Consider the following 144,179-nt stretch of genomic DNA (forward strand, 5'->3'; position numbering starts at 1 on the left):
AAAGGAAAACCCAAGTCCTAGCAAAATGGAGATTTCTCTGTAGCCATGTGAAGCTGGTGTTTGGGCATTAATTCTGAGCAGAGCTTCTGGAAATCAGCTGCTGAGCAGGGCCATGAGCTGTGCACAGGGTGAAGGGATGTGATTTGCAGCTGACTCTGGTGAAATAGGGTCTGTCACTCATGTTCAGTCCCTTCTCTTGCTGATGGCCTGGGAACTGAAGGATGCTGCTTCACACTGCATTCTTTGAGCTTCCAGCCCAGTCTGCTGCTGGTAGAACCCAGAGTTTGTAGTCATAATTTCTGGGACCCTGTTGGAAAGCAGCTTAGGAAGTTACAGTGCCATGGTGTTGGATGGTGATGGTGTAGCTCTGCCCTCTGGATGTCCTGGCTGCATCCTCCCATCCTGGCAGTGCAGAAGCAGCAGATGTTCATGGTGTGGTAGTATCTGTTTGCTCAGAGGAGTTCTGACCCAGCCTGAGGATGTTGCAGTGAAAGCAAGTAGTTAAGTAACTGCTGCTAAGCCAGTAAATAATTCCTCCCCAACCATTAAATTTAGTCCTGTGTGTGGGATCAGAGCAGCCCCTATCTCAGTCAGAACAGGCACTGAATCACAGGATTTCTGCCCCAGACATAAGGGCAGCTTTTATTTTGACCCAAGAGCTGCTTCTGCTGCTGGAAAACAGTTCCTAAAAGGCAGGTTTCAGCAATCTTTACTTGAAATTACTGCAAGGCTGCAATCTATCCAGAAAACACTACAGGGACCTTTGCTGCAGTTCACATCCTTGAGCTGCTTTGCTCAGCTCCCTGCTGCATGGGCACTTTCATCAGTCCTTTTCTACTCCCCTCTGCCAGTTTTGGCATTCCCAGGACTTAAAATCTGCCGCAGAGAATTGTCTTTTCTCTTTACTCCTGTAGCTTGTGCCTGTTCAAACCTTCCAGGCTCAGAAGCCCCCTCTTCCCATCCAGTCACTGGCTGCAAAGGCTGTAGACAAGGATTTCTGTAGAGACCTCAAAAGTTGCTCCAGGGCAAGGTAGAGGGAAACTCTGCATCTGGAAAAATAAATGCCCAGACTGGGAAGAGGGAACTATTACCACCCAGAAAATGTTGGAAGAGTTACTTGCTGCATCTCCTCCAATGCTGCATCTGCAGAGGAAAAGGCTCTGGCCATTCTAAAGCTACCAGCATTGCTTATTCCTTTGTTGTTATCTCCCTTCCCTCATAGATTGTTCAAAAGATTCATCCCCAAAGAACTGCCCACAGGTTCCTGCCTTTGAAGAGCCTTCTCTGGTTAAGTGCCTCTTCTGTAAATGCTTAACTCCATCCCCCTTTTCAAAACAGCCAGAGGAAAAGCTGGGGAGAAGAAGGGGAGGGCAGCTGCTCACTTTGGAGAGCTGACCCCCATTTCATGGTCCCTCCATGTGCACCACACTGCTGCATCCAAGGCTTGACTCTGAATGCTGCACCTTCCATGTGGGCCTGTGCTGCCATCCCCCAGCCACCACTCCCCAAGTGCATCCTGCAGAGCTGCCCCTGTGCAGCCCCAGCCCTCCCAGGGGTGCCACCAGCTGCTTCTGCTGCAAGGAGAGGTGCAGGGGCTGGCACAGGTCATGGTTGGTTTGTTCCTGTGGTGGTTAGCCAGAGCTGTGTCTAAATCTAGGGAAAATAAACTAAACACATCTGGGCCTGTCTTTGTCTTTCTTCAGTCAAATATTAGATGGAGAGACTGGGGAGTTTGGGGTCTGTCTCATGATGGTACCTGTGCCTTTGGGGTTTCCTGCCTTGGATCTGAGAGCACAGCCCCCTCTCCCTGCTGGAGCAGTGTGGACAGTGTGTGTGTGTGTGTGCTTTTGGCTGCCTGTCCCTGTGCCCTGCTGTGCATCCAGCTGTGCAGAAGCTCCCACAGCATGGACCTGCTCCAGGCAGTTTGGTGAGCAGGAGGGACATTCCCTGTGCCCTGCTGGCTGTCCAGGGCCACGGCCACCCTTGTGAATCAGCTCTGCTGCAGGGCCAAGGAGCAGCCTCAGGGGATGCAGCATTGCAGGACTCACTGCAAACGTGCCCCAAGAAGGGAGAAGACTCTGGGCTGCCTGGGCCATGCTGCTCTGCCAGTGAGACCTGCAGCAGCCTGGCCCATGCTGAAGCAAGGAAACAGGAATGCAGTGAGTCAAAGGCACTTCTCCTGTTTGCTTGTTTTTCCAGCTCTGCTCTGGCAAAATCTAGCTCAGAAGTGGATTTGTGTTTCTGCTGCAACAGCAGAGGTGGGTGCCAAGTTTGTTGGCACTCTGTAGCCTCACAGGAGCAAGCTGCAGAACTCTTTAGGGTATGCACCAAAATACAGCATAGGTTTTTGCATCTGTGGTATCCAAGTGGGATGGGTTGCCACCAAGGTGGCTTGGACTGAGAAGTGATTTTAACTCTTGGATTTGAGGTAGGGCCTGGTATCTGCCAGAGCTGTCAGGGTCACATCCAGAGTGCCTGCAGGGCACCTGCATCCCAGCTAAAAGAAAGCTGACAACAATACTAAATGTATATACTCCTCCTTGGTCGAATATGCCCCAGGGACAACCTAGTGCACTTATATTTTTGTTTCCTTCTACTTGGGTTCATGCTGTTACTCCTCTCCTGACCTGCCAGTCTGGTAACTGCTGTTTACTAAAGCCCCATCATGAAGCAGCTCCCCAGGGAGGCAGTGCTTGCAGCCACAGCACTGAGCTCAAAACTGATGTGCATTTCAGAGCCCACCTCATGGCTCCCAGGCCAGCTCCAAGGCTTGCCCACCAAAGGGAAGCACAACCCATTTAGATGTTGGCCATGTGTTGTTCATTCCCCAGTTCTATCACCAGCAACAGGAGCCTTTTGGACATGGAGGTGGTTGAACCATGCCTTAGTTCCTTGTTCACTCACCTGTACCCTCCCTAGTAATAATAATAATAATAATAAGATATGTAGAGTGGGATTAGCAGGGTTGATTTATGACAGTCCTTGAGGGAAAAAACAACCTACCCATAAAGGAAACATAATGGAATTTAAAAGTATTTAAAACAACAACTGAGGTGGTTCTGTGTGTGTGTGTGTTTGGGTGTGGATGTGGTTTTGAAAGTGAAGCCTGCATGCTGTTAATCCATGCCAGGGGACCTTTACTCCCAAGGAGATTTGTTTTTCTTTCATGTCCAAGTGGGCCCAAGCCAAGTTCACTCAGCCCTTGCACAAGGCTGCTGCAGGTTGTGGGGGCACTGGGGGAGCCTGCTCTGTGCCACAGGCATGTCTCAGCAAAGGGGAGCCCATCATATTTCAGGACAATACAGATGAAATTATGCCTTCATTAGGGGCAAGATGGCACTTTGCAGTCAGGGATGCAGCTAGAGAATGTGAAGAGCCAGTGATAGCAAAAGCACCAAGGCTTGGGGAGCAGTGGCTGACAGGAGTCATGACAGCCCAGCAAGGCACCTCATGCAGAGGGTAGGAGCATGGGAAACACCTTGTGTAAGTAAAGAACCTCCAAGAAAGGCCAGCAGAAAGCCTAAGGCTGAGCCCCCTTGGGCTGTAAATGCCTTATTCCAAGTGGCTGCTGAAAGCTTCTCTCCAGCCAAAAGCTCACCCCTGAAACCTCACCTGAAAATAAGACTTGGGGCTACTTTCAAATTTCTGCATCTATAATCAAGGCTGAAATACCTAAAGCTCTTTATGTCCAGTGGCTACAGTCTAAAGGAACCTGGACATTCCATAGGCATTAGCCTGAGAGACTTTCTGAGGCATTAATTTAAAGCAACTGAACCTTGCCAATGTTCTTGTGGACAGTCAGTCTTCAGCAGCTTCACTGGATGATGACTAATCCCCATTATTTCCAAGCTTATAAAATATGGTGTGTTTGGTCTTTTTGTATGTCCTCTTTATTTCCCAGGCTCTAGACTGATACCCCCAAAATACAGCAGCTCTGATCACCCTGTGAGCCCCTCTGACAAGCTCTGTCAGCAGCCAGCCTGGCTGAAACCCTCTGCTGCTGCCACTCCATCCCACCCCACAGCTGCATCCATCCCTCCTGCTGTGTCCCCACCCTGCTGCTGGCTCTCTGACCTGGTGATGGACAATTTGGGTGGCACCATCCCCACCGTGGGGTTGGCAGTCCCTGTGCAAGGGTGTCCCCACCTCAGAGCTGCTGGGGCCATGGGTGGGAGCAGAGCCTGCCCTGGTTTGTCAGCTTTGCATTGCAGCTCAGCCATAGAAAAGAGTGGCAAAGCAAGGAGATGGAGTTTGCACTGAGCCCTGCTCATCCTTCCTGCTTACACCTGGGCAGAGCCTGGGCACTCACAGGCAGCTGAACATCTTCCCATGAAAAACTGTCATTAAAAAAAAAAAAAAAAAAAAGGTTGCTTCCTCCTGTCCACGCCCTTGCCCAGCCTGGGGGAAAAAAAGAACAAAAAAAACCAGCTGGCAGTGAGATAAAAATGGGCTAGTCCTGCTTTGGGAAGAATTATATAAAAAGAGGAAAGAAGTATGTATGTCTTTTGTTTCCACAACTGCTCCTTATGTCTACACCCCACTGTAAGAGCCACCTTTTCCTGGGAGAAGTGTTCCTGCTTGTCTGTGCATTGGGGTTTGACCCAGGCCAGGTTCCAAGACACTGTGCTCTTCCCCACATGTGGATGGCTCCACATATGTGCTTCCCCTCCCACCACTCCATTTCCAAACCAGCACCCAGATGGATGAACTGCTTTGGTGTCAGTGAGAGGACCAGAACCAACGCAGTGCAGCCTTGCACAGTGAGATCCTGCACTGCTGTTTGACCCAAGCACAGCCCTGCCTTCCATTGGGGCCTGGGGCTCCTTGTGGACAGGTCCAAGTGAGATGGTCCTGATGTCACTGAGAGCAGCAGAGCTCCCCAGTACCCTCTGGGAGCCCAGCATGTGTGGGCCACCTGACCATCCCCCCTGTGGAAACTGCTGTCTCCACAGCTCTAGAGGATACCACAGCCAGCCCAGAATTGCTTTTATCTTGTTTTAAACACATGGTGAAAGCTGGGACTGAGTTTATTTCCTTCTCATTTAGCAAAACTTTTGTTACGCAGAAAAAGAAACATCATAAATGTCAGCAGGTCCCAACCACCTGGCCAGTGTCCAACCCCATCAAAAATAACTGTAGCACACTAGAGGAACTTGAGCAAGCTAAACAGGTGACTCAGAGAGCTGCCTGGCCACCCTCACCTTGTTTCTGGTTGAAAGCACCCTGAATTTCAGGGGAGAGGGTCCAGCTGTGGTCTGGCCGAGCAGCAGCGTGTGGGGCTGTGATGGTGCAGCACGAGTGCAGGAGCCTGCAGTGTGTGCCCTGGTGGGAGCAGGCACTCTGGGGGCCCTGTGGGCAAACAGAGCAGGCTGGTGAGCAGACACACTTGGCAAAGGGACAAGTCAGCTAACGATTGTTTCCAGGGATGGTTTGGATAATGAGAATGGCAATTCTAGTGGTATTTCCTGAAGCTGAGCAGGGCAGGGCAGGGGGAATTTATATGGGCTCAGTTTAGCTTCTACTCCTCCTTTATTTGTAATGAGATTAGCAGCAGAGATGGCAGGGCACCCTCACCCACTGCCCTGATGGGGTGAGCTGATAAGCACCTCCTGGCCTGGTCTTGCATGCCAGCCCAGCAGCTGAGCCATGGGGGAAAGCACCAGGGAAAACCATCCTTCCATCACACAGGGCCTTCTTGCAAGTGTCCTAAGCTTAGGGGTAAAATGCTGCAGGGGACTGGCCAGCCTGATCCTGGCAGTGCCAGGAGTGGTGCTGGTATCCCAGGGCAGGACATCACAGTGTCACATCCCCTCCTTGCAGTGCTTCTGCACACGATGTCAGCTGGCAGCATCAGATTAAACGCTTGTCCCTGCCTTACTGCTGAGATATGAGGCCACCAATGGCCACCAATGTGCCTTGGGCAGTCCCAGTGCAAGAAATGAGTGTTTAATTTGACTGCATTGTGGCAGAAGCTGTGAAGAAGTGTGACTGCCCTGCAGAGCATCTCCCAGCTGCTCACAGTGCTGTAACTGGACTGTAGCAGAGGTGGAGAAGAAGCTGTCTTGTCATTCCCACCCCCAGAGAGGAGAATGTGGATCCCCTGCCCAATTCTGAAAAAATCTTCATAGCGCCCATGACAAGGTCTGTTCATGGCAAACCCAGAGCCACCTCTGAGTGTACATAGCCCTAAGCAGGGGAATTTGGTCTGTAAAACCACTGAAACCCCCCACCTGTATTTAAAAGACTCATATTAGTTACAGCAACCAAACAGGCGTGAGCCAAGTGTATCCATCTGGGGCAAAAGCTCCAGCTCCTGTGGAGCACCTTGGCACCTGGTTTATTCTTGCAGGGCTCCCTACCACCACTGAGCAGATCTGAGGTGATGGCTGAGCCTGATGTCTCCTTCACCATGTTGTCACTGGCTGCATTGCCCCAAGCCAGAATGTTCATGGAAGCCATATGTGGTGACATGCATTCCTCACTCAGCCTTTTTCATTGAGCCAAATCAACGTGTGCCCATAGCCCAGGGGTGACCAAGTTGCTACAGGGGGCAGTTTCCCAGTCATGTGGTGATTGTTGGGAGCTGCTCCCACCACCACACAGGAAAAAACAACCCACCAGCATCTTAAAACCAGTTTGCAACCCCCAGGCACCTGGGAGTTGTTTGTTCATCTCCTTTCATTTCAACACCTCATGTGAGAGGCTGGGAGCTGGCATTCACTGCTCCTGTGGTGCCAACTTTGAGATTGTTTTATTTGATTTGCCAACCAAAATGGGTGGAAGGGTGGAGACTGTATTTTCCCCTTTATTTTTGTTTTCAAAAAACCCTTCTGGCCCTGGGTGAGGCAGAAGAAGCTGAGTAGTTTCATGTCTATCTACTCTGTGACAGTTACCTGCCTACAGCACAGCCTGGCTCCTCCAAGCAGAAGAACTGGGTGTGGGTGGATGGCCTCCCTGTCTAGGTGGGGAGAGCTCTCAGCCACCTCCCACAGCATTTTTCTCCCCACCAAGCACACTGGAAAAGGCTGTTGTGTGAGCTCCTCCTTCCTTCCTCTGGCCAGCAGATCAAAGGAAAAATGAATTCAGCCCATGGCCCTGGGAGAGGATGGGGCAGGCTGTGAACTCCTCAGCAGCAGTGGGGTGATCACTGCTCTCATTTTGCACAGCTGCAGGGAAGGGGTTTGTCCCTGAAGTGCCCAGGGAAAGCCCTGGGCCATGTGTGGTTGACACCCTGAGGTGTTGTGAGCAAACACAGAATGCCCATCCCCACACCAAACTGTGTCCCAGACAGTGACTCTCAGGGATGGGATGAAGTGCATCTGGACTTTCTCTGGGGCCTGGCTGCACCCTGGGCTTCCCCAAGTGACTCACAGAGCCTTCACAGCATCTCTGCAAGCAGAGCAGCCCAGGAGGGTTTTTCCATCTCGCTCATGGCTGTGAAGAGACAGATGTTCATGAGCATCTTCCAAAAGTTCAGCCACAAGCAAATGATGCGCTGTGCTCTTCTGTGCCCAGCAACCTGCCAGGTCCACCCTGCCAGCCACAAGCCCGCAAGATGCTGCCACAAGGCTTTCCTGGCATCTCGGGCTTGCCCACCCTTCTGGAGCCTCCTGAGAGGCTGTGGGGAAAGTAAACGTTCCTGCACCAAAGCCAGGCGCTGCAGGGAGTGAGAAATCCTGGCTGATGAGCACACACCCTGCCCCGCTCAGCTGGCATCGTGCACGTCCCTCCCTGTTTGCCGTGGTGCTGCCCCTGCAGCCACGACCCACACCCTGCTAATGAGCCTTTAGTTCCCCTTGAGGTGGAAGGTGCCACATCCTTTCTCCCTTTTCACACTAATTACACTGAAACAAAAGGGGAGATGCACCACACCGGGAATGCTCCCGAGCCTGTGAGTCCCCGACCCAGCGGGATGAGGTGGGAGCTCCTGATGGCACGGATGCAGGAACCAGCAGCCAGCCTCCCACTCCTCTTGCTCAACTGCTGGCGCCACCAGGCAAAAGATAACAAACATCTCTCCTGCTCTTGTGATGGGCCTAGCAGCAAAAGGAAATTTCCAGGTCAGAAGCTCCTGCTGGGTAGCCCATGCTCCAGGCTATGGGGAAGAGCTGCAATCCCATTTTGCTCCCACTGTAAGCACTGCATAGGACTGGGGAGACCTGTGTGCTGCACACCCCAGGCACTGCCTTGGGTTCTCCCCTGCGGCCTTCAAACTTCATCTCACTTCCAGCACTTCCACCCTTCCCAAGAAATGACATGGCTGCTGCTAATTCCTTCTAAATACCTGCAGCTTCTGGAGAAAACCCAACAGGACTTTTTGTTTTCTCCTCCTTCAGTAACTCTGCAAGCCCATAGTCTCCGTGTGCCAGGCCATGGTAGTCTGAAGGCAGCTCTGCCTTGCAGGCACACTTGGTATGAACAGGGAAAAATGCACCAAAGGGATCATCCTGTTCTACTTTAGAAGGGGGAAAAGGGCAGAGTGCTGCCTGGGAACACAGACCAGCTCTGGGAGCATCACCTTGACCTTTTGTCTCCCTGTCATTCCTGGGCCCCCCTAGCCAGCACTGCTCTTCTCTCACTTGCAGGGGGGATGCTCACTGCCAGCTACAGCAGCATGAATGGGAAGAAAATCAGGCTTAGGAAATTGGCCTGAATTAGTACAGATGTCTGTCTTGGGCATCCTTTTCTGCAGCCTCTCTGGGTTTGATTTGTGTGTCCCAAGTGTCAAAGCTATTCCAGACGCCCTGGCCTAAGCAGGCATGCAAGGATTAATCTGTGCTCTCCTTGGGCCCAGCATTGCCTCACTTCAAATGGAGATGTGAGACTACAGAGCTAGAGTTTCTTGCCAGCTAGATTCTCTCCATGGGCTTCATCTCCTGTGAAACATCTCTATTCTGCTTCCTGGCCATGGGGGCACTACTGCAAAAACAACAGCAAACAAACAAACTCTGATTTCATTCAGCTCTCTGGTTTCTAGGGCCTCCTCAGACAGCAGCTGGTCACTGCCTGTGTAGGATCCAGGGTGCCTTCACCTCCTCACCTGCCCATCTTCATATGGCTGCTGGCACCCCTGGCAGGGCTTTCAGTCATGTCCAATTTCCTCACCTCTGAGGCAAAGCTGAAACCACCTGAGACAGCTGCTGCCCAAGGCCTGGCTAACATACTTGGCTTAATGGTTACTGGCTCATATTTACCCCTGGGTGAAATCATAAGGTTCTGGGCCAGGTGGAACACGTTCAGACATCTCTTCTTCGGGGCAAGCTGAGTCTCTGCTGTTAGAGTTGTGCAAAATGAAGTTTGTGTGTGGTTCTGGTGCTTGCCTTTTTACTGTGAGCCCTAAACCTCCGATGCACAGCACAATCCTGCCCACTGATAGCTCCTAAACAACTGACTTCCTCCTGTTCAATCACTAATTAAGCAGCAGGAAAACTAGAATATAAACCATAATAGAGGCAACTGTATTGCTACCCAGTCACTTAAAGCTGGAATAAAACTTTTCTCTAAGGAGAGCAAATCACCCTCAGTGGCAGGCAGAAGCCACCACAGGCTGCTCCTCCAGCTAAGGGAAGCCCTGCTCAGGATTGTCAAAGGATGTTGTGGGTTTGAGACTCCCTAGAGAGGGAGGACTGGCCTCCATCAGTGATTTGCTCAGCATCAGCCTTGAGATGGCAAATACTGCCCTGAGGGGAGGGCACTGAGCACTGCTCTGGGGCCAGGCTCATTACACACGGGCATTGTGGCATCTTTTAGGCACAGCGTGGTGGAGGTGATCCCTTACCTCCTGTTTCTGTGGAAAACATCTCCATGGAAACACTCCTGTTCACCTTCAGGCCAGCAGCTCTCTGCAGGCTTGGCAAGGGCTGCTTGACCGTGTCCTTGGGATAAGAAATCAATGCCTTTATCTCGCATTCTGCCACGGCGCGTGGATAATTTGATGCAATTGTGTAGCCACCCATGCCTTTAATTAATCAAAGAGTTTTTTCATGCAGCACTGTGCAATATTTTATTTCCTAACACCCCTGCTACAGTGTACTAGGGTCTGTTGTAACATTTCTTACCCAATTCCAGCACTGAGGGCTATGCAGCCAAGAAGAAGATGGATCACATGTGTGGAAATCTTCAGCGTTGTCTCCAGAGGCGACTGCCAAGGAAACAGAAGCTGAATTAATCAGAGGTTCACAAAGAGATTTGGGAAAACAAAACAAAAACAAAAAAGAACCAGCCAACAAATGAAAACAACCTCAGGAAGAAAACAAGAAGAAGTCAGCAGATTTCCTGGGGTTTCAATTAGGAAGCTCAGGAAAAATTGGAAGACATCAGAGAAGCTCCTAAAAAACTGGGAAATACCTTGCTAGAGTTCACTGTTCTAGGACAGAGCTGAAAATCCCTTCCAAGGGGCCACCACAACATCTTCCCCTTCAAACCTTCTTCTGCCCAGCTTCATGTTGGTGCTGCTGATGGGGAAAGGGGAAGTGCAGGTAAAGCCTGGAGATTGTTGGGCCCAATGATGAATACCTGAACAGCAGTGCCTGAAAAACACCTGTCCACACGTGAGAGCTGAGCAGCCCTCCCACACCTTTCAGTGCAAATTGGTACTTCTTTCCAGGGTCTCTGAACATTTCCAGCCAGGAAAACTGGGACCTGGAGCCCGAGGCTCCAGTGGCAGTGCCTTGCTGTTGAGCAGAGACGTGGCCCACAGAAGCACTGCCCATGACTGCCAGCACAGCACCGCTCTCCACCTGCCAGCCAAGATGGGTGCCATCCTCTCCAGCTCCCCAGCTTCTCCCTGGGAGCTGCACAACATCTCCACAGCACGGCCCCGAGCTGCAGCAGTGCCTGCCCAGCGCTGGGGCCTCTTCTCACATTTGGCCTCCACAGAGCAGGACCCACATGTGCCAGGGTGAGCTTTGAAAGACGCACCATCAATCTGAGGCGCCGCCAGCTCGCAGCAGCAGCCCGGAGCCGCACAGGTGCGCCCGGGGAGCCGGGCCGGGCCGGGCCGGGCCGGGCCTGAGGGGGTGCCGGGAGCCGGGCCGGGCCTGGGGGCGTGCCGGGAGCCAGGTCGGGCCTGGCCGGGTGCCGAGTGCCGGGAGCCCCACCCAGCCCGGTTGTGCCGTGGGAGCTGCAGCCAGGTGCTGCTGTGGGAGTTCCTGGCTGCGGCGTGTGCTCTGGGCAATCACCCGCCGGTGTTTTCTCAGCTGGAAGAAGCGATGTGTATCGCTCTGGCAGGAGCACTCCTGCAGCCGAGCTCTGTGCGTGCGTGAGGGGAAGGGGGAGCGCCCCTGCTGCCCTCGGGCACGGCACGCACGGTGCTGCGAACCCGGGGCTTTGGCTGCGGGGGCTGCAGCACGGGGCAGCCATGCAGGGCTGCTGCCTCCAATGTGCCTCCTGGGGTGGGTGGGCTCTGGCTCTGAAGGCATCCCGGGGCAGAGGCTCACTGCCTGGGGTGAGAGGAGTCATCTCTCCTGCTTTGGCAGGTGATGGGTTTTGGTCTTCATCTTCTGAATTTCCCATTTGTTCTGGAGTGGGTTGGGATGGGCACAACACTGGGGGACCCCCTGTGTGCACAGCAAAGGGCAGGAGAGCAGCAGCTTTCCCAAGAGGCGGCCGCAGGAAGATTTGTTTTGCAACACCAACGAGTCACTTGCTTATTCCGCCCATATAAAATAAATAAACAGGAGTTGCTGCTGCCCTTGCACGTGGGGTGCAGGGGGTGAGAAGAGGCGGGTTTATAAACTCGTGCCCACGCTGTGAGCGCCGGAGGTGGCCGGGGGGGACGCGCGGCTCCCGCGGGGCTGGAGCGGAGCCCGCACCCCGGGCTGCGGGGCCGCGCGGGGCCGCCAGGGGGCACTGCCTGCCCGGCACCGCGCTGGGCTCTGCCCTCTTTTTCGTGATTTTTGTCATTTTTTGCCCCGCAAATCCCCTCGACAGGGAACCAACGCGGCGGGAGACGGCACACGGGAGAGTCCTGGCTTCTGTGCAGCCAGCTCTCACTTTGTCTCAATTGTTTGGGTTTTTTTTTTAAATACACGTTTGGATTTATTCTTTTCTCTTCTCTTGATTTCTCTCTTTTTTTTTTGGTTTTGTTTTTTTGTTTTTTTTTTTTTTTTTTGTTTTTTTTTTTTTTTTTTTTTTTTTTTTTTTTGTTTGTTTTTTGTTTTAGCCTGCGAACTTAGCAAAGCTGATTGTATGGACAGAGCCACCCTGCTAAATATTAACTAACAAACTTAGTCTTCCCTTGGCCTTGATGCAGGCAATAATGAGACTGCATGTTCCAGGGCATGATTCAGAGTGGGAATCTAATATCCCCTGAATGGCTCCCCAGGGACTTTCTTGCCACTGCTGATGTAGAGAGCCTAATCTCCTACCCTAGGCTGTTGGGAGAGACAATATAAGCATCTCCCTTGCATGCTGTAATGGTTGGTATCAGCCCAGCTGCTGGTGAGTAATTGCTGAGCATGCCAGCAGGCACACACCTCCTGTTGCAGCACGTATCCCCATCATCCGGGGAAGTGGCACAGCCAAAAAGCCACTGGCTGCTGTGCCCACATTACCACAAAGGCAAGGGCAGGGCACTGCAACACTGGTGAGAAAATCAGCTGAAAGGTTCATGGAGACCCTTCCCAAACAATCTTGGAGCACTCAAATCAACCGCCAGTGGTTCATGGGCCTCTTACGGATGTGGCTGTGGGAACAGGGTGGGGCATGGCACTGCTGTGACTGCAGTGACCAAGGCAGATGGACACTGGGCACAATCAATATCCTCAGGTGTAGCAGGGACCCTTCAGGCCTTGGCTTCACTGCTACAGGTACACAGCCACTGTATAGCACCCTTAGTGATACCTCTCAGTGCTCATCCATGCCCTGGACCTGTAGCTGCAGATCCCTTGTCCTGCCCCAATTCCTGCATCTTCTGCCCCCTAATCCCACAACATCTTTCCTTTACTCACCTGTGGCCCCAGGCACCTGGCTTATTTCATGAAGGCAGAGCTGATGTTCCTAAGAATAAAATATATGACACTAGGAGTGTTTGCAAGGAAGTAAAAACATTTTAACAAAACCAGTTAATCCTCCAAACCCTCCCCCAAAAAAACAACTTTGACGACTTTGAGCCAAGGAAGTCCATAACAACACTCACCCAGCAGAAGGGCAAAGGACAACTACTGTATACCTCTGAATAAAATTTTGGCTCCTTCATCTTAGGGAAGCAAGCTGGGAGAAAGCCACAGCCAGTCCTTGCCAACAGAGCATAAAGATTATCTTCCTTCCTGTTTATTTGACCTTCATGGCTAGTGTATCCAAATATCAACAATAAGGCTCCAAAACTCCAGCCTCCACCTTCTGCTATGTGCTCAGGAAGACAACTCTGCCATGGGTCACAGAGAGGCAAAACAACTCAGGACCCAGAAACCACCAGCTGGAGCCTGGCAGGCAGAGAGCTGTTTGCCAAATCTCCATGGCACAGGCTCAGCACAGGCACAGCCCACAGGGGCCAGGCAGGGCAGCCCTGCAGGGCCTGCCATGGCTCCCCTCCGCCCCCCACCCAACAAATGACACGAGGTACACATTCCACAGCTCAGTAAATCAGAAGGGCAAACAGCCCAAGCTCTGACTCCGTGCAGGGCTGGGCTGCCTACATGGTTTTCCCATGGAGAAACAACTTGGGAAGAGGCAGAGTGGGAGGCAGGTCCTGCAATCCTTCCCCCACAGCACAGGCAGCTGCTGTGCCATCAGGAAGGGGGTTTGCTAAGGCACACAGGACAGGAAGAACATGATGAGCAAGACACCCTCCACAGGCTCCACTCAGGCACTTGCCAAGTTTTGTTGTGTCCAGGAAAGCTTCATTCCAGGGGACTGCCAGCTTCAGCACACTTAGGACTAACAGCAGAGAAGGGCATGCTTATCTTCAGACATCCACCCAGGCTTGCAAAACACAGGTGGAAGCTCACCATGGATCCTTGCCCTGAAAACTTTGTGCTTGCCTACAAAGCATCCCAATATCCAAAATTCCAGTGGGTATGGGTGGAGGGCAAAAGGGAGAGAAGCAGCTTGGGATTCCTCAGCACTGAAAGCCTTGCTGTAACCTAAGCAATGTAAAGGTTCCCCACTTCAGCAGTAGAACGCAGCAGTCAGAAATGACAACCATATTTGAAACCTACTCGTTAATGGAAACTGAAATCTTGTTCTACGTGATCCAATTCACTCATCTAGAGGCAGCATGCATCAGCTGAAATAGCAAATTCTCACAGCTGTTCTAGTAAGTAGCACTTCTCTCTTTTGAGACCGACATACTAATTTTTAATACCACATTCATTCATTCTGCCACAGTACAACATGGGTGCTGTTACCTCTGGATATTGATATCTGGAGTCAACTACTTCTCTAGTAACTTGGAAAAAGAGAAAAGCAACAGCAACCAGAACCAAAGAAATCGGGCAGGCATTCCCTACCCCAATTAAACCTGCTCCCAAGTGAGGTTGGGGCAGCCTCTTCTTTTAAGACCTTTGACAGGTTTTCTTTCCACTCTCCCCGTTCCTAAGCATCATCCCCTAACCATAACCCATAAAAACTGTAAGACAGCCATGGGGCCCATGTCAGAAACCACTGATGAAGCTGGGATGTTAATGTGGTGGTCCATGGACAGAATGAAGCTCCCAGCTGATGGAAGGGACTCCACTCCCATCCCCTTCAGGACAACCATCCCATCAGCTCTGACCTGTTTCTTCAAATCCTTGGAAGAAAAATTGAGATGCAAAGGAGAAGGAAACGGCTTTGCTAGGATGCATAGGGTGATGCACAAAGCCTTTCGTGTAAGGCTATTTCCCAGGTGTGGACATCAGAGGACAGCACCGACCCTGTCTGTTCCAAGCACACACACCTTCCCCTCCAGCAGGACATGGAATGTGGGGCACTAACTGGTGCCCTGCTCAGAAAAAAACCACGTAAATCTGATGAAAGGCCAAAAAAGAGCCATGCCAAAGGCTGAAGACCTCACAGTTCAGCAAGAAAGGGGCTTAGGGAGCTGACCTGATGCATCTGTCAGAAAGGCAGCAGATGAATGTGTGATGGCACTTTGGACCACACCCTCAGGACATAGATTCTGTAGGGACAGAAAATTTCACCCATGGGCAAGGGTGACACTAAGCCCCAGCTGGTCAGAGGAGGATATTTCCAAGAAGGCGCACAGGAAGGAAAAGAAGGTGCTTAGGAATTCAGCGTCATTTTCAGTTCTGGCTTTTATTGTCATTCACTTCAACAACAAGGTGTTCAAAAACACAGGGGCCCCTTGGTGCAGGTAACATGGTCATTGCTACAAGCATTGGCAGATTCTCAGCTCCATTAAGCCATAACACTTTGATGCATCAAAACAAAACAAAATCACACCTCTATAGGGGAGGGCAAAAGCTACAGCAGTTCAAACTCACTTAAGGATTCCAGTTATACAGAAGTGGCCTCCATAGTGGCATACGGTAGAAAGGTTTTCACAGCATCTATTTTAATCATTAGTGATGCAGCAGAAAAGCTCCATCTCGCTGCTGAGTTGAAAAGCAGATACGGAATTCTTGTACCGATTCTGGGCACACCATTAACTGCATTAACCTTTATAGTCAGAAGCTCCCTAGATCCTAAAATGACAGTGTCTTTTGCATCAATGTATGTACAATACTGAAGCAGCTCAGAAGGACTACACAATGGAGATGCAAAACCTGGGAGGTGAGAAGAGCACAGCCTAATTCACCTCCAGGGATTTGTAAAGTATCTGCTCTAACTCTTTCCCCACACTAACACTGCCCTGCTGAATTAATCATTGCATCAAGTCAAGAGCAGAACGACTCTCGTGCTTTGTACCATATAGAAAAAAATAAAGAGCTATAGTAAGTTCTCACACTGAGCATGTTAAATACTTTGAAATCTAGGACACTGCTCTTTGAAGTGTTACAAAATAAAATGATACCACAGGCTTTCAGTAGGTGCTCACTCCCCCCTCAACTGCAAAGTAACACAGTAATCTCAGTATGAAAAATACAAATATATTCAATCCACTGACTGGCTGTTTGTTACAGGATTTGTAACTATACACCTTACGCATAAAAATAATAATTAAAAAACAGAAAAACAAACAACAACATTTAATTGTGGTTCTGTCTGACCCAGTCGCTGAAGAAGAAATGAAACAGATCATGAGGCACTGTAGGAAAACCAAAAAATACACATACAAAAAATATTTATATAACAAACTTGACAGTGTAACCATGTCGCATTACCATTTATATCTAACCAAAAGAGGCTTGCAGAGCCACCAAAAGGCAGTCTTTGAATGCAATACACTTCTGGCACAACAGACGGAGCACCCTAATGACATCATACTCATGAAATACACAACAAAGCAGGGCCCACAAACAGCCACTGCATTGAGTCAGGAATATTCAGCTGTAGTAAGGAAGGATAACAAGTCATTTAAGCTGCTTTTTCCCTTTTTTTTTCCCCAGCCAAAAAAAAAAAGTCAGGCTTACTGTTAAAAAAGAACAAGCCAACTTGAAAGCAGCTGTGCAGAGCCTTGCTCCTCAGCTTAGGTTGTATACCTTTAAGTATGAGTACTTTGGCTAATAAAAATGTGAAAACACACATTGTTCAGTTATTCATGCACAGGACCACTGGCAGTCAGAGGAAATGCCTCAGAGCACTACTGTGGTAGAACCAGTAAAGAAAAAAACAGAGAAAAATGAATTTCTCATGTAAACATGGCTTATTGTGATCACAACACTCATAATTCCCAGAAATTATCTTTGTTTTAAAACATCTTATGGTTATTCTTCTAGTTGCTTGTCACTTAACCTATAGCAACAAACACAACCAGTTCCATCCCTTTTACAGATACATCTAAAGACAAGCCTGCCTTCCTCCCAAGTAATCTAGCACGGTCCAAATAAAAGGTAGTCTGAGTTTAGCGCAGCTCAAGTCCTACAAACTGGTGTGCAGCTCTCACTCCTCCATTTAACTGGAGGCTAGGTGGGCAAATCCTTATGCTAAACTAGGCAGGCTGCATGTGTGGCAAAGCCTAATTCTATAGCTTAAATGTCAGTAGTATCGTGGCATATGGTTATATGTACAGGATTACAGTATACGGTTAAAAATCCAGTGGGGACAATTCAAGAGTGACCAGTAGTTTTATTTACACTTTCAAGCCTCAAAGAGGCAAACCAGGACATACATATAAATGTATACCCAAAACGAGGAGAAGCAGACGGCGTGGTTTTTCCAGAGAAGGTGAGGGACAAGGCAAAAGTCAGATGTAGGTGCTGTCAGCGCTGGCCTGCCCAGCAAAGTGCATGTGCCGTCTCCGCTGGAGAATATTACACATGAACAGAGCACTCAGCTCCACGGGAAGAGGCTGTTTAAGTGCAGCGTTCAGCAGACTAACTCCCATTTATTTTTCAGATTAACTGTCAGTTCAGGGTTGGGTTGCTTTGGGTTTTTTGCATTTGGTTTCCTTGCTGTAGCATGTTTGGATGCTTTTTTTTTTCCCCCAGGGTTTTGGGGTTTTTTTTAGGCTTTTTATAATTTTATTTCAACCTTCCTGCTTTACAAAGTGGGATAGCTGGGTGAGAGAAACATATTTCAAGGTCAGGGCACCCACAAGGTGTGTGAGGATTCAAAAGTCAAGAAAAGAAGCCCTATCCCCAAAGGAAAACACAAAACAAGTTGGCCTTCTTGAGAAGGTCAACGGTAGTCAAGGAAATACCACCCACCTTCCCCCTTTGCTCAGCTCTTCCCCTTGCAAGAGCTGGGGTGGAGGTTGCAGTCCAGGAGCATGACCTAAACAGCACCCAGGGCATGACGTAGCAAGAGAGAGCAAGAAGGTTCCCTCCGCCCTCCGTCCAGGGGTGCAGTACCAAGCAGAAGGAAGGCAATGAAGGGCTGAGCAGTTCGTGGCCGGGGCGGGGTGGAGGGGGGCCCGGGGGTCTCACTCCCCCTCCTCTTTGATGCGTTGCTGTTTGTTGCGCCGGGCGTCCATGTCGAAGTTGAAGTCGTTCCACTCGTCGCGGGGCGGGAAGGAGATGGTCTGGCGCAGCGTGAAGCGCACGGCGTCGATGACACGCTCCCCGCGCGTCTCGCTCGAGCCCACGCTCACCGTGGAGGCGCCGCTGGGGGTGCGCAGCAGGTGGGGAGGGGAGGAGAAGTCATGGAGCTGCCGGTGGTCGAGGATGCCCTTCCAGATGGCATGGCGGAACTGCTCCGGGATCTTGAGGCTCACCAGATCCTGCAAGGCAAAGAGCAGAGCTTAGCAGGGGGGTCCCAGGGCAAGCTGGGCTCCAGGAGCGAACACAGCCTCTGCGCCACCAAGTGCCACTAAAGCTGCTAAAACCCAGGTGGCCACGATGCGCAGCAGAAGACAAACCACTGCTCCTGGAAGTGGTGGTCCACTCTGGAACAGGCATGTGCGGCCACGAGGCAGCAACAGCCTGCTTTGAAGGCACAAATTCCATTTTTAACTTGCACAAAACACTTGTTCATGCATAAGACATGGTGACCTACAGCTAGAAGCTTAACTGGACTGCAAGGCCTCCAAGACAACCTCAGGTAGATCTGCTGGCTGTCAGTGGTGGGGGATGCTGGGCTCCTGAAGGTCAATGACCTTGAAAATTTCCATGTTAATTACAAAGCCGGCAAAAGGATTTTAGAATCCAAGCCTGAGCTCCAGTATCCAGAGCTCTGGGTATGACTCTATAGGAACCGTCTTAATTACATTAACAGAACCAAATTTAGTAACAGACACATAGCCTTAGAAAACTTGTAGTTTGAGGCCCCATCATTTCTGGTGCAAAACATGAGGGTTGCGTTACCTGAACTCTGGGATACACAGTATTAGCTCTGAAAAAATTAGCCACCAACTTCAGTTAATTTGAGTAAGCTTTTCTAATTAGAGCAGCAGCAAAAGGAAGGCAGCCCATGCTAGGGAGCAATAGCACCACAGTCTCCCAAAGTCTTGGGGAAAAAAAAAGGGACAGCCAGCTCAGAAGAGAGCAATGGCCCTGGAGAGGAAGCAGCAACCCTGCAGCAAAAGCCATGCAAGAGTAAAAAAGTGAAAACAACAAACAGGGATGAGATGCCAGTGGCAAGGGAAGATGATTAAGGTAAGGCCAGAAAACAGAAGCAGGGAGGGAAAATTGCAGACCACTTCTGGAGAGCCTACTTGTCTGCAGGCGAGTGAGGTGTAAACTGAAACCAAGCCTTGCAGAATTAACAGGCACGTGGGCTGGGGCCACTTCAGGGGCTCAGACAGAGCTGGGGAAGGGGAGACTCTTTCTCTGTGCCAGGCAAGGCAGTTATAGTCCTGGCCCCAAGTCCAGCCTCTCTTCACCTCACAACATCTCTTCTATATGTCCAACAGCCTTAAATCAAACTAATAGTGTAAAAATAAAAGTATACTGAGTCTGGATTTCTGACCTGTTCCTAAAGCAGGGCCAAGAGCACAAACAAAGGAAACGGCGAGGAGTTACTTACATCCATGGAGTAATGCTCAATCTGATAGATGGTGGTCAGCCCCTGGGTCGTGAAATAATCCACACAGGATGAGCAGCCCAACCTCGCTAAGAAGCTGCAGAGGAGGAAGGAAGGAAGGAGAGAGAAAATAGGATCACCCTGGCTGCAACAGCCCAAACCTCAGAAAAACCAAACACTCAGCCAATCTGCAGCAACAGGAAACAAAGCTTTCACCCTTGGCTTGACCTCCTCCAAGATATCCCAGGCCAGCAAGCCACATCGCTGCCACATCAAACAAATGAGGGAGTCCTTCAGCTCAGCACCCAGCAGACAGCCCTCATGGCAGCATCTTGCCTAAGTCAAGAGCCAGTGCTGCACAGCCTCGGTCTTGAGGCAGGAGGGCTCACACAGATCCTCCTGCCAGGTGGCATCACCCAGAAGGTGGCTGAGCCCACGGCAGCCTGGTGCATGCACAGAGGGCTTCAGCAAGGCATGGGGTCTAGGGCTCAGACACATCATGCACTGCCAATCAGCACATTCTACCCTAAGTGTAAAGGATTCCTCATTTACGGGCAGCATCTTTCAACTGGTTTGACCTCACAAAGGGCAGAGGGGCTTCTGACCCCAGCCACGGCTTGTCAAGGGGCCAGAGGGGGAAAAAAGAAAAACAAGAAATGTTTGCAAGACAGCCTGGCATCCTCAAACTCCACCAGTCCAACAGATGCTGCATCCCTCAGCTTTCTCACACTCCTAACATCCCTGTTTCTCTCAGCTGCTCAGAGGTGGGGATTTGAGGCTCGGTGCCCAGAGGGTGCCAAGAGCCCAGTGGGATCCGGTGCTCCAGGATCATTCAGGCTCCAGACCCAAGGGCTCTCTCTCTTGGCGTGGGCAGCGTGCCGGGCAGCCTGCTCCCGCTCACCTGACGATGCTGCAGTCTGAGGGGTATGGAGGAGGGGGGGTGCAGTGGGACGTTGAAGGCATGGAGAGGGGAGGAGGCAGCGCCTGCGTGGGGCTGAGGCCATTCATGTCACCGGTCATGGCCATGTGGGTGCCCATCATGGGAACTGGAGGAGAGAAGAAGGAGGAGCACATTGTTACCCAGGCACACCCAGACCCTGGCTTTGCCCCCAGCACAGCACCCAAGGACAGCACCCACAGCTGAAGCAGCCTGAAATCCCCTGAAAACCCTGCACAGGATGAGCTCATGAGAAGTTTCAGGCAGGGCTAAGGACCAGTTGACAGACAGTCCTTCTGGAGCTCTCCCCTCACAGGAGAAAGTGCCGCTGTCATGTCACCTTCCCTCCCAGACAGGCTGGATAGAAACCCTGGCTTGCCCTGCCACAGGAGAGGAGCAGGACAGAGCCAGCAGAGTAACCCAATACAGCAGCCAAACAGCTTTGTTTTCAGAGACAGCAAGAGCACCAGAAGGGGCTCAGCAACAGGTGTGGGCAAGAGTCCAGCTGTTTTGAAATAAATGAAAAAACAAAACACCAACCAAAAAAGCCCCAACAAAACTCCGCCCCAGAACCCCAGAACCATGTCTGTCATCCTGGATTTACAGGGCTGCTGAGCACACAGCAGCAGCCAGGAGGAACAGAACTGTGAGATGTTTCCTTTAAAATTAAGAACTGTCTTAATTGAACTGAGGGAAAAAAATGCTGCCAATATTTGCATCTCCTCTGCTGGGAAAGGAAGAAGAAACAAGTCTCAAAAGCCAGAGGACAGTGCAGCCATCTAGATCTGCAGCAAGAAGCAGCTCTGATCACCCTGTGAGGCTCTGAGCAGGATGCTGAAGCCTTGCCCTGTGGCACACCAATGAGCAATATTTATTTGGCTCTGCACGTTTACAGCAAATGACTCCAGGCTCTCCAGCTTAACAGTAGCCATGTGGAGATGCCAAGTTTCCTTGTCCAGACTAGCAGAGAGCACGCAGGCACCAGGAGAAGGAGGAATAAGAGTTTCTTACTGTTGGTTCCCATGCTGTCGGGGATGGTGGTTGGGGTCAGGGCGTTGCGCTGCTGGGGGTTGATGAGCTGGCTGACTGAGGGCAGCTTGTTCATGCTGTTCATCTTGCTGAGGGGTGGAGAGCTGGAGCCATAGGAGGACTGCGACTGCATGGAGGTCCTGCAAACCAAGGAGATGTTAGGACAGGGATCACAGCAGGTGGTTGTTGAGAGTGTGCACCCAAAGGGCTACATGGCCAGGGAAATCACTGATACCACAGGATCATCACAGTGAAAGATCCTTGGAGAATGAGTCAACAGGAAATAAAAGGTTTCCCAGATATTCTCAGCACTTTAAAAAAAGTGAAATACCAAAAAAAAGGAAAACTTAATTTTTGGTTGAAACTTTTTATTTAAGGAGAAGTGTCTATGCAAGTTTTTCAGTTGAAAAGTATATATGGAATGCCAGCAAACATGTGCCAAGATTTGAAGAGTATTTTTAAGTTAAACTCTCCTTGTAGTCAAAAACTTTTTCATAGGAACAAGAACTGAGGAAACCATCTCAAACCATCCTAAATGCCCCTGAAACCTGACTGCAGAAACAGTTTTCAGATTGGGTCTGCTTATCACCTTGTTTTTTCCAAAATTCCTAGTTATAACAGCCATAGGCTCCTTGCTGAAGGCAGATTCCATGCACTTCAGGGACCACTACTGAGATGGTCAGAGCTGCCTAGGATGCCAACAGGCAGCTTTTGCTGGTGTTAATGCAAACCTGGTATCCAAACCCTGCAGGCTGCTTGCAAAGAGGATCGGGTTCCTGCCAACACCTGACAAGAGCACTAGCCTCCCTCAAGTCCATCCAGCCCCAAACTCCACCCAGCATACTCATGGAGTGGGCCAGAGAGGCTTGCCAGACTCCCTGCTGCCCAGCCCGAGGGTCCCAGCTGCAATCCTGCCATGTCAGTGATCCAGACTGCCAAGACTGGGCTGCTTCTGAAGGGCAGCCCAGCTCCCAGATCGAGTTATGGCTGTGGCATCCCATTTACAGTGGGGTCCTATGTGGGACATGCAGAAAATTATCATTAAAGCTGGCCCAACAGCACAATTGGCATAGCACTGCCATGCCACAAGGGAACAGGTTTTTCTCCCTCTGACATCAGGGGCATTTGTAGGACTGGGCAAAGGTTTGGGAAATGTGCCTGCTCCCCTGGCACGAGTACCCTCAAGCTGTGGTCACCCTGCAGAGCAGAGGTCACCCAGGCTCTGTGGTCACCCACCACAGAGCCTGGCACTCCCATCACACTGACCCCATGGTGAGTGTCCAAGGGCACATTCCCATCTTAGTTCCCACTGGGAAACTTGTTCCCATCTGGGTATAACTGGTTACACTAATTCCTGGGAACTGGCTTTTCTTCTATGCAAATAAAATAATTATTACTCCAAATAAGCAAAGTGTAAAAGGAAAGAAAAGGCTTATTCCTAGACAATTTATTAAAACCTTCAGCATTCAAGGTCAAGTTCCACACAATTACATTGTCTCCAGCTTCCTGCACTTTCAAGACTTGCAGTGTTGGGTGGAGAAAACATCTATGCTAACAGGCTAGAGTATCTAAGGCCCTGAAGAAATGTTACCTAATTACACAATTACAGGAGGTACAGAAGGGTGTGAACTGTCCTTTGGCAGTGAAGATGCAGGACAAGATCCAGCAAACTTCACAGACTCAAGGAAGTGGAAAGCACAAGAAGCTTCACAAATTAATATTAACAATGGCAGCAGCTCCCAAGGGGAAGTGAAACCGAGCCATGAAGTTCAGACCTGACTTTTCAGAGAGAAGAGAAAGATTCAGATCTGACATTTTCATTCCCCAATTATGAAAGTTGAGGCCAGCCATGAAATTCAAGTTAAGCTGACACCACCCTTAGCCCAAAAGGCTTCTGGATTTAGGACCAATCAGTATTTTACTTCATGGGTTCATGCACTTATCTTAAGCTTCAGCTGAACTAAACACACACCTGGAAGAGTCTCTTAAGGCAAAATCTGCATGATCTGCAAGTGAGGAGGTCAATGAACACAGCAAAATTCCAAATTAAATCAACAAAGGCTTCCCAAAAGACTCTGAGTTGCATTGTTTGAGGTCAGCAGTGGGCCTACATTTGCCCTCTCCACCACCAATAGTGATCTCAGCAAAGCTAATTAGGAGACTACAAAATACTTGGGGGTAAAAGAAAAACAAAAAGCAATCAAACACAAGCCAGCCCAAAACTTTAGAAAACAAAGGCATACTTTAACATATAGCTTAGGGACTCCATGCTTATCTCATTCATACTCGTAAGAGTCAAGATTAACATCATCAAGTTCAAGGGAGTAAAACAGCAAACAAAAGCATTCTTCTCTGTACTCACACTAGTTACAACTAAGCTATTCCATCACATGAGCAGATGTTTAAAAGGCCATCTAGCCAAAGAGAAGTCTCAAGATAAACCAAGATGCAAAATTTTATTGAAAATTAATGTCACACATCAATATAGCACGAGCCTTAGAAACACAAGAAAATGTTTTTGGTATTAAGCACAAGAGCTACATGGTGTTTGAGGACCCATTTAAAATATATTGCTTTTTTTCCTCGATTTTTAAAAACAGATACAAGAATGTCATGCACAGTGATTTTCATTAAAATTTTACTTGCTAGGTCTCAAGAAAGATTAGAAGTCGGAGCATTAACATTTCTTTGATATCAATGCCAATGAAATGCATTTTAATATCAAGGTATAAGGGCTTCAATTAAGAGACTATTATACTTCTTGGAACAGTCTGATACAAAAGGCACTGAGTCACATTCTGCAACTGAGTTTTCTCTCTTCAAGAGGCTATGTAATTATTTAACAAATAACATCTGTAGTTATGCAAGCTCATATGAGGGCAATCAGTCTCTCATGCTTCAAGGCATATACTGATCATCTCAAGAGGTCAGGAAGGAACTTTCCTGTCCCATATATGAACAAAGTTCAGTTCACAGCCTCATGTAACTCTACATTTTCCCAGCTCACTGGATACCAGCCCTTCACCAGAGGCAGAAAACTGCTGGGACAGACCAACTACCTGACTGAGCAGACCAGAGTTCTTGTTGGCTAGAGGAGCACACAGCTGTGTAAGCAACCTTTAATGACATCAAAGGTTCATTAAATGCAATTGGGCAGATCAGGCTCAGAATTTAAGATTTCACCCAAGCCCCTGTGCCTGCAGTTTGCTGTGCCTGCAGACCCAGAGCCAGTCAGTGCAGAGACACACAAGTAGAATCAGAGCTGCCCACTTCTGTGTCTGCCCTCTCTTCCAGCAGCCACACCAAGGATCACATCCCAGGCTCACACAAGGCCAGAGTGCTCAAGGACAAGGGTTTTTAAAGCAAGGCTTCCCACAGGGCTGTGTAACACTGGGGTGTCACTGGTGCAGTGTAATAAGGGCACACAAGTGACACAGATGCTGCTCAGTTTCATTCCTCTGCTTTGAAGGCCCATGAAGCAGCAGGACACTGAAAAGCAGAGAGATGCCCTTATTCCCCCCATCCCAAACTGCATCTATTCTAAAGCAAACAACGGTGCACCTTTTCAATCACTCCAGTGGTTTGAAGGCTTGGTACCTCACTGGGAGCAGGGAAAGGAGGAGCTCCAGCAGTTACTGGGCAGACAGGAACTACAGCACAGGGCCAAGGGTGGCAATAATGACTCCCCTTAGATTTCAGGTATGGGAATTTCTCAAGGCAGGCCATGGATGCAATCTGCTCTCCAGGGAATGGAGCTGTAATACAGGGAGTGGATATATATCAAGTAGTTGACACAGACTGATATGACCTCAGTACCTGATAAGGCCCAATTAGTCCACTTGGTTATTCCTTGAAAGGAAAAGGCTTATTTTCCTGAAGACACAGAGATGGCAAAGAAGCAATGAAAAGACAGCTGGGATAAAGTTTTCATTTTATCTGCAGAGGACAGACTACAAAGTAACTCAAATTGCTTTCAGCTCCAGGTATTTGATAAAAGAAAAAAAGAACAGCACCTTCTAATATAACCACCTGGTAGCTGAAAAGCAAATCAAGTCACCACTAAGATCAGCATCACAATCATCATCCTCTTACTGCCAAGTGGGACAAATCAGAAAGGCTTTCCAGAAAACAACAGGATCCAAATAATTTACATTCTTGTTCAGTGGAAGTTTAAGATGTTGTATTGCTCATTACAGCACAAAGCATTTCCCAGAGGCCACACCAAATGATGAACTGGAATCTTCCAGTGCAGGCTGTGGATGCCTCCTCAAACTTGCTGGTGAACAGGTCCAGGAGCAGTGCTCTAAATACAGATCAGTATTTCCCTGTCACAGTACTTTCATATTGCCATCCAGAAGCAGAAAAAGCAAAAATCCAAGAATAAACCTTCACTGGAAGAACAGAAAATAGTGCCAAATATAATCCTATGTCTGGGCTGCATTTACAGTTCAGGTTCCCACCTCTCACAGGGAAAGGAATCACATTGCCTTTCTTTTCCCAAATAAAAAGGCACAGAACAATAGTGACCTGCTTTGTGATCTGAAAGAACTTCCTGGAATTTCCAGGCAAGGTAACAAGGCACTTGATTTTAATTAGCTTTACACAAGGAAGGACCATAGAGCTGCAACTATATGACACAGGCACTGCTAGTACTTAATTAGCTGTTATTTACAGACTTAACCCCAGTTTTGGGGGCTCTTTTCCATCAGCCCTCCTCCCTGCTATGGTAGAGCAAGTCTTGCTAAGGCATTGGAGACAGCCAGAGATGGGATATGGCTCACAAAGGTGATGTCAGTACAACTCATCACCTGCTCAGATCCCCGCTTTGCTGCCTGGAAGCAGATGTTGTGATGGTCAGAGAGAAGAGTCTTCTCCAACTGCATCAGGCTTTTTTCCCAGAGACAGAATTTAATAAAAGCAGTGTGAGAATTTACAAGTCCTTGCTGAGAAAAAGTCTTCTATGCAGGAACTGCTAAGCCCAGAAGCACTTCAGACACAATTAGCAAGACCCTCTGGTTGCAGGATTAATGGGCAAGGTGGACATGGCCTGAGGCCACTTGGCTGAGTCAACTGCAACATGTGATGACACTGCTTTCCTTTGAACTATGAGGCTTGGAGAGATGGGGCAAAAGATAGGAAGGTTGATGAAAATGTTAAGGCAACATCTAAACTTCTGAACATCTGTAAGGAGAGGGGCTAGCTCCAACCCCTTTCCACTGCTAGGGCACTAGGGAGTTTTGGACACCCCAGGCTGCAAAGGGACAGGGACACCAGGCACACATGGATATCATTACAGCTCTACCACACATTCAGCTTGTGCAGGTCAGCCCACCACTTGGGTAAAGCCCACAGAGTCAGGAGGAATTCCCTAAGTTCAATAAAGCTGGATCAAAGTCAGCAGAGCTGGTGCAAAATCAAAATCACTCTGCCTTCCTTACAATTCTGATGTACTTTACATCAGACCCTTTAGGGTTGGAAATAAGTGGAAACAACTCATGATGCCAAAGTTGAGAGCTTTTCTGCAGAAAAAAAGATTTCTTAGCAGTGCCAGTTCATATAATTATTACCTCTCCCTGTCCAGCAGTACAAAATACATCATCTACTTATACTAGTGCATGACCAGCACTGAAACAGGCCAAATTGACTATCACAGACCATTTAAACACATATCCTCTGCTTCCATCCCCCCAGTCCATGGACACATTTTTTTAACTTAAACAAGACAAAAGGCATTTTAAAATTGAGACCTGCTCAGAGAAACCCTGCTGAGTTTCACAAATACAGAAGTAGGAAGAAAGAGTATTAACACATTACAAAAATGTTACACCAAGGGGAGAAAAGTTACACCAAGACAGACGAAATTGTGGTTCCCAACCTCACAAGGCTATGGGTTACAGCTAAGAGATCTGTACAAGTGTCTGTTGTTTTTGCAAAGTTTGAGTCCCTTCAGAAGTTTACTCTCACTATTCACTCTGCTGCTATCAGGCTGTGTGTTTGCCCCACTGCTCCTAGTCCTGCCAGCTGGGCAGAGTGACCCTGCCAGCTCAGTTTAGGGATATACTGATGGGTTTGGGGGGCTGGAATGTTTTAGGATGGCATCGGTCTGTTTGGGAGGGTCTCTCCTTGAGTCCATGAGTTCACTCCTGAAGCAGGCCGAAAGGAGACTGTAAAGAAGGAACCAGAGAAAAGAAAAAGATGAATGTACAGGACCCTTTGCCAGCCACCAAGAGAGAAACAGTTACTTTTCACCTTCATGATCACAGTATGGGCTTTCAAAGAGGGAAAAAGCAGATGTCTTAGCACCTACAGGGAGGGTATGTAACAGGGAGATTTAGGAAGCTGGAAAGCCCCAGGCACAAGCAAGTGCTTGGCAAGGAAGGGAAAACAACCAGCTGATAGAGAAACCTGATGCTGTCCTAGTCTCATGGGTACAAATAAGGCCCTGATAATGTTTCCAGTGACAAATCTAGGAGGAATAAAAGCACTCAAAGAGGAAAAGGAGTAGCAGCTTCCATTGAGTCCACTTCTAACTATAATCACTTCAAACCCAGAAGCTGGTGCTAGAGAGGGAGAACAGTGCCTATTGGCCATACTGACTACAGCTCAACTCTTCTCCTCTGAGAAGCTGAGGGGTCCCTGGGGCCACCAGCTGATGCAGAGGGCACTGCATCCTCAGAGCCCATAAAGCACTTCTATCTGGTTCCTTTCATCTTGGCCATTCTGTAGTGAGAACACTATCCAGCTACCTGGAGTTCACATGCAAGCACAGCACCACAAAACCAAACCAGATCATGCAAAATCCACTGTTAGCTTTCACACCAAAAGTGAGATTAATGAGGTGAAGGTACAAAGAATGACTTCCCCACCAGCCCCCTTCCCACAACAGCAAGCACTGGGATCCTCGCAGCTCAGCTGGAGCACTCCAGGCATTAGATAGCTCAGTTCTGCCACAGCTCACTAATGAGGTTAATTCCTTCTCATTTGGATAGTGAGTTGTGCTGCTCACTAGACTGAAAGGCAGCCAGTGGGCTCATAGCTGCAGCCCTGCTGATAGGAAAGAAATCTTTGCTGGGGTACAAGATCCCACTTGGATGTAAGAGACCCCTTCTTGGTAGCCATTGGAAGACTTTGTGAAAACCCTTCAATCGCAGAAGTTGGGTTGGGTGTTCCTTATGAACTTTATGGGTCCCTTCCAATTTGAAATATTTTGTAATTCTCTGCTGTAGGAAATTGAAATACAGATAGTTTTGAAAACAGTGCTCAGCAGAGTGAAACCCACTACATGAAAAGGTGTTTCCTAATGAAACCCTTAAAGACTGTGCAGGTAGCTCTGTGGGAATATTGATGGCAAACATATTTCACAGCAGGGTAATGAGGAAACATTCCCTCCCCAAAGCATGAGCCACCTCTGATCTCTCTTGCAGCAGTAATCATCTGGCAAATCTATGTTTTACACAAATGGTAGCAGACTATGAACTCTTCTAAATAAATGTGTGTGCTGCAGTTCAAGTAAGGGCCCCAGGATTTGACAGTGAAAAAGGAAGAATAGAAACTGAACGCAAAAATCCCAACAACTTGCCACCTATGATCATGAAGGTATTTGACATAACAGTAAATAGGAGAAAACCATGCACAAAGGAGCAAGCAGAGAGAGGAGATGAGACAGAGAAATATTGTGGTCTGGCACAATGTGGAGCATTGCAGTACTTTGGTCAACTAGTGGGACACAAGAATGCTGATTGTCACCAGATTTGTCCTTCCTATTCCAGAACAGTCAGACAGCTGCATCTGCTGGCCTGTCAAATGCAATGCTGGTCTGTATGTGCATGAGAGCCATTATACAATTGCTTTCCAAAATGACAGATTTATATTTTTAAAGCTATCTTTCACCATGATCATCTCAACCTTACTTTTCCTACTCTTCAAAAAAGATGAAGTTTCCATGTTGTAGGAGTTACAGGGAAAACTCTTTCCACACACCTGGATAGCTTCTCTATGTTTACCACTGCCCCAAAAAAATAAACTGAAAAATCCAGCAGTTCTCCACCAAGGTGTGACTCTGGAGCACATGTGGATGCTGCTCCATTTTGAGAAGGAAGAACCAAAGGAAACTTTCAAGCATTCCATTCCCACAGAGCCCTGCTAGGATCTACAGCTTCCAGCACAGTCCACCTTGTTCACAGCATACACAGTTTCCCAGCTCCCACTTTTCACATGGGAAAGTGACCAAACATGAACTGGGACCAAAACTTCAAAGTACATCCCTGCATACAAAGTGAAAGGCCAGAACAGACTCAAAAAGGAGCCCCTGTGCTCCTGAGTTTGGCCACTCTGACAAGGAAGCAGTGGCAAGACATCTCCCAGCAACCTGCTCTTATCCCAACCAAGCCCTACAAAACAGCTGCTTTCCCTACTCTCACACTGAGACCTGAGGCTCCTTTTTTGAGGTGCAATTGCATCTTAGAGTCTTTTCAGCCTAAACATCCCTTTGTCCTGAACACATTCCTTCAGATATTAAGTCATACCATGGATTACTAAAGAAAAAGCACCAAAACCCAAAGTGCACCTAACAAACTGCCTGAATATGCATTTCAGCACAGAGGACACTGCTTGATGGCAGGCTGTGGACAGAGACAACTGCAGCAGCTCTGGACAAATACTTTAAGTTATTCTTCTCCATGCTCCTGGCACCCTTTAAAGCTCTTAATCTTTCTCCCCTGCATGAGCACACTCAGCAACTGAGAAAAATGAGTATATAACTGGACAAGTGCCAGGAGACATGCCAAAAGAAGTTTCATTAAATTAAATGACTACTGAAGTTCTACATGCTGGTCTTAAAGGTAACACAAATTCCAACCTCATTTGCCAGGAACCTATTCTACTGATATAGAAAGAATGAAAAAAGTAATTATGGCAAAGCCAACTGTCAGCACCAAGGGAAACCTGTCATCTGCTGCTGTCCATTTCTGCTCACAAAACCATTTCTCAGCTGAAATGGTTGTGGTTCAGGTGAAGCTTTGAAGACAAGCAGTAGAGCACACAAATGCCACAATGCCTAGGAGCTAGTAAATACAAGCTATAGTATACACAAACAGGGCAGATGACTGATAAAAGTAAATAACAATAATGAGATTTTTAAATGCCCCAAAAAAAGAGTCCAGAGCCCCTGGATGCTCCAGACGTTTTGGCAGAAGGCTTTTCTCACACCTCCACAAGACTCCAGCTGACACTAAAAACACACAGGCCAAAATGTGAACACATGCAGAGATCTGGCAGAAAGCTGTGGTATTGCAGAAGTCCTGAGACAAGGCCAAGGCATTGAAATAAATCCCTACAGGCTCAAGTGGGACTTATGTGGTGCCTTGGCCCCACACTAACCTCTGCAGAGGAATGAGTTATACCCACAGCCTCCTGACACGAGATCCCAGCACTGCCACTGGCAGCCACCTACAGCCCGGGGCCATTTGCTGTCACCCCAGACAGCAGGTGAAGCAATGCCCATGAATGACACTGCTCACTGCAGCCTGGGAAGTCATTCTCTGCCCAAGCCTCTGACTGCAAAGCTTTGGGAACCCAGACACCTATCTGGCCTTTCTTTTCCCCATCCTCCTCACATTTACAGCACCCAGAGCAATCCCTGCCAGCTGAGCTCAGAAAGGATGGAAAATTTCTCATGAGCAATGTGAAGAGTCATCTGGCAAAGGGCAGTTTGTGACAATAATTCAAAATTGTGTATAGAATCTTTTTTTGAAGTACCCACTAGCTGCAAAGGAAATTTTTTGTGTTTCAGCTTTGCTCTCGACTTTCAGCTGCCTGTTGTAGGCAGTTCAGTAGCTGAGCTGAACAACCTGAAGTAGTGTTGTACCACTGAAACACCAGCCCTCCAATGCACAGCTCAGCTGAGCTCGTGCTCACAGTCCCAGCTCTAGACACTCTTAGCAAGGTGGTCAGATGGATACCCTGGAGAAGGCACTGGAGATGGTTCATGTTTGCTGCCATTCCCATGAGCAATGGGACAGGAGTGCAGCCATCCCCCAGCTGGGATAGGCACACACAGCAGGTTTCTGACCACAGGATGTCAATGGCTCTGCCTTGGGCTCTGGCTGGAAGTCAGATGAGGCACTGAGCCCATCCTCATTCACCCTCTAGGGCCAGAAGTTGTAATATGTAAGATTAAAGACTAGAGAGGGACCTTGCCAGCAGTCAGGATGTACACTGGGGGAAGCAGGACTGCTTTGTCCACTGCCCAGCCCTCAGCTGAGCACCATGTCCCTTTGAACACCTGTGCAGAAGCCTTCTGTGTCTCTCTCCTCTCTCCCCACTGCACTGACACTGCAAGCACACAGGTACTCACTGCTTCTGGAGCAAGTGCTGGTGCTGTTGCTGCTGCTGCTGCCTGTAGGTCTCAATTGTGTGCTGGGGAAGGAACTGCATCAGCTCCAGGGACTCTTTGATCTTCAGCAGCATTTCGTAGGTCTCCCGTCCCCTCACCTGGGTCACAGGAAAAGGACAGGGATTGGGGGGAAAGAAAAGCTTTAAAGGACTGCATTTATAGACCTTATTGACAGTCACCTTAGAAAGTCTTCAAAATGTCAATTAAACAACCAGAGCAGGATGCAAATAATCTGTTTATACTGTATGCTCACACAATAAAAATGCTAGCTTTGTTCTAGAGGTGCAGCAAATAATGCTGAAGAGTGATAATCTCACACTGCAGGCTGATGAACATCTTGGGGTTGTCATATGGCTCAGTGTGAATCTATGCCAGCCAAAAGCAACATTCTGATCCAACCTATTTAGAGAGAAAATGTCTTTACTTGCCTCAGATGTAAGCAGATCTGGTGCTGAATCTTACATGCCCTCAGAAAAGACAGCACATAAATTTGGGAGCTGGGTTTGGCTCTCCCTTCTTCTCCAAGCACACCATGACTTGTGATTTAAGCAACTAAACATGGCTCATGGGAAGGAGCTAAATGGCCAATTAGAGATATTTCTTGCCCTTTCTGAGTCTGCACTTAATACAGCATATTTCACTTCTATCACTGCATTACAATTGCAATACACATAAAAGCCACAGAAGCATCCACCTATCAGTTTTCTAGAGAAAGGTCATATACCACAGACCCAGAAATGACAGAGGAGGAAACCTAGTTATATCTTGAAGACAGTGTTTCCACCAGGACAGAGAGATCCCTTGGGATATTCTCATATGCCTTGCATAAACCATTCTCAGCACCTAGTGGGATTTTTAATATTGTTTATTTGGAATATGTATTTAAAATTAGTAGTTCATGGAATTAAAGAAAATAAAAATTATTCTTTCACACCCCAACCCCATCCTCAGGTCTTTCTGACGCCTAGGTGAACTTCAAGTCACCATTAAAGATGCTAAACATAGGGTAAGTAAAAAGAGAGAGAACTCACTGGCAAGTACAAGAGCTCATCATCTGGGGAACGTCTTTTTTTGATAGATGTCATCTGTATGCCATGAGTTCCTTGTCGAAAAGCTGGAAGAGAAACCCAAAACACATCCCATTACCAAAAAAGAAAGAGGTGGGGAGAGGGAGGAGAGGAGCATACAAAGAAGAAAAAGACAAAAAGACAGATACAAGAGATATGAAGTGCATGACCAGCTCAGATCTGCAGTGCTCTGAAGGGATCTCTGCCTGAGCCACTCCAGAACTGTCCTTGCAGCTCCAGGCTCCTTAAGGCAGACACGATTGCAGATGCTGGCTGGCCATGTCACTTGGGGAAACTCATCAGCCAAGGAGTGCTGGGTATATGACAAAACCCTGGCAAGCCACACTTTGAACAAGTGCTGGCTCTTGACAGGAAAATTACAGCAAGTTTTGGTACTACAAGGCTCACAAGTTGTTGGTGAACTAGTGATTCATGAAGGTGAGACCATTTGCAGGGAGCAGAACTCACTGAGAAAACAGCTCCTCTCTAGTCTGCCTCCAGTCATAACCTGTGCCTGCTGTTCAGCCTGCTGCCTACACTGAGTACAGGGGAAACCAAAGGTGGATTTCCACACCCTGCATGACCAGCGAGGACTTGGCTCCCTTCAGAGCACACAGAGGCTGCTTGCCAGGGTGTCTGTGATGCACAGCAGGCTTTGTGTGCAGCCTCAGTCTAGATCCCTGTGGCTGGAAGACACCTGCCACAGCACAGAACACTGGCTAGATAAAGCAAAGAATAACAGCACGACCCCAAACAAGCAGTAAAGGTTCACAAGGTTAGAGTTCCAGACATACAATTGGAAGGTGGCAAATAAACACCCCCTCCACTCACCATGGCAGGGCGAATCTAACACCAGCAATGCTGCAAGGGAGCCCACACACCCAGACTGTCAAACACTGCTTTGTGAACACCAGCTCAATTTCTAGGCTGATTCACCCTGGGAGAACAGATCCCTAATGCCCTCCTGCCTGCAAGGCCATGCACAGCACCACTCTGTCCCTGTGGCACAAGCACCCAGAGACAGCCCCCTCTGCCCAGCTGTGCAGCTACTTACGGCGCTTCGTACCATCACCATTCTTTGTGCTGTCGGACACTTGCTGCTTGCGGATGCTGTCCTCGTCTGCCTTGCGGTCTCTGCCTGGGCAAGCACAGATACGGGCTTCGAAACACCGCCGGCCCAAGACCTGCCCACTGCGAACAGAGGTGAGGGGAAACATCAGCTGGCATCTCAGACACAGGCCAGCAGCTCTCCTCAATGCCACACCACACTCTGCACCTGCCATTTCCCAAGCGCTGGGCAACTCCCAGCTGCAGAGATCTAAAAAATATCCTACAGCCCCTTGAATTCCGCTGTTCTAAGGATATGGAATGCTGTCCTAAGTGGAAGAGGAGCCAGAAAGGTTACAGTCATGATGCACAACTTACTCTCTGGTTTCCAGGGTCACAATGATAAGGATTGGGCGGCGGTTCATCCCGCCAACGCAGCTGCTGTTGCACATGAAGTTGTACAAGACTGTGGTGAACTCAGTACCGACCTGGTGAGACAAAGGTGGAGAGGAAGAGGTGGTGGATGGAAAGCTCTGCTTTTTCCAAGCCCTCCTCTTGCGTTTCCCAAGCTGGGCTGCAAGTGGACCAGCATGAAATAGGCCCCCAGTACAAAGCTTCCTTAAAAGGGATAAGGAGGGTTTCACAGCTCATTTCTGACAGAAAGGAAGAAGGGATTCATTGTGATGAGGATAGGGAAAGCCCAAGATCCCAACTCCTTTGATCAGGGTTACAACCCCCAACCCTTGCATGCCAGGATGGCACCAGCTCGAGCTCACAACATACCTGGGGTGGCTCATAGGGGACCAGCACACTCTGCCTCCCAGTGATGGGGTCTTCTACATACTGGGCATGGCTGTTCCCTTCCACTCTGATCAGGTGGCTGGGAGGTGCAATCTGCCCTGCAAAGGCAAAGAGGAAAAAAACAAGAGACTGTTCAGTAAGATCATGCACAGGGTGGTAAGATCTACCATCAAGGGAGATGCATGTGGCCCCAGAGGTCCATCAGAGCACACACAGGTGCCTCTCAGCCCTTGAAGCATCCCTTCCCAAGATCCCTGCTGCCAGACACCAAAGGCAACACAGGCTTTCCCAAGCTCACTCTGGACACCTGTGGCTAAACTTGAACAAGGGCTTCCCAAGATCCCAGAAGAAGTGAGCCAAAATGTGAACTGAATGGCAGCTCACAGCAGTTCTTCCAGCAGATAACTCCTGCTGGATTTTCACACCAGCTGAAAGCCTTTATTTTCCTCCCTCTAATGCATATACAAAGCAAATTACTTCAAGTCTCAATTCCTACTCATTTTCCTATCAGTTGCTAGCCCTCTTCTGCTCCCTTTCATTAGTCTTAAGCCTTAAAAAAAAAGAACCAAGAAGCAAAAGAAATATGCATTTAATTAATAGTCAGCTTGAAAAATCATGCTTGCTTACAGCAGCAGCAGAAGGGAACATGATCTTCTTGGTTCCTAGGCCACTATCCAATAATTAAAAGCTTCCTTCCTACAAATTATCTTTAGTGTTTCTACAACATGCAACTAAATTCTAAGGAGAGGAGCCTGCTATGGGTTCATCTGAAGAATTTGTTCTGGGTATTAACTGTTCATTTCCTACTCAAAATACAGCCTATTTCTACAGAAATAATTATTTCAGAATAAGGAAAAAAATCCTATAAATTCTTTCTTAAAACATCATTATTGAATGGTGTCAAACCTCAATAAATCCAGTCCTATCAGAAAAGCACTTTTTAATATAAAAAACCATTTTGAAGAACTGTCTTGCTCCACTCTAATTTTACACTCACAAGTCCTTGCTTATTTCTGGGGCTTGTCTATCTGGCTGCACTGTAACCAGCAATGGGATCCAGACTCCTAAGACATGCTGCTAACTGACACCAACCGGGTTTTTTTACAGTAGGAGATAAATAATGTATGTAGAATAAAACAGATGCTCATCTGAACTTACGTGAACTTAAATGACCAAGGCAAAATGGAACCCAGCCCGTGAGCTTGCAGAAAACCAAAGGACATTTTAAAAACAGCTGCTACTTCACCATCATGAGGAGAAGCAAGTAAAAGATTAAAACATTTATACTGAACTGGGAGTGTTACATGTAGAAGAACGTTCCCTACAGTTGATGCTGGCACTTAGCATTTCCCTGCCAGAGATAAACAGCCCCTCCGTCTCTGAGGCATGGATTAAGGATGGAGATGATATTGCATCCTGTTACTAGATCCCTGTCCCAGCCACATGGAAGCTCATTCCTGAGCACAAGAACAGCTGCTTCTCATTGCAGGAGCAAAAGCAGAGCAGAGAAGGGCTGCCAGAGGGGCAGTGCCTGCCACGGGGACAGACATCCATCCGACCTGGGCAGGCACGAGGTTTATTTCAGTGCTTTCCTCCCAAGGACGAGCGTGCACAGGGACAGCTAAAGCATTGATGGCATGATCCTTCCTGCCAAGCACAGGAAATAAAAAGCTGCACAAGGTGTCACAGGGAGGTCTGTTTCCAGAAGGTTTGCTCTGAAGCTGCTGTCACATCCCTCAGTGGCTGCTCATCAGCCAAGTAGCTCTGCAGAGGGACTGCCAGCACAGCACTGCCCTCCTTACCCTCGTTGAACTCCCGGCTCAGCTCGTGGTTCGGGCAGCGTTTGACCACTTCAGTGACGTGCTCAGCTTTCTTGTAGACTGGCATAGCCCTGATGACAGCTCCCTGAGGCGGTGGGGTCATCACTTTGATCTGGATGGGACATGTCTTGGCGATCTGGCAGTACAGCTTTTTCAGTTCGGTGGAATACTGAATGGGGAACAGAGCAAAAGAGAGTCAGAAGTTCAGCTAGGGATGAAGGCACACACCAGGAACATGGAGATGGCTTTGTACATGTAACTGAAAGCACCAGCCACTGGTGCACAGGCACTGCATTTGTTTGTACAACAACCATGCTTCCAGAGAAATGACAAAACTCCTAGACCTTTACCTGCTGTAAAATAGCAGAGCATAAATCTACATCCTAGCTTCCCCAAAGGCAGAAATCTTCAGATAAAGAGCACTTCATTTACTCGAACAAATAAAGCCTTTATTTCTCTTGGGCACACACTCCCTCTTGCAAAGGACACCCAACACCCACCTAACAAAACAGATGCTATTCTTTTCACAGCATCCTGTAATCCTGGAAGCACTCAAAACCACAGACATAAAAGTGTTTCATCCTGTTTTCTAAGAAGCCCTCCTACTCTTGCAGAGGGATTAAATAAAAACACCAACCGTGGAACTGAACAGTACTCGAAAACAACACCCTGATCAATTTGAGAGTTATACCAAGTTTGACATTTCAGCCATCTTTTAAAATCATCTCCTACATCTCTGTAGTAATCCCCTCACTTCTGAACTCAAATCATTACATCCAAAAATGAGGTAAATAAAATCCAGTGTTTTGTTTTTTAAAGGCCACAAGAGTTGAGCAGCCCAAAGACCAGCCCACAGTGATCAAAACCTAGAGCATAACCCAGCAGCTGGCTCCAAAAGGGAGGTTGTGCCCATGCAATGAGCTTGGAACAGAACAAGATGCTCTTATTCACTGTGCTAATTTGGAGCATATTGGATTTCTCTTAAGATGTTCTCCACTACAACAGTAAACTAATGCAGCATTTTCATGGAGTGTGTTGACATCTGGAAACCTTAACTCAGCAAAAAATCAAGGTTGAAGTTGGTGGTTTCTTTTCAAAATCCCTCACCAAAATAAAGGCATCTGCTTACTCCCAAGTGGTTCAGTATTGTAGAATGTAAACCCATTTTGCTGGATATCTCCCATGAAGGAGACTGTCTAGTCTCCTCTCCTGTGTAAGGCTGTTCCAAAACACAGCAGGTTTTTCAGAACCTTGCTCCAGAGGCATTCAGTTTTCTCCTGGTATTCAGTCATTTTTGAGTGCAGATCTCTCCCTGTAACAACCTAGCCCACAGGAATTGCTGGCATTTCCCCATCTCCATGTCCTCAGCTCTTGCAGACAAAGAAAAGTGAAAGCCCCAAGGTGGTTGTTTCCTCACAGGAAAAGGTCTCTAGGAGCCCTGGGCCAATAGAGCCCCATTCCCAGCTGTTCAAACACAGCAGTGACAGGTTCATACTGGTCAGGAGCACCCTGTGGCCATGGACCCACTGGGACAGGGAGAGCCAGAGCGTGCAAGGGTGGGTGGCAGATGATGCAGCAGGAAAAGGATTAGCTAGTGATAGTCGGGGATTATTTGCATTTCAGAGTGTACACACTGCTAACATAGGAAAAACCAAACTTGCAAGAGACACTGGGTAGGAGAGAGGGATTAAACATAAGCCAAGCCAGTCCCTTCCCTCCTCACTCAACACCATCCTGCCATGTGGCAGAAAAGATGCTACAGGTATTTAAGATACAAAAAAAGATTTCTTTAAAATGCAAAGGCCAAATTGTGCAATGTATTTTATGTGCCTGCAGGCTAGAGATTAAGCCCACAAAGGATTTACCCAGCCTGCGGAAACAGGGAACATGCCAAACAATTACAAAAAAAAAAGTTGCGAAACACATCTAGATGGTGATTTGTATCATACATCTTTTAAACCTGAAATTCCTTATTGTTTTTTAATTAAAAAGCAATTCCTTACTGAAGGTAAGAGTGAGCTCACCATGTTGTCTTTCCATCTCAAGAAGTAGAAAAAGAATCGCTTATATTTAAAAAGGAAGAAAACTTGTAAAGCACGGTTTTCTTCAACACATCAGTTTGCTCATAGCACTGTGAAGATTTCAAGGACAGAAAGCCTCAAAAATCTCAAAAAGCCAACTAATCACTTGGATGCCTTAACATCACTGAAGCATAAAGAATTGGGCACCCAAAGGTGATGGGCTGAAATGCAAAGATAAATATTGAAGAGCAGGGGTGCACAGAGGGCATGGCATATGCCAGGAGGCAACGTGTCCAGTGTCTGCAGGCATCCAGAGAATTGAACAAATGGAAAGAGATACACACCCTCAGTCACTGATCAGGACTCCTGGTGCTGACTGTAATTTTACATATAGTATCTTCAAAGACGGAAAGCTGGGGTTACAAGGAAGGGGAAAACCAAAAATCACTGCTTTCAGAAGGACTGAGATGTACACAAAACCAGCACAAATACTGAGGCTTGTGATCAGACAGCACAGCCCCTCTGTGAGCAGAGACAGGGATCTGCTCTTCATCCACCCTTTGGCACCCCAACTGCTGGACCCCTTTGGCTACAATCAGCAAGGAAGGCATTGGACCTACACCCCAAATTCACAGAAAGCAAACAGCCAAGAGTTAATGGGTTATGATGAACAAGCCCATCCAACAAAGAAATGCAGGGCAGACTCAAGAGCTGCAGGTTCTAGCCAACAACTTGAACTTGGCATGTCAGGAGAGGAGGTACCCAGGAGCCCACCTCTGCCTCAGAGCACAGTCAGGACGTGGGAAGATTTAGTGACAGTGCCCGGCAGAGTCAAAAGAGGCAATGGGGGCTGAGCTGCCTTTTTGTCACCTGACTGCAAGAGGAGTTCAAGCCTCACAGGCACTGCACAGGGCTTGGGGAAATGGCGCAGAGCCATGATTTCACATCTACCCCAGGCACAGCTGCCTGTGAGCGTGTAATCACTGAAGGGACAGTCATTTAACACCGGTGTAAATCTGTCCACGGGGTACCTGCTGTCAGACAGAGACGGGCTTGAGTTTCCCCACCCCGCCAACTTTGCTGCAACCAGGAGTAACCTGATGCACAGCCATTTACTGGCATAAATAGATGCCAGCAACTAGGTCATAGTGACTTCGTCCTGGATCAGTGATAGTCGCTATATCCACAGAGGAAGACAGGATATTGTATATAGATTTCAAAGCAAAGGCACTTCAGAAAGAAAACCCAAGGTAGAAGCTGCCTGTGCACTCAGATGGTGCCTGAAAGCAAGGATCATCCTCTTGGCACAGGTGCTGCTCCTCAGTGGTGCCACCCCACCCCACCCTGCAGGAGGTGACCGTCCCCCTGCTCACCATTTTGCTGTGAACTGACACTCACTGTATGAGGGCTAAGATCGTGAGCAATTCCCAGAAACCCAAAGCATGACTATTAATCAACACACTTGAGCAGGAAAACTAAGTTAATTAGGAGTAGCAATATAAAAAATGAGTTTGACCAAACAAAAAGCCTATCAGGTCACAAGATGACAACAACCATTATCTAGCAGTAGGAACAAAGCTGTGAGGAGCCTGAGGAGTGCAGCACCACTTCCACCAGAGTACAGACGTGAAAGCCATTTAAAACAAAAGAGCTGAGCCTGAAAATGTGCTATCTACTCAAGAGGGAGAGGAAAGAGCTTTGGCATTGGACTTTTCCTTGGAGTTTGACTGCTGCCTGTCAGAAATTTAGCATTTTGCTTAATAATACATTTTAAAATGAAAGATGCAAATGTTCCAGTGCCTGCAGCTCTGCTCTCCCCACCTGCCTGTGCAGACATACTGTATTACCCACTCTTGGCACCCTGGCTGGTAATTCAGTATCACAATACACACACCAGCTACCATCAGGCAACACCTGTCTGATTTCTTAGTAAGCCCCTTCTACTGAAGGTGTGTCAACAAAGAGTTGAAAGGCAAAAACAAAACACTTCTTGACTCTCAAATGGAGAATTTTTGCTAGAAGGGACTGTAGTCTCCTGAAAGGAAGTGCTCAATGTAATACAAGCCACAATGGCTTTTTACTGAGTACTCAATTCCTCTGCAAAACTCTGATGCAGTGAAATCCCCCAAACACTACTTTCGAAATCTACCTCTAATATCTGTTTTACCATCTGATCCAGCAGAGGGATTAAGGCTCCTAAATCTTTAAAAGGAGTGGGGTTCAGTCAGCTCTACAAATGCTGATAGATGTCAGCTTGAAGGTGATCCCAGAGGTTGGCTTAAGGCATTACAGCTCCCTGAAACCCCTCCTGCTCATATCAACAGGTCTTTCAAATCTTTTGCAAGCTTCTTTCAAGCAGTCATGTTTTAGTTCAACTCAGTTAACTAGATTCATTTTACTTGATGTTTTCAAAGCTGTCAATCAGCTATGCTTTCTCCCCTACCAAATTAACTCCCTAAGAAGGGGAAAAAAAGAACAGGTTAGAAGAGTGGGAATGGAATAGCTATCTGCACCGAAGTATTCACAGGTGAAAACAAGGAGAGTCACAAAGAAATAGAAAATAATTTGAACATGTTTTAATTATTTAGGAGAACAAAAGGCAGTGGGAAGAAAGGAAGCTACCAACTAAGAACAAAAAGTGACATTTACACAACCACTTTAAACATTTTTGCTATGCTTGACCATGATTTAACTTTTCATTTACAAAAAGCTGCTGGGAGCGTGTGGGGGCACGTCAAACATACGTGTGCACATGCACACACACCCTTAGGAACCAACTTGTACCCAGAGGACACTCAGTGAAAGAGGAGTGATGCACACATCGACACCTTCCAGATTTAACCTTCAGCTCAGCATAACCGTAACCACAAGGCTTGTGAGCTGACTTGTTACAGCTTCAGTTTGAAGTCCTCTGTCCCACCAGGCTCCAGAGAAAAGCAGACAGCTTGCTGCTAGTGGGCATAGCTGGCATTCAAACCATGGATGGGCACGGCCAACAGGTCCAGTAACACAGATCTACCAGGTGTGGCAACAACCCCCAGCCACACAGCCCCGGGCACCAGGCACACCCTGCGAGCATCCCCTATCTGCAAGGGAAGCTCTCGGAGCACGGGAGCAGGAGGGGATGCTGATGCTGCCCCACCAGTGCTTTGCAGGCATTTACCAAATTTCTCTACCCCGGGGCAAAGGAAAAACCATGTCACACTTTTCCCTCTTGAGGAAGGGCAGTGAATCACCCAAGGGCGTTCGCCTTCGCAAAGACTTAAACTTCATTTTCCCCTGGGGCTCTCCTGCCCCCTCCCCGTCCCCACCGCCTCTCCAGGCGCTCACGAACGGCGCTGATGAGTTATTAAAATCCTTCCTCCGAGCGCTTTTCCCCGGGAGCCGCAGCCAAGGGCCGCCTGTTGCCACCTGTCAGTCGCGGGGATTAATTACCTGCGCCGGGCGGGGAGCGGCACATTCCTGCTGGCCTCGCCCGCCGGGATGTTGACATCAGGCAGGTGGGCCCCGCATCCCCCCGCGCCCGGGGGTAGCGAGCGAGCCACGGGTGTGCGGGGCCCGGAGCGCCGCGCACAGCGCCGGGCAGCGGGCACGGGCAGCGGGCACGGGCAGCGCGGGGTGCCCGGGGCGGGCGGCACTCCCAGCCGGCAGCTGCTGCGCCTGCAAACCTTAGCGAAAAAATAAATATATGGGTGCGCGCGTGTGTGTGCTGACCTGCTTAGGTAAACGGGCAAGGGGAGGGGTGGCAGGGAGGAGAGCGCAGAAACGTAGCCTGCGGACAGGGATTCAGGAGCCGCTCCCGGCCGCGGGCATCGCGCTGAGCGGCCCCCGAGCTGCTCCGGCCCTGAGCGGCCCCCGAGCTGCTCCTGCACAGCCCCCGAACTGCTCCGGCCCTGAGCGGCCCCCGAGCTGCTCCGGCCCTGAGCGGCCCCCGAGCTGCTCCTGCACGGCCCCCGAGCCGCCCCGGCCCTGAGCGGCCCCCGAGCCGCCCCGGCCCTGAGCGGCCCCCGAGCTGCTCCTGCACGGCCCCCGAGCCGCCCCGGCCCTGTCCCACCGCAGGGCAGGGACGGGGAACAGCAGCTCTGCCCCTCTGCAGAGGCACAGCCACCTCTGGCCTTGGCACACTGACAGCTCCGCGCTGCCCTGCCCGCAGGAGCTCCCTGTGAGCAGCACTGCCCGGCCCCACCGCCTGCCAACACACCCCGACTCGCAGGGCGGGATGAAAAGGGGACATGCACACCTGGACATGGTACAGAACACCCCCTGGAATTCCCAAAAATACTGAATTGACAGCATCTACTAGAGTCTCTCACATCTTTAGAATAATAAAGATAATATTCAGCATCTCACTTGAGGCTCCCCAGGGGTTTTAATTCAAAACTGCCTCCATCAGGATGTACCACTGCTCCCTAACACTGTCAGCAAAGCCACGATAGTAACAGAAGTAACACTGATAACTTCCCATACTGCTTTTGCACTATGAAACCTTTACATATGGCAGCTTTTACATTTCAGTTGCAGATCTACAGACTTACTTCATCAACAAATGAAAACCTCTTGAGGTTCAGCTTGAAAACCATTCTAAAAACAAACAACAACAACAAAGAATCAACTAAAAAGTATCCTGTATCAAGAGGAAAAAATCTCTTGATGGAATGGAAAAATGGAAAACTTTGGAGGCAAGCTTTATACATTTTTTGATACAAAGTGATAGGTGTAAAGGAAGGCTTTACTCTTTGGTTTTGAGTTCCCTTCCTTTGCTAGTCTATGATTTAAATATTTTTGAAATTAATTTATTTAAAAACCAAAATCATTTAGACTCCTGCAGTAAAATGGCCTTAGCTTGTGCACCCAGCTCACACACTGCATGTGTATTGTATCCAGTTTCTCTGCCAGTTTCTAAATCAAAACTTCAGCAGTAGCAAACAAGTTTCAGATGCTAACAATGCCTAGTAATTTACATTTCCAATAGATTGCTCTGCAGCAGAGACTTTTTGAGGTAGAAGTATGAAATGACAGCAAATCTGCTGAAAGGCAAGCTGATCTGATGCTGAACATCGTCCTCAATATCTACATCTGCCAGCTAATTCTCCACTATGAATGCACAACAAATTAGCAACCTATTTGCCTACCACAGAAAATACAACATTAAGAAACACACACTATAGGAGGTTCACTCTCATTCTACCCAAACTCACCTACAGGCTATGATGTGTTAAATTTCAGCAGAATAGTGAGGGGTGATCAACGTTAGTCTAAAGTATTACTTAATATTGGATCTGGAAAACATCCACTTCAATTATTAAGAATTAATTAGTATGGCAACAAAACTCAAAAGCAAAATTTTTAATCATTACAGTGATTGCCAAAGCAGATTTATGGATAATTGCATTTTTTCCCTCCTTCTACAGGCCTGCTACTCTCAAAGACACTTGGCTACTTCACATCCTCCTAGCAAGAGGGTAACCCACTGCTAGCAAAGCACTACACTGAAGTTACAAATATTTGCATCTCTATAAAATACACTCACCTGCTTGCAGGTAATGCAAGTGAGTGGACAGTACACATATGACCACATGTTTGCCTACATGAAACTAAGTTGATTGTATGACCTCAAGTATCAGAGCAGCTGAACACTGCAACAGTGACATAACCAGCAATAGTCCTTCCAGGCAATTCTACTCATTACACCAGAATGTATACTCCAATGCTGCAGGCAAAAACCTCCAGGACTTGATTTAGTAAAAAAAATCTTCAGCATATGCTTAATTTTTGGTAGCACTGTTATGCACCGCCTGCTCAAGCCAATGTGCCTCTGTGTAAGGGAATTTGTGAGCTCAAACCTGAATTTAAGATCTGATTCAACCTGTATTTTAATGAAAATCTGACTTCCATTACAAAGGACTCCAGAAATGAGCTGAAAAGAACATATGCAGGCTCCCAACAGCAAAACCTCCCCATCACATACTGCCCCTGACTCACATGCCTTGGCCTCTGATACTGAGCACCAGAACCTGTTCTGCTCATGGACTACTTCATTTGAAGTCCAGGTTGGCCATTTCAAACCTCCTCCTAGCTTGGTGTGGGGGATTCAACTTTCTTAGAGTCACATGTTCCAGGCTCAGCCAAAGAGGAAAGCTGCTGAGTGTTTCCTATTAGCCTCCCAGATCCCATTCAAGTTTGCGTGTTGCAGCATGCTCCATCCTACCAGCCAAACTCCAAAAACTCTAATCAGCTAGAGGAAACATTGTCAGGAGTAACCAGACACCAATTTTTAGTGCATCTCCCTGTCACTTTTGTCCCCTGCTGAAAGTCAAAGGGTGATGAACTCAACCATGAGGGAAGAAGCACAGCTATACATAAAGGTTGCTCAATTAAGAAAAAGTAAACAGCAAAGCAAAAATCCCGAAGCTCTCCAAAATTAATCTGCTCCCACCATTTCTAACCTGCTTTCAAAAGCATGAGTCGGCAGTAGAAGTCCCAAACAAGCAGGTCAGATCTTGCAGCCCCATAGAGAGTAGATAGTAGATAGATTGTCACTGCAATTTGTGACACAGCCACAGATTCAGGTAGTTCCACAGCAGCTAAAGATCAGGGGAAGAAGCAGGGTACAAGCAAATGCCCAATGTAAGATGTTAGTACAAAACTCCTTTTAGTTCCTCCATCTGCAAATAAGGGGATTTCATTAATAACTCAGAGGAAAGTGAATGAGTCACTTGTACAGTATCTGTTACACCAGAGGGAAGCCAAGCTGGACAAGAGAACACATTAAAAAAAAAAACAACAAACAACAACAAAGTTAGTCTGGCAACATCATCTTTTCAATCAGCAACATCCTAAGCCTGCACATTAGTGTCAGAGTCAGGCTCAGAACTATCAGGCACCGTGCCACAGACTGCACCAGCCATTCAACACCCTGGGAAGCAGGACACTTTACTAGATGGTTACAGATTTCCACCCAAATTCTGGCTCATGCCAAAGGACTGGCCTACTTGTAAAATACCACAGGGTCAGCACGTTGTGAGGGTAAGAGTATTTACGTCAAATGCTGGCCCAGCTTCCTAGCTGGGGCACGGACAGGGTCACAGGAGATGCAAACCAGTCTTTGCACATTCATTCTGATACAGGGAAGAAAGTTCAAGCAATTCCAAGATAAAAACAGGTTTAGTGTCTTGTGACCTCTCATACTAAACACATTTACCCAGGTACATTTTCTATCCTATTTGTTCTTTCTTGAACTTAGGTTTCAGATCCAATGTACTCTGCAAAAAGGGCAAACAATCCCTGAAGAACTTCACATACAAATAATTTTTTTTCCCTTGCCTTCCTAGAGAGCTATGGCTGTTGTGCTGTGACCAAGTGCAGGACTGCTCCCTGACTGTTTCTGGATGGGGAACTGGCCAATGCACCCCATGAAGCAGGGCTGGTAGCTAACTGGGAGGCCAAGGGGCTCACCTGTGAACTGGAATAAATCAAGGGGCCAGCAACCAAGTAGGAAAATGAGTGCTTTTCTGGATGTGCACTCTCAACAAAGACCAAATGGCTCAGATGGACAAAGGTGATCCCCTCTCTCCTACTCACTGTGCTTCCCCTCCTGTTTATTCCACCTGAGGGAAGGTGTGGATACCTCTCCACTTCATCCTTCTAATAGACTATTAATCACACCGATGGGAGGCAATGGAAGGGAAGACAAAGTATTAAATCTGACAGGCTCTCAGAGTGGCAATGCCAGTGAAATGCATCATTAAGGTGAGTAATTTTCCTGTTTACTTCATAGGCTCTGAGCCCCCCCGCTCCTTCCTCCCTGCCTAGATGTGGGCAGGACCCATCAAGGCAAAGCTTTGGAAGCAAGCAGCAGCGTCCCCAGTTTCTACATAAATGCTGCAGGCCAAAGAGCAAAGGCAAGTTCCAACTGAGTCCTTGACAGTAATCAAGCACTGCGGCGCCTCTGGTCTTGTCTTGTGCATACCTTGCAAGTAGCATCATGTCTTCCCAGGGAGATTTCACTGGCACAGCACGCAAGCGCCTTGTTCCTTGGCTTCTAGCTCAGAAAAAGAAAGTCCTGAAAACACACACACACACGCCCCTGCTTTTCTGCTCCAAGGGACACCATTTCCCTCTAAATCGTCAGTGCACTGTTAGAAGCCCTTTCAGAACAAATGTATGAATTCGCCAGAAATCTCTTTTGTTCCTGTGCAGAAAGGATAATGCCAGACCCTTGCCAAAATGGCATTGAGTCTTCTCTGTTAACGTCCAGGAAACTAGCCTGAGTCAGATCTTATTACATTTTAAGCTAAGTGCAAGTACCAGCAAGTCTCTTCCATGATAACAGCCAGGGCCTGTCCCATTTCCTGATCACATTACGCTCAACTTCCAGAATTACATCTATGCAAATATTGTTCTCCTGCTTGTCGAGCATTTCATTGATAATTAAAGTGAAAAGTCAGCAAAAGCTTTTCTGTCCAGGATGGTGAGCAAGGCAACAAACTCATACAGAGACACCAAGCAGGAACAAATGTTCTTCCCATGAATGAAGACTAGCAGAAAAGGGCCCTCTTCTTCTACTAGGCAATAGAGAGTCCAGACTGAACCAAATCATTTCTGCAAACATCACTCTGTTTTCTGGAATTACTGACCCAACGAGGTCACACTCTAGATCTGAGTCACAGTGAAAACATAAGGATTAGGAAAGACAAAAATTAAACCTAACTGAACAAGTCATAAAGATGCAGTAACTCAGATCTTAGGTCAATAAAGCATGACAGCAGCTCCAGAATATTTAGGATGAATAATGACTAAGTCAAACCTTTAAACCTTTTATTCATACAATTAAGCTTTGGGGATGAATGGCAAGAAAGTCAGCTATTACCAGCATCTGCAGAGTTCTGGGATCTCTATTTTACCCAGATTTTCTTCCTCAGCCTTCTCCTTCCATCCTCAATGACCTAGCTAAGCACAGTCCTTGAGTCAACTGATGTGGTTTCTCCTGAGCCTACTTTCAAAGTCAAGACATGATTCAGCAAGGTGTTTAAGCAGATGCCTACCTTTAAGGTTGGGAGCAGCCTTGCTGACTCCAACAGAACCCAAGAGATTTCACTGGGAATATTCACGTGCTAGAGGTTATGCACTCACTCAAGTGCCTTACTGAACTGAGACCTTGATTTTCCTACGTACCGTGGGAAACAATTCATCAAGTTCCATGCTGAGGAACACAGCAGAGCTGCTGCAGCAGCCATCAGGACATTCCCTGCTCAAAAACACAGCACCTCACCTCCAGCCAGCCAGTGAGGTCAGTGCTGTGGCATCTTCTCTGCTAGGAAGATCAACAAGCCCATGCCAGGTTTGGGGTACTCCTTCATTTTGTCTCATACTCCCTGGAGCTGTACAACTGCAGCAAAGGGAAAAAAGGGGCCCCACAGAACAGCCTTTAGAAAAGTAGGAGGGCTTGCAATGAGGTCAGAAAATGTTAGCAGCAGTCCTTCCTACCCCTCAGAGAAATAACTAATTTTCAGTTTTGCATCTCCTGCCCCCTAAGAGTAGAATGTAAAACCACATCCCAGTGAACATGCAAGCCAAGGGGAATTGTGCAGTAACATGCCACAGAAGAAATGGAAGGCTTGGACACAGCATAGTCCAGATCTCTGATTTTTAGGCTGCTTTGGAATTTCAGCAAGAAAGCACAAGTGTATAAAACAAGCTTGCATGGAGCTGGATGCACTTCACAGGCAGATCTACAAAAGCCTGCTAGGTAAACTCCAAAGGAATGACTACCCAAATACTCCATGACACAGCAACAGATCTATAAATTATTGGAAACAGATTACATCAAGTCTCTCAATACCTAGCAATTGATTTATTTCACTTGGTAGCGCAGATAATAGTGCCATCTGCATGATCTAACTGGAAATATAAAAGGAATTAATGTGGACTTCAGATGCAAATCCTTGCAACCACAACCTGAAGATAGCTTTCCAAGGAAAACACCAAACAGCTCTTTGTCCCTGCAGACCTCACTACTCTGCACTGCTTCATTTGCAAACTGCAAGCTCTGAAGACCCCAAGCAACAGATGCTTTATGAGAAGACCTAGCAAGACTGCTTTCCCAACCAAAAAGCAGTCTTTGTTACTGGATAACAATGAGAACGGGAATAGTTCCCTGGGAAACATAATTTTAAAGTCAGATTTCCCAACTAACCACACCCAATTAGTAAGTAATGCCATGTTTTTGAGTGATTATGGAGTCCCAGCAGATTTTTTACCAGTTTCAATTTTGTGATTTTCTCTATTGCCACAACAACAGCAAAAAAAAGGGAACAAAATCCCCTCATGATCTTATATAGGTGGCAGGTAACAAAAGGCAAGTCCCCTCCTCACTAAAAATAGTAAAACAAAAGGCAACAAAACAAGACAGAGTTGCAACATCAGAAGTTATTCACTCACACTGTCTGGCACTCCCATTTTCCTTACAACTCATATGTGGTGCATCAGAGAAAGGTGCAAAGTCTCCACGGGCAGAACAGGCTGCTGCCCTGCACCATGCTGTGCAGATGAATTACTGCCCTGGCAGAAAGCAAGCTTTGTTCTGAGATAGCTACCATCAATCTCATAAGCCTGCACCACTGCAAGTGCTATCAAGGGCAACACTTAAAAGCATCCCCTTATCAACTCTGAAAGTAATGCTGTCCAAATGAAAAGGCAGGACAAGGGCTGGACTAACACTAGGAAGCCATTTTCAAGTGCGGCCCACTGAATACAATTAACTGGAATCAAAGAAGGCAAGGACTTGGAACCCTCACAAGTTCACTGCCTCTCTAGAATTTTACCAGCCATTATGTAGAGGAAGACACCATTGAACAATCAACTCTTTCCATCTATCAGCTTCTCAACTGAACAACAAGAGGAATTTCATAGGGGAGTAAACATTTTGCCCTCCAGTTGCAGACAGCAAAGCACCAGGATGCAGAAAAACCCTAAAGAGCATCAGAGATACTACAAAACACACACAAGCATGTGACCATGCTACTGCTACGATGGACAGCAGTTCATTGTTGTTTAAGGGAGAGTGCAAGGCTCCTTTGTGCTAAGCACTGGATTAGAAGGAAAAAAAAAATCCCAATTTTACAAAGTGTGGAGGCAACAGATTCAAACACTCCAGAAGGAAGCATGTGGGAAGAAGGAAAATGGTGAGGGAGGGAGGAGAAGCCCTAGCCACAGCACACCATCTATCTGACCCTGAAGGACACCGAGAAACAGAGAGGCCCAGAGAGACTGTAACTGTTGCCATGTATTTTTTATTTAAATACAATTTGTTTAATCTCAAATTGGATTCAACCATCAAAGGCTCTCTCCTGTAGCACACCGACAGTTCTCTCTAAATCTCTGCACCTTTAATCCTTTAATTAGCCAAGAAAAATGTGATCTCAACTCTTCCACCAACCTAAGCTAATTTTCTGCATGAAGCTTCCAACTCCTGTAGGTTACAGGTTTTAGCTGCTTGTGTAGCCAAGGGGAAAAACACTAAACAAAACACACACCCCCAACACCCCATTCCCACACAGGCTGTGTGCTTCTCCAAGGAGCAAGCTCCATGAAAATTCCAACAAGAGGAACCCATTTTCCCATTGCAATAGTGGGCTGGGAGGCATAATTACATCACCCAATTCAGATAAGGAGCCAACAGAGATTTCTGGGAACAAGGCAATGTTTGCACACAACAGGGATAAAACTGGAGTGTTAAGCCAATGCTTGGCTAAGAGAGTGCCATTAGTGGCTTCAGCCATCTTTCTCAGTGATTTTGGGATCACTGAGAATCCAAAGGAGCTCCTAAGCTAGCAAACAGAACCCTGGACAGTCAATCACTTTGGAAACGCCCTCTAAAAGAGGATTTCTCCAGAGATGAGCCCTGCTATTTCTCAAAAGTGTCACAGCAACCCAGCTCTGAAAGAAGAAATAGAAGACTGCATAAGCTGCCAGAGCATCAGGACAGAGACCCATTTGGGCAGCCTGAAATACGTATCAGGCACTCTATGCAGCCCCAGCAAGAGCAAACTCAAGGAAGGACAAGAGGCTACCTAAATTCTTCTTGTCTGAAGCCCTAAGCACACTGGAGTGAGATATAATCTGCACCTGAACACAACCCTGACCGTCTCTCCAGGTCAGGATGAGTTTTGCAGAGCAAGGCATGGTCATGGTGCAGCTACAGGGGCTGCTGGCTGGCCACATGTGACATGCAGGAGAAGTTGTTCAAGCACAGCAAGCCATCCCCGCACAGCCCCTAAACCATCACATTCCAGCTGCAGTGTGCCAGAGCCAATGACCCTGCCCATTGCTGCAGCCCTACACAGACACAGCACATCTTCTAGGCACAGCCTGCGTGTCCACACAACACTGCACAGAGCCCAAGGCCATGCCTCCCCATGGGTGTTTATCTGCCAAGTGTGGACAAGCTGTAGGAGGCCTTCCTGATAGCTGGCCACATGTGAATAGCAGCACCAAAAGTAATCTTCATGCCTTTGACAAAGGCATGAAGACTTGGGAGCCAGAAGAAGAGCCAGTGCAAAGTGGAAGAGCCCTGCTGACATCAAAGGCAGAGGACAGGCATATGTGCATCTTGCTGTTCTTTAATTTGCTTCTGTGTTGAGGTCTTGACAAAGATCAGCACATGACCAGGGCTGCCCCACTTACACAAGCACTTTTGGTGAAGTCACAGTAGGATTTGGTTTGACAAAAGGGTGGAAAAGACCTCAACAGTCTGCTGATTTTAAGCACTAGCAAAATACTACCCAGGTAGTACTACAACCCCATCTCTTCCTTTCAGAGGAATGCATGCACTTTTCCTCTGAAAAGATTTTAGAGGCATTGTGTTCACAGTCTCCACCTGAATCAGCCCAAATCAGTTCTCTCATCTCCTCAGCAAGGAATTCAGCCTATTAGACAAGCAAAAAGATCTGACTAACTGTTGCTACATTCCACTGACAACAAATCCCAGTCATACACAGTCCGCATCTTCAACACCCACATTAGCTACACGTGCAAACCAGAAATACAGCTGCATGTACATCTCTGGGGTTGTCTTACAAAAAACACCCCAAAACAATGCAGAGCTCAATATGATGATGAGAACCATCAGTGCAATGATAAGAGAACCTCAGCATGAAAGCCTCTATTTCCAGCCTCACCACTCCAGCCGCTCCTGAGTCATCTAACTGTTCTCTGCTGCCACAGGCCTTCAGAGGCATTTCAAATGCTCAATTAAAGGCAGGCAAATGAGCTCTGCAAGCTGCAAGACGTTCATGCTACATGCAGTTCTGACAGGACAAAGGGGACGGGAGATGGGAGTAGCTGGCAAGGAGCTTTGGGTGGGAAGCTGCATTCCGGGGTCCAGGCAGGCAGCCTGGTAACTGAACATTTGCCTTTGATCAAATGTATTACAGAACATCCTTCCACCAACAGTCCTCAGGGTGAGTACAGAAAAGCAGCAAACAGCGGATTTGCTCCAGGTCACAAAGCAAGCTCATCTCACAGCACCAAGATGAGGAGAGTTTTTCTCTTTTAAGGAAAAAAAAAAAAAAAAGAAAAAAAAGGAAAGAAAAAAACTGTTCCATGCTCTGAAAGCAGCTAATCAGATTATTAAAGTGCTTAAAAGTTTAATGAAGAAATCAAGGCTATTAAGCAAACATTCAGCTTGATGTCTCTTTTCCTTCTTACCCACCCTTCCTCAATGCATTCAAAATCTCTTTTTGCTATGGTATAACATGTTTGAACAGGTACTGAGATACAAACAAGTCTTGGCCCCATCTCATACAGAATGGATTGGTTGCAGATGTTCTCCTGCAAGCTACATCTTGCCTCCTGCAAGAGCATTCATCTCCAAAACACATCATTTCACCTAGTTTGCCTGAAGCCAAAACTCAAAGGTTATTTAATTTTTAATATTTTTTTTTATTAACTCTAACATACCTACAGCTGTGCAAGCAAAACCCCATCTGGTTTTTCAAGGCACAAAGAGGCGAGCAACTAAGTTTAGATAAAAGTAACAAAGTTGGGGCAGTCATCTTTCTGCTCACCTCTGCAGGAGCCAACAGCAATGTCAGGAGTGCAATAAAACAAAAAACCTGCTATATTTCAGAGAAGCCTGACATATTTCACTATCTTCCTAGGACAAGTCAGACATGAGCTCATACAGTGGCAGGTGAGTCAGTGACAAGTCAGACGAGCTCCTTAATTAAGCTTTAGGGGCAGATGATCCCTCGAAGGTGTAATCAGATTGGTATGGCCAGTGGAAAAAGGGAAAAAAAAGAAAAAAGAAAAAAAAAGAAAAACATTTTAAAAGGCTGAGTGAACTGCTACGCCCTTGTTGAGCCATGCTGGAAAGGCTGAAGGCAGCAAAGCTGCCCTGAGACCCCAGAATACAGGAATACCTGGCCATCCTGCACCACCCCCTGGCAGCCAGCACCTGCCTGTGTGCTCAGTTCTGCCCCTCCAGGGATCAGAGAAATGCTGACTTCCCCAGCAAGCAGGTCACACTGGGGTCACACTGTGGACAAATCCTGGGGGTCCAGTGTAAGGGGCACCCCAGGAGCTCCCCGCTCAGAGGCAAGGGTTGCCAACAGCTCTGACCTGTGTGGTGGAGAGAGATCATAAGTCAGTCATTCTCAATCACTAACAGAATCAGTCTTGGCCAGGTGATTTATCAACGTTTAACATGCTAACAAGCCATCTCCCTTAAGAGAAAGGCCCCCATGAATTCTGTGTTTCGGAAGCTTCTCTGAAATAAGCTGCAAAACACGCATCAGAATATCAGTGCACTGCAACAAAATAGTGCCATTAAACAGATTGAGATCAGCAGGGTGACTAACAGCATCAGAACATTTTTGTTTCTTGACACCAGACATGCAGCATGGAAATGGTTTTCTTCCAGCACGTGTCCCTGCAAATTCACCCTGGAACTCATCTCGCCCATGCAGCTGCTCCTCCTGTGCTGCAGCAGCGCTCCCTCTGAGTGCCAGCAGCATCAGCACAACCCAGCTCTCCCCATCTTTATCTTGCACAGATCAGGCTGCTGAAAAACAAGCCCAGAAAGACAGACTCCAACCTCAAGAGGCATGGCAAAGGAAATGGGCAAAAATGACTCATCAGAGAAGTCAGCACACAAAGGGAATGCCAAATAAAGGTCAAATTTATGAATTCCCTGTAGAAACTGATCAGTCCACATGCTTTGTCTTCATCAAACCGTACAGAACTAATGATAACACTTCTGAAGATTTTCTTAGGGCCTCACCACTTTCTTTTCTGAGCACCAATACCACAAGGGGTTTTAGTAGGATATCTAGAAGTGTGCAGACCTCTTTTTTTTGAAGTCCTGTTTGCTCATATGCCTACAAGAACTCACCACGTATGGGTCTAAAAAAATGACTAAGAATGAGTTGTATGAGAGGTTTACAGGAGAAGAGATGGGAGACAAGGAACTCATTGCAAAACCAGCCACCACCCTGCTGATTAACGAAGAGGGATCATTCAGTGCTCAGACACTGGACAAACATCTCATGGGAAGACTCTGTCTCTCCCACCCATGGCAGTGCTGATGCTCAAATGCAGACAGAGCGGATGCACTGCCTGCTCTGGCTCTGCAAACACCTTTCAGGCTGGGCACCAAGCCCAGTGGCACTGCTCACATCCCCTCCCCACAGGAATCCCTTCCAGCCCTGCCTTTTAAGGGGAGGGGGTCTCAAGGAGTTCTGGGTGAAGGTCAGATAGCAAACCTGAGCTCATTTTCTCCCACTGTAAGGTCAGGAGGGAGGCAGCTCCCAACCACAGCTCACACAGTTGAGCTAATGAGCCCTGACAAGCGGCAGGATGAGTTTATTAAGGCCCAGCATCACAGCTAACACAACACTGGTACAGCTCTGTGCTCTGTCTAGAGAACAGGAACAGGCTTTCCCTCTATCCACAGCCCCCAAATGGCCTGTGTGTCAGGAATTCTCACACCTGGCAGGCGCAGTGCTGGTAAAGCTCAGTATCTCAAGCAGGGGAAGCAATAACCCAAGCAGCACATTTTAGCCTGAAGACACATTTCAGTTGCCTCAAAAGCAAGTCTGTAGAAAGACTCTGATGTCCTGTAAACAAAGCAAACTAAGAGACCTGAAAGCTAAAGCTAGTGATAGGGCACACACAGCAAGCAGCAGTGTCCAGTTGCCCCCTTCAGGCATCTCACATCAGGGGTCTAAGTGTTTTACAGCATGGAATCACAGTTCTGTATTTGAAGGTGGGTATGTGGAAAGGGGGAAGAGGGGGAGCAGAGGCAGAGGGAATGACTTGCACAACGTTACCCAGATCACATCTAAATCACAAGGCAGGAGTGGCTCCGAGGCTGGGCTGGGAGCCAAACACAGGCAGGGCTGCTCCTGAGCAGGGAGGGCATCTCCTCTCCAGGGCATCATCTCCCCAGGAGCAGAGCGTGGTGCACCCCAGGGCACAACACATGTGGGGAGGAGAGCCCCAAGGCGGTGTGGCTAATGGGGAAAACAACAGGGCCACAAAATGGAGACCCAAGTCCTGTCTCATTTGTTTAGGAAAGCCAGGTCAGCCTTCAGGTGCTGTTTTCCTGTTTCCTCTAGCACGTTTTTCACCTTTCCGCAAAGCTGAATTTAGATGGACTTCAGCAGCTAACACGTGTAGCAGACCATAAAACATTGCTTCATATCAGACATGTAATATTTTGCTCCATCAAAAAAACTCTCACAGAACATATTTAAAAAGAAATAAAACAATACAAATGAGGGAGAAGTAGCACCCTCCTCCTACAGCTCCACCAAGTTTCGTTCCAATGTTTAAGTGTTATCTTGAACAACTGGAAATGGTAACTTTTTTATCAATACTCAGCTCTGTTTGCAAGAGGATCTAAGCTCTTACTTGGGCAGCTATCCTGCTGTGTTTACAATAACAAATCTGACACACCTGCACATAGCAAAACTCCATGAAAAGATTTCCATTGCATAATAAAGTTCATTCTCTTTCTATATAGAAGCCATCCCTACTCAGACACTTCTTTTTAAAACAAAGTAGGAATTTCTTCACAGTATATGGCCTGCCAAGCACTGCAGCTAAACCCTCAGCACACAGAGCATCACCAATGCAACACACAGAATTATTCTCCCTTCAACTCACCTCCAAACTGCTGTGTGCTCTGTGTAGAGTTGGCAGGCACATAAAATCTATGACAAATCAGCATTTCAGCTGACCTAAAGAAAGGTATGATCATCTCCAAGGGCACTCTTTGTCTACATGGTGAGCAATACCTCTTGCACCAGCCTCCCTGAAAAAATTTACCCAAAAGCAACTTATTCAACAGCCACTCAAATAGTTTTTGCACTACTTTTTTTCTTTTTTTTTGGTAGGATTGAAATATCTTCTAACAGTGCTCAGTTAGTGCAGTTTAAGTTAGAGATATCAATGGTGTGGGGGAGACTGGCAACCTATTAGGAAACCCTCCTTGCCCTGGAGCTGCTGCCTCCCTTCTGGGCCAGCAGCCGTGACCTTTGGAAAGGTAAGGAGGCAACTGTGCTGATGCCTCTCTCAGCTCTGCCAGGCTGCTTTGCGTGCCTAGCACTTGTGAAATCCAGGAGAGCTCAGCAGCTTTTACACACCAGCCCAGAGGCAGTCCCAGTCTTGAATGCTACAAAACCAAAAAAAAAAAAAACCAAACCAAAAAACAAACAACAAAAACAACAACAAAAAATATCCCAAAAAACCAACCAAAAAAAAAATTCACCAAAAACCCAAAGCATAAAAAGGAAAAAAAAAAAAATTCCACTCTAAAAACTGCTGGTTCAGAAAGTTTGGCACTTCTGGCACCTCGGTTTCCCTTCTCTAAAATGGCGACTCCACTCCTGATTTGCCTACCAAGCAAAGGTGTTTGCTGATTAGGGAAGTAATGTTTGTGCAGCACTTTGAAGATTTTAAGTACTACATTAATCCTACATGTTGTTCTTAGTAGAAGCCAATTTTTAACTAAGAGGAGGAAAAAAAAAAGAAAAGCTGATTTAAATAGTGACCCTCCCCTACTTCAAGATGTTCACTCATCTCCCAACATCAGCTATTCTTATCTGTAAATGTTTTTTTAACCCTTCCTTCTCACAGTTCTCAGAAACCACAAGTCTCATTCAGCTTTTATTTGAAAAATGGCTTCTTTCCAGGCTGTGGCTGTTTCTTGTAAAGTTAATTCCTTTGGTAATACTGCTGGAGGCACATTGGTATGTTTGGTGTGTGTATGTACACATATATATTTTCCCCCTTTTCACACGGTGTTGTTTTTATATATGTGTAGTGAAAGATACCTAATCCAGGATTATGATTCTCTTTATTCCTTTCTCATGAAAGTAGGTGGGGCTTTTTTTGTGCAAGTTGCAATGATGAAAATTATGTTTAATTATGCTTTTTCCTCTCCATATAGACAAAAAAGTCTCCTTAAAGACCAAAAAAAGCTTCTTGCACCCAATTTTTCCCCTCAGAGTTCTCCTTCAAAAACAGCTCAAACCTTAAAACTAAAATTATGAAGAAAAAATTTATGATGCCAGCAAAACTAGAAATTGCTTGTACAAAACAGCAGAGGGATATTCCGCCCCAGTGGGGGACACAAGCCCTCCCCATCCTCTGTTCTAATGCCTCATGGTTTTTCACTTGCAGATCCCAGGAGAAGTGTAGGATCCCTGTAGTGAGCTCTAACTCATCTCCAGTTACAGTGGGAGGGAATCAGCCACAAACATTGCAACCAAGAAGCTAAATCCTAGTGGGCAGAGGAGTTCATGCACACCATCTGATGCTTTCTCCCAGCAGGACAAGCAGGCTGGGTGCCCCACACCTACTGTGCTTTTTGAAGCTCACACTCAAAGCAGGAAAGCCAAACTTTCAGTTCCCAGTGCTGACAAGTACCAGTTCATACAGTAAGTAAATAACTTCCCTTCTCATTGCACAGGGTACAGATGTCCCTTACAGCACAGTCCTGCACCACAGTTCAGCTCTGTCACCATGGAGGGCACTGGTCTAACAGCATAGAGCAAAACTCCTGCTCACACAGAGAGGATATACTGCCTTAGTAGGATTTACAAAACAATCTGGGACATAAAAAAGCAGAAAAAAAAGCAAGACAGCGTACATCACAAGGCATTTTCTAGAAACTGCTCCACAGGTCTGTACAGCTGCTTGTAAGGAGTAACAGAAGATAACTGGTAATAAAAACAAAATATACATGACAAAGATATTATGGGGAAAAAACACAATTACATTCTAATGGGAACCTAATGCACTGAGATCTCATTTTACTCAAGCATAAAAACCCAAACAGAAGCCAGCAGTCCCCTCCTGACTGGTTCTCACAGGTGAACTGGTTCTTCCCAGCTTTGTGAGCTTGAAAACACCTCCCTGCCGTGAGAAAGGCACCTCCTTCAAAGACAATAAGCCTGGCTCCTCTCTTTCCAGGTAGATGACCCAGGACAAGTTACTTATGCCTGAACAGCCTTGGTGTTAGGGCTCTGTAATGTCACACAGAGGGAAACACGCCTCAGGAGCTCCTCAAGCAAGAAAACACAAATGCCACCTCTCCCTGCATGGTGGCAAATGACACCTGCCCTGGGCCAAGAGCCCACACGTGCTGCAAGCAGCCTCTTGAGGCAGGCACAGCTGCTGAGGGCTTAAGGAAGCCAAATCTGAGCCACTTTTCACCTGAGACAAGTGCCCAAGTAGAGCAGCACTGCTGATCCGCCACGAAGGCCTCGGCTCCCAGCACTGCACCGGCCTGCAGCGCCTGCACCCCAAACTGCAACCCATCCTCTCCTCCAGTACCTTATCCCTCCAGGTGGCTTCTTCCCCTTTGGATTGCACCATCTTTTCCCTTCCTCTCTGCCATAAAAAGTGGGGCTATCACCAGTGAAATAAGCGCTGCTGGGGAACCTGCTGGGCTGCAGACATTTACTCCCAGAGAGGCCCACAGGTGCCCGGTCTGTCTGCTCGGGGAGGGCTGCAAAGCCCCTGCACAAAGGAGCCTCACAAGGACCCCTCTCAAGTGCCCTGTGCAAACAGGCACAGCCTACACCCCTGCTGACCAGGAGCCTCTGAGGAGGAGAAAACCCAAAATCCTCTAAGCAGGCCACGTTCAATCTCTCTTTCCTGACAGCTTTAAATACAATGTTAAAGGGTGAAACTGGAAAGCTCAAATGACACTGACCAACACCACCAAGGAAGCGCAAAGCTAAGATTCCACAGGAACACTCAGCACAGCCTCCAGGTATATTCACTGAGAGAATCACCAGCCTTTAAAAAAAGTTTTACCTTATGATACTGAGAGAAAATCAGCAGTCAGGACATACTGGACACAACCACAGCTACTGAAATGATGCACTATTTGAGCAGATTATTTAAGAGAACACTGAACACATAATTAGGAACTGTTGAGTCAAGGCAATGCACACATCTAATTGCCCTTGCACTGCTTCACTATGCTTATGCACAGTCCTCTAATTCATTTTATAGAGACTGGCAAAAAATATCCCAAATTTACTACATGGATCAGAACACAGAATGCATTTAAAATAAAAATGGAATGAGTCAATCTGAAATAGAAATACAGAGATAGCCCAGCCAAGGAATCTGTTCTCTCAACCACAAAAACCTGTTATTGCTTGTGTGGACTAATTTAAGTGCATTCTTTTCAGCTTCCTTAAAATGCAGCTTTTCCAAATTCACTAACCCCAGCCAGCACAATCCACTTAGTTGCTTTCATGCATGTCACACACACTATTATCCAGCTTTGCTAGCAAAGAGAGTCTGAAATCTGAGCGTTTTCTGATGGTTGAAGGTACAGCTGAATTTACTGAGAACAGGAAAACCAGTGAGCCTGCCTGGAACACAGATCGCAGCTTTGGAGAGCTCCATGTTTCATAACAAACCCTGAAAGGACCAACCCAGCTCAGCTCCAACCTACTGCAGGGCATGAGAATAAACTGCTAAACTCAGGTATTGCCAACACCTGAATTATGCAAGTCTTGCAGGGCTTGGTGTCTTTCTTCAGCAGAATGAAAAATTTGCAAATAAATTTCAGTTTTCATTTAAAAACTTAAAGCAATTTCTACCTTCTTGTGATTATCAAGAAAAGTTTTAAAATATTTAGCAGATGCACCCTAAAGGCTCAAAAACCTGGGAGAGAATAAGAAGAACCTGTTTGTCTTTTAAAAAAAGAGTCCCATGACTTATAAGGTGGTATCTTGCTTTTGGGGATGGGCGGATCCGATTCATTTTTTGATAGCTTGTATTTGGCAGTAATGTTAACTTTTACTTACCTTGACATACAACTCTAATTTTTACTTTCCTACTGCAATCATGCTTTCCCCCATTTAACAGGTTCTGCTAGTGGCAAGTGATTGCCAAATATTTTTTAGGGGGAAAAGGGAGTGCAGCTGTTTATTTATTTGAGCTCCAGGTGGGGAAGATCGGCATGCAACTTCCACAAAGCAAAAAAAATCTGAGGTGGCACACTTTTGAAATGCCTTGTTTTCTTCTGCTGCAGAAATAGGAGGAGATACTGCAATGCATGGGCATATGGGAATTCTCCCACAATAAATGAGACACTATTCTGCTAAAGTTCTTACTTCACCCCATTCAGAGGGCTTCTCCCTCAACCTCAACAACCCACTCTCTGTCTCACCTCTACAAACAAAAACTTTGTTCCTTTGCAGCATGGTTTTCAGGAAGGTTTTGTTGGATGAGGGTACATGCGAGAAACTTTGTTCAATTTAGACTATAAAGGCTTTTGTTTTCAAACACTTCAATAGAGTTTCAACTGTTAAAGATTTTCCTTCTGAAAAGGCTGATTAACCTGCTTATATCCTTACTCACGTTCTGAGGTCATTAATTAAAAAAATAATCAAGGATGCTTATAAAGTCCTCTGCAATCCAATCTCAATTTGTCATCATTAATTAGATCAACATTGCATACAAATGAGACCTAACCTGATTAGACAGCATGTTTTACTGGAATTCCTACTGCCGGTCATGAAAGACTTCAGAGAGAAAATCTGCAATATTTTCAAAGTGAACTGCTCATACATATGGAATCACCCTGTCACCCAGCATCAGCTAGTGTTTCTCTTTGTAATTTTTGGCCTTTTTTTATTTCTCCCCTGCCCCTTAATTAAGACCCCATCACAACCCTGAGCAGAGAAGCTGTCACACTCATCTCCCTCCCAGCCTATACTACACAAATAATGCTGATTTTGCAAAGGGTGTCCACTGTCCTAGGACAATAAACCTCTCCCTCTGCAGAGTTTGGAAGAGAAAAAACAATACTAAAAAGTTTTAAGAAAAAAGTTATTCCGGGTCTGTTTTCAGAAACATAGCATTTAAATAACCAGCAAGTACACTCTCTACTTTCCCCCACCTCCAACAGAAGTAACCTTGGGATCTAAATGCACAAAGTGGCTTAGAAACCTGAAGCACCTTCACAGGTCTCCAATCACACCATGAAAGCAGTGCTTGCCTTTTGGAGAAATGATCCATTGCTCTTACCCAGCTCACTGCCTTCACTCCCATGACCTAATCTGACATGACTCAGCCCAGAAGATCAGAGGAGCTCTGCTGCAGCACATTGTCAGCCAGGACAGCAGGTCCTCTGCCAGGCACCACCAACCCCTTCCCAGAAGGACATGGTGATCAGACTGGCTCATCCCCTCCACAAAGGAGGAAAGTGCAACACAATGGATTTCCTTACTTAATATTGTTATACAGGGAACTGCAAGAGGGAAAATGGGGAAAAAATAGAAAAACTAAACCAAACAAACTAAGAAACAAGGCTTTCAAGTTTTGGACTCTTAATAAGGGTGGGGCCATCAAGTAATTACACTTTTAATAGGTCACTGCAGTGGAAGAAACTCTTCCAGTTGGGTAAGTTCCTAATCCATCATTAAAAAAGACGACAGGCACTAATCAAAGTGTATGAAGTCACATGGGGGGGGGAGCAACTCCAAGAACTTGCTCTTACTGAGAGGATGGGGCAATCACTGCTGCTTTCATCAACATTTCATGCGTGTTTCCACACTTCTCAGGACGACAGTGGGAAGCAGAGCCTTCACGTCCTTCCCCACCCACCCCACTGATAAAGCTGTCAAACACAGATTACCAACTGCTCAAGAGCTCATGTGAAATGAGTTGGTGGATTAATTAGCAGAAGGGCAGAGCTCTGAAGATGGATAGATGCTCCACTTCACAAGGTGTATTGATTGAAGGTCCCCAGCCAGCACCACAGGACTGTCATAATCCATTGTGAAGGTACAGCTCACTGCCAGCTCCTGCACGAGCAGCTAAATCTGGGTCATTTGGCTCAGTGCAGGGACACCTGGACCACACTCCCTCCTCCCTAATCAGACAGCTGTTCAAGAGCCCATTCCTTTAGTAAAAAACATGGATTTGGACCTGAACAGACTTGCAACATGCGTGGGGAATACACCTTCATCTGCTGGTCCACATCAGGGCAATGAAAAAGTAGGGAAGGCTAAATGAGCCTTTCCCCAGGCTGCACACATCTGATGACTGCAGTCACCAAACAGTAATTTAATTTCTTTTTCAAAGTCAGCATGTAATGTGAGCTTTGACCACTACCTAGATCCACATTGAAATTCAGCCCTCACTTCTACCCCAAAAAGCCACTATCACTGAGGTGAAACATCTCATTTAAGCTTGCTAGTAGCTCTCTTGCCTTCATCTCTGCTGGAGCAACCTACTACATACGTTCAAACCTCGTTTCAAAAGACTGCTTTTCATAGTTGAAAGGACAGCATCAAACACTCGGGCTCCTTGCAGCTGCGTTAGATAATTCTTTGTACCATACGTATCAAAAGAGAACGTCTTTTCATATCTCCTTCAAAGGACCCTCTCCAGAACAGCTAGCAAAAATCCAAGCCAGCATTTTCTTGCCCTGAGAAATGCAAAGTAGAACTGACCAAGAGTTTCCTTACCTAAAGGGAATTGAAAATAAATATTGTGTGTAGTGTAATAGGAGAAACAAGGACATAAAAACAAGTGCAAAGTACAGCACAGCATCACTCCCCAGGCTGATGAGAAAAAAATGCAATTTCAACCTCACTTAGAAATACCTCACCCTTTTATGCATAAACAAATGAAAATCTGGTTGTGACTGGACCTATCACATTTTAACCTCACTTAACATGATTTTCTGAACAAAGTTATTAGTGTCAGTTCTAGACAAGTTTTATCAGAAAAGGCTTTTAAAATATAAGGGACATAACCTTATAGTGATCTGTGGTTATATGGCATCTTTTTCCACATGAGAGCACAAGGGCTCTGCTGCTTTGCTGGCAGCAGTAGCTGGGAGGTTTTTTTTTAGTTGCATTTGCAGCTAGATTGTATCTGAGATCAAAGCAGTTCCTCAGATTAAAAAGAAAAATAAAAAAACCCCACACTATTTTAATGCTCTTAGCTTTTGGTAAAAAGTCTCTCATTTTTTGCTTAAAAAATAAAATTAAGTCCTTGCTTTTATTCGGATAGTGTGGGGCAGGACATTATTCACTGCACCTTCTCCAAGTGCCAGCAGGAGGGGAAGGCAAATATTGAACATCTTTAAGATAGCAATATTCTCCATTGCAAACATCTCTTCTCCAGAGCCCTAAGCCACAACAGCTGGACTTTCAGCTTCAGCAGTGGTGTGTTCTGAGCTATGAAGTCTCTAGAGATTGAACAATCAAGCCAGTCCCACCAAGGATCAAGCGCTGGGCTTCAGGCTTCAAGCTTCTGCCTTTTTTTTTGTTAAGAAAAGAAGTGTTCTGAGAACAAAGTGTTAAATAAAAAACCCAAAACACCAAACCAACAACAAAACAACCCCACTCCCTTCAACAAAACCCCAAGCAACACGCAGGGCTGACCTGAGATGGGGACACACTGGGGTTCCCATACCAGCTGCAAGAGGAGAAATGCCAGAAAATGCCAGCCTCACACTCCATGGGTCTGAGCAAGGAGCACCACCTCCACCCTGCTGGCATGGCCCTGCGTGCCAAACCTCACACAAACCCACGGAGGCTGGAGAAAGCCAGGGGAAGCACTGAGGCACTGCTAATGCCCACCTCAGGTTTTACTCCGTGCTCCTGCTAGGCCCAAAAGAGAGCCACTCGTTCATCATGCGTGATCTCTGCGTGACTGGTTTTTTGCAAGGCATTTTAGTCTCTGGGGATTTAGTGGTATTACTGAGGGTTAAATTCCCACCACACCCTCTAAGAGCAACCAAGATAAATGTCTCCCTTCTGTGTGACACATCATGCCCTGCAGAGGACTCGGGTCACTTTGTTCTTGCACAAGCCTGGGTATATATTACGTGATAAAGTCGCTACGAGCAGGGGGACCAAAGGCAGCGAAGGGATGCTGTGTCCTTACCGTCCACGTTGCTGACTTTGCTGTGCTGGACTGCTGAAATGAAACATCAAAGCTGTGAGGTCCTGGGTAGTCTGTGTTGGAAGGGATGGCCGGGGAGGGAGAGAGGGCGTCAAAAGTCGAGCTGGGCTGGGCGTAGGGCGAGGGGGCCGTGACACTGTTCTGCGCGTGCTCCGTGTTGTACGGGCTGGTGGAGGAAGAGCCATTCTGGATCTGCTGGTCCATGCTGTTCAGGAGCCCCAGGTTCGTGTACTGTGGCTGCAGGCAGAGAGATGCACAGAAGTGTTAGAGGAGCTGCATCAGCACAGGCTGGCCAGACATGGCACAGCCTCCACCATGGAGGATGCACAGCATCATCTCAGCACCACTGCTCGTGTCACACCAGGAGGGAGATTTGCAAAGGATATCCCCCACTTGACATTGGTGACTGAAACAGAAAGGAGTACAGCTCCTCAGTCACACACTAGGTCAACAGCAGAGCTGGGAAAACAGCCTGTGCATAACCAGGAGGTGATTTGCAGGGCAGAAAGCCATCACACAGAGATAGGGTTGCTATGTCTAGCAACAAAGTCAGACCTTTTCAAAGGTACTGCTGAAACCTGATAAAAGTCAGCAGATCCCCCTATATAGTGCAACTTGTACAAGGCTGCACCATCTTCAACAGTCTGATGTTCTACACAAAGGCTATGGATCTGATCCCACTACACAGGATGACATCAGGACCTCTAACTCAGGTGGTAACTGTGCTGAAATGTGACTCACTGGAAAAACTGCTAGGTGCCACTATCAGAACCTTGCATTCAACTCCCAGTGACCAGTCACAGACAGTGGTGGAGAATCAAAGTTCTCATCAAGTAGGATGAAAACAGCATGGAAGGCTTCTTAAGAACTATCAGTTGTACAGTTAAGTAGTACTTAAGTGCTACTTAGCATTTTAAAAGCTTTCAAGTACAAACAATACATGAAACAACTGGAATACATCAAAACTACAAACCTCTGAGAACAGAGTACAGAAAGGGCAAAGCTTAGATTAAGGAGAGGTTAACCAAAAAAATACATCTAATACCCTAAATTCAATGTGTAGCCATGGTCCCCCACATCAAAGAGAGTGGAACACAGTTTAGAGGAAGGTGAGAAGAATAAGAAAATCCTTTTAATGCCATCCTGTAACGTGACAGTAGATGACTTTTCAGCCTGGAAAAAAGACTATGAGAAGAAAGGTGAACTCAGCATGATAGAAGGTGAAAAATTCCTAGGCGACATGGAAAAACAGCAAATACAAAATTAATTTTCATGTTCTCTTAAAAGAGGAGTTGAGGAATAAGCAAACATCTTGAGCAGAATTTTGGCTTAAACACACAGTTATTCTTCACAAAAGATGTATGCTTCACAAAACCCACAAATAAACATGGATTTTTTTTCTGCCACAAAATGTCACAATACTAAAAGCATAAGTTCAAAAAGGCAGGAGACAAGTTCTGCTTGAGAAAAATACATCAAAACAAGTGTATCTAATTTAAAAAATCTGAACTACCAACACTTGGAAGCTGGGAAAGTATTCTGGAGAAAGTTACACAACTGCCACACGTTTTTAATCCTCCGAAGGACACGGCACTGGCCAGAGGGGCAGGTCAGCAGGCAAGTGGGATTCAGTCAGGTACATTGGGTTCACAGCCTCACCCCACTAACTGTGCCCATCTCAGGGCAAGCAGCATCACAAAGGTTTGTGGTGCCTATTCCCAGCGGTTCTGGGCTCAGCCAAGAACATGCAGCAATAAAGGCACCTGGTTCTGCTGTTAGCTGCTGACACAGCAGAAGGGACTCAGGCTCTTTCTCTGATCCAAGGCTCCAAGCAGCTCATGTCCCTCAACATCCTGTAGGCTCCAATCCCAACCAGAGTGATCAAGCTATCTTGTCAGTATTTCAGCTACTCTGCTCACAACTTCCCTCATCTTTCCAGCAGTTATTCCTGCTCTTATCAGCCACAAAGCAAAGGCTCCCTGAGTCAGAGCATCAACCAAAAGATCCATAACAAAAAGCTTTCTCAATCCTGGGACTCCCAGTAGCCCTACTGAAGCTTCGAGTAGCATAACACTCCTCCAAAGACCTGAAAGGGAAGGGCACAACCTATCTGCTGAGCTCTCCTGGGAACTTTGGATAAGCCATTTAACATCCAGCTTTACCAGTCACTTCAGCCTTTCACAGAGGAAAACAGGATGGTCCCCTTGCCAAGATGAAGTGTCTTCCATGTGCCCAAAGACTTCACACTCTCAGCTGTACTTCCAAAATGGAAGTAGAGAAATTTAAACCACTCACTGCAGCTCTTCCTTTGGTTTCTGTTTCACTAGAAGAAGCTAATATTTTATGGGGGTTTTATTAAACACTCAAGGTGAGGCTGGTGCTCTGGGGTCTTCAGTGAGGCACATGGGACCTTCCAGAGATGGATCAGCTCACAGGAGCTGTGCTGTGAAGGTCTGGGCAGGGGGGAACAGCACAGAAAACTTAATTTTGGAAGCTGGGATAGGCTGCAGAGAGAAGGGAGAGCTGGTTCCCTCCCTCGCTCTGTCAGCGACTCGCTGTGTCCTTGGGCAAGGCACCTCTCCTCCCCCTCCACCCTCACCCTACTGCAGGCAGCAAGGTCTGCAGGGCAGGGATTGCTCCTCACCCTGTAAAAAGCCCTGCACTTAATGGGCCTCCTTTGTCTCAGGCCTGCAGGCAGCAGAGTAATAAAAGCAATTACATATTGAGTCCTAATCCTGGGTGAACCAGTGACTCAGGTTAGTCATTTGCCCTCCTTGCCTCAGTTTCCCCCTCTGGAGCAGTGTGGATGTTATTAGTGCCCAGCACCCCTGTTAGATGGGAGAGCTTGTATTTAATTGGACTCAAAGCTAAATAGTTGATGGGGGAGAGAGCAATCCAGACTGGTTCTTCTTCTCCAAAAGGAGATTGCAGCTTTGGCAACACAGATGACAGTTATGTCTCATCTCCTGCAGGCTATTCACTCAACCAAGACCTATTTAACGGACTTTTGGTGCACGTCTTCCCTCGAGGCTAATTCCATATGGAAAGAGCCAGAATTCTGATGTGCTGCACCAGGAAGAGTCTTTTTCCTTATCAATAATTTTGCATTTAATCAAATAACAACCCTCCTACCCCAGAATATCCTAGTGAGACCTGAAGCCTTCTCAAAAATGTAGAAGTATCATTCAATTGTTTCATTCCTCACGGAGATTATAATCAGACACGCTCCCTAACCAGCAAATGATGAGAAGACAGCTGTGATGAAAACAGTCTCCTACACCAGCTCAGACACACAGACAGCAGAACAATAGTGTTTCAACTTTCACTTAAAAACTATTTCTCTAATCCCAGGCCACTTAAGCTAATGGGGAAAGATGGCCAAACAAGCGGTCAGTGTTAACAAGACAGCACAGCCTGGAAATGCTGAAGGTGCTGCCTGGGATCCAATTAAACAAAAATAATAAAATAAGTGCCCCATTAAAATGTAAGATATCCTTCAGATATTCCAAGATCCTTTTCATTCCTTTCAGTCCAGGGACCATCTGTCTAAATGTTATCGGCGGAGCAGCCATTCCAGTGCATTTATACACTCACATGCCACAGCCGAATGCCGTGTCCCCATTTGCTCTTTAAATAACTATTAATCTCCTTGCACTTATCCTCATGCTGACACAAGCAGCTGTTGGGCTCCCCTTCTGCTGCTTCGAGTCCCGCCAGCCTTTCACCTTCCCTGGCCCCTGTGTCCCCTCCCCAGGCAGGTGCTCCATCCCTGTGACAAAGCCACCAGGTTTGCCCAGCCCAGCACTAAGCCCGGTCTCCCAGCTGTGCCCCAAGGCAGGCACGGAGTTGTTTGCGCTCAAGGGGTCAACACCTGAACTGCCTGCAAGGTTTTGGAGGAATCTGATAAGGCTTGGGGAGGCACACGCCTTGTGACAACAGGACAATTAGAGGGGCAGCAGGCCCAGGGAAGGCACACGCAGGAATTCACCCCCCTGGCCCCTGGGGTGGGGAGAACAAAGAGAGGCTGCAGACTGTCTGCAAGGTATTGCCCCTCAGGAGGGGGCTGCAGGGCGTGTGTTTGCACACACACTGCTTCCTTTCACCATTCACAGAAAGGAACACAACAGCATTTCATCCAGAAATTAATCCTGGTAGGTTGGGAGCACAGAATTTAACACATGCTCGTATTTTGCTGTGGGGTTGTTTTAAATGACTGAAATGTAGCCCGACCACCAATTCCTGATATAAACAGAAAGCTATTCGGTGGAAAGAAATGAATTGCATATAAAGCTGAAAGAACAGATTATCTAATTTTCAGTCCCTTTTTTTGCTATTTTGTTCCCTCCACCAAGTTTCCGAAACTATTAATATCATTGAACCATTATAAAAACCTCCAGGCAAGTCTAACAGCAAATAATTAGAGAGCTACAATTAGATCTTAGACCACGTATTTCAGAACATCATCTCAACAACGCATCTTGAACTATCAGTTTCGCTTCGTACGTCCCATCAGCTTCACTTTCGGGTTCCTATGCTAACTCATGCTTGCGGGTCAGGAGAAACATGGCTCTGCCGGAGGGGTTGCTGAATTAAAACCAGACTGGAAACCGGCGATGGTTTGAGCACGGTGGATGTGCCCCGGGCGCACGGGGGGACAGCAGAGCCGGGGCCAGCGGCTCCGGGGCGCTTGCCACCAGAGGGCAATGCAAATGCTCCGGCACGGCAGAGCCGCAGCAGGGCAAGATGCCCCAGCCCACCCGAACCCTTCTGTCACCCTGCCCTGCAGCAAGAACCCAGCCCTGGCTCTCCAGCCTAAAGCCCATTGTGTAAATTAATAAGGTTGTGAGAAAGATCTGCAAAAAGACCCTCCGTTGGAAAGGAAGTAACTAGTGCAAGTCATGAAAAGCTCTGAAGGGGACTTCCACGTCAAAAAATCCCCTAAAATACACAGCTCCAGCTATTAACTACCCAGTTAGCAGCATTTCTGAGAGTTTTGAGGGTTTCTCCACTTGAGAAAATAGATGAAAAGTTACCATCCTCAGGTGTAGAACACCTAGATGCCTCCACCCCTATAAAAACCCTTTTCCCTAACACCAAAAGAACAAGCATTACCATACACACCTACTGACTGCATTTTAATTCTCACCACCGGGTCTATCGACACAGCTCAAGAGCAGTGTCCAACTACCCAAAAGCCTTGCAAAACACCTGGTGCTTATTCTCCAAAGATATGAGATGATGAAACTAATAAACTACCATAGTTATTAGCAACAAGAACATTTGCACAGCACTTTGGACATCCTGTGCTTTGTCCTTAACCACACCACAATGATGCACTAGAGCTATCTCTTGTAGGACTAATAAGCAACTTACAGCAATATTTCAGGGCTGGTCCGGGGAAACATTCAGACTCCTGCTGGGGAACAGCTATCTTAAAAGCAGCAGGAGAAATGTTTCTATCCAAATCAGATGATACACAACTCAAATATACCCAGAAATATTTAAATCCACCTAAGTTTTCCAACCTCCCTAGCAAAGGATTTTAGTAGGGGGAAATAAGTCCCTTAAGCTCAACAGAAGGCCTTCTATCAGAATTATTAACCAAGATATTGCTGACTGCCAGTTGCTCTGATGGCAGCTGATACAATACCCCATGTCAGCACTCTGCTTGTGCCATGACAGAGCAGTGCCAAGAAATAAAGGGCTCCACCTATGGCCCTCAGCTAAGATCAGGGCTGAAGCTGAGACAGCTCACTCATCGCAATGAAAGCTGTAATTTACTTTGCCTCTCTAGTCTGTTTTCTCACATAAAAAACCTCAAACAAACAAAAAAACTAACAAAAAAAAAAAACAAATTTAAAAAAAAGAGGGAGAGAAAGACTGAAAAATTTACAAATGCAGTTTGGACACTGCTCTGGTCCCCTTCAAGCTATGAGGGGAAGAAGTGCACAGCTCATTTCAACAGCAGCTCGGCCACACTCCCTCCAGCTCTAAAATGGAAACAAATCCTGTGGGTCTATTCTGCAGTGGCTTTTCCACAGAACTACTGTGGAGCTGGATACACCAAGCACTTGGAAACCCTCAGATAAAATGATAATGTGCACCATACACCCAATGTGAAAAGCAAGGGGACAAGTAACTTTGGTTGAACCGAAGATACCAACAGTTATCAAGATTGATTTGTTCTAGGATAGTGCCTGGAAACCTATCTGATTTGAGTAATCCCACTCTTGGGTCATTGCTTTTTCCAGGAAGAGAGGAGGCTATTTCCCATCCCAGTGGTATAACAAGTGCCCAGTGCAATGGAGGGCATTGAATTAAAAGAAGCCCTAGAGTCAATCACTCTGGATATTAGACCTACTGCAGCACAACCAAACAGCCTCTCCTCAGCTCAATCCCACCTGTAAGCAGGGAGCACAAATATTTCTGCATATTTCCTCCTTTACTATTAAGAAGGGAATCCATTTGAGATCTACAGGGCTGTACAATATGCACAACCATTGTAATTTTAAGAAACTAAATTCAAGACTAATATTGAAAAAAAAATTCTTCTTCCAAGAAGAACAAAAACCAAAACCCCATGAGTGACACACACAATCCTTCTGCACAGGTATTTCATGTTAAGTAGTTAGATAAACCTAGGAGTTGTCTGGACAGCTTCCAACACCACCTAAACACATAGGAAAGCCTAAGGAAGACACTCCATTTCAATCATCTGGGGAGGAGAAAAAAACAAACCAAACCCAGCCCCCATAACTACTCTCTTCCCCCCAAAAAACCCACCATTAAATGACCAACTCAAATCACACCACTATGTTTCAAGCTTAAAAACTTGACTGCTCTGCCCACTTTACCAGAGCATCCCTTCTGTCCCAGCCATCCCCATCAGCCCTATGGCCCATTTGGTGAACAGAACAGAAGCTGAACAGGAGAAATCAGTGCACATCAGTGATCTGCAAACACACACAGAATCACACTTGAACAACAATCTGGCTTGTACACTGGAGGAGGCAGAAGAGTCTGTGCCATTTTCACTGGGATGAGCTGTTCCAGCAGGCACGCAGTGCCACATCTACACCCCTTAGGTTCACAGGAGCAGCACAATTTCAAGAGCCATACCCTATACAGCTGCAGGTCACATTTCACTGAGCCACGGGACTGTTGAACACAGCACAACTTCATGTTCAAGTTAGAGTCCACAAATGCAAGTATTTGTGGGCTCAGAGAATGAGACAAATGAACAAAAAGCAACGTGAGGGTGAGTTCCTGTCCACTCACAAGGGCTGTAAGCTTTGGAGTTGTCCTGTTCCCCCCAGCTGTAATAGTTTTCTGTTTTAGCTAAACTTTGAGTTGTGCCCCTTGGTTAATTCATTTTGTTTTTCAGCCAGGAGCAGGGTGTCTTTTAAAACAAGTACAGCCCAAAGCAGGAATGCCTGTAATTCCTGACTCCTACCACCTGCCACAGGTTCACGTAAGAGACCTTGTCTAATTCAAGGATTATCAGAGTGACAGTGCATCCCACTCCACAGAAATATTAAGGCTGGTCACCCTACACTGTGTAAGTACTTCTAAATATTTTCCAGTGCATTTAAAAATAAAACCCCTGATTTCCCTAGAGCAGAATTTAGGCTCTTAAAAATATTTCTAAATCGGGCTCTTGAAAAAAGTTCTACTTGCATAGAAAGCAACGGTGTTTCTGAAAGTCAGATCATTTTAGGGTTTTTAGACTATAAAGCTTCCATAAAACAAAAAATCCCTTTCATAAACATAAACCACTTTCATTAGAGTATCTTGGCTATGCTCAGTTATTTTGAAATTCAGACAGTTTAAAACAGGAAAGTCCAAGACCCACCCCCACTGCACACAGTCATTTCTTGACCCTGAGCTTGTGCTCAGCAATTTACTTGACATGTAATTTGAAAACATATCAACAAAAAAGAGAAGGTAGTAAAAAAAAGTAAATCATACAATATCATCTCTATGAAATGCATGATATCACAAGACATTACAACTCCATGATCTTAAAAGAAATTGATTAATAACCCAAACACTCAGCTTCCTAAAACTGAAAGAGAAGCCAAGAGTTTCCTACGTTCTCCTATTACCAGCTGGACAACACAACATCAACAAAGATCTGAAGAGCCATAAAGCACAGACAAATAGGAAAAGCACTCCCTCACGCTCCCTGGAGATGTAAACATAACTGAAGACAAAGACCTGCATCAGAAAAAGATGCCAAGGTCTTGGCAAGGCTTTTTTTGCCTGATTTCACTTTTGCCTGAGTGGCTAAGAACAAATGTGAGATCCCAGCTCAGACAGCTGCCCAGAAATCCTGTGTGCTGAGTTTGTACAGCAATGCTGAAAAGTTGGATAAAAAAAATAAAAATAGAACTTTAAACATTAAGAGGGACCAATTAAAATACAAATGGGGAGGAGAAGCAGGGGCTGGAGAGGAAAACTCCAGTAGTTGATTAAAGCTGCCTTGTTTCTAAAACTCTTTATTGGACAGTAACCATTGATGTTATCAGTCATCTCAGACATGCAGCATTTTATTGTGTTGAGAGGGCAGCTTAGGCTGGACAGGATATCTGTGTGTCATCCACAGTGAAAGGCTGCAGGCTCAGTAACCACCAAAGTATGGCCAAAGGGCACAAGGACAGTAAATAACCAGGGTCAGAATAGAACCAGGAATGAATTGAAGTTAGCTCCCAAATTCATCATTATGCTCAATAAAATCCAAATGCATCATCTTTTAGACATGAAAGTAAAATACTCCAGCTTAGTAGCATTTTAGTCAGAACAAGAAATTCAGATCATCTGCAAGTTAAATAAGTCAAGCAGTTAAACACACAGGAAAAAAAAAAGAGAAAAAGAAAGAAGAAAAAAAAAGCCACACACATAAACCCCCCACGCCCACTCTTTGAAGCATGGTGCAACTATGGAATATAAGAATTCATAAGAAGAGTTATAGGAGGGCAAAGGGCAGATTAAAACAAGTTAGAGCAAGCAGAGGAAAAGGGTTACACGGCAGCATCAGAGTCCTTATAGGTAAAAGGAAGATCTGCTGGATTTGCTAATGTATTTGGCTATTTCTTCTGTCCAAATCAAGAAGATTCCTGGATGGTGTTCCCAAAAGCCTGGACACACACCAAACAGCAAACTGAAAAGCTTTCAAGGTTGAGGGGGGTGTCAAGAGGACTGAATGCCAAATTCTGATTAGATCCCAACTGCAGAGAACAAAAGGAGGCAGGGCTTTGCCTTCCAACGCTATTTTTTGTATGAAAGCAGCTCCTGGGCTGCACCAAACTGGCACTGCCTGAGCCCAAGGATTTGTTGGGGTTCAGTACAGCAGGATACACACAGCCAGGAGACCTATATCAGAAACAGCTTCACATCACTACTGCAGCTTACTCAGGGGTGAGCAGGAACTTTCTGTGGTGTTTTCCAAAGATGGCAGACTGTGCATACACGAAACACAAAAGCCAGTCCTTGAGAGAGGGGGGGGTGTGAGTGTACACAGACACAACATGCATGCAAAGGCACTGCTTCTTTCACAGTGACTTCACTCCATCAGCTTTACAAACATCAAGAATATTTTCCCCAACTATTGAAATCACTTTGCCACATATGCTGCAGATGCAGGATTTCCAGTGGGCTCTCTGGCATGGGTCTTCCAATGTCTAACAGCAAAACTAAACTCAGTTTTCAGCACTTCCCTCCCTGTCCAATACTACTGACTGCAGTAAACACCAGGACACACGGTGCCATGGCCATTTATGCAAGGCACAGCTTCAGAGATTTACATTTGAGGTATTCAGATGCACAGACCTTTCCCTGTGCAGACAGAAAGCTGTTCCAGATTTCTGAGTAACAATATACCTACTAATTTCCATCTGACACCACATTAAACTCCCTACCCCTCCAACCTGAACATTCACAATTCCTTTCAGACACAAAACACAGTGGACTGACCAAGGCTCATCTCAACAACTTTGGAAACAGGAAACTACTGCATGATACTGAAGTGGCAAAGTCCTGGTGACGCCTAGGCAGGGTACATGCTGGTTTCCTTTAAAAGAACTTCTTGCATACTTTCCTGCTGCTGAAAGAAGGTGGAGGGAGATTTACTCATCTATTCAGTTCTAGTCAATCACCACCAGCACTCTGGAGGGAGCCAATCCTTTGACTATGGATGAAATACAGAACTGCAGCAGTGAGAAGTCACAGTAAAGGCTTGCAGAGGCTACTGAGAATCTCAGAGACTTAACTTAAATCTGCAGAATCCAAATTTTACAGAGCACTTAGAATTTTTTTTTTGTGCCATTGCTCTCCAAAAAATATTTTTGTGATTCCCAAAGACCCCATGACATTACCTAAAAAAGCTAAAACAAACAAGCAAAATTATTAAATACACTTTTCAGTCATTTCCCATCAGCAGAGATCCAGTTGCTGACTCAACACTTCTGCTGGCATCCACCTATTCCTATTGTTCTGTTCCCCTTGGCTCCCGAGGCGCCGCGCTCCAGCCCTGTGCATCATCCCCTGACACAGCTGGACCACGGCTCTGCAGCACAGGCATTTCTGCCTCAGCAGCACAGCCCAGAAGCCCAGCACCTCCTCCCCTCTCCCCCAAGTTGGCAAGATTCTGTGTATTTACTTCCTAGATGTGGATTAAAACTGAAAGATTCATATCTACTGAGACACAATCCATCCCTTTCATTCCCAGACACTACCCCACCATAAAATATTTCCCCTTCCCTCCCTAAACTGGGCGTCTCCTCCCACTTTCTTGCCCTTGGTAAAAACATTCATCTTCTTGCCATCTTGAGGAAGTTGGACTCATCTCAAATTTCACCAGGTCCCCTTATATACCACTTCCCAAAGTCCTTGGGGGGAAGTTTAATCCGGATCCAAACTCTGGAATCGATCCCAAGAGGCTGCTGGGCTCCAATCAATGCATTAATTTTCAAGCATGCTCAGCCTTGCCACTTGGGTCCACTTCCAAAGTGAGCGGACTGTGCACAAGCCCAGAAATTCATCACACCTCATGCCATCCACTCAAGATAGAACACACACGTCCTGGTTAAAACACTGCTCCTTTAGCTGCTCCACTAAGACCCCAGGTGAAACAGCAGTGGCAAGGGATTTGCAAAAATACAAGATATCATTGAGCACACTTGGATCAACTCCCAGGTGACTCAATTCTAGTACAAATTTAAAAAAAAATCCAACAGGCACCAGGAAAAAAAAAAGCAGCCACCAAAAAAGCTGCCCTGCATATCTACCATGTTTTTGTTGCTTGCTTGTGCATGGAGCTGATAACAATGGTCAGTAATTTCAAATAAAATCACCAAATTTAAATTCAAGTTTCCGAAGAGGATCCAAGTTTACTTTACCAACGTCAAGGACCTAAACCTTTCCTGTCTCTTATCTGAGATTTCCTGAACAGTTGTTTCTTACTGGATTTACTCCTTATATTAGCAGCCTTACAGAAGTAAAACCCCAATCCCCTTAAATGTCATCCTGCTCTTTGCTCCTTGCCCCAGCAGCTAGGCTAACCCTGGACAGCCTCTCATAGGCTCTCCTTTAGAAGAGAGCTCATATGAAATAGTGCAGAGAAACAGGGGTGAACCTTCCTTGTCAGTAGCTCTCAGCCAAATCATCACTTGCAAAGTATGTTCTGGGCTGCTATACAAAAAGCTTCATGCCACGGTCTGCTCCTACAGCTCTTTAAGCCATCTGACAATCACAGCCTCTTCTCCCAGCACTGCAAGGCTCTGATGGGAAACTCTGGGAGACTGAAAACTGGATGATTTCTCAGGAATAATTTAGTGCTGTAACTGAAGAAGACAAAACAAAACAGGGAGATTTTGAAGAACAGCAAGTTTATTCATTGGAGAGACCCACCCGCATGCCGGACCGTGGCTGAGCTCGTGTGTCACTCTAAAGATCACTGCCTTGGAGAGCTGACAGGGGACTGCAAAGATCATGGCACTGAGACAGCAGAGAATCCAGAAAACACGTGCAAGGGAGAAAAAAGTTGAACCTTCACACCCTTGGAGAGTAATTATTTTCCTCTTAATTCTACTTGATACCAAAAGTGACTTAATACTAATCCAGGCCAAGTGGCACAAAGAGCTTTGAGCTCACTTCTCTGCTGGAGAGGATGGAGTGAGTGCTGCTGTTGGAGTACAAGAAGCTCCTCTCCTTTCTCATGATTTATGCAACCTAGCTTTAAAAGAGTTGCATTCATTTTATTGCCTACTCTGCACATTCTCAAGAGGCGTTGGAGGCAGTGCCAGAAAAATAACAGGGTTTAACAATGTCTAGCACAAATCCATCGGTGCAAGAGCTCCTTTCTGAAGAGTTTCCAGATTTTTTTTTTCAGTGGGAACATTTTGTAAATAGAATTTAAAATTTGCCTTGAGCCAGGCAACACCCGCTTTTATTCAGCCCTCCACGATAATGAAATAAGTAGTTTCTCCACTAGTTATAACTAATGCCTTCCAGAGGAAAAAGTGCAAAGCAAATGGTTTACACCCTCTCACATCCCACATCCACAACTTTCCTGTTGCAGATGCCATGTCTTCTTCATAGATCTACTGAAGCTTCTGTCTCACAGTAAATAGAGCTGCAACTGGAAATAAACCCTTCCACAGAGTTTATGCCTTCCACAAGGTGCAACTTGACAAATGCAGACAAAAAGGTTGCCACCAGATGGGCTGAAACACAAGGTAGAAAAAGTTCCTTTCTGGTGTTTCTCTATGCCCAAGGAGAAAAAAAAAAAGCTATTTCACTCAACTTAAAGTCATTAGATCATTATTTAAAACAAAGCAGGTAAAAGAAAGAAAAATAGCTCCTGAGGGAGCTAGGCAATAGCATAACTGGGCTCATGTTGGAAGAAATCAGAGAAATCGGGTGTTGGTGACACCGTCGAAGATTCAAGTCAGACCAATAAAAATAACTAGTCAAAAGAGCAATTCTAGTCCCCAAGGAAAAAAACATTACCAAACTATGGAGATTATATATATATACACACACACATATATATGAATAATTTCATCCAATGTCAACCAATGTCTCAACCAATGTCAACTTACAGCAAAGAAAATGGACCATCTGTTGCAACCACTTCAAAATGTAAAACATCCTGACCACACTGCAATGGCAGCTCTTTTTCATCTCTCACATGGAAAAACTATTTTCTTACTAGAAAATATTTAGAATTTTTTTTTTTGCCAAACGAAACAAGAAACTGAGAAGATCATCTGTCCCTGATTTCGTAGTGCTTACTAATCTTTCTTTTGACCATGGAAAATTGTAAAACAGAGCTGCCATTTCCAATCTGATCTCAAGTGTGATTACATGACTGCACAAACCCCAGAGCGTGTACGTAACCGAGCAGTACCAACACTTCACACACAGCCAGACTGCCCTGATTTCTGCACAACTACTGCACAGTTAAAGCAGTGCAGATGGTCAAATGTCAGCAGGTTTCATTTCTGTGTGATAAAGCACACATTTTATTTTTTCCATCCACATGCAGGTTACAATCTGCTGAGGTCTCGTCCCTCCACCTAAACAAGGAGAGGATTTCTCCAGGCAAAATCCTCAACTTGTTGCTCAGCATGGTGGTCATATTACCTGTACTACCACAGGAGATTTTTGGTACCCTAGGACAGAACAAAAGGCCATCCATGGCACGACAAACCTGCTGCAGTGAGGGGTGGATCTTTACTGGAAGCATACTTAACTCTTGCCCTTCCCTGTGTTTTTCCTGCAGCGCGATCCCCTTGTTTCAGCCAGGAGGGAGGTGGGCACACGGCAAGAGGCAGGTCTCAGCTTCCCACTACCCACCTCTCTGGTCTACTTAACCCTCTTCCCTGGCAAACCCAAACAGGGCAGTAGCATCCATTTAATCTCTCCAAACAAAATATCAACTCATTTCCAACCTTCGGCTTTTCTACCTCAGATTAAACCTTTGCAACTGGAATGCAGTTTGAAAACATCTTGGAAAAAAAGAGAACCTGGCTATATAGGGCTTCTACAATCTTGCAGAAGACCTCTGCAGCTCAGGGATAAAACTATGCCTCTCAAGCCTGCACAGATGTCACCACATCACAAAAACTTTAATCCCCTAAGTGCAATTACAGCAAAATTGAAGGATGAATGCACAAGAAGCGTAGCTGGAATTGCAGGGATACCATCATGAAACACAACCTCCAATGCATCTCCCTATTTCTTGCTCCTAATGACAGATTGTGCCCAAATATGCAGGGTGTTGATACCATTTAAATAAAGAGAGGCCACTGGAAGGCATGGAACTCACATCTGAATCCTGCACAGCTCAGGAGGAGATTTCCTTCCCCAGGGATTGGGAATTGCTTGCCTGCTCAGAACTAGCAAAACTCCAAGACAGCATCACAAATAGGAAAGCAGGAGAGAGGGTCATGTTTAGCCAAAGCCTTCTGCCTTGAGAAAAAAATTAGGGTTTATACAGCATCTATCCAAGTGTTTTCATCTTGGGGTAGGACAAGATGTGGGGTTCAGAGGGTAATGCACAGATAATCCTTTCCTCCTGGTACCTCCAGGAAGGAAGCAGGGCTGCTCTTCTGGGCAGCAACCAGGCAGCATCTCTCAGAGATTGCTTCCTTTACCCCAGGTTTGGCTGAGGGCCACAGAGAAGGGGCAGCAAGAGGGAAAGAGCACTGTGAAATGACAACTATGCCATGTGGCAAAATCAGCCAAGGAAAGCCACGGCTTTGTCCTCTGGTAGTTCTCAGCCAAATCCAAGCTGACAACAAGCATGATAAACCCTGGACACACTTTTACTGCACACAAATGGAGCTGATGTTCAAAATACTAGTTATATCTCAACCCCCAGAGTCTTTAACCTTAAACTAAGGTTTGCTGAACTGCTCTTACAAAGAAAGGGCTCACATCCAGGGCACTGCAACTCAAACACACACATGTGAGTTATTATTTAAAAGCTAAGAGGGAAAAGAAAAAGAAAACCAAAATGCACCCTTCTGAAGAGGCTATCCTAACCCTCAAAGATATTTGCAGTCATATGTATTCTTAATTTTCAGCGTGAAGGAATGCTGCCAAAAACCCATAAAGCAGTGCACAAGTTCTTTTGGTATAAAACTAGTTTCCCCCTCACCCCTCCCAAAACGATGATAAAAATCTTAACGGAAAGAGATTCTTTAATTTGTCTCCCACAAAGAGCAGGAAGATCTTTGGGAAGGATGATGGATATAATCAAAAGTCATGGCACATATTTCTTATCAGTGCTTTAACAAGATGCGTTTTTTTTTTTTTTTGGCAATGATTTAATTTGATTTTAGCAAGCACTCCAAACTCTGCATCATCACTCAGCCAAACTGCAGAGGAACCCAGAGTCTCTGAAGGGAATCTCTATTGCTCTCATCTCCCCTCACAAGGACACAGGAAACTTGGACAACTTGCAGGTTCTCTCCTTCACACCCAAATTTTGTCCATGCTTCCTCACAAACATTTGTACACAACACAAAGTTCCACATGTGGAGATGAGGCAGGAAGACACAACAACATCCAAAGGGTTCCTATTCATCAGTACCTCACCATCCTATTAATAACCACCTAAAGTCTCTCTCCTTTTCACATCTCCTACTCATAAGCACACAAGAACAGATCTCCAGGGTCATCAAGTCCAGTGCTCTACCAACAAAGAGCTTAATTGTTCTTACAGCTGACCCAGATCAAATACTGGGATAGATTAAGCTGAAAAAGTGGTTCAAACAGGTTCCACCTCCAACCTCCCAGGGCTGTGATTCATTTAAACACCCTTCTCCCCTCTCTCAGCTTTTCCCAAGCAGATTTGACCCATTTGGAAGGAACCCATCTGACCGTGGTGTCGGGCGCCCCGCTCGCAGGCACGGGCGGCCCAGGGCTGTGGGCGATGGTGCGAGCTCGCCGCCCCGGCCACACAGCCTGCACTGGGGCTTGTGCAAGGGTGCAAGGGCTCGTTCCCAGGCTGGGAATGCATTCCCAGGGCTGAAGGCACCACACAGCCTTCAGCATCTGCCAGCACGCAACCAACATCCTGGGGTGGCTGGGCACAGCACCCCAAGAAACGGGCTTGGGATGAGAGAGGAATCCCTGCTCTTCATCTTAAAACTTGATTTTAAAACAGGGGAAATTATTTCCTTCCCATACATGAGGTCCATTTCTAAACCCAGAAGCTAGCCGATACTAAGTCTTTCATGAGTTGGTACGTCTGCCTTGTGACCAACCCAGCAACAGCTCTAAAATCTGAACTGCAATTACCAGTGACAACAAAGTGCTGCTTCTATTTGCACACTGAGAACTTTTTTTCTTCTTTTCTAAGGAAATCATGCCAAAGTCTACTTCTTGTTTGCGAGCTTAAGATGGGTGAGGTTCATCATCACCAATATATTTTAATTGAGCATTAACAAGTCTCCCTCTCTTTTGAGACAAGTCATTAGCGAGGCTGCTCTTCCTCAGAAATGAAGCCAAGTCAATGCTAATGGGGTTTGCCTTCCCCAGAGTACAATGCTTCACTGGATGAACAAAGTCAGTGCACCTTGCTCAAATCCAAGGAGGTAAGAGGGAGAGTGGGGGAGGAAAAAAAAAAAATCAGAGCTAAAGCCTTTTAAAAACCTCCCCTGACAGCAACAGTGACGAGTGGCATTACAGCAGAGCGAGAACGCTCCTGAGCGCATTGCTCCTGACAGATGAGCCCAGCCAGTCAACCATAGGGACTCCACAGCCCCACTGCTGCTATTCAGCGAAAGTTGATCAGATAGCAGCGGACAAATAACACCAAGCAAACACTCCAAGAAGTGCTCTCTCCGCATTTAAGAGTTTATAATTAACCCAGTTAAAAAAACAAAAGTCACCCATTTGGGTCTCGGGCATGGAGGCAGCAGAGGAAGCCGGCGCACGCACACGGGGGTTTGGGCTCCCTGCAGACAGGGACGGGGAGAGCACGCTGGTTTCAGTTTACCTCTTGCTCTCCCCGAGTCACAGACCTGCCATCCCAGCCGTGCAAGCCCTGAGTAAACCTTTGACAGACTTCTCCTCACCACCTGCCTCATCTCCTAGCTATGCTCTCAGCCTTTCAATTTCTATTTTGTTTTCTCTCCCAAGTGGCTGAGGTTCTGTCTGCTTTGGGGCTCGTACCCCGTGCCCTCCACTTGAAGCCTTTTCTTGAGGAATATACACACGCGCGCACACACACACACAGAGCTTTGGCCGCTTTGCCACTCTGGCAAGTGTCAACACAGCTGCTGTCTCCGCTGGAATGTAAACCAATATTGTTGTTAGATCTCCCTCAACCCCTGGTAACTTCCTCCAAGATTTGCACAGCGTGTGGCAATCCTCTCCGCTGCCACCTTACAAAACATCGACCCAAGCTGGTTAAAAGCAATTAAAAAATAATTTTTAAAAATGAAATCAAAGCTGCACCTGAAGTTTGCGTCCCATTCACGCCCATGAAGTGCAGAGGGCTGTAGAAAGTAAAATGCATCTATTGTACACGCATTTATCCTTATATAATATACTTCTACAAACACCCTGTGTAAAATACCTTGCTGCTGTAAGTTATGAGGCAAGGTATTAACAGCACTGAGTAACAGAGGTGTTGGTGCGGACGCTAACGCAGCATTTGCAGCGGAGGACCTTTGTTTGCATATTATTTTGCTTTGAAAAGTAACCTAAGAAGGGATTTTTAACACATTTTTAGTTATTTCCTAGATACCATCCACTTGAAACCACAAGCAGTAATTTTGGCAATAAAAGACTCATAAAAGAGTTATAATGCAGACAACACAGCTAGTATTCAGACTGCTATAGGAATGCAATCTGTGTGCATTGCCCACCATAAAAACTGCCTTGCCTTGCTTCTCCAATGAAAGAAAATTATGTTGGCTGTTCAGGCTTCCCAAAACAAATCTGCTGCCCCAAATGTAAAGATTTGAAGTTCGCTCTCATTTAGATATTTAGCCCAACAAACTCTGCTTCCCATTGTAAAATGCAAAAGTCTCACAAAAACAAGTGTATATTCTGCACCTAACTTCTGGGGTGAAGAAATTGCACGTATTCACTAAAAATAAAAATACATTAGCGATATCACAGCTGAAACCTAGAGTCCTTACCTCGCTATACTGGGACTGGGCATTGTTTTCCAGGTACAACATGTTAGCAGTCAAATTGATCAACGCTGCTGTTCTTTCTTCTGGCTCCAGGATTTTGACAAACACCTCCCACCCCCTAGAAGACCCTAAAAATATGGGATGCTACTGTGGAGATAACAGGACTCAGAGTGTGCCTCTCTGCATAATTGAAGTTTCCCTTATATACCTAAGTATAGGCAAGGAGGAGGAGGTGGGGCTCTCCTGCCTTACCTGTCCAATCTGTCAAAGTGCCACCTGGAGTCCTCCACTCCAATGGAGAGAGGCCTCTCCCAGCTCATTAAGTAGTTAGAATTCCTTATCACCAATCTCTAAAAAGCAAAGGGAAGGGAAGGGGGGGGATGGCCAAAAAAAGAGAAAAGAAAAAAAGAAAGACAGGCAGGGAAAAGAAAGGAAACAATAACTTTCCCCTGTCACTTTTCTACAAGTTTAGGAACTCAAAAGAGAGCTATGGAATTGCTCTAAAGGAGCTGCTCCAAGAAACTTCTACTATTTATTTACTACAAAGATTCCAGGGCTGTTTTTTCCCAGGCACAGGCTTTGCTGCTACCAAGAACCTAAATATTCACAAAGGGATCGAGACCAACACCAGTGGTACAGTAATGCAGCCGAGCATTTGGCTGCTGCTGTGTGCAGATTTGGGACAAAAGCCCCAAGGACCTTTCTGAGAATCAATCACTGGTTCCATGCACCATAATCCAGCTGCATTCTCCGTCACCTGTGTGCTCCCATCCACACTCACTGCCAACAGGTCCTGTGTTTGCAGGGCATCACTCCAGCTACATTTTTTCCACTCCTCTGCGGTTGCTTCGAACTTGCATCATAATTTAAAAACAAGTTAAAAAAAAAAAAAACAACCCAACCCGTCCAAAGGGATTCACGGTGTTAAATTAATAAATGGGACAAGTTTTCGGGTGCCACTCAGTAAAAAACACCTGGACAAGATGCCCACGGCAAACTTTCCAAAAGATAGGAAGAGCACTTAGCCGAGATCTGCAGGAGAGATCCCCACTGTGATTTTACTCTGGACAAGCAGACAAGCCCCCTGTCCTGCCCTGGTGTCCCCCGGAGCGGGGGTGCCGGGGTGCGAGCTCAGCGCTGCGCTGGCGGCACCCGAGCCCCGTGAGGATCGGCCGGGCGAGCGGGATGCACGGCAGAACAAAGGCGGCTGCTCCCGGAGCGCCACCGAGCCAGGCGAAACAGAACACCTTGCTACAGGGCTGGGGAGGGGGGAGAGAGGAAACCAAACATCCAGATCAGAGCGCGGCCCAGCATAATGACAGCGCTCCCAACTTTATCTGAGGACCGGTGCTCCCGCAGGGCTCTGCCGAAAGGCAAAGCACGGACTGCCAGCGCTGCCAGGGAACACCGAGCCTCGCTAAGGGCGGCGAGAGAGCGACCACAGGGGCTTTGCAAGGAGGGACAAGGGTCCTGGGCAGGGCGGCCACCCACACACAGCCTCAGCACCTCCCCGCTTCTGCCCGGAGCGGCTGCTGCTCCTGCCACGCCTGGCCCCGGGCATCATTTAACCCCGGCTTCCCCGGGCGCGCAGCGAGGGACTGGGGCTCGGGGAGATGGAAGCGGGCAGGCGGTGCTGCTCACGGGGCTCGGGGGAGATGGAAGCGGGCAGGCTGTGCTGCTCACGGGGCTCGGGGGAGATGGAAGCGATTTGGAGCAGGCTGTGCTGCTCACGGGGCTGGAGGCCCCTGGACTGCCTTCCCAGCACACGGCAGCTCTGCAAATAAAAGGACATGGCAAGCGCACCAGGCTGGAGCGGCCAGCACATTCCTAAGGCTGCCACTAATAGAACGGGGCAAAACCATCTTCAGGCAGGAAGCGAAACAAGAACACAGAGCACAGGATTACAATGTCCTCCCCTTCCCCTGCAGCAGCCCCTTGCCACAAGAATCAGGGGTCTGATGTAGCTCTCACCCTGCAAGCACAGCTCACGGGAGCTGCTGGGTGCAAGCAAAAGGTTGGAGGCATTTCCAGCACACCTTCCCAACTCCTCCTCACCGAGCACAGTGCAAGGAGGCACTTCCCAGAACAGGCTGCAGAGAGGAGCACTGAGCGCTCCTGACCTACCAGGACCAGCAATATCCCAGCTCGGGTTGGGGCTACCTGAGCTTCACACACACCTTCAGTGCTCCTGAGCTACCAGCAAGAGCTGCCGAGCACACGGCCAGTTTCCCACAGCACAGGAACAGCTCAACAGACCACTGCCAGGGCCCCTTGCCCTCCTCTCCATCTTCCCCAGAACCAGCTGAGACCAGGGACTGTGCCCAATGTACTTATCTGATCTCACCTGGGATGGGCACAAGCCAAAAAGCCACACCAGTGCTAATGTGGAGATCCAGGTAAAGTTTGCAGGGAGCAGCCACAGCACCGTTAGCCAAACGGGACACTTTGCAGCACCACTGCAAAGCTTACACAGAGCTGGACATGAAGCAAGAATTCATGTCACCCATGGATCTTCTGTTGTCTAACAGTGAGGATACATTATGCCGTGCTCCAATGACCATTTTGATCCCTAAATATTGTCAAGTTTTTTCATATTGGCCCATGAGTTCAAAAACTATGGAGGGGAAGGAGACAGCAGGAGAAGGTACATAAATCTCCCAACCTCAGCAGGTCATTGTAAAATCCTCTTTCATAGCTATGCTCTGAAACTCAGAAGATCCTCCTTTTCCAGGTCATTAATGCAGCATTGTTGTGTGAGGTATCTGCCATCTTCTGCCCCACAGGTGGCTGTGGGTGAAGCAACACCCAGATACAGAGAGATACGTGGAAGTTTATCCAAAGAGATCTGCATGTCAAACACGAGGAGAGGTGTATATAGCATGAATAAATTGACATGTCAGCACAAATCCCTGCCCTCTGTACACACAGCCCTGACCTGGCTCGGTGTTTCAGATGCATTACCCTGTGCGGTCACCTTGAATCAGATGCTGGACAAGTGGCTTTCTGCAAATCCACCATCCACAAAGGACACAAAAAAGGACACCACCATGCCAGCAGGGGTGGCAGCAGGTAACAGAGCAGGCACCAGACACTGTGCCCACCAATGTTGCTACAGCCAGGCACAGGCATGTCCCTCTCATCACCCCAGGGACCCAACCTTTGTTTCACTGGCTTCAGATCTAAATGCACTCTCCTCCTAAGATGCTCTCCTGGCTGGTGCCATGCTCTGGACACTCACACTGGCACCAGTGAAAAGTAAAGCTTGAACCTTTCTACCTTATCATGAAGAAGAAAAATTCCCAGACCCTATTTGATTCTCTCCTTTTGCAGGTACAAAATTTTCATATAGATGAGCCTACAACAACCTAATGGTGGCCAGGCAGCATCTCTTTGGGGTTCTCAGAGGACAACTTGATTTCCTGAAATATCATATGGTTAAATGGTTGAATCATAAAAACAAAAGGACACCCCCACCCTCCTCACACTGCACACTCACTTTTCAGCTCTGGGACAGCGATAGTCATAATTTGTCTGAGTCTTCTGGACAGGTCTGCAAGGGAATCATCAACTCTAACGGTCTGAAGTCATGGCAAGACAATCTTTGTAAACAGAGATTACGCCTTATCATACCAATTAGCCTAATCAGAAAAAGCAAACAGATTCAGGCAAAGGCCCTCCTTTCACACATTTGTAAGAATGACTGCACACTGAGGACAGATGAACAAAGTTTAACTCTGCTTTTAGAGTCCAACAAGCTCTCCCCCACCCCAAACAGGAAAAGAATAAAGTAGAAAACAAAGAAAACAGTGTCAAGAGAAGAGCCTGGCACTTATGCTCTGGATGCTTAGTTGGATTGAAATTCAAAAAGTAGCTCAGCCTCAGGAAAGGAAGTCTTAAAGTAATTTACCTCCAATACTGTAGGAAACTAAAAATAATAATTGCTAGTTAGATTTGAAAGTTTCAGCTGCAACCCTCCCAGGTCTGACTCAGATATTCTAGAAAGCTTCTGGCAATGCTTTGTGGCTCCTGCTGGTATGCCGAAGAACAAAATAAAATGCAAACAAGACCCCTAAGTTTCCAAAACGAGCTGTTGGCCAAGTCAAACTGCTGATTCAGAGTCTTTGTTTGAATGCTTTTCCCCGTGCTCTTACATGGCTCATCCCAGCTCCTCTCACCAGTACCATGGGCACGTTCTCAATAACCCTCTCCGGTCCCAAGGTAAGCGCGCAAAATGTGACGATTAAAAATGTCATTATCACAACTGCAGAGTTAATTGGAGATTGTGTAATTTCTTTTAGAATGGGGGTGTGTGCATGCACACCTGCCTGCGTGTTAGGCAGTTCATGCAGAATTTCCTGCAGATCAAATGAAAAAAATCTGCTCAAACCTCTCCACTCACATAAAAATAGCATCTGGATCGAGTGCGTCACCACAGACTGTGACATTCACTTAACTCAGAAATGTTTACAAATTAGGACTGAGATAACAGGAGGAGGAGGGAAAAAATAGAACATAGTTTTTGGAGGATTTTTTTTCTGTTACCTCTGAGTAACTGCTGAATGCTTGAAAAACAAGCCTCTGCCAATTGGCTTTGACAGCCTTTCCAGTGCAGATCTTGCAGGGACAGATGTGTACTCTGCGATAGCAGGAAGCCAGGTTAAAAAGCCAAAAGAAAATACTTTCAAAGAAAAGGCAAAAATCAACCGCCTTCTTGAAAATTCATGCAGAGCTGATCTTCATTGCTCAAACCACAAGGAAGAGAGGGAAAAACAATGTGGTCCCTGAAACAGGGACTTTCCTCTTTTTTGTTTTTAATCTAACCATTTATGGCAAGACAGAACAAATAAAAAGAGATGAGGTATAAAAGGCAGCATCCTACTGGCTGCAGCCTTGTGTGCATCCCAGCACTGCATGGAACTCCATACACAAGAGAGGGACCAGGCACCCCCAGCTCTCAGAGAAACCTCTCTGTGCACCTGGGAGCACAAATTCAAACCTCCTTGTTCCTCACCACCGACCCAGGGACAAGTCTGAAGTACAGAAATTTCTTTGAAATGCACTCAAATGTACAAACCTTCACATTAGAAACACGCCCTGTCTGCAAGTGTTTAGTACTGAGGATCAATCCCTTCTTCCAGGGACTCCTAACTGCATTTTTCTCCACATTTTAAAAGGGCAGGGTAAAAGGCAGGAGGAGAGCCCAGCTCCTAGCTCTGCCCATGGTGCAGGCTGGCTTCTCCTTCCCAAGGAACATGCCCTCCCCAAGGCAATCCCTGTCACAACAGCCCTGCCCTCCGACCCTGGGTAAACATCTGCGCACGCTGCTTATTTGAGCTCCTACAGTCTCGTTATCTCCCCCAGAATACCCCTAGGGCTAATTAGAGACTTAATGGCATCATGTCAAGAGATAACGCTACGTGGTAGGGGAGCAGGGAGAGGGAAGGTGGAAAGGAATTGTGAAACAAAACCAGTTCCCTTCACAACCGCTGTGCAATATTGGTTTAGGAAGGGCTCACACAGCCCCCGGGCCTCTGCCCTCGGGCTGCTGAGCTCCATTTAATGAGAGAGAGCAAGACACTCCTCCGGAGAGATTCAGCTCTCCAGCCAAGGTGATGCAAGGTCCCCACACCTTCCTCACTGTCTGCACAACCAAAACCCTGTAACCCCATCAAGGGTCATTCCCACCAAAGTGCCAGCAGTGACTGCCCTCCCTCAGCTGGGGTATGACATAGGAGGCAGACAAAGCATACAGATAATTTATCAAAAAGTGTTTCTGCTTATCTGTGGCACACCTTTTATCTAATTTTCTCACTTTTACTGTACCCTAGTGATTATTTTTAAAGGAATTTGCTTTCACTATGAAAGCTTAGAGGTAAAACCATATGGATACATATCTTGACAAGGCAGCACATAAGCTTACAAAACTACCAGCCAGCAGATAATTTCACACTGATGAATGCAAACCCATGGGTCAGTAGACACTCATGCAAGTAGATGTGTCCAGGGGACTCTGGGGGCTCAAGCCAGGGCAGCTCTTTGGTTGGAGCAACCACCCTCAACACTCAAACTGCATTTTTGCCTCACAAGGATCTCTGGATGCTCAGCACAGTATGATTGACCACCCCAAACCCCCCATATTTATAAAATATTTTTCAAAAGTTAAGAGAGAGGAAGTTACACAAGAAAATTCATGAAAACTGCTCCTAACTGGCATGAACAGTCCCATCCCTCCAGCTGGAGACAGGACAGGGTCATGGCACAAACCTACATCCCCAGAGACCAAGCACTTCAGCCAGGGAAAGGGAGAAGGAGATAGCAACAGATTACAGAGCTTTTGTTTTCACTCAGAGAAAGGAGCAACTGTTGACAGACCAGCGCAGTTCTTGCACAAGCAGATGAGGGGAAAGTCCCTTATCTTATATAAACTACAGACAGGTCTCCTGAAATGCACAACTGCTCCTAACTGCACAACCACAGCAGCTCCTTCTAACCAGCCTCTGCTCTGCTGCCAACTCCCTCCCACCCAAGCACTTTTACAATAATCCAGTATTTAAAAGAAAGTTACCACTTAGCAATAATTCAAGAAGAGTCTTCCAAATGCCTGGTTACACCCTCACCCTGCAACCCATGGCAATTTACAGTTCTCCTATTAAAACATCACTGTTATCCAATATTGCCCAGGTGCTCTGGAGTGCAACACACTTCCCAAGGCAGGAAGCCTAGAAGCCTGCTTATGCCTTTTTTTCCTATGAAGAAATGCTGCATTTTGCAGTGCTGCTCTTCCCCAGAAGATTGATCATTTTTGCTTCAGACTTGTTTAATTTTAATCCAGTCTGGATATCACCATGAGGTCCACTATACCCATCCATGCTCCCAAGGAGGAATAAAAGTGCTTCAGAGTACCTTTTCCTTCTATTTAAACAGGCTGGAGATAGAAGTCCACACTTTTTAGAGTGACAGTTATATTTGTTACTGAAAACTCCTTTGATCTCTTATTAATCTCTGCAAATTCAGCTGCTGATTAAAGAAGAGTTCAGTCAGCAGTGAGCAAATGAACCCAGGCCACAAACCACTCCTTAAATCCACGGTTCACAGAGACAGATTTAATTTTTTGTGACTGCCTGACAATTCATTCCCTCATTAATTTCAGCGCTATCAAATCAGTGAGAGTGAAGTGGAAAGCAGATGGTAGAAATTCATTCAGTAGAAAACATTACCTAGTCCAAAAGTTTCCTCATGAAATATTGGAGGGAAAAAATAATAGTCATTAAGAGGACTGTGGGCAGAATCTGCAGAACCACAAAGCAACTTATATAGTGAGACTTTGGATGCCTGAGACTCTCTTCAAAGCAAGAATCCCAATTAATGCAAGAGAGAACTTTTTAAACAAAAGCTACACCCCACAGCTGGCTGCAGCACAGACACTTGGCTGTGCTGGACAAGGAAGGGGAGCAGGACACTCCCAGGGCTGTGCTCCAGGGTTGTCTCAGCCTGGAAGGAGAAACCCCTCCCTGGCATGGTCAGCTCTGCAGCTGGAAACAGCACTGTGAGGTGCTTCCCATCCTCTATTCACCTCACCCCACAAAGAGGGGTACCATAAAGCTTTCTTTTGGCTGGACATGGACAGCCCAATTCATCACCCTTCCAGCTAACAAGAGAAAAGGACCTTATTTTCCTTCTACACACAATCTGGTTTATAATTAAAAAACCCAACCCAACAAAAAATAACAAAAAACAAAACATCCAGAGGAAGGTGAATTCTGGGGAAAAAAGAGGATCCTATCACCTAGATAGAAACAATGAGTGAAGTTCCCATCAAGACAGCATAAGCCTTAAAAATTCTCCAGAGGAAAAAGTGCCTACAATCTATTGTTTCAAGATCAAGATGCCTTTTAATTAGGTGTTTGTGCAGACCTTTTAAAGATGTAAAATAAGCACTAACGCATTATTGCTCCATACTTGCTCAAGGAGCATGTGTGGCACCATGGAAACCTTTGGAGGCAGGCCTAGCTGCTTGAGGAAGATGTTTTCTGAAGTGACTGCTTCTTTTGTTTGGAGGCATTTGCATATAGGCAGAGGACTCCAGTTACCACACTCTTCCACATCAGGTGTTCATAGCACTAGAGCTGGGGAGTCAAAGCCACACCTCGTGAAACACCCCATTTCACTGTGACAAACCCTGCAGGTTTGTGCTTTTCAGCTTAAAATTAGTTTATTCCTTCTCAAGACGAATGTACAGCAAGAAGCTGAAAAGGAAGAAATATTTAAAGGAATTTAAAATATGCTTCTAAAATGATCACACAGCACACAGATCACCCATTAGTTTTCTTCAGTACCACCGAGAATCCTGGGAAGTAAAAATAAAAACAAAACATTTGGTTTAAGGATCCAACTCACAACTGGCTACATTCCTACAAGAAGAAACATACCCATACCTGGTCTGCAGCCAGAACTAGGGCCAAATAGCACAGGAAAGGGAAATAGGGAAAAAATTATTTTAAAGATACATAAATATGTCTTTAGTGCCCTGCTACACACAAGACAAGGGAAGTTTTCAGACTCTGATTAAACTGAACATACAGATACATTCTTTACATTCATTCTTATCTGAAAGAACTGACCATTTCTAGATCTGGATCTGCAGCCCTAAATGTGATGATTAGATCATTTAGAGGGACCTATGAAGCAGAAGATTAAACATCAGCAGGCTTACAAAGCCAAGCCTAAATTAGGAGAGCTTCTGAGTTCAACTGCAAACAGGAGAGGTGCTGCAGGGAAGCTTCCAATAGAATAATGCCTTTGCTCATTATGGAAATGTCTTTGCATAATCTCAACTTTCTTTGCACAGCTATGGAACGAATAAATAACCACAAAGAAGAGAAACTTGGCAAGCCTCAAACTCTCTCAAACAAAAACCAGACAGTAATAAAAGCTTTGATCACATCCCTGTGCTGTACAAAGTCCTTCCTTCCTTCTCTGCTATGGTCAGTCCTGGAACACTTAGGCATGGAAACGGATGGCCACACAAGCACTTTGCTGCACCTCCTTATCAAATCAGCCTCATCCTCCAGGTGCAAAACCATTTCCCAACAAAATGCAGGGCTGTGGCAGCTGCCAGAGCCCGTGGCAGCACACATCACGTGTTAGCCAGTCCCTGCACAGAGCACCATTCCTGCACTGCTCACCACATCAGCTCCCCGCCCTGCTGTGGGCACACAGGGACATCCTTCCATCCCACAGTTCCACCACCCCATAACCAGCTTCCAGCTGCTTCTTCAGCCATTACCTTGCAACAAGTGCAGTTCTCTTATCCAGAACCAGAAAAACACTTTCAAGAAGCAATTAAAATCAACAGAGTTCAGAGCCTGCACTTTAATATTAAAGCATTGGATAGAATGCAGCAGTCGTGCAGGACAGGAGGGGGGGAGCTTTTTGTGTCTGTCCATCAGGTGCACAGCTGATCCTGACCACAGCTCCCACGTGATGGGGACCAGGAATTCTGTGCATGGCCATCAAATATGAATTACTGATTTACAGGGTGCTAAGGCTGAGAGCATGCACAAGAGAGCCAGCAGCCACCTTGAGCCAGCTTGCTGGGCTGCAGCCTGGATTCCCAGGTCTTTGTATTCTGTGCAAGGCGGTTTGGTGGCACTTTCATGAGCCTACAGCAGATTAAATATGGGAAAGGTTGCTTGTTTCCATTGGGAAGCATCAGATACCAACTCTGAGATGTGTCATTGGTAAAAGCACTGAGGCTGAGAGCCTCAACACCTCCATTTCCTGCAGAAGATGGATCCAGTCTATCTACCCTACTGTTACCTCCACCTCTGTGCATAAAGGAGAACAGCAGAGCCACAGAGCTGAAGCTCTCAGTTTTAAAACTATGAAACACACACTGCACTTGCAAAATTTCTGCAGCTACCACACTTGGGACACCCACAGCCCATGAAGCTGTACACCCAAACCCAGCCCTACACACACCACCACCCCTAGGGCAGAAACCCACTCCACAGGCTGCTCAGCACTGCCTGATCAAGCCACACACAGCAAATCCCCACAATTATTTGCAGAAGATGAAGGAGAACAAATAAATAAAAAAAAAAGGGAAAAAAAGGCAAGGAATTCTCTCTGCCTTTTACGGGGAGGGATGGATCCAGGTTAAGAAAACTCTGGCCAGGCAGTGTCTGGGGAGCAGGCATTCCACTGAACTGGTTAGGCAAGGGGCTGGGGAGGGAGGACGGCTGGGCTCGCTCAGGGGCATGACAGGAAGGTATGTACAGGGGGAGGGGGATGAGCTGCTCCATCCCTGGGGACAGCACTCCAGCAGCATCCCCACAGCCCTGGCCACACTGCTGGGGGGTGGTGGTGGTGGCAGAAGATTTACAAACTCTGCCAGCCCCTCAAATAACACTTTTACTTTACAAGTAAAGTAAAGTAAAAGTGTTATTTTTAAGCAATCCTTAGCCCAAAGCAGCTTTGGGTCCAGACCAGCATCTCTTAGCATCAATGAGTTTGCAGGACTTTTGAGACAGGGTAAGAGAAAGCAATTTTGCACCCGGTAGAGCAGGCTGACAGCACTAAGAAGGCTCCAGGACAATGCAGGGGTTATTGCACTGCCACACACCCACTCCTAGAGAGGGATCTCCAGACCTCTCCTCCCTGATGCCCCAGGGCATTTAACCAGTCAGACACAAATATAAAATTGCTGTAACATTACCTGATTTCTAGCACTGCAGGATACGGGCTTTGCAATCAGTGTTCATCCTGAATGCAGGGAACTAGACATCACCCCACCACACCCCACAGCTGCTGGCTGCATCCTTGATCAGAGGACAGGCTGGGGATCACCTTCTTTGGTGCACTTAAATGAATGGCAGGAGGCCCACAAAGACACACGTGCAACTCACCTTCCTGGCCATCCGCAGCTCCTTCCCACACCAGGGCCATGGCACAAAGTGCTCTCCACACCCACAGGGACCACCAGCCCTTCACTCCAGTTATGCAAAAAAGGCAGATCTTTGCTGGGGTTTCCCAGGCTGCCTGTGGTTCACACCAGGGGACAGGAAAGGCCACAGCTGACAGCCAGGATGGGCCACCCAGGACATTGTGAAAGAGCTGGTCACACGGCTGGGGAAGGTTGCTGACTGTCTAATGTTATACCAGAGCCAGAAACCTCTTCCTGCCCCCTTCAGAGCTTTTCATCCCAAGCTAGTGCAGATCACCAGTTTCTCTTACCCCTTTCTTACACAGACACAGAAGATTATTTCTTCCTCAAAACAAGTGAGTGAGAACTGCAAGGTCTCAGCAAGAGACAGGGCTACAGCCCAGATGAGAGGGGTTTCTGTGTCAGCCAGCCTTCTCCCCAGGTTTCTCCCCAAAGAACTGCATTTTCAAGGCAACGAACACAACTGATGGGTGTTCAACAGGGCAGGACTCCTGCTCATTTTCCAGCCCACTTGTGGGACAGTTTCTTCAGGCCCTGCAGCTCCTTCCCCACTACTAGTTCTGTTGTGAACAACAGAACAACACTTGGACTCCCAAACAACAAGACTTGCACTCCCAAAAGTCAAATAATAAAAGAAAAATTACAAAATCACAGGTTCTACCAACACAACTCTTGGGCTCAAGGATAGACATCTTGTAAGACCTTTCATTTGCAAGTTTCATTTTTCAGCCATAAATTGCAAGAAAGTGCAAATCTTATTTTAAAAGCTGATTGGAATTGCTTAAAAGTCCACACAAGGACAATCAACTTAAATAAACCACTCTTTTAGCTGCTCTGTGCTCATTTAAATCTCACATGGTGCTGCATTTTGGACAAAAACTGGCTTTGCTCTTTCCCTAAGACAAATGTAATACTATAAAGCACTCTGCCTTGATCTCAGTGCTCATCTCCCCGGGCCCCTCTGTTTCTGCTGCATTCCTTTGTGTTTATCTGCCCTCTTCAACCCTCTGCTGCAATCAGCTGCATGCAGCACCTCGTGTCTAGGAGTGACATGGCTGAGGTTACAGGAGAGACAGGTGCAAGGGAAGCTCGTGCCCCGGAGCCATCCAAAGGAAAAGAGAAGCTGGAGGGGAAGAGAGTTGTAAGGTATTTCAGATTAAAGCAAACACCTTGCCCCAGGCTACACATTCTCTGCCAATGAAAGCTGCAGCCGCTGCGAGCCCCAGAAACAGCAAAGCAAACACAGACTTCTCTGCAAGGGGAGTTGTCACCTGTCAGGGATGTTTGCAAATTTATAGGGAGGTGGTGGTGGTGGTAAGGGGAATAAAAAGAGCTTTCCTCATTTTAAAAGACGGGCTGTTTGCACAGGTTTGCAGTGCATATTTTGCTTTGTGAAGGCTTTTGTCCAGCATTCAACTGAGAGAAGGTGCTGTCTTCCACTGAAGACAAACTGGAACATTTATAAATGTACATACATTAATGTACTCCGAGCTGCTGCCTTTACAGTAAGGGTGAGGATGGGATGGAATTTCCCCGCTCCCCCTTCAGCTTGTCACGTCAGTGAAAAACACTTCTTTAAAAGAAGTCACCCTGCAGCCTGGCCTCTCCAGAAATGCCTCCTGCAAGGCTGGGCTCAAACTCATCATCAGCAAGAAATAATTGCATAGAGAAAACTTCTTGTCCCCTTCCCAGGCAGCGGTGCTCAGAGAGAACAAGGAGAAGGGACTTTCCAATCATGTTCCACTGCAGCACTGAGGCAGGGGGAGACTGAACAGGCCTTCAGTGAGCCCAACAGCCACCACGGGGCTCTGCAGGCAGCCTGGACAGGAGATGGGGAGGTGAGCTTGTGCTCAATGCCACAAATCTAGATTTGAGCATGGAAGGAGAAAAGTTACTGCTAATGTCCTTTAAAGTGTTAGGAATTGGTTTTCAGGGGGACATAGTTCAAATGTATATCGTTCACTTTGAACTTATAGTTCACTTTGAAAATCTGAATCCCCTGTAAACATGGATAATCTTTTGGACTATTGAGGAGACACCATTTCACTGGAGCTGTGCTCTAACAGTGGAAAAAGCCAAGATCCAGATGCTGATGGAAAGCTTGCACCCCACCAAATGCTGAATCAAAAGATAACCAGACATGATGGAGGTCACCTCTCCTTGTTCACTTGGATTAGTTCACCACATCATCCAGGCATACCCAACCTCAAAGCAGCTTTTTAACCCTTTGCAACCTTACTGGGAAGGGAAGAGCACTGCAGCCTCCCCAGCAGTCACACCAGTGCAGCACTGACAGGTCAAACCTCCTGCCACCAGGGACTGCAACCAGAGTGACCCAGGAGCTCCTTCCTTGCAGACACAATCCTCCAGGTCACAAACACTACCAGGACACAGACTGCCAACACACCATCACTGGGCACATCAAAAACTGTGGTTGATTAGCCAGGGAATTAAACAACAACAGTTTCTCAGGATGGAAACATCCTGAGAAACAACAAGAAAATTTACAGATACCAACACAAATCTCAAACTACACTTTATTTTTACCCCAAAGTATACAAAACCCAGGAAGAACAGAAACAGGACATAAGCAACTCAAACTCCTGAAACACCTCCTGCTCCAGCCTGCAAGAAAAGCACATGGCTTCTTCAGAAGAGCTATTGCTAAGAAAGAGCCAGTCTGTTAGTGCCAAAGGCAATGAACCAGCAAGCACCAGTGCCTCATCTGATTCCAGTCTTGAGCCATATCCCCGAGACACCCATGGCCAAGACTCATTACAAACACTCTCTAGTCTGAAGAAACTTGAGGGGAAAAGAACCCAACCATGGTCTGAAAACAAGTTTTCATTCATATATGGCCCTCAAGAAAAGAAAAACCAGTGAAGAATCTCTGGCCTTGGTCAGCAAAATTGCAACTGTGCCCAGAATTATTTTAACCCTGAGGTCAAACTAGCTTTAAGCAGGCAGAGTGCAGGGATGGTTGAGTAGCCTGTGCAAGAGGCTCCTCAGCTCTCCTGCCAGTTCAGCTGCCTCATCCCTCTCTCCTGCCACTGCTGCTGCAGAAGAGGAGCAGGTGAGGAGCCAGCCAAGGTGGGAAGATGGCCCTGGGGCAATGCAGCTGGAATAGCTCCTGCAAAAACTCCCCTTGTGCCCCCAAAGCTTGAGGAAGTTTCTCATTACTCACCCACATTGGGTCATTCAGCTCAGTGTCCTGCACCCGAACACAATCCATGCTGATCTCAATTTTGTTTGTGGAGCCATCTTCAGATGGGCCATCAATGAAGTTTAAATCGATTGGCTGAACCGAGCATATTGGCCTGGAAAGAACACAGTAATGGAGTTAAAAGTGGCCAAGTTCTGTTTTCCACCACCCCACCTTCCTTCCCTTCCCCTGTGCCCAGGACTTGGGCATTACCACAAGCCAGTCTCATGGCAAAGTCAGGAATTACTGAGCAGCAGCCACCTCCTCACCACTGTACTACAGCAGCCCTGAACAGGACAGGGCCCTGAGGCACATTTCACTCACTCTGAGGCAAGAGCAGAAGAGTCAAACCACTCAAAGACAGAGCTCATGGAGGATTTACAGCAGTGATTGTTTCAGCATCAGTCATGGCAAGTCAGGAATGGGAACAGAGTCAGTTTTCTTTCAGCCAATGGACCTGACAGGTGAACTCTGCACCATCTTCACCTCCTCTCCCTCCCTGGCACCAGCAGGGGGAAAACATGCAGCCTGGACACAGAGTGATGAGCCCATTTCCTGAGGGGAAATGCCAACCACCAGCCTTAGGAAGCAGCCAGCTCAGGCACCAGAGGCCTGGCAGACAATCAGTGCCACTGCTGACCCCTGCACTTGGTCCCCACAGCCGGGTGTGGGACCTCTGGGGAGCTCCAGAGCTGTCAGTCACAACAGACTGACACATCCAGCCATCACAGCCATATCTAATCAACACACACAGGACTCCAAACTCCCCAGCATCAGTCCCTGAGCAGCCTAATTACAGGGGCATCCTGCCCTAAAACACCTTCCATATGTTCCACATAAGGGTTACTTACTGTTCCAGGAAGTCCCAGATGTGCTGGATTACCTCTGGGCTGAGGAATTCCCTGGGCTGAGAGCTTTGGGACATGGCTGATCGGTAGTAACTCTCCTTCCAGGAGAAGGGGCTCGGAGTTTCTACAAACCTTAAAAAACAAAAGCAACAAAAAAAAAACAAAAAAAAAAAAAAAAAAAAAAAAAAAAAAAAAGGAAGGGAAAAACAAACCAAAAGAGAAACACACACAAAAAGACATGTTGAATTCATGAGTCCAGCTCAATGAAAACCCATAAATAGAAGCTATTGTGTGAAAAAGGAGACACACTGAATGCCTGAGACATTCACAGCTGTACAACACACATTCCACACTACTGCAGATGCTGCATTTAGATGGGAGAGAATTTGGCCACCCTTACTGGGAAGTTAAATACCCATCAGAGTCCACTGGGATGCTGTGTCATTAGAATCCCAGAGATTCTTAAAAATCAAAAAAACAAAAAACCTGAACAAACCATTTTCCCTTTTCCCCCAAATGACCAATTTCCCATCTGAAGCAGGTAGTCTTCACAGTGGGTGAAGCAGCTAAGCAGTGTGGGATACCACTGTCCCAGGCCGTTTGCCTGTCTAAATGGCATGCCCTTGAATGATTTAGGTGACTTCTACACCCAGCCACTGCAGCTGAGGTCATGAGCTAAGTATTCAGTTGTGGTTTTGCTTGGTTTGGGGTTTTTTTGGTTGTTTTCCTCTTTTTATTTTGAATAATAACAAGAATAAAATATTTTTTGTTTTCTTTTCTATGGAAGTAAGTTAAATCACATCAGATTTTATCTGCTTGTCTACTGCCTTCTCACCTCCACCAATTTCTGAGCCAGACCAACTGATTTCCACCAGATCTGCTAATTACCTTGGCCATTTTTATACCCTTAAGCTCCCACAAGCCTCACAGAAATAGGTGGGCCCAAGAGGAGCAGTGACAGAGCTGGAGCACTCATGCCTTCCACAGCTGCACATTCTCATCCCACTGGCCAATTTCTAAATTCAAACACAGCAGCTTTTAGACCCATGTCAAAATACTTGACAGATGTAAAGGGGGTGGGAGGAATTTCTCCAGTATATTTGCAGTTGACAAAAAGTCTCAGCTCAACTTCAGAATATGAGGCAGGTGACCACCTTTCCTGCTACAGGGTTGGGGGTGTCCTGCACAATTTCCATGAGAGTTATTTCAGCACAATGCAAGTGAACAGCCACATTCTCTGCCAGGGGAATGGCCATGGCAGGAGCCAAGGTTACAACTGGATTCCAAAGAGACTTGGACTAATATTTGGTTTGGCACATATTGGTCCTGATTAGTACAATGGTCTAAACAAATTGCATGGAAGACACTAATTTATTAAGCTGCCAAAATTAAGAAAAAGTGTTTCAGAGGGAAGATCACACTATAGTACTTTTACTTCACTTTTCCTGAAGTATTTACTTCTGGCTGCTGTCATAGAGGTATCTAGCTCTCTTTACTGAATATTTATAGCCACTTTCATTTTGAGGATGACTCTAGTCTGCAAAAAGCTGGGTTTTCCTCACCTCTGCTCTCAGGAAAGAGCAGATTGTTATTCTAAGCTAAAGGAAACAAAAGTGGCTTTAAAGCCCCCTGGAGCCAGTGCTGGGCATGCCTCAAAATAGGTGAAAGCATCACTTCAGCTCCTCATCCTTTTTACAATCAGGGGAAAAAACCTCCAGCATAATTGAAAATTTCACAAACAGCCAGAAACAAAAATGAAAGGCAGAAATGCATGGGTAATAGCTCCACCTCATAGATGGGAGCACATGCCCACGCTACATGTGAAAAAATAATCACAAATCCTCTGAGAACAGCAGTTATCCCACAAAGTACCCAAAATTACTCCTTTCAGCCTTTCAGTCAGGTAAGACACTTTCAAGAATGCCATATTGAAACCCAGAAGAACAGCTCTGGCCTAAAGCCTGTCATATAAACTGCAGATCAATGCCACCACGAGCCTTGGAGCTGCACAGTGGGAAGGCCTGCAACCTCCTCTGCTGCTACACCCAGACAGACCACAGGCATTGCTCAATACCCTGCACCCAGTCCTGACCACCAGGAATGGGCAGAGAAACCCCACAACGGGTTCTCTCAAACCATCAAAGCGCTCATTTCTAACAATTATTTGCCACTTACAACAACTGCTTTCGACTGTACACTAAAAATCACATTTCATTACTACACAGACAGGAACTGACTTCAAGGGAAAAAGAGTTATACCAAACCAGACCTCTCTCAGAGACCTTTCCTTCAGAAAGTCTCAGTGCAACAAGGTTCCTGCATGCCTCAGCACGCCCCAGCTTTGGTTCACTGCTGGACAAAGTTCTGTCTCAAAAAGGCAAAGTGTCCCAGTTCACCCTGCCTGCTCTGCTCCTGGTGGTCCTGCTCAGATGCAATTGCACAAACCTGCCCCAACCAAGCAGTGCAGAGATACCAGCTGCACAAACTGATAGAGCCAGGTTTGTTCCTCTACACCTTTGTAGCTAACCAAGCTGTTGGAAAGCATTGCAGCAGCTAGGAACACAGCTGGTGCATCCATCTGCTAACCACAACTCTGAATTTCTCCAGAGGGGGATACTTTCCAGCTGCAGCATCTTTGTCCCTGTAGCCAGACAAACTCCTAGCTTACTGATTCTAGGAAAAGCATTGCAAGATTTTACCTGATGACCAAAAGGGCACATTTCCCTATACCAAGCACAAGGAGTCTCCTGGTTAATGTTTTTACAGAGACTCCTTCAGCACCTTTACTACCTGTACAGTTCTATTTCCAAAGGAGGAAGCAAGATGAGGCAGTCAGCCTTGGCAAGGCCACAGCATTACAGAGGAGGCCCCAGCATTACAGTAAACTCAGTTGGGTGCACCCTGTTCTCAGGCAGGAAAGAGCTGTCAAAAGGTAAGAAAACCAACCTCAGCTCAGCACAAAGCTGCATGCCAGATAAACTGTCTCCTTCCCTGTGGTCTCAACAAAATCTAAACCTAAAATCAAAACCTAAACCTCAACAAAATCTATTTTCCTTAACTAACAGCCTTCAACAAAGAGGAGAAGCTTCTGTCTATCAAACACATACTTAAGTGTCTGAATTTCCACTGGGAAATAATAGCTAAAGTCTATATAAAATCTGTGCATAAATTTCACTACTTTAGTTAATTGTCTTTTCCCACATCAGCAAATGCTCTCCTTTCAGCAAAATAATTGTTGAGTGCCTAAAGTTAAACACAAGATTGCATTGCTTAAATTGCTTCTATGAACCAGATGCTTTTTTTATTAACAAGCACTTAAACAACATCCTTTTACCTACATCTGATCATCCCAAAGGCCATCACAGGAAATAGCACTACTGAACACAACCTCTTATATCAAAATACTGACTAGAACAGAACAAGGCACAGCAGTAAGTCTTGTCTAGGTTGTCTCTGTTCAAAGTCTGCAAGGTCCCTGCACCAACTGCTGAACTATCTGGCAGGATGCTTCTCACAAACAGAGAGCACTAACTGCACCAGGAGCTACAGGGGGATTTACAGCCCCCATCAAACTGCAAGCTGAATAGGACATTGCATCCACGAGCCCCTCCTTTAAAAACCACCAGGGGATTATTAATAGCAAGTTAAGCCTTCTCCCAGAAGCAGCACCTCACCAAGAGCAGCGTTCCTCTGTGCAGCGCTGGCACACAGCTCCTGAGCCGGAGGATCCCAGAACAGGCTTCAGGCAACCATGCCCTCCCACTGAGCTCCCATTTATCTGCTGAAACAGGAGCAGCCCAGAGTCCAGGTGAAAGCACTTCTCCAAATTCACTAGGTGGGCTGGAGCCCCAGGCACAGTGATTGTGGTGCTGCCTCCTGAGTGAGCAGAGCTGTGTTACAGCCCCTGAGCGGGGATGTGCCCCAGCTGATCCCCCTTGCCACCCCACTGATGAGTGACATTTCTGAAAACACGGCAATGACAACACGCACCTGTAGCTGTGCCCACACAGCACTCCAATTCAGAGTTTACAGAAAAAAACCCATACCAAAAGCAACTCACCCTTCCAAAAAAGGAAAAGCACAGCATTTGTTTCTCATAAACTGTGGCCACACTGCTGTCGCCTTTCCCTGCAGCTGAGTGTCCCACCATGGGAGGAAACAAAGCCCTGATGGCTTGGCCAAGCATGACATAAAAGTGGTGGTGGAGAGAAAACAAGACCATTTCTGCTCCCACTGCTCAGTCTAAGCACATCCTTCCCTTTGTCACCACATTACACCCTTTCCTACCTTCGTATTAAAGAGATTAAAGATAAAGCAAACAGGCCACTCACCACCCCAAGAAACAATGACAGAAAGCCATTAAACTCAACTATTGCAACACAACAACACTTCTCACCCAAAATACCACCTTCCACTGCAAGCAATCTTTCTTAGAAAGGGCTTAAACCAAAACACCCAGGTTTGACTTACCACTGGGGAAAAGCCACGAGCTCCCGAGGAAAGCAAAACCCAGGCTTGAGACTGGGCATGCACAGCCCAGCCCCTCCTCTGCAGTTTTGAACCTTAAAGGCAGATGCCACCTGCTTGCACTGATAAGGGGTCACATCTGACACAGGGTGCAGCCCCAGCACCGCTGGCACAAGTGTGAGTCCAGCAACCTCCTTCCAAAAATAAAGACTGTCGCAACCAAGAGGTAGCTGGTTTCCTTTGTGTTTTCATCGAAAACGGGCTTGGTGCTTCAACACTCTCAACTACTCTGGAGTGATAGCATGGTTTGTGAGGAAGCCAGAAATCAATAAGGTATCTCAGTGAAGTGTTGGGTTTCAAGAGGTCCAAGCACCTCAATTTCTCCATAACTTCCCTCAAAAACTGGAGGTCTGGTTTGGTTTGTGTTTCTCCAGCGGTATGCAAGTTCTCAGAAATTATCAGTATGGTTTATGGGTGCAGAACTTTGTGGTTTGATGTTGGTGTAAAGCCACACTGTAAAATTTTGTAAAATAAAATCTTTCACAGCAGGGATGAGCAAAATGATTTGGAGCTTTCTTTCTGCTTGTTCCCAAACTACAGTGTTCCTTTCTGCTTCTCCCTATGAAATGTCTATCAATGATGTACAATTTTCTATCATTGGCCTGTAGTTCTCAGTCAGTGGACATGCAGATGGGGTCAGCAAAGTCTTTGTCTGTAAGCTACAAACTTCACTCTTTTTCACAAGTTACAGTCCCCTAAGGAATAAACTAGTGAAATACTCAGGAAACCTTGATGCAGAGAGAAGAACATCTGTTCTTATGAAGACAGCACTTCTACATTATACAAATGTACCCAAGAAATGATTAATAAAGTCTAAATAATGATATCGAACGTGCCTCATTTTGTTCATGTGCTCTACAAAGGAAAATAGTGTGATTACTCCCATATTACCTGTAAGAAAATGAAGACAGCAGGAGGTTATAGAATTACTCACCATTAGTCAGCAAGCCATAAATACAACCTTGGTCACCCAAGTCGCAATGTGGTGCTTGCTCTAAAAGGAACTAGTGATTTTGGGTGTTTAGGTAGAGAAATTCAGAAAGGCCTTAATTTCTTCTGGTAGAGTATACACTGTTCCTCCTGCACTAAGAAACTCCCAAACTTCATTTATCTTCAGACACCAAAATGCTGATGGCCAGGAATGAAAATCAAGGGGCTGCAGAAATGCTGTGACCAGCTTTAAGAAACACACAGAGTTCAGGGTGGAATGAGAATTCCAATCCAGACTAAAACCTAATCTTTCTTCCTGAATTTATACAGCATTTAACCCCTTAATCCCTTCATTTCTGTACATATTAATACATTAGCCCTCAGCCACCACAGGGTGTGAGCTGGATAGAGATTTAAGTCACGGAGGAGTCGGCAGCTTCAGCTCCAGCAATCCCAATCCACATGCTCGTCCCTGCCTTCTCCAGTTACACCTTGAAGCGCCTCAAAAGCAGTGGTAAACGATTTAAAGTTCATGAGCATTATGCCTAAATGCCTGAATCTTGGAGTCAGTTGTATTTTTAGTTTTTGCGTGGGGAGGGGGCTCCTTTTCAGATCACGCCGTTAAAACTGTAGGAACTTGGCAGCCCTCGTCCTGCTGGAATTCCCCCTGCTCTGCATTGTAACGCTGCAGTGATTTGTAGCCATCGGTACCTAATGAAGCTCACAGCTGTGCAAGAGGAGAAGGATGCTGGGTCTGGCAGCACGGGACAGGCTTGCGCCTGGCAGGCGATGTCATCTGGAATTCCCCGGCTTGCGGAGCGCTCTTGTCCCCTTGCCTGGAGCAGCCACCCTCAGCCAGCAGAGCACACCCTGGAAGCACCCCCTTGTAACCCTTTCCCAAAGGCTGGGGACCTTTGGAAATGAAACAGGCTCGTTGCTACCCTCTAAACAGCGGGGCAGGATGAAAGCCAAATGGGAGACAGGCAGGCCCTCCAGCCCCTCGGAGAAGATTGCAGTCGAATTTCATCTACTTCTACTGCACCTCTTTCTATGTCTACTTCATCAACAAGCAGCCTCTCTTCCCAGCATGAATTGCACTGTAGAATGCATTTTTCTGCTTCTTTCTTTGCCTGATGCCATATTCCAAGGTCTTAACTCACAAAAGCCCAAAAGAGACTGACTCCCATCCTGGCAGAGGCAGGTTGTGCTGAACTGAGCTCACAAGTCATTATTCTCCTTTCGATTTTAAACCGAGCTTTCAGGTTTAGCATTTCAAAATTTAGACCTCCATCAAGCTCTTTAAACCCTTCAGATTGTCTTTGCACATAATGCTGCTCCTATGTGTCAGTCCTAGAATATAACTCCAAGAGAGTACTGACAGATGCATGGGTTAGAAAGGACAAATGTAAGGATAACAAACACCAACACAGGATTCTTTTGAGACAGAATAGAACTTCCACCTATGGTTCAGTTTTTTTCCCAGTTCCCACATTTGTCAGATGTTTCACTGATCTGGTCTCTCACAAAAAAATGTGGACAGCAGCACAGGTTATGGGGAGGAGCAGCAGTGAGAAAGTTGTTGGGTCGCACAGGGATACGCATTAGAAAATGAAAGAAGCTGACTGCCAGAAGGGTGAACCCTGATCTCAGAAGTGGCCAACAGCCAAGGAGGTGTAGGGAACACATGAAGGAACAGGAAGTGGCAGCAGCAAAGGCTCTGTGACACTGCTGGTGTCCTGCAGCATCTGTAAAGGACAGGCCAGGGAGGACTGTTGGCTTCTCCTGTTCTCCAGGCAAAGGGTGCTTGCCCTGCACACACTCTGTTTCAACTGTGAGCTGCATGGTACTGGGGGCCAATAAAGCAGTTCTGTCTCACAGGAATGCTGAGTGTTCTGCTAGGGCCTACTCAAACAGTGCCTCCTGATCTCTCTGTGACTTACATTTGTCTTTTGGAAGCATACGTGTGTGAGATGAATGGAAAGTGGTAGGAAGGGATGGTTCAGCTTCCTGGTTGATTTTTACTCAAGTCTTCAGTGCACAGGCAACACTGACCTAATCAAACAAAGTGAAACTGGCTGTACAGAGTAATCCTCCTAATTCACCATGCTGCAAAACACAAGGGGGATTTTTCTCCTTTCATCATCTCCTTTCATCTTGAGTAAGACTGCCTGCAGTGAAGGCAACATTTGCAGCTTTGTGGCAGCCCCTCAAAGTAGCCCTGTGTCCCAAACCAGTGCCCTGCTCCAGTGCTGGCTGCAGAGCTCCTCTGGGAGGAAAAGACTCCCTCTGCATTCCCACTGGGGTTCCCAGAATGAACCCTGCATGGCCTGCTCCCTGCAAACTGCTGGGAGTGGCCTCCTGAAGCTGAGCAATTTCCGTACATCCACAGCCCAGGAACCCACTGCATTTCCTATCAACAGCTCAACTAATCAGCTATCTACATATCCTCATTGTCAGCCTGACAACAGGGACCACTTTTGCATAACAGAGATTTCATCCTCTGGGCTTCAGGAAGCTCAGCACTCCACCAGCATTTGAGACTCTCTCCCATAATTGTAAACCCTATTTTTTTTTTCTTCAGGATTTCCTTCAGCATCTTGTGAACTTTCCTAGACATCTCTTATCTCACACTCTTGGCAATCCCCTTCTTATCCATCCACAAAAGCTCAGCCATGGACATCCCCTCCTTTCTGCTCAGCCCTGACACCCACTCCCTTTCTCAGCCCTGGCCAAGGTGAAGCACTGCCACAGCAATTCCCCCACCTGCCCACTGCAATTGGTGCTTTCTAGTCTGGAGTACAAACTCTTCATAACCCACAGAAGACCACCTGTGTGGAGAAGCCCAGAGTTAGAATGCAAACCTGGAGCTCAGGACACCCAAGCTCAACCCCAGCCCCTGGGTCACCCAGCTTTGTTCTTCCATTTCTAAGGTATAATCCCCAAACTGGTAAAGCATATAGAGACTTGCTAACAATCAGTGCATCTCCAGGGAAACATGACTTTCCAAATTTAGATAATAAAAGAAAATGTAAATAATCAATTTTAAGAAAGCCTTGAACCCAAAACCAATTAAAAGCATTTGCATTATTTTGTAACTCACTTTTCCAGTCAATCCCTTTCCCAAACCTATTGTAGTGGTGGTGAGAAGCAGTGCCCATCTGGAGAAGGAAGAGTCAGAGCTGCTGGACAGAGATGAGATCTTTTACTGCAGTAAGTGAGAAAGTCTTCTCAAAAGCAGCACAAGTGGGAAATCCAGGCCCAGCCCTCAAAATTCTGAGGTATTTTTGGTCCAAGTCCAAAAATAAGTGCTGTAAGAAAAACTTCACAGGCAAACTGTCCAGAAGCCACAAAACATTTGCGAGTCCCTTAAAAAAAAATAATAAATCTCTTTGGTCTAAGTAATAGATATTATCTGCTCTCTTTCAAATACCCAGCTGAGAACATGTATTTGGGTCTGACTTTGGAAGTTGATACAGGACTTTTGTAGCCAGACAGCCCTGGCAGTTTCACAGCAGGATGAATGCAGTGATGCATCAGGAGAGGAGAGGACAAGCACAGCTCGCTGCTGAGGCATCTCCTGATGGGTCAGTGCTGCCTCCAGCCCTGCTGCCACATGCCAACCTCTGATGTCCAGCTGCAGCTACAGCTGAAGACAACAAAGACCATTTTTTGTCTCTCTAACCCAAAATCACTCTATGGACCACTCATCCACCATCAATAATCTGCAGCAGGTGCCTGGGGGCACGTGGGGCAGACACCTCTGCTGTTGGATTCTGCTGCACAGAAAGATGGGGAAACCCCTCATCTTTCCTGGAGGAGCAGTGTGAAGTGCCCAAAGCAGCCTAAACCAGTTTACCATATCCTTTCGGATACTCAGATGTCTGTAGCACCAGGGAATTTTAAAAGAAATAAAGCAACAGACACAGAAATAAAAAAGGGTAAGGTCACTTTCAGGAGCTGTCAGTCATGAGAAAAATACAGCTATGACAGCTCTTCAGCACTGTACTTCTCTAGTGATTTTAGATATTTAATCACGAAAATTGCAAAGTTCTGGAGAGGCAATGGCCAGAAGTCTCATATTCCTGAGGCTTGCAAAATCAAATTCCCTTCTTTTGAGATTTGGTCATTAGTATTTTTCCTGCTATCGCAGCATTTACCCAGTAAAATTATCTACCTGATTTCATTGCTATTTTTTACAAGGAGCTTTTAGCACTTCCCACAGAAATGGGACTTTCTTAATAATTGTCTGCCAAACTTTTACAGTGTTGAGTGCAACCAGCATCAGTAAATTTTCACTGGTCTATCTCCATCACACCAATACAGAGACCACAACACAGAATGAAAAATTGCTTTATTTATTTATTTGTTTGTTTGTTTGTTTGCCTGAGATAAACCCCCAATGAAGGGTTCATCACAGGTATGGCTGGGTCCCCAAACCAAGGGCCCTGCAGGGGAGATCTCTGTGAGTTCCTGGCTGCCCTGCTTGGTAACACAAGTGGAGACTCTGCCATGCAAAGAGCAAAAGGCTGAGGCCCTGATGGCTCATGATGGGGCTGTGGCCCTGCAGCGTGCTCTGAGCTCTGCTCAAAGTCTGGCATGCTGCCTGCAGCCTCTTCCCTGCTTGCACCATATCACTATCAGCAGTATTAAGGGCACACGGTCCCAGGGACAGTAACACACTCTGCCAAGAGTGGAGCTTCTTTTAAACTTGCTGAGATTTGAACTTTTTTGGCATGTCAAGGAGTCAGATCATGCCTCTGCCAGGGTTGCCCCAGCAGCTCCTGGGGTTTTTTTGGCCAAGTGCTTGGTGTGCTGCAGCTGCAGCCTCCAGGAAGGCACTGGGCACCCCTGCATGCTGAGCAGCAGGTGCTGAGCTGCTGCTGTCCCAGTGCACACAGAATGGGCATTTCCCAAATTTGGCCACTGTGAGGAGGCAGCAGGGAGAGGACATCCCACATGGGCTATCTCAGGATAGTCCCCCCAACAAGAGGAAGCAAAGCAAGAGAAATCATGCAGCCCAAGCTGATTTTCAGCCCTGGGAAACTGTGCATTGCAGGGCATTTAGTCATATAAATAAAGTGAGAGAAGAGAGGGACAGACAGGGAGCATGAAATACATGCTTCTTTTTTAGAACAGGAGGCTTCTCAGACTAACTGCTGCAAAAGGTTTGTGACATTTTGTGTTGAGCCAGGTAAGACACTTGGCTCCCTAAGGTACCTACTCTTACAAAAACTGCTTCTATCTTTAGTTACAAAACCCCCTTATGAACTGCGCAGGGGACTTATAAAGTCCTTCTCACAAGCTTTCTCTCACAGGCTGAATTTTTAAAAAATATCAAATAAATCATCATGATAATACAGAAAGTCCCCAGAACTCTTTAGAAGCAGGAAGCTGTAAACAGCAACATCCTGAGTTTCAGTAAATAATTAAAATGCAAAACAGAAACACCAGCAAAGCAGATGTTAGGTGCAGATTCCTGTAATATGAATTTCGTTGAAGCTCCCCAAACTTGTGCCCCCCCAGCCAGCCTGTGAAATCTGGTGTGTTTTGGATACTAAGCATTAACTCCCACTCCTCACCCTTGCCACCAGTGGTTCTCCTACAGGAAAAGGAGCTCTTCTGCTAAATACCATATGGGATGCATTTTTCAGCGTGTAGCAACTCTGTGGCAGGGCAGCTATTCCTAAGCCCAAGGGCAGAGAATCCTCCTCTCAAAAATAAGAGCACTTACAAAAACCTTCCTGTGTGTCACAAAATAGCTCCAAGACAGGGCAGATGAAGGACAAAGAATTAAGAGCAGATTATAGTCCTGGAAGACAGGAAGAAATGAACTGTTTGTCAGGAACCCTGCTGGTGTAAGGCAATGCTACCTGGAGCGCTCACAGGATCTCTGCTTTTGTAACTGTGCCGGGTGCTAAGAAATTACAGGGTTGGCTCCCTATAATTTTATCAATACGTTGCCACACCTAATGTGATTTATGATTTTTGCTTGTGATAATCTTAAAGCTGTAGCTGCTGCAGTGCTATGAATACATATAGCATCGCCTTTTTCATCAAAAAAAGGAATGATGTTTCCAGCCTGTATATTTTAAGATGAAAATTCACAAATATGAACAACCAAACTTGGAAAGCTGTGTAAAGAAATTTTGTTGTTTTATGTGGAGAGTTTTAACCCTGCAATATTTGGCCACCTAATGCCCATGTTAACTCTCAAAGCCAGCTGAACTACAGTTTCACATTTGTTTCACCTCATATACCCCACTGACAGCAATTCCAGCCATCCCACTGATATTTCCTCCCAGCTCCTGCTCCCCAGACACTGCTGGCAATACAAGCTGAGCCACTGCTGTTTGCAACATCCAGCTCAGCAGCACAATTCAAGCTTCTTTCCATGCATTTGTTCAGCCTGCAGTGACTTTTGTGCCTATCAACATTGCTAAACCACACAGGCAGTGAACCTCCCAGGGCAAGGTTTTGTAAGCAGGCTTATTTTTATGTTGCAAAGAACCTGCTGGAGCCCTGATCATTTACTGCAGGGTTTCCCCCTTCTCACTTGGGGAGGTGGCTGTTCTCTTTATAGCTCCATGCATTAACTGAATTCCCCTTGCTTGTGTGTACTGGTATTTATCACACAGACCACCTGTGGCATTTAAACACCTGATTGGAAATGACTCAGCAGCAAAATCCTGTGGGGAGGTGATCTGCTACACAGGAGTGATTGTAAACAGGCACCAAAAACTCCCAAGCAGGGCCTAAGAACAGATACAGATGTTTTCATGAAGCTGTCTGAGCTGATGTTATCTATTACCAGCAGAGCTAGTCAAACCTCAGAAATCTATTACAAAACATTTTCCTTCTGATTATTTCAGTGTTGATCATGGGCTACACAATTTTAAGGTAAAAAGAAGTAAAAATTTGTATAGCAGTATAACCACTGGCTCCCATCACCATGTCAATGTCCCCAGGAAGGTTTTCACATAAGTGCCAAACTAGCTTAGAGCCAGGCACCAAACTGAAAGCCAAGTTTCCTTGATTTCTTCCTCATCCAAGCCCCTCCTTCCTCCCCCATCCCTTATTACTGCTATTGAAATGCTTTTATGCAGGAGGCTTCAATACTCTTTTGGACACATGTTGAACTGCAGAGGGTTTTATTTTTTCCCAAATTGAAGCTGACCCCTTTTGTATCAGACCAGAAATCCTGGTGCTTGTTGAGAGGAACTTTTGCAAATTAGCTTGTAGCAGAAGGTACAATGTAAATCAGCATGGAATTATAACTTATAACATGCACCATGAACATCCTAAACACCTCTGAACAGATGAACTATGGAGAACTTGCTTCTTTAATTTCTTCAGGATTCTTGGTATTTGGGTAAGGCACTATAAATCAGTTATTATCTCCTCACAGTACAAAAGACCCCATGAAAGATTTCACATATTCTCCTTGCAGTCCTTTGGGATATGAGAAAAAAAAAATGGTTGGTTTGGTTCCACTTTAATCCTTTAAGCAGCACTAAAAACACCTCCAAGCAGACAAGTATTTTCCTGAGAAGGCTATACTGTTTTGAAGAGGAAAAAGTGCTGTCCTTGTCAGTGACTGTGGAGTAAAGAGGGTGCAGCAGAGACAGAATGGAGGAGGGCAGCAGGGATAAGCAGACTTTGGGCTCTGCCAGGAAGAGGGAACTGGAGAGGGTTTAATGTGCAACTCTTGAGTGCTGTTTTGCAAAGATTCTATATTTTAAACCCATCTTCTAATGAGATTGCAGTTCAAGAACAGGACAGTGGCCAAAGAACAGACCTCAAATATGAGATAAATACCCTCCCTCCTCACCATGAGAAGCACACACGCCTGATGAGGTGCTGGAGGCAGCTGAGAGCTCCCATGCTGGCATCCCCTATAGAGCTGCTCTGCAAAGCCCTCCTGCCAAGGAGGCCACTCTGCAAGAGTTTTATGGCACATGGAGTGCTGTCCTCTCATGTGCATCTGCCCCCAGCTCTGGTCCTTCCCCCATGGAATTTTTACCAGTGGTGGCAGCGTAGCTGTGGACGTGACCACAGGAGAGCTCACAAAGGCTGGAAACAAAAGCACCCTCTCACCTCTCCTTCCTGCATCCAGCCAATTCTGCTCCTTCAGGAGTCACCAGCTGCCCTGAGCACACCACAAGCTGCTCACAACAATTTCTGGGCCCTCTCTGAGTCTCTGGAAAGTACCTGCACTATCACTGGCTGTTTCTGCAAACAGATCTATACCAAGTCATGTGTCTTTCTTTACTTGACTTCAGGTCTTTCTGCCAACACAGCAAATTTGGGCTCCCATTGCATAGGTGAAGGCAACTGAAATTTGTCCACTCTGTCATAGCAGGAGTTCAGCTATTCCTCAGCAAAGCATAGCATGAGGAAAGGGAAAAATGTGCAGTGGCCCAAATGCAAGGATTCTGCAGAGCCTGCACGTGGGATGAGATGCTCCTGTGGGACACGACCCTGTGACAACTTTAGCAAATCTCTGTCACAATGTCACCCAGCTGATACCTGAGTGAAAATACTACTCCAGCACTGATTCACAACCATGAGGGGTACAGCACTCTGCTGCCAGCACTGCAGGTTTGGCCTGGGTCTGTCCCCTCCCAGCCCAAGGGACAGAAGCCTGCAGTGTCACTGGTGCCTGTTTGCAGTGATGAGCACGGGGTGCAGTGAGTTTCCACCTTTGTGCTGTGCTGCAGCATTGACCTTGGCCAGACTCCTGTCTGATCATTGCAGTCTGCTCACCAGCCCTGTTTGATACGTGTGGGAACCACTGAGGGAAGCTGAAGTGACACATGCAGTGCTCCTGATGAAAGAGCTCTTTGAACCCTGGAGCTCTGGCTGCCTGGAACTATGCCCTGCTCACCAAAAGCTGTCCAGATACAGCACCCAAGAGATGATGTTTCCATGGCCCAAACACTCCCCTCCATTCCAACTACTTTCTAATACCATCCCTGAAGTAATTTCTTACAGTTTTCCTCATTGATTTCTAAAAATAGATTTTTTTTTTCTACATACCTAGCTGGGAGGTTTTGTTTGATTTTTTGGTTTTAACAACCTCCTCAAAACCCAGGACCATGTCTGAGAAATCAGGTTTCCAGCACAGATGCTGCAGAGAGCAGTGGTTTTCAGGGCTGTTCCTCTGTTATTAGTGAGAATTGGGAGGCTGGACTGTATCACATTGTGCTGAGAATACAAAGTGAGAAATGAAAGGAGAAAGAGCAGCTTGCGTGAGAGCCCTTTCATTCAAAAGGGAAGAGTGAGCCACGGTGAACACCTTCAGCACTGATGTGAAATCCTGAGGCCACCAATTAGCCTGGGCATGGGGAGAGGGAGGAGCAGAGCAGGCAGGACTTCAGTCCAGTGCACCAGCAGGTGCATTCCCAACAGCCCCCAAAGAAGAGGGCTCCTGGGTAAAACACAGCCTAATGACCATTATTTCCAAGAACACAAGTAACTTATCTGTAAACATCACTCCCCCAACCAGGCATTAGCTGAAAAAAAAGCAGCTTTGGGGAGAGATACTAATTACATAGCTCTCAACAGCTGGACTTTGATCATAATTACAGTGCCTTTTTCATCTTACATTAGTGGCTTTCAGCTGCAGCTAGGTGGGCACTTCTTGGAAGGTGGAAATCCCGCCTGTTTCAGATAATCTGCTCTTCTTATGACTCAGAGCTGACCTGGGTTTTCTGCAGCACAGGATGAGCTCCCACGGTACCATCCAAGGCAGTAATTCATGGGGTCAGTGGCCTGGCACTTCAGTGCAGGTGCTTCTGTCATTACAGCAGCACCTCCCAAGTCCCAGAGCCAGAGCACTGAGTGTGCATATTCCTGATTTCAACTATTTCCCTTTGCAAGGGAAGTAGAAGGAGAAAGACTTTGAGGTCTGCTGAATTTTAGCATCCCTCAGCTCTTTCTGTTTAAGAAGAAGAAAGATGGGCAGACTCAGGATACACCTGTCCAAACAACCTCACTTCAGTCACAACCTACATTTGCATCCTTCACTTCTGCAAAAGGATGTACATCCCCTTCTCAGCACCCACTGCTCCTTTGCCCCTCTGTCAGCTGGGCTGCAGCTCCAGCACTGATCTCCAGCACACAGCAATGAGTGAGGCTGTGAAGGAGGAGCCTGCTGCCCTGTGACCCAGCTGAGTTCCCTATGATTTTTGTGATGCTTTGCTTTGCTACCCACGTTTACAAAGAATTTAATAGCCTCAATGAGGGAGCTGGGCTGTTGAGAACAGAGGCTGAAGTGGCTTAAACAACCCCACAAAGCACAGAGTCTGGCCACTCAGCTGTTTTTCCTCATCTAGGGCACTGAATTACTGTGTTCTATGGATATATAATTTCACAGTGGCATGTGAAATGGCAGGCATAAGGCACATGAGCCTCATAAAAGCACATTAACTAATGCTCCTCACTGTGCTCTGCATTCACCTCTTGACAGAGGAAATGTTTCAGCTGGCTCCCACGTGTCCTCTTGCTGGACACCCCCAAACTGAAGAGGTAAGTAGATGAAGCAACAGCAGAGGGTAAATCAAAGCCACAAATCTTAGAGTTAACTGGGATTTATAACTTATTCCCCCTTCACACTGAACTACAGGGAAATCTGTGTGGCATGCATCCCTCCCAGCAGTTTAACAGGGTTTAAAACATTTTTCACTATTGGTTTTTTGCCAGCATACCTCAACGTTATCAGTTTGCAGGTTAGATAATTACTAGATATAATTTTACAGTTGCAAAGAAGCACACTGGTATTAGCTAAATAAAGTATTTTGGCCACATCAAAGCAGAAGTGTTTCAAACTGTGTAAAATAAATGCAATTCTGAAACTATTGAATGTTAAAGCAGTCAGAGAAATGTCACATAACATATTATGAATGTGCAACCAATGGAGCTTAAAGATGAAGACCATCTATGTCCCAGACTGAGGAAAGTATCTTTGGGATCAGCTTTGAGCTGATTTTGACCTGTGGCAGAGCACAGTCACTAACAATTGAACAAATGCCACTCTTGGCTCTTGTAAACAGACATGCATAACAGCTGAGACATGTTGTTACTCTAAGCTGTATCTCAGACAGGTTTTATGACTGAGGGGTGTCACAAATTGTTTGTCCTGAGGCTTCCCACACTGCAGTGGTCACTTAAAAACTCATCATGCTGCTCAGGCATGTGGTGAGGAGCAGCATTTCTACTGTAAGGCCTGACTTGCTGGGTGAGGCAGATTTGCAGGGGTTGAAAGACTTATTAAAAAAGTTCTACCAAATAAAGGAAATTGATTCTTTTCTCTTTAATATATGCTCCAGCTGAATTTTTTCCTGAGCCACAGCACCAATTTTCAGAACTTGTTATTTGGGATGAGGTGGGATACAAACTGGCAGGAGCTGACAGGCTGGAAAGCTGTCCCGGAGCTCAGGTACACTTCCCAGTGCATCTTCTTGCTTTCCAATGTCAGGGTTTTTCCCTTTTTTCCTTTTTCTTCGTTTTCAGTTTTGGAATTTGCCTGGCTGGGGCTTCCAGCCATGGAGACATTACTGTGCTAAAGACTCCACAGCTGCCAGCCCAATCCCACCTTGCTGGGTGGGCACTGCTCTGGTGCTGCTTTCTTGTGAATCCCACCCTTTCTGCTGCCACAGGCACATCCCTGCTGGGCTCAGCAGGGCTGGGTGGATTTGCAGGAGGTCAGAGACTGGCTGCATGTGCCTGGCCAGCCCTGGGCTGGTGTTGTGGAAGGTCTCCCTGGGGAATCCAATACCCCCGGCTTCATTCCACCTTCCTGTGCCCCAGCAGCACTGCCAAGGACCGTGAGCTATTTCCCAGCCTCTCCTTTCCCTCTGCTGGCCCCAGACACGGCCCCTCCTCGCTGCCAGGTCTCCACTCTCCTCCCCAGGACCTTCACACAGCAGTGGCACCAAACACCCGGGTTAGAGGGGGATAAAAGCCCCCACAAACCTTGTAACAAAGCACAACAGTGGGGAACAGCCCAGAGATCACCAAGCTGCCTGCAATGCCACGGGCTGGGTGATGGTGGCCGAGCCCTTTCTCCAACACAGAGCTGTGCAGCAGGGTAGCCTTCCCCAGCACGCTGTGGAGGATGCAGAGTTAATAGTTAACTCTTCCAGGGATTCATGCCTCTGTGAGACACCAGCCAGGGCTTTTACAAAACACAGAGAGAAACCGGTCTTATAAAGGAGCTCAACAAGTGACTGTGCCCAGAGGATTTCACCTCTCCAAACTTTACGACTGGAAAAATACCATCTACATGTCATTTGCATGCTTAAATATAGTATCTTCTATTGGGAGAAACAAACAAACCGACAATGTGATACTGTGACACCTCGTGTGGACATGCTCTTTTATCTGCTGGAAAGTTATAAAACTCGGCGTAACAACAAAGCTAAAATAAGAGTGGTTGTCAGGCTCTGACGCTGGCTGTAAGACAGAAGGAAAAAATATTCCTGGAAAATTTGCTCTCTCTTAGAAGGCAGTTTTTTTTCTTCTCTGAATCTTTTAAATTAATTATTTATCCTTTAAATTCCAAAATCTCGGGGCTCAGTAGTTCAGCTCGTGTTATTCCCAGGAGTATTTTCACTTAAAGAAACAAACAAAAACACAACAGAAACCTAAAGCCATTCCTGTACTACCCAAAGCACAGTGTAACCTCTGCTCCAAAACACCAGGGGAAGATACTATCAGCCTTCGTGTTATTTGTCATATTTTTTTTCCCCCTCTAATGCCAAAGAGGAAAAGGGGATATCTTAAACGGATGCCTATAATTAAACAGTAACCTGTTAGAAAGCCAAAAATAATAATAAGCTCCACTGAGCATGAAGAGAGCGGCACATTTTTTCCGCGTGCAGCCCAGCTGCCGGCGGCCGATAGCAGGAAAGTTAACGATTATCAGGAGGCTGCGATCAAAGCTGCGATAAGCGGGGTTACGTCACTCACCGCGGGATGCAGGGATCGGGGTAGTACGGCAAGGTGCTGAAAGGTGCTGCTTCAAAATTCATTTCCTTCCAGCCCCTCCCTGGGGACAAACTGAAATAAAATAAATAAATAGATATAAAGCCGGCAGGCTAAAAGCAATAAGGTCAAGTGGTACACGAGGTACAACTTTAGAGATTTATTTTACACTTGCGGATGGGTGGGATCTGCCAGGGGCTTGGCCAATGGGATTCGTCCAGTTACCCGAGCATCACCACCACTCCCTCCTCGCCAGCTGGGCATCTTCTGCACAGATATTTTCCCCTCCTCTCAACATCCTTAATAAACTTTGGTGTACGCTGGCCACACTTGTTGTTGGGAGCTCATCTGGGGCTTCTCTGAACTTCTGATCTCGCCGGTCATTGGTTGCCTTCCCGCCTGACTTCACAGTTTAATTTTGGCAGCTCTTGCAATTTTACAAACTGCTGTGGCCGCTGGTCATCCTTGTCTCCAGATGGCCAGAGTTTCCTCTGCTGGGTGCAGTGCCTGTGCTGAATTTCATCCTCCTTTGAAAGCTTCCCTTGTCAGCTCTGGGGTTAGTACCTGCTTATAGCTGCCTGGGGAAATTTTCAGTCTCCCTCCCACCATACACAGTTCACACAGTCTGTTGTGGTCACAGTTTCAAAACGGAATGACAAAATACGGGGAAATTCCTCAATCAAAAATAACTTTTTTTTAAACTTTTGCCTCTCTGCCTCCCCTTCCTGCCCTCCTCCCTGCAAGAAAGCTATCAGATATATTTGTTAATCTTTCCCTTTATAGCTTTTCATTTTTCCCCAAAAAAGTGAGATGATACAGAAATCTTGCATTGTTCTGGTGTCCTCTAAATAACATATACATTTTCCACATTAAAAAACCCCCAATATTTTCAATGGTTTTGAGGAGAAAGTAAAAGTAAGAAAATAGAAATCACATCTTTGTCAGACATTAAAGCTTAAAGAAACAAGAGTGAAATCCTCCAAAACAAACTACCAAAAATGAAAAGCTGATCTGATTTTCCTGAAGAAGCACAAAAGCAAGAAAGGATGGCTTTAATTCTCTCCCCACCACTTCTTTTTCCTTTTTTTTCTTCTCTCTTTTGACTCACACAGAAAATCATTCAGGAAAGCAACCTGTTTTGTCCCCCTGTTTTTTTCCCCCTCCATGATTTATCCAAATAGTACAGGCTGTAAACCTATCCTGGTTTTGTGGATTTGGAGAATGAATGAAATATGAATCAGGAGCTAAATTAAAATGGATTCCAGCAGGAAAAAAATAGCACCCACATATCTGTGCACCAGAGGGATTGCATCTTCAAGCAGACCCATACATTTGTGTGGACAAGGAAAAGTGTAAGGGACTGCCCTATATCTCACCTATAGTGAATATTTTGTGCCAGTCAGCACTAATTCCAGCCACCCCTGGGGCAAAAGTCAGGAACCCACTGAGATGGCAGCAATTGCCTCTTATTTTTCCCCTCTGTGTTTTCCTTGTAGGAAATGTTGGTTCGAAGAATGTCACGTGGAAACATTTTCTTTGCTGCCTGTGCCAGGGTGGCAGGAGAGCTATTTCAGACTTGACATTCTCCACCCACACTCAGCCTGATAGCTTCTAACATCTGTGAATTGTGAATCCTGTAAACTCGCAGGGCTGATCCCCAGCCAAGTCCAAGCAGCTTTCACTAAGTGGCACTCACCAAGGAAGAGAGGCTGGAAGTGAGGGATATGTTTATTAACTGGAGTTAAGGGCTCCCTGCTGCTGGACACTGCTTCCCCTGCCTGGCCCATGGAAAAACAGAAATATCAAACACCTTTCCTCTCTTAGGCTGAACCCTGGAATAAACAGCAAACCTTTTAGCTTCTGTTATTGGGGAAGAGGTATGGGAAACTCCAAATCTGCTGGGGAGAAGAGAGAAAGATTCACAGCAGGGTTTGCACACACACAAAGCAGCCCGGGGAGAGCTTTAGAGTGGCTGCATCCTCTTCTGCTGCTGAAATCAGGGCTGTGGGCAAATACCTCCTGGAAATGGGCAAGGAGGGCCACACCAACTCATGGTCCACACTGCCAGCTTGGCTCTGGTCTAGGCCTTGAGCATCCACCGTTAACCACAGACACAGCAGAAAGTGCCCTCCCTGCCCAGCCCATTTGAGCAAGAGCTTGGGTTCGTGCTCTCGTACTCCAGGACATGCTTTCAACCTGCACCCATGGATAACCAACCAAGCACACAGGCAGCAGGCTGGGCTCTGGACCCACTGCTGAGACCTCATGCTTGCTCCTGGAGAAACCCCAGAAGCTGCTTGGATTTTGTCTACCCTGCCCATGGTGGGATTAGCTGTTACCTCCTCAAGCCTGACTTCATGGAAGAGTGGTCATGCATTGTGTGCTCTCCAAACAGCCTGGAAAAGTTGGTCTCTCCTCATAGGTTTCAACCTGAAAGACAAAAGAAATGTCATGAGAAAAGTGCTGTTCATGTGAAATCCTGTTCTACTTCTTCATGGGAGCTGGAGAAGAGTCTTTCCCAGAATGACCTGGGTGCAGTGGCCAATGCTCTGGGAGCAGGGAATAACTCCCAGCTGGAGACAGACCCTCTTCTGATTTTGGCCAGTCTCCTCACCCAGCACGTGCCCAGATCACACATCCCAAGGGCTTTGTGAAGTAAAACTGGCAGCTCCTGACATTGCTGCTGCGGGCTGGCCCCTGTTTGAGGGTGGAGCTGCCCTCTGGTTTTACAGTGCCTTAGCTCTGCACAGCCTTGGTACCCCAGGCACAGTGAATACAAGTCTGTTACAGCCCAAACCCCCAATCCTGTGGTTCCTGTTTGCAGTGCTGAACACATCTTACAGTGCTGCAGTTAAGAAGTGGCAGTCTCCAGCTAGCAATTCACAGCAAAAGAATAACTTCTCCTGCAAAGCAAAAATTAATTTAAAAAAGCAGCACCACATAATTCTGATGAGAAATAGTGGCTTGTAGCAGGGCTCTCTTCTCACTCACAAGGCACTGATGAGAGATGTTTCTAGCAAGGACATTTCCACAAGAACTTCAAAAGGGGCTGCCTAAGATCTGTACCACCCCTCATGCCTGGAGTTGGGTAAATGCAAATTGCTCATGATTTGGTTTTCTTTGGCAGTGCACACAGTAGCTGCCTGCTTTTCCCAGAGAACTGGACATTTTCAGCCTCCCACAGAGAACTGGACATGTTCTGAGGTGGCTCAGAATATCTGTCTTTTGCTTTACCCAGCTGGAAAACAGAGCCATGGAAACTCAGAGGCAGTAGTGTACAAAATCCCCCTGCAAAAACCAGCAAGTGTCCTGATTTCTCTCCTGCAACCCAAACAGCCTTCCTGCTCACAGCCAACACATAGCTATGGTTTATTGACCAGGAATTTGGGCAGGGATATTCACCAGTGCAGTGAGGTTGCATGCAGCTCCTCTCGGCTGCAAGGCACGCTGCATAGCACAGTCAGCAGTGGAAACACAAGCACAGGGTGTGTGCCTGTGGGAATTGCCAGTGCCCCGTGCATAGCTGGGAGGCTCTCGGGGTCCCTGGTATTTGGCCAAGTTCATTTGCATTGCCTTAAAGGAAACCTACTGGGAGATGGAGCCTGAGACGTTTGAGAGTTGGGATTTCGGGGGGGAGGGTGGTACATGAGGACTAGTAAATTTAATTTAGGAAGAAATTAGTTAGGGAGAAATTCTTTACTTTAAGAAGAAATTCTCTGCTGTGTGGGTGGCGAGGCAGTGGAACAGGTTGCCCAGAGAAGCTGTGGATGCCCATGCCTGCAAGCGCCGAAGGCCAGGCAGGATGGAGCTCTGAGCAGCCTGTTCTAGTGGAAGGTGTCCCTGCCCCGCGCAAGGGGCTGGGATGATCTTTGAGCTCCCTTCCAAGCCAAGCCAAGCCGCGGCTCTGTGAGCCGGGGAGCAGAGGCAAGGGCGAGCTCCTTTCCGTGGCGAAGGGGCTGGTGGCGCGCTCGGCGCGGCCGGTGGCGGTGCGGGCTGCAGGCACGCGTCCCGCAGGAAGCGGGGCTGCCGGGGATCTGTCTGGACAGCGGATTTACAGCCAGCCCGAGGGGCAGGCAGCGCACCAAGCATGTGTGTAGGTGGGCAGGAATGCGGTGCTTCGCTCCGCTCCGCCGCTTCCACGTCTGCGGCAGACGGAGAGCCAGGAAACAGCTGTGGGACGCTCTCCCGTTACCCCTCCGTGCACCGCTCCCGCCTTAGGCTCCGCTGAAATGACCGGGAGATTATCCTGTGGAGAGGCAAACATTTATATCCCCGGGAGGAGACTGCTGCGGGGGATTTACCATGGTCCCCGCACCGCCACCAAGGTCAGGATGCCTGTGAGCTGCCCCGCTCCTGAAAAGGGCACAGGGAGAGGCAGTTCCCTGACATCCCTGCGCCTCCAGCCCTGTTCCGTGGCTCCGGGGAACCTCTGAACCACTTGGAGCTGAAGAAGACAGGAAGATGCTTTGCTCTTGAGCCACCTTTGCAACTGCTGGCTCCAGGATTTGCCTGAAATCAGACCCACCCTTTATGCCAGGGGATGAAACGATTCATTCACAGCTTGGGGTTTCCAGGGGAGTGGTTGTGGTCCTTTTGTTTGTTTGGATTTTTTTTTATTAAGTTAAAATTTATTTCTTTTAAGAGCAAGAAGTCTGTGGGATATTTGGGGATTATTTTTTTTTTGATAGAAAAAGGTGAGGAGAGGAAATAATTCCATCCTACCATCAAGAAAATGTTTTTAGCTTGGCTATCCAAGGGAACAGAAAGCCACATCAGCGTGCCTTTTGAGCACATTTTTTAATTTTAACTAAATATTAGGGATGTTTAAAGGTTTCAAAGGAATTAAGGCTTTAGGAGTTTCATGAACAGAAGTAAGGAAAGACTTCAGTATTCAGTAACTCCAGTGAAGGGAAAGAGGAAACAGGAGTATGGCCCTCACAGGATCTGGAGGATCTACCCAAATGCTGTGATGGAAGGGGAAAAGCTTCCTTAAGAATTCAGATTTTGCCTCAGGCTAATTTCTGATCCCACTGCTTCAGAAGTGTCAAATTTCTGGCTTTCTTTCAAGCCTTCCCCCCTGCACCTTCCATATTGAGAGACAAGGGATGGGGAGGAGAGCAAACTGTAAAAAATAAATTAATAAATGAAACCACTGCAATTCCACACACAATCCTGCCCATTCCCCCCAGCACCTTTGTCCCTGGTGCAAACACAAAGCAGTAAAGAAGGGCACTCACACCCCAGGCCCCCATGTGGGGCCTGAGGGACTGAGCCCAGGCAGCAGCTCCCCACATCTGTGCAACATCTGGGCAGGTCATGCTTGGTCACCAAGTGTGGCCCAGGACTGACGACAGTCCAGTGAGCCAGCACAACCCTACAGGCACACCTGGTGTCCCCGTGTACCACGCCCCACATCCTTCTCCAGCTAAACCTGGACATCTCAGAGCCAACAACTGTGGACTTTAAAATGCACACCAGCTTCAAGCTGCCATGTGAATACCACACACCTGGAGCTCTGCACAATCCTCATGCTGGCCATCAACTGCTTAGGCAGAGTTAGGAGGAAACAAAGGACAGGGCACCGTTCCAGTCCTGCTCAACAGGACAATGGGAACTGCTTTCAGAGCTGTCTGGTTGCCTTTGGTGTCTCCTGTGTCTCAGCTGTAGTGTCAGAGCATCATCCACCCACAGCAAAGGTCATATAGATTGGTGTTTTCCTTTGCAGGGATAACAGATATTTTCATGAGGCACAAACCACTTCTTGAGTGTTTGTCCCCAGGATCTTGTCTCAGCAGGAGCTCAGATGTCACGGACTGGAAGACTGACCTCCTCAGAGGGGAGAAAAGCTGAAGTCTTCCATGATCTCATCCCTCACCATCTACAACGACACCAACGACAAAAACTTTGTAGTTTTTTCAGGGCATGCCCTAGTTCTCTGCTTGAGCAATCCTGAAAGTATTAATATTTTAAAGTAACCCAGAACAGCTACAACAGGAGTTTCCCACTGGCTCCCTTTCTACTCCAACCCCACAGCTTCTAGCAAAGCACTTTTTACTCTTTTCCTGTTCTCCCACATGCTTATGGAGACTTCCAGCTCCCACGGGACACTGAGTGGCATCCTTTGTTTGCTCTAGGCTTTCCCATCTTCCAAGTCCCAGGGAAGAGAAAGCCCAGAGCACCCATCTCAGCAGGTTAATTCAGTTGTGCTCTGGGCTTCCTGCAAGCACCAACTCCTTGTGTTTCCAAGGGATTGGGCCAAGCCAAAAAGCTTGCCTGAGGCTGGCCTCACTTCTAATCCACCACCCTCTTTATCTCACTGACCCCCCATCAAGGTCCTCAGAGGTGTAGTTTCCTATGTCACAGTCTGTTGGCTAAGCCTCAGTACAGCCATGGATGTCCCTTCTCCTGGAGACATTCCCACCACTGAGGGCCACACTCTATTTTCTCCAAAAGTCAGGGCAGCAGAAAGTTTTTACCCTTGTTTTCAAGGAAGGAGATGGCATAGGAGCAGACTTGAAGCTGAACATGTGTTTTGGAAGCTGCAGTCTCCATTTTCTCCCCTTTGAGGAGTCATCAAACAAAACTAACTATAAGGGTAATACCATCAGTGAAGAGCAGATATGAGCACTGGAGAGGTTTCTTTCCACTGTTACTAAAAATCAGGGCACTTCTCCCTATGAAGAGGGAGCAGAGGGAAGCAGGTCTAACAGACCAAATTTGGAATATTGCTCCATGTCCCTTGCCAAGCCTTATGGTTATTCAGGCACACATGAAGAAGGCAAAACACAGAGCAGCGACCGCATGATAAATCAGAAGCAAGGCCAAAAGGAGGCTCTCTCTCAGCTCTGGCCCCTGTCCTCGAGAGCTGGCAGGCCACGGTGCAACTCCCACGGGAAACTCCTGCCACCCGAGGCAGGAGGGAGGGAATTTCCCTGCCTGACGTCAGCGCAGCTGCCCCACATCTCCAGGCGTTGTTCCGAGACTCTGCGGGGCCACAGCCCGGCCCCAAGCGGGTCTGGAGGCCAGAGCGCCCCAGGACAGGTGGCAGCACCCTGCCAGGGGGTCAGGATTGCATATCAAAGGGGTGGCAGGGGCTGTGTAGGTGGGAGGCTTGGTCTCCCCATTCAGCTGCTGCACGACATGTCTGGCATTCTGGCCAGAGCTGTGCCACAAATACACACAGTGTCATCACACCCTGCAGGGTCAGGCCCAGGTTGGGGACAGGAACCTCAGTGACCACATCCCTGGTGGGTGAAGGTCTGCCCCAGCCCTGCTGTGCAGTGGAGGGGGTGGGGAAGGAGGGCAGGACTGGGAGCTCCCTGCAATTTCCCATCAGTTTTCCAGCACAGGCTCACGCTCATCCTCTCACCACAGACCCATCCCAGAGTTTTCTCACGCTCTGCTCACATCTTCCAGGTGTTCACATCAGAAGCCTCAGAGGCTGGTTCATGGAATTCCAGGGTATCAGCTTCTGAAGTGCTGGTGACAGCCAGCGGCACCAGCCCAGCAGCAAATGAAAGAAGAGGCTTCCTCTGCGTGAAGCAAAGCAAAAGATTTGCTGAATCAAGTTGTCTGTGTGGAGAGATTGACTCAGAGAGAAAGTTCCTAACAAGAACAGCATTTACTGTCAGCCTCGATGGAAGACACAGAAATGCAGTAAACCAAGTTTATTGCTGCATCACTCATCTTTCACAGCCTCTGACTCTTCCTTGTGAGTCAGAGCTGAGCTGAATTGTAGCAATGTCATGTTGCTGCTATCAACCCTGCTGTTCCTGCACCTTCCCATCTCCTGCCTGCTCTGCAAAAGTAGAAACCTCTCTACCCTTTTGGCAGCTGCAGAAAATAAATCCTCAATGCAAAAGCATTGGTCTCAAAAGAATTTCTCGTTTCCAAACAGGATACAACAAAAACTCACTGCTTGGCTGGCAGAGCTCTAGTTCCCAGCATTAAGGCTATGTCTCTCCTGCAATCCAAGGTGCAAGCACAGCTCCTGCAGGCATACCTGAACTAATGGGATTAAAGCCAGTTCAAGAACAGTAGCAATTAAAACAAAAATCCCTAAAGCATTAACCACTAGCAATGGAAGCCCTGGTTGCAAACCTGCACATCCTCTGCTAAAGCCTGCACTTCCACACCTCCCCAGCCAGCAGTACCCAGCTCACCATTAAGGTGGGTGTGTTCACACAGGCAGTGTCTGTGCTGGAGATAGAGCCCAAGAATGCCTGCAGTTAGGGGCACAGGTCCTTTTCCAGGCTTACAGTTTGAAATACACTAGGGGTGGGATGTACTTTGCTCGTTGGTGCTTCCTCCTCAGGATGGAGCACAAAATCCACTTAATCAGTGACAGTACAGGACATAAAATAAGAGTTTGGTGTCCCCTAAGTTAATAAAACCTTCTTTCCTGTCTCAGAGCAAAGCCGAGGAAAGCTGAAGAGCCAGTGTTTCATGTCTTTGTGGAGAAGATAACAACTAAAAGAGAGTCTCTTGCATTACCCCCATCCTTGTGCTTTGATGTTAATAACCATACATGCATCCCTGAAAAAAAACAAAGCCTCACATGTGATATGATCAAACCTTCGCACCTCACTTTTTCCAAAGTGAAACAATTTCTGCTGTGACTCAGCCCAAGCACGTCATACACTGCACCCTTGTAGCAGGCAAAAGATAACTCCCTGTCCCAAACTCCCAGCTCAGCTGCAGCCTTTCAAACCAGGGTAATTTTCCCACGGCCACGGGATGGCAGAAGCCAGAATTGCTCATCCTTGGGAGGTGAGGCTGCCAGAAGTGACACCATCGGCAACACAGCTAAAACCAGAGGTACCCACACACAGGTACTCCTACATTTGAGAAGCCCAGATCCTCCTTCTGAGGGGATCCAATCTCCCCCAGACAGCAATGCTGTGGGCAGACTGAGACCAACAGCTGGTTTCTAACAATCAGAACACTCAGCCTCTCAAAAACCTCGGCAACGCTGCCTGGTCCGAGGCAGCGCCGTGCAGGAAAGGGAGTTATTGGGAGTGTGAGTAACAGTGCCATCTGGTGATCCCTGTCACTGGGGATCCCTGTCACCCAGGATCCCTGTCACCCAGGATCCCTGTCAACTGGTGATCCCTGCCACTGGTGATCCCTGTCACCCAGGATCCCTGTCACCCGGGATCCCTGTCCTTGGTGATCCCTGCCACCTGGGATCCCTGCCACCGGGGATCCCTGCCACTCTGGATCCCTGCCATCTGGTGATTCCTGCCACTGCTCATCCCTGCCACTGGTGATCCCTGCCATCGGTGATCCCTGTCACCAGAGATCCCTGCCCATGGCATTATTGACAGCTGGGCAATGGCACCCAAAACTCCTGGTACCAGTGGGACTGGCTCCAATGTGCTCCACAGACCTTTACTGCCAAGTCTCACTGCTGTTGTCTCATGGGGTGACAGGTCAGAAGCACTCCAGAGCAGGGATAAGGGTGAAGGGGGGTGCTTTTGTTTTCTCCCTGCATATTGGATTTCCTGGAAAGTCCTGCAGGCATGAGTTTTAGAGAAACTGAGCTAGGTCCCTCTGTTCCCCATCCTATTGCCATCCATCAAAAGGCTGCATGAGCCAAATCCTGCCTTTCATGGTGGCCACTAACTTTCCATACTTTTTTCCAGGGGCTGCTCCAGATTCACTTGGAGACCATGGTCTGTGTGGGTGTGAAAGCAGAGGTCAGCTCTGTCTTGCAGGAGTGCACTAGCCCTGAAGAGCAAGGGCATTTTAGCCCCTGGGTCCACATTTGAGACAATTGCAGAGATGGGAAACATTCCTGCTTTTTTTTTTGTGGTGGTTTTGTTTGATTTTTTTTCACAAGTCACCCTTCCTAAGAGTAGAGCTCCAAAGCATGGCACAGGTTGGTCAAACAGCATCAGTTCAGAAACCTTAACACCACTGGCCTCCTGCTCAAGGATTCCCAGCAATAACTCCACTAAACCTAGCATCTCTTACAAGTCCTGTGGAGCCCAGACAGAGTACACACCACTCTTGCACCAAAATCTGCCGAGGCTCAAGACAGCACTGAGGGACAACCAAAATGCAAGGGATGCTGATTAGCCACTGAGCAGTTATGGGCTGTCTGCATGCCTACAATCCACAATAAATATCAAATAACTGGCATCCCTTGTTCCCTTCATGCTCACTATCAAAGAGATGTCACCCAGGTCCTCCAGGGACAGGTTCTGGAAGAGCAGTGGCCACTCAAGGCTGATGACAGCTTTGAGAAAAACCTGTCACTTTACACTGCTCTTTCCAGCCTACTGCAAAGGGAGCAGGGGACACCTGTCACACCTCTCAGGCAGCTGTAGCCCAGCAAGTGCATCATAAATGGGCCAATGGATGTCCCCATATCCCAGGGAGATACAGGTGAATCTTTCCAGTAAGTTTTCTCAGAAGATGAGGAAGGGGAATGCTCATAAGGACTTTTCTCTGATGTTTTCTCCAGTCTACAGGAATGGTCCAGAACTCTTCATGTTCTCCTTCTGAGAGAGCTGGCTTCACGTACCTCTGGCCGGATGTATTATAGACCTCCCTCTGCTCTAATAAGAGTAGAGTGCAAAAAAAAAACCAACCCCAAACATATAAACCATTTCCAGAGTCTGCAAAGCTCACAGTAACACCACTCTATGTTTCTTTGCCTGATACTAACTCTTAATCTGGTCTCCTGCCTCTCAGGAAATGAGAAGCTTATTCAATGGCCTCCAGTTCTCACGTCATGAGGTCTCTACTTGAAAGTGGTGTTAAATGTGATTTAAATGATATTTCTGAAAGCTCCTTTTAAAACAGATTTATAAATAAAATATATTCCTGTCTAAGAGCACCTAATTAATGCCTCTTTCCAAATACCTTAACCTGAAGCATTGGCAATCAATGACTAGGCAGACAGGTTTTAAGAAAGGCTCTTCTAAAACGAATTGCAACATGCAGATTCTGTGTTGTTAAAACAATTCACATGCCTTTTTCACACATGATTTCAAGTCACTAAGGTAGGCAAGACCACACAATATAACTTAATACATAGCAATCAAAACTTTCCACACCATCCTTTAATATAAAGCCATGTCCCTATGTAATAAGTGATGCAACAGACTTTCCCTGAAGTCCCAGTTCCTACAATTGAAGCTTAAGCCCAGCAAAAAAAGAATTAAAATTCTTTGGTTGCTGCTGAATCACCGGCTGCATTGGGTTATTTTCCTGTGTATTAGACTTTAATTATAACTAAGCTTTAGCCATCTGTTCTACTCCCTAATTACAGATGCAACAAATATTTCACAATTCCAACCGTTAAAGAGATCTAAGAAAGCTCCATCTATGGTGTGCAAGGTTGGCTTCACTGGGGCCCTTTGCCCTCCTTTTTAAGCACTGGGGAAGAGGAGAGGATCCTCTGCACATGAAGCAGATCCTGTTATTAATTGAGGCCTTTGCTATGTCACACCTCTTGGAAGGACTGTAAACTTCCCTGTGCCAGAGGGCCACAGCAGTGCTGTGTGCTGGTGGCCTCTAAGCCAGATGTTCCTGTCCCACAAGGACTTGAAAGAAAGATGAGCAATCCAGAACAGCTGATGCATCAGCAGTTACAGCATTGGGAAAGAACTCTGACATAAATTCTGGGAATTTTGGTGTGGATGCTAAACATGCTTCAAGCCCAGATGCCCACCTGGCTCCTCTTGCTGTGGCTGTTCTTACACCACACACATCCTACTAGGGTAAATCCCTAGTAGTTTTGGGTAAATCCCTACTAGTAAATCCCTAGAAAGTGTTTCAGCTTTATCACTTCATGGGCCAGTTTCTCATCCACATGAAGAAAGGTGGGACTTCCGACATCATACTGTGCTCAGCAGCACCTGAAGGCAAAGCCCCCATTGTGTTCCATGCCTGCTGCAACAATAATTATCTCAGCAGAGAAGAGGGCTGGATGAAGACATGAAGGTGCCCCAACCATCCAGAGCAGCACATCTGGCCTAGCTGGGAGCATGGTTACCCACTGTCCCTGCACAGCTGGGGCAGGCTGTTGGATGGCCCAGGAGGAGAAGCTTGCTGCAGGCTCTGGAGCCTCTCAGTCACCTTCCCCACAGCCCTGCTCACTGTCACAAGACACTGCTGCAGTTGCCTGAGCTGCCACCACCACACTGCCCTGTGCTGAACCCTGCCCTGTGCAGAGCCTCAAGCACACTTGTAGCTGTAGGGCTGTGCTTGTGCCTCCACCAACCACCTGGACAACTGCCCAGTGTTTTGTAATTGCACACGCCGCCACTGACCTCAGCAATCCCTTCACCAGTCATAGTCAGATGCCTGCTGAGCTCCAGAGCTGTTATTCATCACAAAAAGATTTGGTTTTACAGCAGCTGCCTGCAACTGTGTCTGTGCCCAGTTGTGGAGAGGAGGGCACGTCCTCCCCAGGTACACGCCATGGGCTACTGTTTGTTTGTGTGTGTGTCTGGGGAAAGCACAGACAAAGAGGATAGGAGAAGAAAAGGTTGAATTCACAGAGCTGAAGTGTGAATGTTTATATTTGTTAGTGTACCAGAAAGAATATAGCTTTTTATACAAAAGAGAAAGCTAAGAAAGGGTAGAGTAACCCAGAAGCTCATACAGTTTCCATGGTGGGATTTCACAAAGTTATATTTAAATTATCTCATCTCCTGCATCCACAGTAAGTTTTCAAATGATATCCAGTGGTTTCTCATCACAATTATATGTAAGACCCTCTTTACATTTCTAACATTTAGGTGTACGCCCAGACTTTCACTCTGAATGTAATGTTAAATTGAATTTTTAAAAAGTAATCAACCAACACTCCTCTGCTGTGCTTTGACAAGGCCCCAAAACCACCACGTTTCTTGTGGTTTTCTTCTAAAATCATTATGACAGGGCTGAGTGGAATCACGAGGCAGGTTTGCTGAGTAGTTTGGTTCTGCGCATATAATAGAGTCCAGAGTCAAAGTATTTATCTCTGACATCAGGGCAAGGGATCACAGTGTTTCTGTGGGTATTCATAACCATGTGCTTGCATGTCCTAGCCTCTGGGTGATTATATATCACACAAGGTGATAACATGCACACTGAGAATAACCCTGCAGGAGACACCATGCATGAAAAGAAGCCACTCTCCATTATGACTTCCTTGAAGTTGGTCCTAGAGCCAGAAAATCCTGCTCTGTCATTCTAGTTCAACTTTAGGCCATAAGGAAAGCAACAGCAGAATAATATCAGTTGCTTCAGCCTCAAGGAAGAAGCAGAGCAAAGTCTAGCATTCTCCAAAGACCTCCTAAAGCTTTCCAGAACCATATGTGGAGTTATGCCCTTGGGCAAAGCAAAGTCTTATTTATCTCTGCAAAGATCCTGAAAACTGGTGTCTTCTCTTTCTGCCACAGAGGTCTGTTTGGTTTGGACTTTGGTGTTGCATTCAGGAACCATTTGAAAAATGACCAGAGCCAAGAGAAGCCCATGGATAAGAGCACAACATGAAGTTCAAAACCTAAATATAAGCATCAGAGTTTTAAATGACCCAAAACCAATATAAACAGGATACATGGATCCAGGTCTGGGCTGAAACTGTCCTTATTCTAGTCACAAAAGAATTCTCACTGGCTTCAGTAGGGTTTTTGCCACTGGGATATTGTTTTCAGTTTAATTAACAGGCTCCAGCTGTATCTTTCCCTTTTTTGTATTTTCCCACTTTTCATGCCCTGGGGAGTGTTCAGCAAGCAAGCAGCCTGGGGAGCAGGTATGCAGAAATCCCTCTTAGCACAGGAGTCAAAGCTGTGAGCAACTTTCCCTGTGCTGAGCCTGACATGGACACTGTGAGCAAATACCTGCGAGGAAGCCAGATGAAGGAATCTGCTTTAAGAGATCAAATAATTCACTGTGGCATTTTTCAAGAGCTAAGTTAAAAGGGAATCAATCTCTTCATTTGAATTATTCCCCCTCCCCCTTGCATAAAAGGATAAAACCCTGTTTTTTCTCCCACACATGATCAATTTTATTCAATATTATTTCTGTTCCTGATCTCCCTTTGCTGCACCCCTGAGTCAGCCAGTTCTGTACTGCAAAGCCCAAGAGAGGAGGAGGCAGCACAGTGGAACACAGGAGCCAAACAGGAGCTGCATGCTTTGAGTCAGATGCGTGTTTTTACTCACAGATATGGCACAAATTCTGAATCAAACCCCTGGATTTTCCCCACCCACCACCCCATGTTCACTGAACATCCCAAGCAATAAATTCAACACGTCGCTCTGGGAGATGAAGTTATGCTCCCTGCATAGCAAGGACAGCTGCACTGCACTGAGCATACACTCACAATGTAGAATTATATTGATTTTGGCTGAGCTCAACGCTGCTGACCTCAAGATGTGTGATGCCAGATGAAGATTAATGGTGAGGAATCTGGATGGATCAGCTACTAGATTCTGTGAGACATGTATGTTGAGTTGTCCTGCTGCTCTCTGAGCAGATCCATGGCAAGCTCAGCCCCAGCCAGGTAAGATTCAGCTCAGGACCCAAAGCTGAGCAGTTATTTGAGTCTGGCTGAGACCCCAGACCAATATACTCAGCACCAACATGGCCATGCCTCAGCCCAGTGCTGGCTTTAGTCCAGGCCAGACAGGGGCTCACATCTGTCTGCAAACACTGCATTGCCATCCTCCCCATCCAGCCAGGTCTGACCCTGCTGGGCTCTGTGCCCCATCATCTCAGTTCAGAACAACCAGAGGCTGTAGGAGAAACTCCTGCACTTCACAATGGTCAACAACTGTGCAAGCCAGGCTGGGGAAGCCATTCAGCAGATTCAGGCTGTCCTTAGATAATGCAGCTGACCAAAAGCAAGTTATTTGCAGGTAAACAAGTCATCCTGCTTGCAGCAGCAGAAAGCAGCACAAATATGCAAGTTACAGTAACTTTCCAGAAAAGGAGAGGGAGGAATAGGTGGAGACCTGCTCGGAGGTGATTAAGTGGATAGAGTCATATGCCCTAACCACAGTGCACCTGCTCGCAGGCTCTCCTGCTCCAGCCCTCGGCACCCTCACCTCGCCCTCCCACACTGCCACATCAATGCAAGCCCAGTGTACCTCTCCGTGCCTGAGGCAGCTCAGGAATTCCCAGCAGAGCAGGAACAGGAGCAGGGAGAGGGGCAGAGCTGGGATAGGGAGCTGGAAAGGGTAAGAGAAAGGGCAAAGAGCCCTGCGGTCACTGCTTGTTTGCCACGTGGAAAGGATCAAAGGAACAGCAGCCCCTTTCTGCAAACATCCCCTGCCCTGCAAGAGCCACATGGGCCAAGGTTTCCTGCAGCAGGCACACAGCTGGTGTGGCCACCAGCATGGCTTTCTCGGGCTCCAGTCTCAATGAAATGGAGAGCAACTTTGCCAGGACTGCCTTGCGTTTTGGCAGCCAGCTAACACAGGCGACTGCCTGTGGTTAGAGAGTGCCCTACAGGCAAGAGCACCAGATGCCTCTTGTGGGGAATTGCTGAAGAAAATCCAAGAGGTTTGGACCATCTAAAAGTGTAGAAAGAGGTTCATAAGTGTAGGAAAAAATTAATGACTCTGTCAGGGAATAGGGAAGCAGCCCTTAAGCAATGAATGATAAAAAAGCATGATTATAGCAAACTGTATTCAGCACAGACAGACCCAAGCAGAGAGGATAGGCTGGAATCCCAAAGTTAAGGCTGTAGGAATTCTCTGATGATGTGTTTGAGTACAGGTCTCCTCCAAAGTTGAATATGTTGCTGTAGAAACTAGGGTTGGCAGAAATGGTTTAACCTGTTTGTGCTACAAGTCTGAAATATGTGCCATTCTGGAGCAGCCCGCTGGAAGAGGTTTAGCTATGATCTTGGAAAGACATTGGAACATGAGAATGGATCTCCAAGGATATGGATGGGAGGAAAAATAAGAAATCAGCCTAGGTATGTGTCAGGGTGGTATCCTGACACCTGACAGGGAAACACTCTCATTGCCTAGCTTCTATGTATTGTGAGTATGAACTATTCCTTTTCTTTCTGATAAAGTTGGGTCACCAAGAAGTTACTTTTTTTTTTTTTTTGAATAATGGGTTGAGTTGAGGTCAGAGGTTTTAGTACATACACTACCTCAACGGCTTGAACTGATCATACAGCCATGATCTGGTACCAACTCACAACCTTCAAAGACTGAGCTTTTGCAACAAAGAACATGTGCACATAGAAGAAAACTCTTGTGAATGTCACCTGGTTTCCTTGTAGACTCATGCAGATTTATACCCCAGGTATAGATAATGTACATAAATGTGCAGTGAGGTGGAAAAGAGAGCCCACAAAATAGTCAGGACAGGGATGGTCCTCAGAAAAATCAAAGCTGTTCTCATCTATGTGCTAACTCAGCTGCCAGCGACCATGAACCTCTGTTTTGAGCATCACAAATGAAAAAAGAGTCATCAAGGACATGCTAAGAAATGCTGGGCTCAAACACCAAGTTTGCTTTCTAATGGAAATGACCTGCTAGATATTGAACATTGTGGGTTATTTGCTGGTGCCAATGGGGAACAAGTCACACAAGATTAATTTATAAACATCAGAACTCAAAATATTAATTCTTGGCTTGCAAATGAATGTCACTTCAATTAAGGAGATGCTGCCTTGTGCTTGCAAACGTTGGAGCCCCTGAGGCTTTTATGGGTGTGAGGATCAAAACAGCCAAGCTGTTCTGATCCAGTGCAGTGGTACACACAGCACCACTACAAATGAAAGAAAAAGGACAAAAAAATCTCCCTCCCCGAGAACCAGGCAGCTAAATATTGTGGTGTGACCATACTACTCTGGTAGAACCAGGTGAGGAGAAACCACATGAAAGACAACTTGTCCACACTGGAAAGCCAGCTGGAGCTGGTGTTGAGAAATGCTGTCACCTGCCACTCTGCAGTGGATCCCAGTTGGCCATTCTGTTCCTGAGCAAAAGTAGCTTTAGCTCTGGGAAGTTCAAAGACAACTCATCATCCTGGGCAGCTTGTCTTCTGCTCTCTACCCATGACCCATGACCTGGACAAAGTCTGTCATTCTAAAGCAAGATAATTATACCCAACATCATTAGCAGCAAAACAATTAATTCCTAATTCCAAAGTGCTTATACAAAGAAGATGAAGATAAGAAGGAGAACAAACCCTTTGCAAATGCAGCAGGGCATTGACTGTCTGCATATGCCTCACTTAATTACCTATTCAAAAGGAACAAAGCGTCTTTCATACTGTGACTCCAAAAATTAATTAGTCTCAGATCTCATTAAATAAAGATCCAGTTTGACTCTAATTAAATTAGGCTGCCTTTGACAATCAGCTGCAGTCTAGCTATTGAAGGCAGCAAGCTCCTTTTCCTCACATCTCTCCCAGGTGTCACAGAGGCAGGGATGCTGGCAGCATCTGCAGCCCCGACCCTGCCACCAAGCATGGAGCAGGACCAGGATGCCCTCGGGCTTTGGGGGCAGCTGGCACACAGGAAACCTCCTGGACTTCAGGTCTGCTGCTTCAAGAGCTAATATCTCAGGGAGAACCAGCTCCTCTGCAGCCAGACAGCACACATTCAGCATTGTATTTCAGCATGTTCTGGTTTTTGTCACTCCTGTGTTCAGCCCCAGATGTTCCACATAACCCTGCAAACTCTCTATCTCTGACTGAGTCTGGAGCAGACTCAGCCTGGGCTCAGCATTTGTTCTCTTCATGATTTCTGAAGGACAAACACAAGGCAAAGATTCATGCTCTGGCCTTCAGCTAGAGGATGAAGGACTAGTGGGAGATACAGTTTCTTAAAAAAAAAAAAAAAAGAGAGAGGCTGAAGTTTATTACATCACCCTATCCCCACTGATGCTGACAGAAATTCTGACCTCTGAGGGCTGAACCCAGCTTTCAATGCAGGCTTCCTTCTGCACCACTTGGGAATGGTGGGATCTCAACCACAGCAATATCTTTCCTGCTGAGCTGGTGCCTTGCACGTCTCATTATCCTGCAGCTGATACAGGACAATTCACCTCCCATATTTTCTGCTGTTCTGTTGGACCCCAAAGAGAAGCTTAAGGGAGAGGGACAAGGCTCATCCTTGGGTTAAAGGGGTGGGTTACAGCACACCAGACTCACCAGGACCCTACCTGCAGGACTTTATCATTCTTTAATGTTTTCCAACTTTGGGAAGCTGGAATAGTCAGAGTCAAGTCAGAGATGTTAATATTGCATTTAATAACCCAGTCATATATCTTTCATTAGGTCCCTAATTTTAAACTGGAAGGAGCTTTTTGTACTCACAGCTTTCTCTAGTAACAAGTTACACCAAGTAATGGCTAAGTGTGACAAGAGCAACTCTGATAAGAGGAAAGAAATGCACAGCTTCAAGTTGCAGGCACTTTCCTTTGGATTGTTCTGCACTTCACAGCCACCAATTTACTTTTATGTTTCAGTTTCTGAGAGAAAGTGGGCAGGAAGCATCTGGGTAACCTTCTCCATGTCACTCACTAGTTAGTGGACTCCTCTTCCCCTTTCCCTCACTTTTTTGAGGCTGGAATTATCACCTCCTTAGCTGTCTCTTTTATCAGAACTGCTTCATGTGCACCATCAACTCATCAACTGATTCTTTTGAACCTTGACTGAATTACCAGAAACCTAAATGTTTCCCAAAAATTCAGTGGGAAACATAATGAGCAAGAAACTCAGGGTAACTGCTCCACCTAAATAGCTTTTACTCCTACAACATTTTACATCTCCCAAGAGCAGAAAAATTTATAGAGGCAAGGAGATTATAACTGTGAATAGATCAACAGCGACAAACCACAGATAAGCACTTCTGAGAATTTGCATAATAATCTGTGTGTCAATAATAATCTGCTGTCAATAAAGCCTGACTGAATGGTAACCTTGTAAAACGAAGTCCAACTCTTCAGCAAATACCTACACTAACTTTTCCAGGCAGCATCATTGTCCACTTCAATCTGAAATATCACCCCTGCAAAACACCACATGCAGCTCTCCTTGTGCCTGCCTCTCTGCAAGGTGGCAGTTAGGTGACAGCCAGTGTCCTTACTCATTCAGTAAATGCCTGCTCCAGCAGAAAGGAAAATGGACCTGCTGATTCCCCTCCTCATTTCCCAGGCAAGCATCACAGCTCCCAACCCCACCAAACATCCATGCTCAGATCTGTGGAAACTTGTAGTGTTCCAACAAGTTCAAGTTACCCTGAACTCCCTGCAATCCGAGAGCTCCCCAAGTGCCCCCACATTAAGGAGATTACACAAAAATGTGAAATGCTCCAGTCATTTGAAATTGCCATGTGATCAGCACAGAGTAAAGGGACATTACTGGACTGCTTTGGATGGTTCTGTAAAGCCTTGTAGCTTGGGACTCAAGCAGCACTAGGAGATGCACACACATCCCTTCAGAGGTATCAGGCAGAGATGGAAAGGGGCAAAGAAGAGCTGTAGTGGGGCCTTGGCTCAGATAAGACCTGTATGCCAACCACATCCAGATGCTCTTCTTAACCTGGTAAGCTCTTCTTACCTGGTGAGGTCTTCTAGGAATCAGTGAATGAAAGCCATTCTGTGTAGGGGGGATATGTGGTGGTGCTGGGGAGCAGGACAGGAAACGTAAGCCACTAGAGAGAGACAGACCTGCAAGAACTGAGCCATTTTCTCAAGCATAAGAAAAAGAAGCATGTGTTCCAGTTTATGTGTACCAGTTCCATACAGAAACTTCCAGACAACAGTTAAGGTGTCTTCCTTCAGGGTCTGGTGCACTGTGACAGTGTCTGAATGCTTTGCTCCCATTTCTCCTTACAAAGGTTTCAGCAGAAGGTGGTACTGTCTTTGCAAGAAAGCTTTAAAGAAGATTGTAATAACATGCTTTTCCTATCTCTGCCTTTACAACTTCCCTACTTTCCTTTTGGAACTGGTTAGTTCCCACTGCTGCTGACAGATGCTCAGGAAAATTCCCAATTCTTACAAATTTTATGCTGCCTGGTGATCAGGTAGGTAGAAAACATGAGTGCCCTATGTTCTTTAAAGGGAAGAATGCAAGAAGTGGTTCAGCCTTCATCAGATTTAAATTAATCTTAATGAGAACATCTACAAAACTAGAATGTAGGAGAAGTAGCCACGGGGGAGACTATTTTATTGAACAGCAGAGGATCCCTTTGTCCATCAGGTGATCTCTCTGCTCTGCATATATAATGCTTATTATTACATTGCAGCCTTAATATAATGCAGTAGGGGAAAGAAAGTTTTGGAAAAAAACCCAAACAAAGCCAGCCCTTCATTATCCACCAGACAAAGCCCTAGGAAATCTGACTTCATTGTCTGCCAATCACCAAACCCAGCTGCCCATTGTTAAAATTGAAAAATGTTATGGTTTGTCTCAGCATGGAGAAAGAGAGCCTGGAAAAGCACTCATTTTACAAGCCTTGCTTTCCCACTGGCATGAGAGGGAGCTGGGGGTGGATTTGCTGCAGAAGGAAGCAGCTCTGGGTTCCTGTCCCAGGGGACACACAAAGCAGAATTGCACATGCAAGGGAAGCCCTGCAAAACACAAGTGACACGAGGTGGGTTTTGTGATTGCAGCTCTGACTGCAACCCCTTGGGCATCGCTGCAGTGAAACTGCCTGCCTGAGCTGGGCTTTGGGAGGGATACACGTGGGAACAGGAGCCAAACATTGCTCCAGGGAAGATGTGTCTCTGGACCTCAGGGACACCCCCCCTGTCACTGAGAAAAGTCATCAGTGGGCATAGGATTAGTTGCTTTGGAGATGTAAATTTGGACAGGCTCCAGTGTGGGTATGTTATTTTGGACACCAAGTACCTTTCTAAGTTAATATCACTTTTAGTGTTGCATTACGGGATGAGGGAGCAGGGGAGGGGGAGACCAAGTTCCCTAGCTGGAGCAGAAATGGAGCTTCTCCAGCTGAAAAATGACAGAATGTGCAAGCAGATCCCTAATTCAGAGCAGGCTGTGGGGAGCATTGCTCCACAGTGACTGCTGCTATTTGAGTGAGGTGGGACATGCACAGTGTTTCTGTCTTGGACCACAAGTGAAAGACTACCTTGTCAAGCAAACAAGCAGACAGCAGAAGCCTTTTTCTCTAAGAGCAGCTCTTGGATTCAAAGCCTTTTCAAAGCCAGTGAAAGAGGTACCGAGAGCTCAAATTTACACGGTGATGACAAGTTGCAAGAGAAGGATTCCACTTCTTACATTGTACATATTAGAATTTCAAGGGCTTTTAACTTTGTCTAATCAAAACCCATTTTCACTACAACACTCAAAGACCTTGAATGAAATCGAGATAACTCCCTTGCCAAATTTTATCTGAGTAAACTATTTCTCCTCACCTGCCAAGTTGAATAAAAAGAAAGAGTAACAAGTTTTAACATTTTTCTCTGCTATTAGTCAGAGAGGAGAGTTAAACCACTGAGCCTTGAGTTTCCACCAAAAAAAAAAATCACTCTAATTAAACAGGAAAAAAAAATTAAAGGATGGTACATTTTACCAAGATTCCTGAAAAAAGAACAGGGGACAGAAAAGCTAAGACAACTCGAGCCAAATCACATTCTTCTCATCTACAGTAAGTTCTGTCTCCATGACTGAGATGTGGATTTTGCAGAAGTTCAGTTTGAGCTGCAGACACTGCACAGTTCCCACAAAGTAGAAACAAAAGCAAGAATCTCTCACGCTGCTTGGACACATTTCTGCAAGGCAGTGCCTCACCCAGTTCTTAACAGGAAGCTTCCCATTAACAATAAGAGATGGATGACAAATGAATGCTTACATACACTCCAAAACCATTCACTTCTAATGGCTGTATGATATAAACTATGCTAGTCACACAAGTTTTTCTGGGAACTTCTATTCTGTATGTTCAAAATGAACCAAAATGGTTCTGTGGCACATCTTGCCCCTGCAATGTATTTGCAGGAGGATGCTCTGGCTGGCTATTGCAAGTAGCCCACACATGCTCTGGAGAACTCAGGGATGGGTCTACACCCCATAACCCCCCTTTTCACATAGCTTGTGTCAAGTATTGATAGAAAGGGCAGCAGGGAAGTAATCAGTCTTCTGCTTTGGAGGGATGAATGCTAAATCACATCTGATACTCCGAGAACAGCCCCCAAGAGCAATCCTACACTGAGGAGCTTATAGGAATTTCCCACTGACCACCTGCTCTTAAAACTGTAGGGGGAAATCCCACATGCTCTGGGATGAAGGGAGTTCAGTTAAAAACAGCCCTTAACAATTACAGCTGCAGGTTATTTTTAATTGAGTTCAGATGATGAATGTGAAATAGATGATTTTGAATGAGATAAGCAGGGAAATACTTGTTCTTGTAAAGAAGGTAAGGAGCAAGCAGCTTTCCCAACCAACCTGGATAGGAACTTTTTAATCACTGAAAGAGAAATAATGGATCCAAGCTATCAAGATTTATATTGATCCAAACTATCAAGATTTTTATTAATCCAAATTAGAGATTTGACTTAAAGTGGCTCAAAATCCAGCTCTATTGGATTATTTTGAAACTGCAGCTGAGTCTGTAAATTGAAGGTCTTCAGTGCTCAAAATAGCCCCAGAGTGAGTCACCAGGAGGTGCAGTTTGTGTCTCTGCATAGACCTAGAGGGCCCTGAGAAGCTTCTCTGTTCCTGGGCTGACCACAGAGCTGGTGCACAGCTCCCTCTGTCACACCCACACCCTGACTGTCCCAGCTGTGTAGAAAGAAGAGGGGTGATGTTCTCACACTCTGCTGCAGTTCAGAGCTCCCTCCAGGCTCCTCACACAACCTCAGATACATTGATGAAATTGTCTGGGCAATAGTTCCCCCTGAGAGAAACTGGGACAATATTTCCTTTCTCCCACTCTTTTTCTTGTCCATCTATGTGAGAAGTCCTTCCACATGTAAAAGGTGGTGTGAAAAAAGCAAGGCACCCAGGATTTGTGGCAATGAACAGTACCTGTAACTAAACTGTGGCTCTGGTCCTGCAGAGCTGCCAGCTGCTTTTCATGTGTCACAGGGCACTCGGGTGAATTGAATGCTGAAATGCAACTTTGTAGGCACAATGGAGGTCCCTCAGCATTGACAGAAAATAAAAATAGGTTTGATAATTTTGTGGTATTTTCCACAGAAGCTGACAAAAACATTCATGAAAGCTAGGGACACCAGACCAACTCTTAACAGAGTAATGTGGGCATGTGCCCATCCTGCCAAGATGGGCATCTCCCACCACCACAACATCTTCTACTTAGATTTTGAGCTCATTTTGCTCACACACATGGCAGAACTGTAAAAAAAGACCAAAAACCCCTTTTCTCCAGGCTATTGTTACATGAAAATACCCCAGTGGAACTTGATCATCACTCATTTCCAGTGTAATGAAAAGAGCTCACACACAGCTCCTCCCTTTCCCTCAACCCAAGACCTTTGCAGGACATTATTTCCATTAGAAAACATTAACTGTAAGTGCATATGTGAAAAAGAAAGGGATGAGCAGAGCTGGGAAAAACCAAAACAAAACACGCCTAAAAGCACACACAATGTTTTACAAGATAATTGCAGAACAAATAGAAAGCAGAGCCAGATAAATTCAGTCACAGCCTGTGCCACATTCTCATGGCCATCTCAATAGCATTTTAAGACAAAGAGAAATGCAACAGGAGATTTCTAGTGAGATACTTTCTGGTATCTCAAAGATTACTAAAAATAAAAATAAAAATTAGAGTGGAAGCACTACTGAGCAGGCACAGGTGCTGCACACACTGTGCACGTTCAGAGTCAATGCCTGTATGCTTGGAGGAGGACAACTCAGCACAACATGGAACCACCCTATTTCTTAAAAGCACTCCATGGCTGCCACATGGCAAAAAACCCTCACTATGACCCAGCCAGGTGGGATTTGGGCTGGCAACCTCCCTACAAACACTTTTACAATCTTTAACTACAGCCTGCTCTTCCATTCTCTCTCTGAAGAGATTCAAGCAAGATGGGTAAGTTTTATGAAACCATGCTAAGAGAACGAAAAGAAATCCAACAGTTACTTGCCGCAATTTAAATGCAGAGTAACTGGAAACTACCATCCAAACAACTGGAAGAAGAAATAATGCATCCCATGGAGCACCATTCCTGCTCCTGCCCCACCCAGGTTATCTCTTGGCCAGGTGAGCCACCTCCCAAAGGGAGCATCGTTGTGCTCCACCCTGGCTTAGCCCTGGGCTCCAAGCAACTGATCACTGCTGGCTTCCCAGGGCTCTTTCAGAAGTGGCAGGCACTTACCTTCTCCCTGGAGTGTAGGCTGATTTGTTAACTAGCTATTGGAATTAGTAATCCTCAGTTGAGTCAACAGTTAAGCAGTTGCTTATATCACCTTACAAGGAAAAAAATATTGACACTCTTATACTGTCAACAGATCAGAAGTAGGCAAATATAGACAGAGATAGAGTATTCAGATAACCTGCCAACCCCTGCCAACTGCAAGCAAAAATATAAACAGAAGGCTCTCTGCTCTATGAAGATTTGCAGCAGGTCAGGAGCTGCATAAGGAGCCCAAGAAGCACTTTCTGAGCTGAGTTTCAGGCCAGAGGAGCATTATTTTGCTAACTCAAGGCCTTTGATTTCTGCTTAGAAGAGCTGCTGATGTTATAGGCCTGAGCAGCTGTTAAGGGTGCCTCCATCCCTTTGGCAGAGGCATCAGGAATTTATAGATTCAGCTGCAGTTGCAAAATAAGACAAGAAACTGGAGCAGTCTGGATTTTGAGACGTTTTAAACCAAAATTCTTAATTTAATTTAAAACAAACCCTGGTGTTGTCCTGCTCATTATGGCTTACTGACAAAATCTATGCAGACATCCTCAGTCCAGAGCCCATCCCAGATTTACATAGCCCTGCTCTTCATCACTCACCATTTTCTCCCATGGCTGGTAAATGTCAGAAGATGTTGAGCCAGCAAATGCTTCTGATTACCCTGTCAGAAACTGCTCCCTTTTCTGTGCCTTCTCCCATTGCTCTGTGTCCTGTAGCCCTTCTTTCCATCTGTACACTGCATGTCCTCTTGCAGCCACATCCCTGCAGGCTCCTTCCTTGGCCATCTCTTTATCTCTGGGCCATCTTGTACTTCCCATCCTACATGACCTGGGAGGGACCAATGCTTTAACAGGTTACTTCTGTGGAGGTAACAGGCAGATCATCTTTCCCTACACCAAGTGTCCTTTTACAAAGTCTGGCTAATTGTTCTTCCTCCTAGAGCAGCTGGGACAAAGGCTGGGTGGGCAGCTTGTAACCCTTCCAGCAGTGAGCTAGGGCTGGTACAACTGAAAAACAATTTTGTTGTGCAAAGACCCATTCTTTATGGAGGTGTAATGACCAGGATTGCCCTAAGGGCAAAAATAAACCTCTCCATGTAGCCCCTCACTCTATTTTTTCTAAGTCAACTCAGAGGAAGACTATTCAATCCCTTTCCTCACAAAAACCACACAGACTCTCCAACAATGACAAGAGGCTGCTTGGGCTAACCACATGCATCCCCACAGCCCCTACTTTCTAACACCCTCTTGGCAGAGCCAGAGGGACACATCAGTTTGTGGTCCTGTGGGGAGGAAATCTCTGCTGGAGGCCTGAAGCCCACAGCACTCTGGGATGGGTGTGCATGGAGCAAATTCTGGCTGATGTTCAACCAACCAGCCTCAAGGTAGGGCAGGGGGGCAGACATGCAGGAGGAGGATTTTAAGATACCAGCTATACATTTCTCAATGTCTGTGAAGGTTAAGCTCTGAGGACAGACATATTCCAGGTTTAGATTTCTGAGATGGAAGAAGACAAAATTTAGGCTCAGCCCATCAAGAAATGGGCAAAGGTTCACTCTGAGCTGCAGTTTCTTCTACCTGAACCAGTTTGCCCAGCCCTGGAGATGCTACTCAAGATATTAGCTTTGCTGAGGTTCCCACCTGACATCTCTCAAGGAGGGCAGAAGGGCTCAGAGAACTCCAACTCCACCTTGGCTTATAAACCAGCCAAACATGTTTCTTGGCAAGGTAGCAGAGTCATTTCCCCAAAGGCATGGTGGTTTTGCTTTGTCTTTTACCAGGTTCTAGCCCTGTGGTGCTAGCAGTTGTCATTGGGAGACAATCATAAACCAAGAAAGCAAAGCAGGAAAAAAGTAAATAAATAAAAAATAGCAAAAAAACATCAAGACCACAACGACACACAAAAAGGACATGTTGTTGAGCAGACAAAAGCCAAGACAGATGAAAAAAAGAAATGACTCATTTCTTTTCATAAGTTTTTTGCTTGCTCCAAAGTAAAACCAAATGGTGGAATAAGTAATTTCCATTGTGTTTAGCTGCTCTCTGTGGTTTTCACCAGTAGCCACAATTGTCTGCGTTGACTTAAGTATTATTTATAAGGTACAAGGAATGAGTTGTGGAAAAGTCAACCAGGGATTTGACAAACTGCAAGAAAGAGCTTGGAAGTTTTCCTAGTCCTCACTGTGCCTGACACTCACCAGCACTGGCCTCTTCCTGTCTCTTTCCCTTTTCTGTCCCTGATAAGAGACTTTTGTAATTTCATCTATTCTGTACTACAGGCTGAGAACTCCTCAGCATCAGCAGTGACATGCACTCTTCCAGCAATAAAAAGAGGAAGATGCTGGCACCTCATTGTGACAGCGCTGGAAATGAATGAGGGAAGAAGATTGGTTGACTCTCCAGGAGACCTACAAGCATCCAGGCTGCAGTGGGAGTGTCACTCCTCCCAAAACACAGCAACCACAGATGTGTCAGTGCAGTGGGTGCAGAGATGCCCCAGCAGCTCAGCACGTGGCAGCCTTGGGTTGACACGACTGTGAAGGCAGAGCATGCACATCCTCCTGTGCTGATGGCACACAACCAGCCACCTCTGGAGCGGCCTGGTCACAGCTCCAGGCATTGCTGTGCAAGTCCACTCTGTTTCTGAACAGGGTTAGCACACTGAAAGGGCACTTTTCCAGCCTGCACATACTGTCTCGTGTCCAGTTGACCATTTTATGTTCTACCATGGAAAAACCACCCAGTTCTTCCCATGACAAAAACCTCCAGACCTCACTCTTCCTCTTGCCTGTCTTGGCTCAAGTATAATTTGAATTGGAATTTCTAAGCAAACCAAAACCTTTCATTTTAAACCAACTTTTGAGAACTGCTTCAGAATTCTTAATACTTGCAGACCCAAAAAAAGTTTCATTTTAATCATATATATTACAGAAGTTTTATAGACTATATCCAGACCAACACATTGTACTTAGTTGTAAAAAATCCCCTCATTATTTCCTGAATATCTTGACACTGTTTCTCCCTCTTAGGATGAATGCAAACATATCTTAGAGTTTCCAAAGGAACAGAAATACATTATCAGATCCTCTGAACCTGCCTATTAGAACATTCCAGGCTTGCACAGTTTGTAGGAACTTTTTTTGGTTTTGATCAGCACAAGACAGCCCAGCTGCTTCTCTTGACTCACCTCCTAACATGGTGATTTTAGTCTCAAACTGGGGCAGAAGTCAAATTACAGGCAGCATGATTCATGTGCCTCACTTCAATCTACCTTCTTCTTCTCGGAAAATGAATTACCCTTTGCTTTGAAGTAATATTTCTCTCAAGTTAACTTTTATAGGATTTGCAACCTGCTTGCTGACTTGGTTTGGCATAGATTGTTGTATTACTGTGGTGATCTCACTGCTGAATGCAGCAGGGTGGTGACAAGAGGAGCTTTCCTGCAGCAGGGCCATGTGGTCCTTGTGCATTCCTCACATTTGTTCTAGACACACCACAGCAGCTCTGCTGGCACATCACAGGATCATAGAATCACAGAATCATGGAATCAGGTCACAATTAGGTTGGAAAGGACCTCTGAGATCACTGAGTCCAACCTCTGACCAAACACCATCCGTCAACTAGACCATGGCACTGAGTGCCACATCCAGTCAACAGTGGATGTTAAACACCTCCAGCAACAGTGACTCCACCGCCTCCCTGGGCAGCCCATTCCAAGGTTAATCACCCTTTCTGTGAGGAATTCCTTACTAATGTCCAATCCAAACCTGCCTTGGCTCAGCTTGAGACTGTCCTCTGATCCTGGTGCTGGTTGCCTATTAGAAAAGCCTGACCCCCACCTGGCTGCACCCTCCTTTCAGGGAGTTATAGAGAGGGAGAAGGTCCCTCCTGAGACTCCTCTTTTCCAGGCTGAACACCCTCAGATCCCTCAGCCATTCCTCATAGGACTTGTGCTCCAAACCTTTCACCAGCTTCATTGCCCTTTTCAGCACCTCAATGTTCTTCCTGAATTGAGGGGTCCAGAACCAGAAAAGGGCCCCAAACTGTGGCAAGATTTTTCCTGCAGAGAGATTGACTCTGCATGTATTAAGACAAGACTAAGGGCTCTGCAAACTTGAATAGCCTCGGAGTGATTCTTGTCCTGTATAAGAACTGTAGTTAATCTTGTCTATTGTCAATTAAAACAAATAAGAGAAAAAGAGGTCCAACTCCAAATCCAA

At 46.6% G+C, this 144,179-nt stretch overlaps 1 protein-coding gene across 1 annotated transcript; it reads right to left on the reverse strand.

Annotated features, from left to right (window-relative positions):
* Positions 1 to 15,228: 15,228 nt before the first annotated feature.
* TP63 (tumor protein p63) lies at positions 15,229 to 96,478 on the reverse strand. Its single transcript, XM_054639240.2, has 12 exons — positions 96,352 to 96,478; positions 64,050 to 64,304; positions 36,580 to 36,766; positions 34,760 to 34,875; positions 34,355 to 34,464; positions 33,984 to 34,120; positions 32,894 to 32,976; positions 31,824 to 31,960; positions 21,452 to 21,609; positions 20,405 to 20,549; positions 19,507 to 19,600; positions 15,229 to 18,262 (listed from the first exon to the last, which is right to left on the reverse strand). Exons 1-12 carry the CDS (start codon positions 96,397 to 96,399, stop codon positions 17,966 to 17,968), a joined length of 1,767 nt encoding a protein of 588 aa, XP_054495215.2. The 5' UTR covers positions 96,400 to 96,478; the 3' UTR covers positions 15,229 to 17,965.
* Between the last annotated feature and the right edge of the window lie 47,701 nt (positions 96,479 to 144,179).

This window comes from Agelaius phoeniceus, chromosome 10, assembly GCF_051311805.1.
Source record: "Agelaius phoeniceus isolate bAgePho1 chromosome 10, bAgePho1.hap1, whole genome shotgun sequence".
In the NCBI taxonomy this organism is placed as follows: Eukaryota; Metazoa; Chordata; class Aves; order Passeriformes; family Icteridae; genus Agelaius; species Agelaius phoeniceus.

Bases quoted from the DNA above. Each gene is read 5' to 3' on its own strand.
- TP63 (XM_054639240.2), bottom strand. From the start codon at position 96,399: ATGGATTGTGTTCGGGTGCAGGACACTGAGCTGAATGACCCAATGTGG. The intron at 31,961-32,893 runs GTGAGTTCTCTC...CCTGTGACCCAG, and splicing joins ATGAGCTCTTGTACTTGCCA to GTGAGGGGACGGGAGACCTA. The intron at 21,610-31,823 runs GTGAGTACCTGT...CTTGGTTTGCAG, and splicing joins CAGCACTTGCTCCAGAAGCA to GACCTCCATGCAGTCGCAGT.